The sequence below is a fragment of the Cervus canadensis genome, chromosome 25 (genome assembly GCF_019320065.1).
Source record: "Cervus canadensis isolate Bull #8, Minnesota chromosome 25, ASM1932006v1, whole genome shotgun sequence".
Classification (NCBI taxonomy): domain Eukaryota; kingdom Metazoa; phylum Chordata; class Mammalia; order Artiodactyla; family Cervidae; genus Cervus; species Cervus canadensis.
Window position 1 is genome coordinate 11525029 of NC_057410.1, and position 144179 is coordinate 11669207.

At 39.2% G+C, this 144179-nt stretch overlaps 1 long non-coding RNA gene across 1 annotated transcript; it reads left to right on the forward strand.

The window, feature by feature from the left end:
* Positions 1-2150: 2150 nt before the first annotated feature.
* LOC122427600 lies at positions 2151-69130 on the forward strand. The gene is made up of 4 exons (XR_006265493.1): positions 2151-2277; positions 39374-39509; positions 52725-52782; positions 68909-69130. It is a non-coding gene; the product is annotated as an uncharacterized LOC122427600 (long non-coding RNA).
* Positions 69131-144179: the final 75049 nt, after the last annotated feature.

Genomic DNA, 144179 nt, shown 5'->3' on the forward strand with positions numbered 1-144179 from the left:
ATGCAAATCAAAACCACAATGAAGTACTGTATTACCATGACCAGTTAAAATGATCACTGCTATGGACTAAATGTTGGTATACTCCCCAAATTCATATGTTGAAACCTAATTCTTATTGTGATTGTATTGTTAAAGGCAGGGCAACTGGGATGCAATTAGGTTTGGATGAGGTCATGGGCGTAGAGCCCCTACAATGGGATTGGTGCCACTGCTAGGGGATGAAGAGTCCAGAGTTCATTCTCTCTGCCATGTGAAGACATAGTGAGTGACCAGGGAGCTTTCTATGACTAGGAAATAAGCCCTTCAGTTCAGTTCAGTCTCTCAGTCGTGTCCGACTCTTTGCGACCCCATGAACCACAGCACTCCAGGCCTCCCTGTCCATCACCACCTCCCAGAGTTTACTCAAACTCATGTCCATCAAGTCGGTGATGCCATCCAGCCATCTCATCCTCTCTCGTCCCCTTCTCATCCTGCCCCCAATCCCTCCCAGCATCAGGGTCTTTTCCAACAAGTCAGCTCTTCGCATGAGGTGGCCAAAGTATTGGAGTTTCAGCTTCAGCATCAGTCCTTCCAATGAACACCCAGGACTGATCTCCTTTAGGATGGACTTCTTGGATCTCCTTGCAGTCCAAGGGACTCTCAAGAGTCTTCTCCAACACCACAGTTCAAAAGCGTCAATTTTTCAGCGCTCAGCTTTCTTCACAGTCCAACTGTCACATCCATACATGACCACTGGAAAAACCATCACCTTGACTAGACGGACCTTTGTTGGCAAAGTAATGTCTCTACTTTTTAATACACTATCTAGATTGGTCATAACTTTCCTTCCAAGGAGTAAGTGTCTTTTAATTTCATGGCTGCAATCACCATCCTGGACTTCTAAACCTCCAGAATTGTGAGAAATAAATGTTTGTTAATTAAACCACCCAATCTATGGTATTTCTGTTATAGCACCTCTAACTGATGAAGACACCTAGTATACAAAACACAAAAAATAGCAAGTGTTGACAAGTATATAGAGAAACTGGAAGCCTCATTCACTGTTGGTGGCAACGTAAAATGATACAGCTACTACAGAAAACAACATGGAAATTTTTATAAAGTTAAAAATAGAACTGGGAATTCCCTGGTGGTCCAGTGGTTAGGATTCTGCACTTCCACTGCAGGTGGCAGGGATTAGATCCCTGATCAGGGAACTAAGATTCCACATGCAGTGCACTGTGGCCAAAAAGAAAAAATAGAACTACTGTATGATCCAGCCATCCCACTTCTGAGGACATATCCAAAAACACTGAATTCAGTATCTTGAAAAGATATTTGCACTCCCATGTTCATTGTAGCACTATTCATAATAGCCAAGAGGTGAAAACAACACAAATGTTCATTGACAGATAAGCGGATAAATAAAATGCAGTATATACATACAATGGATTGTTAGCCATAAAAAAGGAGGAAATCCTGTCATATGCTATAACATTGATGAACACTGAAGAAGTTATGTTAAGTGAAAGAAGTCATTTCACAGAAGGACAAACACTGCATGATTCAACTACCTGAAGTAATCAGGCTTGCTGAACTAGAAAGTAGAATGATGGTTGCCAGGAGCTGGGGGAGGAGGAAATAGGGAGTTGTTGTTAAGTGGTATAAAGTTTCAGTCATGCAAGATGAAAAAGTTCTAGAGAACTGCTATACACCATCATGTCTATAGTTAACACCACCACATAGAAAACCTAAAATTTGTAAAGAAGGTAAAGCTCATGTTATGTGTTTCTTTAACCACAGTAACAGTAATTTTTGAAAGCCAACCTTGCAGGCATTCCGTGGATATCCATATCCCTAGCAAACAGAGAAACTTGCACAAGGAAAAACAGAACTACCCAAGTTTATGAATACACTAGACTTTGCAAATAATCATGCCATTCCGAAGCCCATTCATGGTCTTTAGAGTATCTAATAGCTTTGTAAAAGTGTTCATGGGTGAAAAAGAAGGAAGCAAATTCAGTCCAGCTGTCTCAAGAGAGCCTTCTGCTTCCAATAATAAAGTCGCACATTCACAGGTGCTTCCTGTTTTTTCAAACACCTTCCCCACCTTCTGCACATCAAGCATGCATGCTGCAAAATGTGAGCCCAACAGGAAGCTGCCTGCAAATTCAGGTAGCTTTTCTGCATCTAAAAGAGGTCTTGAAGATACCTTCAGAGAAATGCCAGCAAAAGTTGTAGTCATCTGGGGAAGAATGAGTCTGGAAAACAAATACGCAGTGGACTAGCACCAAGAGGGTAAGAACATTCTCCTGTGCAAATGCTCTCTGCAAGTTACATTCTAAACAAATAAATGTGTTTTCCTTTAGGTTTTTTGGCTCCTATGGGTGAAATTAGGAAAACTCACTGCAGGGAGTGGGGAGTATCTGTCATTTCTCTGATGGAAGGGAGGGAGAAGTAGGAGGAACGCTGTGGTGGAGAGAAGGAAGAAGGCCCTCATGGCTAGAAAACCCCAACTGAGTTCAGGGGAAGGATCCCTTGAAGGATTTTTCTGTTTCAGGAAGCTCACACACCTTTCCTGGGATTTCAGATCCACCACCTTGAAATGTGCATGTAGAGCTGATTAGATTGCATAGTGTTCACAGTAAGCTTTGATAGAGCGATTCTGGAGAATGTCATCTTAACATGGTCACAGGTGGACTAGCTGGACTGAGAATGCAGGCTCCGTACTCAGCTTTCAAATAGATTCAGTGAAGTAGTGCAAAGTGATGAGTGCCAGGCCTCATAGACGGGCTGACTAATTTGGGTAACAGATTGATTTTTTTGATATAATTAAAATTTAAAATGCGGGAAATCGGTAACTTCTGGTAGCAGTACTTGTTCAGCTCCTAGTACGTGTTCTTACAGTTTGCTTTTGTTTGGTTCCTTTTCTTTTTTTAAATCCATACTGCCAAATTAGATTAAACTGTAAAAAATGCTTTTATTAAATTAACTTTGATTTTTTTTTTCTGAAATGAAATTAAAATCAATAACCATAAAGGTAAGCTTCTTCCAGTTAACTGGCTAAAGGGTTAGATGGGAGAATTTTCTTCTGTTGGGATTCAAACCACTATCTGTAATCTATACTGGTCAAAACTGGTCCATGTACATCTTAATGAAGACCACCCTTAACAGTGAGATAAAGGAACAAAACTATATAACAAACAAAAATTATCTAATACATTTTATTTGGAAAACTTTATACATCTAAGGGTTTGAAAAAAAGATCAGTAATTTTTTTTTAACTGTAAAATCTGTTCTACACAAGAATTTCTTTCTCTTGCAGCTGACTCATGTAGCTTGGTAGAGCACCATGTCACTGTAAGTGAACATCTACTGAGGATCTCACCATGTAAATGCTATAGATTTTAAAAGTTCTTGTCTTGAGGAACCTGATGTCCTCTCAGGGCATAGATGTAACAGTAGAAAAATCACCAATGACAAAGGCAGGCTGGATTCTAGTCTTGGCTGTCCCATCTAGGTTTCAATTCTCTCATCATCAAAATGAGGGAGTTGAATTAGGTATTCACTGAAACCCCTTCTAGCTTTAAAATGTATTGCTTCTTAGGTTTAAAAAAAAAATACCCGGAATAAAATATGGCATGTGCTAAGTGTCAGATGAGTTGTTATAATGGTTCTGAGAAGGAAGACACTGTATTGGGCTGGAATAACTTGAGAGAACTCCGTGGGGCTGAGAACATGGGTTGCGTCTGGAAAATGGACAGAACTATGAAGGCAGAGAAGAGGAGGAGTTCACAGGCTCACTCAGGAGAGTGGGGGATGCTTGAATGTGGCTAAATTAACACAGACCCCCAGATTCACCTCTGAATGCTAGAGAAAATCCTCTTTTTTGCTGCTCTGACATGCAGGATAATAACGGTCACCTGTAGAAAAGTTTCAGTAGTTGAGATAGATGATGCAATAGGTGTAGCATCCTCAGAGGAGAGCCACCACAATGGGCTGGATTTTTAACCCAGAGCTCTCTTTTAAAGTTTGGTATCCCTTACAGAAGTTGAGAAAAAAAGTTGAGAAAAAAAGTTTTCCTGAAAGAAAACTACACAAAATCATATGATAATAAGACCACAGGCTCTAGGCAATGAAACAAGTCACTAAGGATAAAAATGATACTATCCACCAACTAAGAAAGTTGTAGCCTTTTGCTTCCACGTATGACTGCATGACTCCTGCTCCTTGCCCTTTGATCTCATACTGTTCTCTCACCCAATCAGTTCTTTTATGGTCTCTCTTGCCTCCATGCCAACTCAGGCCCCATAGCCAGCTATTTCTAGCAATAGAATACTAGAATATTCTAGTATTCTAGAGTGGCCCCTTGAAGCTACCATTTCTTTATCTGACATTCAAATCCCATTATTCTCCTCAATTCTCCTCCTGAGCTACTGAGCATTGTGGCAGAAAATTACAGCTGTACTGAGTATGTCCCCCATAAATTTTTACTTTTTAATCTCAACTGAACTATCATTGCTACTCAACCATTAAAAAAAATTCCTCTAAAACCACCTTCTTAAAATTTCTCCACCATTCTCTTTATCCTCAAATTCTTGTTGCTCTTCCTTTTACTGTATGATAGCATCCTACATTCTGCATTTTTTGAGGATTTGATGTTAGCTGATATACACTCCCTCAACTTTCCCTATCACTTCATCTCAAATTATGCTATATCTTCACTGAGGCACCTACATAGCTTGCATTTAAAAGACGTTTATTATGAGCTTGGTCCTTACATGTATGAGATCACCTAATCTTTTCAACAACTTTATGAGGTAAATACTATCAACTCTGTTTATGGATGAATAAGATGTGTGCCCATGATCACTCAGCCAGTAAAGAACAAAACAGTAAAGAACAAAAACAAGGATTTAAATTTAGGTAGTCTCATACAGATGGCCAACAAACACACGAAAAGAAGCTCAGCATCATTAATTATTAGAGAAATGAAAATCAAAGCCACAATGAGGTATCACCTCATGCTGGTTAGAATGACCATCATCAAAAAAAAAAAAAAAATCTACAAACAATAAATACCGGAAAGTGTGTGGAGAAAAGGGAATCCTCTTACACTGTTAGTGGGAATGTAAATTAACACAGCAACTATAGAAAACAGTATGGAGGTTCCTTAAAAAACTAAGAATAGAACTACCATATGACCAAGCAATCCCACTACCAGACATATACCCAGAGAAAACCATAATTCAAAAAGATATACACTCCAATATAATCTGCAGCATACTTAAAAAATAGCCAAGACATGGAAGCAACCTAAATGTCCATCAACAGAGGAATGGATAAAGAAAATCTGGTACATACACACAATGGAATATTACTCAGCCATAAAAAGTAATGAAACTGCATCATTTGCAGAGACATGGATGAGCTTAGAAATTGCCTACAGAGTGAAGTCAGGAAGACAAAAACAAATACCATATATTAAATGCATATATATAGAATCTAGAAAAATGGTATAGATGATCTTATTTGCAAAACAGAATAGACACACAGACATAGAGAACAAATATATGGATACCAGGGGGAAAGGCAGTGGCAGGGGGATAGAGATGGGTAGGATGAATTAAGAGATTAGGACTAACATATATACACTACTGTGTATAAAATAGATAACTAACAAGAACCTACTGCATATCACAGGAAATTCAGTTCTCTGCGGTGACCTAAATGGGAAGGAAATCAAAAAAAGAGAGGATATATGTATACATGTGATGATTCGCTTTCTGTACAGCAGAAACTGACACGGCAATGTAAATAACTATCCTCTGAAAAAAATAAAATTTAGGTAGTGTCTGTTCAGAGTCTGCATTCTTTCCCTGATCCTGAAGAGAAGTGGGAGAAGGAGTGAGAGAGAGTGAGTGTGTGTGTGTGTGTGTGTGTGTGTGTGTGCATGTGCTCACATGCAAGCATGTATATGGAGGCTAGGGGATCTGAACATAGTTCTGTATGTATTTATTTGACATTCAGTACTAATCTATCCCTTCTACCTCTGAGTTCTATCCTATCCTTACTCACCTCTTCAAGAACCTTGTATCAGTTAGCGTTTGCTGTGTAACAAACCGCCTCAAAATTTAGTATCTTAGAACAACTACCATGCATCATCGCTCACAAGTCTAAAGGTAAACTGGATATTTCTTCTAAGAAGAGCCAGGTTGGGCTAATTTCAGCTGTATTTACTCACACCTCAGTGACCAGCTGGAGGCTTGTCTGAAACTGGATAGTCTAAAATGGCTTTATTCACAAGCCTGTAAATTGGACTGATGTCAGCTAGGGTGATAAAATTGGCTAGGCCACGTATTACTCATCATCCAGAAGTCTAGTTTGGGTCTATTTATTTGTTAGTAATTGCAGGATGCCCCTAAAGGCCACAAAATAGAGCAAGCTTCTGTGGACAAGCACTTTACAAGTCTCTTTTTGCATTACAAGGGTTATTGTCCTACTGGTCAAGCAAAGTCACGATAAGGTCCAGAGTCACTCAAGCATATGAAGCAAAGGGAGCCACAACCACAGAAGCCTATAGACTCTGATGCACTAACTATATACACCCCTGCTCTTCCATCCCTCCCTTTCCACTGGCTCCTTCCCTTCACCTACCAATTTGGTGAAATCTATCCTGTTCTAGAAAACCTCCCTTCAATTTCATTATCCCCTGGTATATAATGTATCTGAGTCCATGACTGCTAGGGATTGAAAGTATAACTGAAAATTCCTTAAATTAATTTCCACATAGGAAACATGCTAATCAAAGGATAAGTAGTTTTAAAATGTGTAATAATCACAGCAATTGTAAAGAACTCAAACAACAAACTTTTTCAAGAAGGACTATTGTTTTATGGTGATAATAAGAAAGAAGACTGGCTTTTAGTTGGTTATATTTCTGTTTTTACATTTGCTACTGACAATGCAACCCTTTATTATCTATGCAGAAGATAAATGTTACCATTGTCTTGCCCTTGTATACCTATGCTCCAGAATCTCTCTCTGAAGTCTTAGAGAGGATGCAGGACATTTAACCTTGAAGTAACTCATTAAAATAAAATATAAAACAAACCAAAAAAAATACCTTATTTTATCTCTGGCTTTCCCTGAACTCCACTGGATGACATATATACTTTTAGCTTTATAAGTTGTTATACAACTTATACAACTCGTCTGCGTTTCCTCGGAAGTTTGGGTTTCCATATGTCCACATCCATGTCTATATGAAGTATTCTGAACCTTTTCAATTTAATAGGTTTTACTGTTGTTCAGTCACCAAGTCATGTCTGACTCTTTGCAATGCCATGAACTGCAGCACCCCAGGCTTTCCTGTCCCTCACCATCTCTTAGAGGTTGCCCAAGTTCATGTCCACTGAATTGGTGATGCCATCCAACCATCTCATACTCTGTTGCCCTCTTCTTCTGATTTTAATCTTTCCCCATATCAGGGTCTTTCCCACTGCATAAGCTGTCTGCATCAGGTGGCCAAAGTATTGGAGCTTCAGCTTCAGCACCAGTCCTTCCAAAGAGTATTCAGGAGTGATTTCCTAAAGATTGACTGGTTTGATCTCCTTGCTTTCCAAGGGACTCTCAAGAGTCTTCTCCAACACCACAGTTCAAAAGCATCAATTCTTCAGTGCTCTGCCCTCTTTATTGTCCAGCTTTACCATCTGTACATGATTACTAGAAAGACCATCAAGAGGTATACAATAGTATGTAAGATTTTATTTGCATTTCCATGCTATAAAAGCCTTGTATGCTGCATTTTACAGAATACCAAAGTGAAGCTTTTCTTTTATTTCTCTTGCTACATCCCCCCATCTAACTTCTTTCAGGACTAATCTAATTCCTTTTAGTTCATGATATTTTGGTTGACAAATTAGTCACCATTTTTCTCTGGGTAAATGTATCTCAAAGCAAGTGTTTGCTTCTCACAGTAACAAAGAAAAGGTAAATTGTTCATGTAAGTAGAGGTAATCTCGCTTAATCTCGCTCTGTCAGTTTTAAGGCTTAGAAAACATCTCTTGGCTTCCTAATTTTCTTTTCCTTTAGTCTTCCCACTAGCTGATAATCACCACAAACAGTCAGAATACTGCATGTAAGTTTGTATCTGTGATATTTGCAGCTTGGCTTAAGAAAATGAATTAGCTGAAAACCTCAAAGGTATCCTCTAGTCATGTCCTTGCCCGTGTACCATGGTGAGGGGTTTCGGACACAAATAGGACTCCATTGGACTTGTATCACTTTGATGAAGCTCAGAGAAGCAACTAGGTTCTGGGGTCTTTTACAGAAAAGGATTTATTTTTCCTTATTTTTTAATTCCAGGATTTTATTGGGCAGATGAAGGCTTTTATTTTTTTAGAAAATCTCCCTGTCTTATGCAGTTCATGGTGTACTTTCCTCTCTTATTCAGATAAGATTTGGAAGAGCAATCTGGTGTTCATCTCAGTGAAAGCATCAAAATATCTTTGTCATATCATTAAATGGAACATTATGTAGTTACACAACATCATAAAGCTTTTTTAAAAGGTCACTGAAGAATCTTAAGTGATCTGAAAAATGTTCATGAGTTAAGTCAGTGGAAATAAACTACAGATCTATATATGCATATCAATATTAGTTATGTCTACATTTTGAAGTCTATTTATCCAGGTAGTTACTTAGACAAAGAAAGTATACCAAACTATTAACAATGAGTGAAGATATTGTGAATTATTAAATACTTAAAGTATAGTTATGCTTTTCAATAGTTCTATCATGAACATGTATTATTTCTGTAATCCAAAAATGATTAGAACAAAAAGCACTTATTAGTAAAAAGGATAATATAACAAAATTCTAGGAAGATTTTTTTTTTTTTTTTGGCCTCACAGTGAAGCTTGTGGGACCTTAGTTCTCCAACCAGGGGTTGAACCTGTGCCCTCAGCAGTGAAAGCACAGAGCCCTAACCACTGGAATACCAGGGAATTCTCCTAGGAAGACTTTATCTTATAGTAGAAGCTTTGACAAAGAAATTTAATATACACAATCATTTTCCTTTTAGGTTTCTTGATTTTAACGTGAGGTTGAGAGAATAATAATGGAATTGTGACTTTCCAGATATGACTTGTAAGCATACATTCAGTAAATCCAGATATGTACAGGCAAGTCTGATAGCTTGTTGGCATCTATTTGCATGCAAGACAGAGGGTCTTGGTAATGTTGTTATTTTCTTTTTGTTGATGATTGGCACCACCATGTCCTCCAAAACCCCATCCATTTTGGCATGAAAGAATATTTTAACGTCCCAAGCACAGGGAGACATTTCAGTTGGGGAAGGTACTCATCATTACAGGCGAACTGGAGTACACAGCTGAGTAGAGACTGTCCTTGAGGCTCGGTTACACCTTTGTACAGTGACAACAAACTTCCTAGTCCACCCTCAGAAAAGTCTCATGGCTCTCAAGAGAGGAAGCTAGGACAGAGAATGAGTTAAATAAACGCAGTCTTAACCAGTGTTGATGCAAAGCAAATAGGCTGCAGGACACCCAGCTTCATTAGTATACATCAAAACATCATTATACCCATCTGGTAGGGAAAGAGGGACAGCAGATGAGTGATGTCATCGGGATCTCTTTAATCATAAATTCATTTCTTGGAGCAACAAATTTTGAGACTTAAAGGAAAATATATGCTTTACCCTAACTTGTTAAAACTCCTATGTACAATTTCCTAAGACCAGGGGAAGAATTAAAGCACGTATTTATGAAGTGATAACACTTCTTAAATAGTGTCTAGCACTATGCTAGAAATTGTGGAGCCTAAAGAAATAAGGCACTTCCTCAAAAGAAGAATCTTAGGATCTTATTTAGGAGATAAAACAGACATACATACAGCACACAAACAACACTACATATTCCAGGGGGTGTAGCAGGGTGAAATACAGATAAAGGAAGTGGTCTGTGACAATTTAATAGGTACTCTGTTTCGGCTCCTCTAAAGGTCAATCTAAGTTCCTTTTACCACTACCTGTGTCTAAGGTACAATGGACAAGTTACATAACTTCTGTATGCCGCAGTTTCTTTTTCTATAAAATGGTGAAACTAAATCTGCTTCATAAAAAATCTGTATATATTATGCTTATGTCTAACAGACATAAATAATACCTCAATAAATAATACCTCCTATTACTACCAAATGCCAAGAAAAAATAGTTCAGAGAATACATCTGGTACTTGTAAAACGCTGATTGCCAGAGAGGGACAAGGCTTTTGACAGAAAGTGATGCCTTTTAGATTTTCAAAGAAGATTTTCAGGTTTGCATTTTATAAAAGACTGGGAAATACCCATCCAAATGACAACTTCAAATCATTCCCACACAGAAAAGAAAGTAAATTGTAATAAAAAATGTCAGTTAATTATTTTCTTTAAAAAAAAAACATAGATAACTGATTTGAGGCTTCTCTTTAAAGCTTAAAGAGTTCATGACAGTCCATGATGCTGACAATCCTGAGGATATTAAGCAAATCATTGCTCATTCAGGAAAGAACATATTCTAAAGTACATAGATGAGTATGAAATAATTTTTTTGAAGTTAGAAAATAATATTTATTTCCTCTTTCACTCACTCAACAATACATATTAAGTGCTCACCATTTGAGGGATGGTACAATCTGGAATCTAAATGACATAGTCTGTGCCTTCAAGAGCTTTTAAGACAGTCAGTAAGTAAGTGATTAAAAAGCAATATGACCTGCTATCCAAAAGTCTACAAGCAATAAATGCTGGAGAGGGTGTGGAGAAAAGTGAACCCTCTTACACTGTTGGTGGGAATGCAAACTAATACAGCCACTATGGAGAACAGTGTGGAAATTCCTTAAAAAACTGGAAATAGAACTGCCATATGACCCAGCAATCCCACTCCTGGGCATACACACCAAGGAAACCAGATCTGAAAGAGACACGTGCACTCCAATGTTCATCACAGCACTATTTATAATAGCCAGGACATGGAAGCAACCTAGATGCCCATCAGCAGACGAATGGATAAGGAAGCTGTGGTACATATACACTATGGAATATTACTCAGCCATTAAAAAGAATTCATTTGAATCAGTTCTAATGAGATGGATGAAACTGGAGCCCATTACACAGAGTGAAGTAAGCCAGAAAGATAAAGACCAATATAGTACACTAACACATATATATGGAATTTAGAAAGATGGTAATGATAACCCTATATGCAAAACAGAAAAAGAGACACAGATGTACAGAACAGACTTTTGGACTCTGTGGGAGAAGGCGAGGGTGGGATGTTTCGCGAGAACAGCATCAAAACATGTATATTATCAAGGGTGAAACAGATCATCATCCCAGGTTGGATGCATGAGACAAGTGCTCGGGGCTGGTACACTGGGAAGACCCAGACGGATGGGATGGGGAGGGGGGTGGGAGGGGGTATCGGGATGGGGAATACATGTAAATCCATGGCTGATTCATGTCGATGTATGGCAAAAACCACTACAATATCGTAAAGTAATTAGCCTCCAACTAATAAAAATAAATGGGGGGAAAAAAAAAAGCAATGTGACCAAGGTTAGCAGGAGGCACTAAGAAGGCTGGAAGGAATATATAATGCCGGATCAGGATGGACATCCCAGAGGAGATGCTGTCTGAATGGGATGCAGGAGGACGAGTACTGCAGGTACTTCACTATGGCTACAGTGCCCGTATGGAAAACACGGGGTGATGCTGAGTGTGGAGAGTAAAGCAGAGGTCATGTAAAAGAGCTCAGCCTCTATCCTGAGACCAGCACCCACCCACTGAAAGATTTAAGGAAGGGGGATGGCAGAAACTATTTTCATTTTTGAAAGATCACACTGGTTGCATGCTGGGAACATGTTGGAAGGTAGACCAGGGCTGAGCTTTTATGACTTTTATAGTCACAAAATCTTGTATAGTCTCCTGTGTCCACAGAATTGAGTGAAACTAAATGGAGACATTCGGAGAGTCCACCCTTGAGGAGAAAATATTATGCAGTGGTGAAAAGCACCGAATCTTGATTAAAAAGCTAGTTTTGCCCATTGCTCTCTCTCCGTGACCTTAGGTTCATCCGTCTCTATCTCTGGTGTGAGCTTCTTTATTTTAATATGGGAATAAAATTATATCTGTCTTGTATTAGAATTGGTTAACAAATAAATAAATGAACCAAATCTCAAAGGCTTATTAACATGATAAAAATTTATTTCTGGTTCAAGTCAAGAAAAGGTACTAACTAAAATGATAAAATAAGTTAAAGGTAGCAGAACAAAGGCATTATATGCTGAAATTATTTTACAGGTATATTATTTATAACTAGTGAGAAGACATATAAAAATTTTAATTTACAATAAGAGAAAGATTAAACACTTTGCAATAAACTTTATTTTTATTTTTTTCCATTTCTTTTTATTAGTCGGAGGCTAGTTACTTTACAATATTATAGTGGTTTTTGCCATACATTGACATGAATCAGCCATGGATTTACATGTGTTCCCCATCCTGACCCCCCCTCCCACCTCCCCCTCCATCCCATCCCTCTGGGTGTTCCCAGTGCACCAGCCCCGAGCACTTGTCTCATGCATCCAACCTGGGCTGGTGATCTGTTTCACCCTTGATAGTATACTTGTTTCAACGCTGTTCTCTCAGAACATCCCATCCTCGCCTTCTCCCACAGAATCTAAAAGTCTGTTCTGTACATCTGTGTCTCTTTTTCTGTTTTGCATATAGGGTTATCATTACCATCTTTCTAAATTCCATATATATGTGTTAGTATGCTATAATGTTCTTTATCTTTCTGGCTTACTTCACTCTGTATAATGGGCTCCAGTTTCATCCATCTCATTAGAACTGATTCAAATGAATTCTTTTTAATGGCTGAGTAAAATTCCATGTGTATATGTACCACAGCTTCCTTATCCATTCATCTGCTGATGGGCATCTAGGTTGCTTCCATGTCCTGGCTATTATAAACAGTGCTGCGATGAACATTGGAGTGCACGTGTCTCTTTCAGATCTGGTTTCCTTGGTGTGTATGCCCAGGAGTGGGATTGCTGGGTCATATGGCAGTTCTATTTCCAGTTTTTTAAGAAATCTCCACACTGTTTTCCATAGCGGCTGTACTAGTTTGCATTCCCACCAACAGTGTAAGAGGGTTCCCTTTTCTCCACATCCTCTCCAGCATTTATTGCTTGTAGACTTTTGGATAGCAGCCATCCTGACTGGCGTGTAATGGTACCTCATTGTGGTTTTGATTTGCATTTCTCTGATAATGAGTGATGTTGAGCATCTTTTCATGTGTTTGTTAGCCATCTGTATGTCTTCTTTGGAGAAATGTCTGTTTAGTTCTTTGGCCCATTTTTTGATTGGGTCATTTATTTTTCTGGAATTGAGCTGCAGGAGTTGCTTGTATATTTTTGAGATTAATCCTTTGTCTGTTTCTTCATTTGCTATTATTTTCTCCCATTCTGAAGGCTGTCTTTTCACCTTGCTTATAGTTTCCTTTGTTGTGCAAAAGCTTTTAAGTTTCATTAGGTCCCATTTGTTTATTTTTGCTTTTATTTCCAATATTCTGGGAGGTGGGTCATAGAGGATCTTGCTGTGATTTATGTCAGAGAGTGTTTTGCCTATGTTCTCCTCTAGGAGTTTTATAGTTTCTGGTCTTACATTTAGATCTTTAATCCATTTTGAGTTTATTTTTGTGTATGGTGTTAGAAAGTGTGTAAAAACTCTATGAGAAAAGACATAGAGTTCCTGAAAGCTATGAAAAGAGACTTGAACAAATGAAAGACACTCCCCGTTTTTTAGGATTCAACATCATAAACTGTCAATTACCTGAGTTAATGAAAAATTTAACACAAACCCAACAAAAACATGAATAAACTTTTTTATGGAGGTGCATGCATGGTAACTCACTTCAGTTATGTCCAACTCTTTGCAACCCTATGGACTGTAGCCTGCAAGGCTCCTCTGTCCATGGGATTCTCCACTCAAGAATACTGGAGTGGGTTGCCATCTCCTCCTCCAGGGTATCTTCCCTACCCAGAGAACAAGCTCGTGCCTATTACATCTCCTGCATTGGCAGGCAAGTTCTTTACCACTATTGCAGACAAATTAATATTAAAAAAAAAATCATGTGGAAAAACAAACCCATGTAAGAATAGTCAAAAATACATTAAAAAGGAAAGGCAAGGAGGAAGGTCTAGCTCAGTTATAAAACAATCTATAAAGTCATCTAATTAAAACAGTGTGACACTGACACATGAATAGACAAGCAAAGAGAGTAGATCAGAAAGCCAAGAAATAAACCCAAGTGCATATGGAAATTTAGTATATGATAAGGTGGCATCCCAAATTACTAGGAGAATATGGTAATTTTAATAGATTATTCTGGGACAGCAGAATAATCATTTGGAATAAAACAAATTTAGCTCTATATTTCACACCATGTATAAGTAGAAACTCCAAAGGGAATAAGGATCTAATTTTTTTTTAAATTTTAAGTGCTAGGAGAAAACATTGGTGAATTCCTCTTTTAGCCTTGGTGTAGGAAAAGATTTCTTAACTATGACTCAATATTCAGAGGCAATTAAATTGATAAATGACTATACAAAATAATTTTCTGAATGATAAAAAATAAAGTCAAACACAACTAAAAAACTTGGAAAAATGTTTATAACATAGGTTAAACTACAGATAAAGTACAAATACTGATGATACAGAACTCTTAAAACTGAGAGAAAAAAAATTTTATCCATTAAAATGAGAAAAGACATAAACAGATAATTCATAAAAAGAGTTATAAAAATGACCTTTAAAGACAGAAAAAGATGTTCAGCCTCACTAATAATTACAGAAATACAAATTAAAACTATATTGAGACATTGTTATCAGACTGGTTACAATTAAGAAGTATGACAACACGGTCTGTAGGGATACAGGCATTCTCATACACAAACTGGTACAGTATTCTCTGGGGGAAATTTGGCAATACCTAAGAAAATCACATAACCCTTTACCCTTCAATTCAGCAAATCTACTTTGGGGAATTTACCCTGATATACCTACAATAATCCAAAAATACACTTGCAAAGAGTTACTGATTGCAACACTGATGTTACAAAATATTGGGAACAATGTAATTATCTAAATACAGGAGAGTGGTTAAATAAGTTAGGGACATGTGCACAGTTGTGTAAGAGACAAAAGTAGAAAAGGATTTCTATGAACTAACATGGGTTGTTTTCCAAAATACAATAAGTTAAAAAAGATACTCCCCCCCCCAAAAAAAGTGCAAAAGAGTACCTTTTGTGTGTCACCTTTCATGAGAGAAAAGAGAGAAATAAAACAAACATTTATCTGCTTGTTTGTGCCAAAAGAAACACAGAAAAGATAACCCAGAAACTAATAAGATAAGGGATAAGAGAGAGAGGCATTGAGTACAGACACAATGGGGGCAGAGGAAGGAGCAGTTCTCTGGGGATGGCACTCCGGGCCATTCGGACTTTCAGAAACGATGACAGTGTAAATACATGATTCAAGTCAAGCAGAATGAGGAAGAACCCAAAATATAACACAAACAATAACAAATGAGCCTAACTCTGTTACAGACTACACTGAAAGGAGTGGAGGAGAAAACAGCAAACTGAGATAAATGTCTGAAAATCACTGTCTTGATGATACACTCTGAGCTTAAAGACTAAAGACAAAAGGAAACATCTACAAACATCATACACTGTTAGTAAGTTCCTTCATTTACCAAAATGGCATGAGTTAGTAATTCTGAAATGAATTCATGTACATTTTAGGATTGTTAAGGTAAGTATGTAAACTCTTGAGTGATGAGAGGCAGATTTCTTACTGTCAGAGAAAGGGGTTACAAATGAGGAAAAGAGGAAGGCTAGAATAAATCCTGGGGTGTTGAACTGGATTAAATGTAAAAACTCGTGATGATGGTAGATGATTGATAGACTCATACATAGATACATAGATTTAGATGATGCATATGTGTGCATGTTTACACACACACAGGTTTTTTTAGCTTTGTTTGCTGAGAGGGCCTAGAATCAATGACACCAATAGCAAAGAATGCATACAGCAAAGAGTTCGATTTTCAGACACCATTCTCTAATTTTAAAAACAAATAAGCGAAACAAAATAAGGATTCTTGGAGAAATGACTGATTCCAAGGCTAGGGCAGGAAAAGCATAAAATTAGCTTGGAAAAACTTGAGATACAAGAAAGAAAAAGAAAGTGAAAGTGAAGTCGCTCAGTCACGTCCCACTCTTGGAGACCCCATGGACTGCAGCCTACCAGGCTCCTCCGTCCATGGGATTTTCCAGGCAAGAATGCTGGAGTGGGATGCCATTTCCTTCTCCAGGAGATCTTCTCAACCCAGGGATTGAACCTGGGTCTCCCGCATTGTAGGCAGACACTTTACCGTCTAAGTACTCAAAATAACAACAACAACAACAATAGATACATGTTGAAAGGACACAGAAGTCAACTGGAAGAGGCTCCCAATGATCAAATCTGGGCCAATTTAAAGAATAAAATAAATAATGATAGCAATGGATTATAGCACATAGAGTAAAGTAAATACCCATGCTCCATACTGATATACATAAATAATTAAATAATAAATAGTAAAGAAGGGAATGCACTCTTTATGGAATTCTAATTAATAAATATCCAGAAAATGATGAACATGTAAAAATCACTGATCAGCAAATAGTGGGCCAATACAGAATAAGAAACAGTATATTTACATACAGTCTTAGGAAATGGCAACCCACTCCAGTACTCTTGCCTGGAAAATCCCATGGACATAGGAGCCTTGTAGGCTACAGTCCATGGGGTCACAAAGAGTCGGACACGACTGAGCGACTTCACTTCACTTAAAGTATCTCTTTATAAGATACCAATTAAGTATGAAGGGGAAAAAGATTAGTTTACAGTGGGGAAACCCTGCAAACACTTACCTTAACCAAGTGATTAAAGTTAACATCACCAATAATAGGATCTATCAACATCATGGACTCCCTGTATGATACATTGAGAAACTCACAGTATCATTTCTGTGGTATTCTTATCACATATGTATAATATGAATATAATCATTATGAATTTAATCATAATCTGGAACCAGGATCGTAGAGCATTAGAAATAATTGGCAAAAGTTGAATGATGTCTTATAGATTAATTAATGGCATAGTATCAATGCTAATTTCCTAATTTTGAAAATTGTACATAGTTAAGTAAGTTATTAACATTTGGGGAAACTGGCTAAAGACTATATGGGAATATGTACTATATATTTTTTTTTTCAACTTTTTATCAGCCTGAAATTATTTCAAAGTAAAAGATTTAAAAATTAAAACTACTGAAAAGAATAAAAAGGTATTTAAAAACTCTGTCATCTATGGTTACAAAAGTTTGTTTTAAAAGGGACAATTTACATCCTCCTCAAATAAAACAATATTTTCTTCTCAAAACAAAAACATTAAATATACATTTTACTTTATGAAAAGCTAAAATATGTACATGGAAAGATAAATTCTTTACATAAACGCTCCCCCAGATCAGTATGTTCCCTCTCTCTGACCCAGTATTTTAACTTTCCAACTATTGCTCATATTTTTAGAGGCCATGATCCAGGTAATGATGTAATTTTTCTGTAAATAAAGTTCTAGTGATAATTTGACCCCAGTGGATATTGAGTGTCTTACAGTCTAATTTTGTGTATATTGTTCAAGGCAACAGATTTCAGGGAGCTCCATTTCTGGGCAAGCTATTAGATGTCACTTAGCAGCAAAGAAGACTTGGCTCGTATGCAGTAGGTACTTGTGCAATTATGAAGCTTTCATTTTAAAAAGTGAAGGTGGAAAAATGGAAATAAGATAAAGGCTCTAGAAAGGTTAGGCCAATTTTGCCAACCACATGGTTCTTTATTATTCTACAGTTACTTCACATTCTTAATAGCGAATAAACTATACCGAAGCACTTTATTTCCAATAAGTAGTTAATTATGATGAATGCTTCCTGTATTCTATTTTAATGAAATGTTTTGCTTTGGAGGATTCAAATGAAAATACAGCAAGTCCCTTGAGTTTACCACTAGAGGGCAAAAGACATTAAGAAACAGGGCAAAAAAGAAGAAAAAAAAAAAAAACTCATGCTTTGGAGATTCTCTAATTTTAAAGTTTGAGATCTCTGGGTGCTACTTTCAAAGACGAATTTATTCCAAAAACAAATAAGATATGTACAAATGAGGACAGGAAGAAGTTAAGAGAGGAAAACTCATGTTTTATAAGAATGAAATCCTCAAACATCTTCTCAACAATGCTCACCTACATACGTTTATTAATTAATTATTGATTTAGGTTAAACATTCAATTAAACATTGATATAGGCTGGCAGTGATAAATTGTGATGCTTCCTCTCCTGGTGACTTTGAGAAAAATATTGTCTGATCAATGCAATCGCTATCGGGAAAATGAGGAACGAGCTAGTCCAGAATCAATGAGGTCAAGGTCTCGAATTCAATTTGCGTATAGATCAGTGATCATCTCCCTAAACCAGGACCACCTCCCCAACTCCAATCAGCAAGTGCACATTTGGTTGAGGAGGAATGATGAGAGAGCATGTGTGCACAGGCATGAACCAGCAGAGCACTGGAGAACCGAATCAAAGTGCACGTTCTGTTACTGACCTTAGGCCAGTGAGATCTCACAAACGGTCGGTGTTTTGATCTTAAGAAGAAGGATTGTGTGCAAAGTAAAACAATTCAAACTTCTGCTGTTCCTTCCATCATCCTTCCTCCAACTACCCCTTTCTCATTTCTATTTTCTTTCTCACTTAATTCACAATGTTTTTTTTTTCCCCCTGTGATAGAGTGTGTACATGGAAAAGGTGGTGAATTACTGATTTTCATGGTTTAAAGAAATTATTTTAATTCTTCCACTAGTTTTGCTGCAATGGCTTGAATTAGGCTTGGAACGGAACACAATTGGTCTATCCTTATCCTCTGCATGACAAGGTACCTTACCCATTATAATGAGATCATTTGCTCCCTAATGAATAAAAATACCTAACCTTCATTTCATAAATGAGGAATTTTGAGAGAAACTGTACATATTATTTAGAATCAACTTGATATTTCTACATCCAAAATAGTCTTCGTTGGTTTGAGGGTGATCATAACTAACACTGCATTTGTACAGCGGGAAATACCAGCAGGTTTCCTCAGACTACTTCCAAATCTCTCTAAACTGGTAACGGTAAACTAGAGAGCTGAGAAAATCATCTTCACAATCTGGCCAAAACACTGGATATTAAGAGCTAATTGGGAAGGAGGAACATTGTTTAGAATGTTTACTTACATTATTCTACTATGTCTGTAATAATAGCAGTTTCTCTTTTACTTTTCAGAATAGTTCCAGAAATAATTGTATTATAGAAATGTTCTACATTGTCTTAAAATTATTAAAGTCTATTTTTTGCCTAATATAGCTCATTATTTTATTTCTACTTCCTCACCTTCAACTTTTTTGATGTATTCTACTGTTAAGATTTAGGGTTTTTTTTCTTTAGGTATGGGTGTTGTTGAGCCCCAGTTATGTCTAATTGATAAAAATCATCTTTTAAATCTGCCAATTCTGACTGTTCTTATGCTGTGATACCATTGGGAACCAAATTATTATTTAATAGAGTTGAGGGGGCTTCAGAAGAAAAACCTGCATGCCCTGGGCTCTGAGCCATCTTCCAGGAGCTGCTTGGTGTGATCCCATAGAACACTGAGCACCTAACGACTGTGAATTCATACAGGAAAAAAACATGGAGAAAAAGACCCTGTCATGAGCATAGCAGAGTTCACTTTCCCACCCCCAGTTACTCCTTCTGTATGTGTGTGCCCCTCAGGGATCCCCCAGCACATTCTCCCCTTCTTGAACTTGGGTCAGATGGAATTCTTCCTTTTCCAGGCTTGAATGACTCCCTTGCTCCAATCAGTTCAGTTCAGTCTCTCAGTCGTGTCCAACCCTTTGCAACCCCATGGGATGCATTTCACCAGGCTTCCCTGTCCATCATTTTCAGCAATATCTAAGGTTATGCTAGTTTACATACAGCGTGAATTTGTAGGAAAGTGAAGTCGCTCAGTGGTGTCCGACTCTTTGCGAGTCCATGGACTGTAGCCCACCAGGTTCCTCTGTCCGTGGAATTTTTCAGGCAAGGATACTGGAGTGGGTTACCATTTCCTTTTCCAGGGCCAATTTGTAGGACAGTCAAGCTTTGCTCACACCTGAGGATAGGAGGCTGGGGTGTATTGGAAACCATCCCACTCTATAGAATCAGATTGAGATTGAGGTCATCCCCCTCATACCTGGCGGGGCTTGAATATGCCCCACAGGTAGTAGAGACAGAAACTTCAACTACTTAGGAATATGAAGAAAATTCAGCTTCTTCATTTTCTATCACAGATCCGCTCTTCCTCAGAAACATCCACATTACCCGGTACCCTGTGGTGGAAAACACTCTTTCAAATTTGCCAATGTTAGATATTAAAGTCACTCCTTTTTAAAATGGACTCTTCCATATGCATTTTTCCTTGGATAAATGCTTAATCTTTCCAGCTTCCTCTCTCTTCCCCTGCTCTTTCTAAGGATGGAAAGGCTGGGCGGATGGGATCACATGGCAGAAAGGGCAAGGCCTACCAGAGCCCTCTGACTCCTCCATAAGTGGTCTGGTTCCCTCCAAAAATGATGTATCACTGAGTCCACATGGGTCTTTGGAATGCTAGACATTAGTTTAAATGTGTTAATTTTTTCTAAGTGATTCAAAACATTAAAACAACTTACATAAAGACAAAAACTATAAAAAGATAACACTTATTTGTTTATTCAGTAAACATGTGGTGAACCTCTACTGTGTGATGTGTATTATCTGGGATTTTCAGATACAGCAGAGGTGATCAAAACAGACAAGAAAACCACAACCAAACAAACAGGGCAGGAGAGAGGTTTAGGAGATGATGATAAGTTTACAGCAATAACTGTGGGGATGGTTTCACAGGGGTATACTTACCCTAAACACAGCAAGCCGTATATACTAAATATCTACAAATTCTGATTGTCAATCAAACCTCCGAAAGTGGCTAAAAATGTGGACTATGGCCCCTGCCCTCCTACTTGGCAAGGATGGAAAAGGATGAGGAAAAAAGTGAGGTAGATAATAAACAATATACTAAATAAATAAATAAAATATAAGTAAATAATATTGTACATTAAAAGCAGACAAATAGAATAACAGGAAAAGTAGAACATAAGTTATTTCAATGGTTAAAGTTGTAATGGTTGTACCCTCTTTTGCATATTACAAACTATTGATTCATTTATTCATATTTCTCTAATTAGTTAATACCTTTCCACTGTTAAAGTAACTTTTAACCATCAACAAAAGAAATACTATCTCAGATCAGCTAAATCTGCAAATTCTGGGTTACTGAGCAATTAATTCTTAGTCAGGACCTGGGGTCTGACTGAAACTCCGGAGTGACTCAAACTTAGTCCAATGATCATCTTTCTGCCATCCCTACCTCCCTTTGTCTTTTTAGAGTCACACAGCACTTGTTAAATCAATGGGTCTTTTCAATCAGCCTACAGCTTTTACACTGTTTTCATGACTGGCAATCCGGCAAATTTTCCTGAAATGAAACATTCTTAAAAGTTTACTTGGCCAGCAAGACATACTGTGTGTCCTTTCACTATTATAATAATTTCTGCATGATTCATTAGCATTATTAGAACCAATGATGCCTTGTTAGCTTCTCTTGATAATTGGTCCATCATTCAAGAGGTTTTGTTTCCTGGAAAATGAAAGATTGAGTTTACTCTTGAGTAATGTGGTGAATCTATCTTCTTTCAAAACATTCTTTCTACACATATATTCCTATACTACTGTCACAATCTTTCTTACTCTTGGTATAGTTCTGACTCTATCAGAACTCCTGGGATTACTCACAACTCTCTTTATCTTGCCTACAAATAGAAGTGAAGAAAAATACATATCTATGCTTTATAAAGGGTCATATACTCAGTAGAAGAAAGAAGAAACTCACATCTATCAATTCCACCATTCTCCTAAAATTAATAAAATATTAAGCATATCTACTTCCTTTTGTATTACAATGTCTTTTATAACCTTTACCCTTCACAATTTTGAATATCATTATGAATTCATAGAATCATGAACTCAACTTGTTTATGAATAATTATTTTTTAATGCCAATGGCTCCAAGTTGGATAATGGGAGTATCTCAAAGCTGACTCTATTGTCCTTTCAGCACTACCCCCCTTTAAAGCACCCTTCCATTCAGATAGGAATGAAATCGTCACAGAGCTCGGGTTCCTTTCACAGTGGAGAGTCAGAAAAGCAAGTGAAATCCCAGAAGGCAAAGTTGACATTATTTTACCGCTCAACCTCTTCAATGGTAGAACATGTTAAGAGTCCACATTTATATGTTTAGTTTAGCACAGATTTCCTAAGTCCATTTTATTTTCTTCTGAAGTATTTTTTAGAACATACTTAAATCCAGAATGAAACTGGGCTCTCCAGTGTTCAAATCAGTATTACCCTTCATTTTTACTTTTCAGCTGGACTTAGAACTCAAGTCCTTTTTCTATAGCTTCGACTCATTTTTCTGCTTGGGAACTGGGGAATGTTTTACAAAAGAAGGGACATCTGAGCCAGGTCTTGAAGAAACAGAATTTACCGGCAGACTGGTGTGGGGATGGGACTGAGATATAAAGGGTATTCCAGGTAAAATTAAGCATGGAAATTTTAGTACAAGGGTACAGTTTACCCTTGAACAATGCAAAGGTTAGGAACACCCACCCTCAGCGTAGTTGAAAATCTGGGTATAACTTCACAGTCAGCCCTTCATCTGCGATTCCATATCCACAGATTAACCAGTCCCAGATCATGTAGTGCTGTAGCCTGTATTTACTAAAGACAAAAATTTCACATATAAGAGGACTTATGCAGTCCACACCCATGCTGTTCAAGTGTCAACTGTATATAGGTACATCACATACAGGTCCAGAAGCATAAAAGTGACTTGGAATAAAATGATGGGAGGAGAAGGCAGTGACAAGAGATAAGCATAACACGGAATGTTTGATGAGCACAGGAGGGCATCTTGGTTGGCCACACCACGGAGTCTGATTTTCACCCAGTGACTGATCTTATGACTACATTGATTAGGTGATTTTAAGAAATGTCCTGGAAAACTAATCAGCAGAGTAAATTTATAATAGTAATTTTAAAAGAGTAACTTATTTATACCATCAACCTTCCTTCAATGGGAAGAGCTCTAGACAGAGTTAAAGAAGGAGAATTTTGTGTATAAACATTTTTAAAAGAAATCCTTGATATTTTTATAAGCTGAGGTTGATGAGTCAAGCCCTAAGGGAAATGTCGTCTCATTGTTTAAGTATGATGGTATTTACCTATCTCCTGCACCCACAGAAAAAAGGATCAGACATACTCATTGTGCCATGTCATAGCAGAATTCTAAGATAACCCCCAAGATCTCTGCCCCCGGTGTTACAAATATGATTAGGTTACATCTTTGATTAGGTTACATTATATGGCAAGAGTGAAGGGACTTTGCAGATGTAATTAAAGTCCTAAATTAATGGACAAATTCATCAAAAAGGAGATTATACCCAGTGACCCTGAATTAATCAGTTGGAAGCTGTTTTAAAGAGGATTTCAGACTTCACTAAGAGTCTTTTGTTGACTCTGCAGAAGCTAGTTGCCATAAGTTCTTACAGTTAGAAGGAAACAAATTCTGACAGAAATTAGATGAGCTTGGAAGAGGAATTTGAAACTCAGATGAGACTCCAGACCTGCCTGATACCTTGACTGTAGCTCTGTGACATCCTAAGCAGAGGACCCAACTAACCTGAATCTGTACTCCTGGACCACTGAAACTGGGAGATAATACGTATGTGTTGTTTTAAGCTCTGAAATCTGTAGTAATTTGTTATGAAGGAGTAAAATTAACATACCCATAGAGTGGTAAAGAAAATCATAAAAGTGAAAGTGCTGGTTGTTCAGTCGTGTCCAACTCTTTGTGACCCCATGGGCTGCAGCCTGCCAGACTCCTTTGTCCATGGAATTCTAATGGCAAGAATACCGGCATGGGTAGCCTCTCCCTTCTCCAGGAGATCTTCCCAACCCAGGGATTGAACCCTGGTCTCCTGCATTGCAGGCAGATTCTTTACCATCTGAGCCACCTCGGAAGCCCCCAAGGAAAATCATATGCCTCTTAAAATAGGCAGTGTGGATAGTGGTTAAAGGCACAGAGCCTAAAACCAGCTTACATGGGTCCATATCCCAACATCACCCCTACTTGCTATGAAACTTCTGGCATGTTCTTTCATGCTTCCATGCCTCAGTGGCCTCATATGAAAGGAGGATAAACACAGGACTTAGCTCATAAGATTATTCTAGAGAATTAAAGGGCCTAATTTATGTAAAGTCCCTGCTGTCCTTATGTGATGCTTCCCTACTAATTAGCAATGGATCTGGATGTTAAAGTCTATCTTCATTTACCCTCTAAACAAATAAGGGTGTCATCCTATTATGAACATTCAAGGCATTTGATAAAAAGATCAAACTTATCACTTTGATAAGATTCCATAATAAATTTCATTCAGAAAAAAAATACATTTTAAAGGATGAAATAATGTAAGAAAACAAGATCTCAATTTTAAAGTACAAAATCTCTTAATGTTCCCCCTCCCCCTTAAGAGCTAGAGATCAGTCACAGTTCCAAAGTAATCACTAAAAGGCATGAACAGCTGCTTCACTCTTGTTAACTGCTGCATGTTATTTCCAAGGAATTACACAGTGAATATATATATATATATATATATATGTATAAAATATATATATATATGTATAAAATATATATATATATATATGTATAAAATAAAATTGAGGGAAAAGACTTCGGGGTAGGTTCTGCTCTGATAGGTAGAAAGATAAATGCATATATAGATGTGTAGAAGAGACAGGAGATAGATATAATGGGGGGATGGATGGATGGATTAGTGGGAGAGAGGGAAGGAAGAGATAGGCTGGACTCCTGATCATGAGAAATACATCTTGAATTCCCTGGGTCAAATGAATTTTTAAAAAAATCAAAACATAAAAGAAACTTTTTCTAAATCACTAAACACTGTTGATTCATAGCATTTTTTAAAATTCAGACAAAACTGAGAATGGAAAAACCTCTCCTTAATATACCTAACTAGAAGGATTTAGACAGGAATATGGAATGAAGTATATTGTTGTCAAAGACCAGATATATCAGAATCACATGGGAGAACTTAAAAAAAATTATAGATACCTAGGTTTCCTTCCAGAGAGTTTGACCAAGTCTAGAGTACAGACCAGGAAACTGTATTTTTCTCTGTGTTAGTTAAGGTAAGGTAGGCTGTAGTAACCAACAGACTCCAAATTATCAGTAGATTAACAAAGTAGAAATTAATTTCCTGCTCACAAACTTGCTCAGAGAGGCTGTTGGAGAGGCTCCCCTTCACGCAGTCACTCAGTAACCGAGACCTTTCCATCTTATGGCTGGCTCCTCCATACTGAATAGTTTCACTGGTATTTGATCTTCCACCAGGTGGAAGAAGAAATAGCATGGAGGAGCTCATGTGGAAAGTTCTAATGCATCTCACTAAAAGTGGCATGGATTTTCTCTTTTGCTCTTGTTCTTTTAAGGAGAACTTTGTTATATGGTTGCTCCTAACTGTAAGGAAGGGAGGAAAATACAGTATAGCTACTGGGCCAGTAAGTAGATTTCAGTGAGCAAGAATCAGTCTCTGCTGTGAGCACCTCATGTGATTTTGATGTACAACTGGTACAAGGTTGAACCTTCATGGGAGAACTACAAATCTGAATCAAAATAATCTAGGTTCCAAACAGTCATCTGATCCTAGGCAAAATATTTCCCCTCTCTATGCAATAATCTTTTTGATTCCTCATCTTTTAAGTGAGGATTTTAAAATCCTACATCTCAAGATTCTTGTGAGATCAGCATGAGGTAATACATTTAAAACTATTAGAATAATAACTGACATTTTAGTCAATACTCATAAATAAGCAAGATAATAGTCAACATAACTACACTGTTGCTTTGGATAAAAAAGAAAGCATGACATCAGACGTAGCAGTATCAGAATAGATATATTATCCCAACTAAATTGCTGGATTGAGAAAGGTTGAGAAAGTAGAATCTTAACACAACAGAACTTGACTTCTTGCTCTCCTAAGCAAGTGTCAAGCACTTGGGCAGCTTCCCTCCAGGTGGTCATCCCAAGATCCAGTCTTTTTCTGTCTGGTGGTTCCACCTGGGGCTTTATCGGGGTGTATAGAGACACCCCGGTGACTCACTATGTGATGTGATCTGAGCTAAGAATTAGGTATCTCAGCATCAGAATATCTGACGTTCACAGAGAGAAAAATTACTGTAAGAATTAAAGTGAAAGAAATCTTAAAATATTGAGGGATTGAAAATGTTGGTAGTGTAGCTCTCAAATTGAGCTTTATAACAATCTGATTAACGCAAATTGCAATTCAGGGAGTTTGAGGTATTTTTAGATTTAACTTTTGCCACATACAAATTTGTACCACTACACCTAAAGAACCCTGTAAGCACTCAGGTCCAGAATTGGAGCTGAGCTATGCAGTACTTATCATCTGAATCAACTGATACCATCATGGATGAGTTAAATTCTATATAATTTAAAGGATTAATTTGCAGAGTAGTTCTGAAGTTTGGATTCTTGTGAGGACACTAATCAATGCAATTATATATTAGAAGCAGAGAATGATCTCTGTCTAGGATTCTTTGAACTCAGGCACAGAATTCTCTTACACTAATATCCACCTGCATTTGCAGATTTTGGGGGAGAAGTTACAGTATGTACATGACAGTGAGAAATAGCAATGTTAGTTTCTGAGAGAGACCATAAGAGAAAAATTGCATTTACAGCGGTCATTAAAAACTGTTAACATTTTTAGTAATCAACTGCTGAATAACTGAAACACAACCCCTAAGCCACAAGAGAACATCCATGCTCTCCTGGTGTTCAGATTCCAATTTGAGGAATGCACCCCTAATTAAAATAACTAAGAGGAAAATAAGTCCCTGTGTGCCTCATCTTCTTGGTTTCTCCATCATTTTCCAACTTTCCTGATTTCAAACCCCATTTCCCCTAACACCTTGGCGTATTCTCACACTTTAGATGCTGTCATCCCAAACAAATGAGCATCTCAAAACACAACTCCACTGACTTCCCTGATTCCACCCACTCACCCCTTAGAACTTGCTCTAGTTATGAAGTCTTGCTGACCTGATAAACCTATGAGGATCTGTCTCCTCCCACCATGGGCATCATTCACAATGTGGCAGTCAGTGTTCTCAACCCACTAAGTCCTCTGCTTTTGAACTCTTGCCTTCCCTAGATCAAAAATCAGGGAAGTGGGAGGAAGAGGACACTTGGGGTACCTTCTATGTACCAGTCCTTATAACATCATTTCATTACCCTGGTTCTTGGGAAATTACTTGAGCAATACAGCTTCCTCTCCTACTTCTGCAAAATGAATATGGTTACAATTTCCTAGGCTCAAATAATAGCCACTGTTTATTTAGGTCCTCACTATGTGCCTGGTTGTCTGTTACATGTTAGATGTATTACCTAATTTAATTCTTAAAACAGTCCCAGGGAGTAAGTCTTAGTATCATGCCCACATTCTTAGATGAGGAAACTAAGGCAAAGGAAGGTTAAGTGACTCAATCAATCTGGGTACAGTGCTTGAAGCATCAGAGTTTCCAGGTGATATCAACTCAGCTGATTTATTTACTTCCTAAAGTGCAATAACATGCATTAGAAAACTGTCATGGCTAGAGGCACATTTAGCATAAATGCCAGAGTCCCATTGTGTCCTTTGTTAAACAGTACTTTTGTGTTGGTTCTTTACCACAAAAGCCTACTTTACCAAAAACCAAGTAACACAAACTTAAATTTGACCTAGTTTATTAGAAATGTGGGTTGTGGTTCAATTATTCAGCAAACGCTTACTAAGAATTTAAACAGCTTTTAACAACCAGTATAAATGCAATCCTTCTCTTGTGGTCTCCCTCAGAAACTAACAGTGCTATTTGTCACTGTCATGCATATACTGTAAATCCTCCCAAATAACCTGCATATGCAGAGAGAGCTACATTCCCACAGGCACCATATTTCACATGGTGTGGATTTAAAGAGGTGTCATAGAATGGGTCTCAAGATGACGTTCCAGCTAATTCAAGCACCATTAACTTTTACATTTACTGTCCAATTTACTGGCAGTGGCAATGAAACCTTGATTTTGCTCCATAATAGTCTATATTACTTTCTTCCTGTTTAATGAATAGACCACCTCAAGGGGAGAGAATCCAGGAGTGCTGGTGTCAAGAGTATGGTCAGATCGGCCAACTAGCTGTGGTTCCCTCCACCATTTGGTACTACGTAGCTGAAATGAGAAGGTAAACAGGTGGTACAATCTTACAGCAGCCAATAGTCACCCCTGCCCTGCTGGCCACACTCCTCAGTCTGCCAGGCAGGAAGCATTCTAATAGAGACAGAAACAAGGGTCCTACACAGATGCCAATGTAAGAGCAAGCTGTTGCCTTCCTGTTTCCTACTGGGTTTTGCAGGCCTCCTTCAGCTACTCTGGGATGTTAGAATAAGCAATCTGTTTTGAGTTTGAAAAGGTCTGATGTTCCTTTATGTGGGGGTGTTCAATTCATCAGAAGAAAAAAAGTGCCAGCCTCCTGCTCTCAGTAGTGTATTATGGAAATGTAGCACATCCTACTCTGACATTTCTCTTCTGCCTCCTTAGCCCCCGTTGCAAGATTGTGGTTTCCAGATTGTTTTGCTTTTTCTTTCTCTAATTTAGTTTTACTTTTCATGCCAACAGTCTTTAGTTCAGTTCAGTTCAGTCACTCAGTCGTGTCCGACTCTTTGCGACCCCATGAACCGTAGCACGCCAGGCCTCCCTGTCCGTCACCAACTCCCGGAGTTTACCCAAACTCATGTCCATTGAGTCGGTGATGCCTTCTAACCAGCTCATCCTCTGTCGTCCCCTTCTCCTCCTGCCTTCAATCTTTCCCAACATCAGGGTCTTTTCAAATGATTCAGCCCTTCACATCAGGTGGACAAAATATTGGAGTTTCAGCTTCAACATCAGTCCTTCCAATGAACACCCAGGACTGATCTTTAGGATGGACTGGTTGGATCTCCTTGCAGTCCAAGGGACTCAAGAGTCTTCTCCAACACCACAGTTCAAAATCATCAATTCTTCTGCACTCAGCTTTCTTTGTAGTCCAACTATCAGATCCATACATGACTACTGGAAAAACCATATAGTCTTAGGTCCCATTAACTAAAGTTCTAATACTTTTGAAGCAATGGGGAAAGCTGGTCTTAGCCACCAGCCAGGGCTGGACAAATGGGTTTGCAAACGCTCCACCTTCCTGCTCTGTGCCATGTGACGCCCTGTTTCTGAGGCTCCTGGAGCACTGGATTTCAGTAGGGTTTTCCTCCCATCCCCATGGCTCTAGTTCCCAAATCTCAGATGATTAAATCCACTGCCTCCTACTTACCTCTCAGAGAAAGTCTGTCAGGCCCTTGTAGCAATGACCCTGAGGCATCTCAGGAATGCCTGACATGTGAGGTTCTGAACTCTGGCCATGTCCCCCTGGCAATTAACTCTACCTGGGGCCCTAAGCCATTTGTTGTTGTTGTTCAGTTGCTAAGTCGTGTCTGACTCTTTGAGACCCCATGGACTGCAGCACACCAGGCTTCCCTGTCCTTCACTATCTCTCGGGGTTTGCTGAAACTCACATCCATTGAGTAAGTGATGCCATCCAATAATCTCATTCTCTGTCGCCCCCTTCTCCTACCGTCAATCTTTCCCAGCATCAGGGTCTTTTCCAATGAGTTGGCTCTGCATCAGACAGCCAAAGAATCAGAGTTGCAGCTTCAGCACCAGTCCTTCCAATGGATACTCAGTGTTTATTTCCTTTATAATTGACTGGTTTGATCTTCTTGCTCTCCAAGGAACTCTCAATAGTCTTCGCCAGACCACAGTTCAAAACCATCAGTTCTTCAGCGCTCAGGCTTCTTTATGGTCCAACTCTCACATCCATACATGACTAATGGAAAAACCATAGCTTTGAGTGCTATACTCCCAGCATTTAGGGGCAGGGTTTCCTGCTCTGCCTTGGCCCAGGCATCAACCTGCACCAGCTCTAGATCTAGCCCAAACCAACTTCCCAAAGGGTCTCTTCTCTACCCTCAAAGTCTATGGAGACTTTACCCACTTCTGGTTTTTATAACGGTTCATCTTCTAAACCACATCCACCTCTACTGTTCCCTTCCCAGTCAGGGGAGGGAAAGAGGGCAGAGGTTCTGATGTCTCCATTGCAAGTCTCTGATGGTTATCTCTTCATCTATCCTAGTAGACTATAGACTATGGAATTAAGGAGAATAAGAGATTAGTTATCCTCTGAGAACAACTTTAAGTGTTAAACTACTTGGGAGTATCTAAATCTTTAAAGGGAAAATAAGTGTAAGAAAAACAACCCACAATGAGTGAGGGTGGATTTTAAAGTTCTTAGTTAGAAGAGTTCTAGCTGGTTTTCAGATACAGGGTCTGATCATTCGAGTGGTTGCTGCAATGTAGAAATGGGAGCCAGCAGGAACCAGGGTCAGATGACTTATTTTTAGTATTTAGACAAACATCTCTGTACAATTTAGATCTGAGAAGTGGGGTTCAGGATTTGGGATTTCTAGGGAAACAAGCCCAGCCCCACTTCCTCCCAATGTGGTGGTGGAGGAGGGTGCTGCAAGTGAAACACCACATGGTTATGGACGCCCTAACTTCCTGGTGTAGTAGTTACACAGAGCAGCTTTCGTGACCTCAGGAATTTCCAGTCTTAAACAGATGAATGTGTAACATACAGACATACATCTATAAACACACATAGTGTGTGTGTGTATATATATATCTATATATATATAGACAAATATGTTGAATCAGTGAACCACTGAACTCCTCTGCTTCATTTTTCCTGCTAACCTATTAACAACTAGAATACGGTTCTGCAGAGTCCAACTTGAAAAATGCCAAGTGTGATGGTTAACTTTATGTGTCAACTTGGCTGAGCCACAGTGCCCAAATATTTGGTCAAACATCATTCTTAAAGTTCCTGTGAGGGTGTTTTTTGTATGAGATATACATTCAAATCAGTGGACTTTGAGTAAAGCAGATTGCCCTCCTTAAGGTACGTGGACATCTTCCAATCAGCTGAAAACCTGACTAGAACAAAAGGCTTGACTTCCCCTGAGCAAGAAGGAATTCTACCAGCAAACCGCCATTGGACTTGAACTGTAACTCTATACTGATTCTTCAGCCTGCTGATCTTCCCCATCAGATTTTGGATACACCAAGCCTGCATAATTTCAGAAACCAATTTCTTAAAATAAATTTCTTTCTATATGTGTGTGCATATATACTGGTTCTGTTTCTGTGGAGAACCTTGACTAACACATTAAATTAATGTGAATTTGGAAAACAAAATGGAGTCTATTTCCAGATAGACTGTTATTCATTGTAAAAAGAGCAATAAGAACACACACATTTCTAATACTCCATACAAATAGATTCTGAGATAAAGGGCAGTTAAAAACCAGGCACTGTGATCAACTGTGAAACATATCAAAACAAAGTAAATCTTAAAGGAAAAAGCACCACCATAAGAAGTAAGGGATTAAGACATCAAATAAATTTTAAAAAATCCTTGATTCTTACTGAGGGACTATCTAAGGCAAGCCAGACAGACATGAAGCTTTAAGCTGACATGCTGGCAGAGGCTTCAACTCAGGGCTGGCTGATGTGTTCAAGCTCTCAAAATAGAACCGCGGAAAGAGGGATGTGGAGTCATGTGCTCTGCATGATAAAAGCAAAACCAGAGAAAAACTGGAGAAACCAACACCCTGAAAACACAGAGTCAGTGTAAGGATTGGAAGGGAAAGTCCTGAGATAATTCCCAGGACCCTTGCTGACCTTTTCACTGAGCACAAGATAAGGTACCAGAAGCAAGTCATCCCACCCTGTACCTTGAGATGGGATGACGTCACTTTTCCTTTATCCATGCTACTTTGACACCTCTACATTTCTTAAAGCTTCTGTTAGCAATTTTTTTTTTAAAGCAATTTTTCAGATACTTTTTCTAAGTATCTGAACACCTCAACTTTGCTTAACTGGACTTATAGTCCACTCATTACCCGGCATATTAACTATATTAATTTGATTTCAATACTATGTGGTCTCCTAGAAAAATGTGATGTTTACAATAAAAACACAAAGGCATATATTCTTAAAAAGTCAAAGGAAAAAAAGTCAACAAAGTGGAAAGTGAGAGTATATTCTATTTTAAGAAAAAAGCAATGGAAAAACAGCTAAGTTTCAAATCTAATTCAACAAGCATTAACTAGAGACTTCTTTACAAATCTGCTTCATCAACATAGCATGGATGTTAAGAGGGGTGCCACTTCTAGTTGTGGCCTAAGATCCAGTTACTTAACTCCTCTGTGTCTCTCTTCCTCTATTTTCAGAATGGAGATAATAGGGGGAAAAAATTAAACTTCCCCTCTAACTTACCACAACTTCAAATTATTAGTTTTTTCTCCACTCCTAACCCAGTGAAAATTCCTGAAAGAAAAGTTTAGGAGAGAAAGGAGAGGCAACATTTATTGTGTACAGACTATTAGTTAGCACACTATAAATGATCTCATTTAATCACCATAAGCCTGTGAGAAAACATTTTTATCAATATACACATGAAATAGAGTCTTAGAGGCTCCAAGGCTTAGATCAGAAGCTGCAAATGACCTAAAATCTATTCTCTTGTGAAGCATAGCATGGAATAATGCTCCACAGACCAGGGTACCTAGGTCAACCAGCCTTAGAATCATTCAAAATGCCTGTTAAAACTGAAGATTTCTATTTAATTTCACACAGACCTGTTTTTAATTTCAATCTTTTGATGGCAGGAGAATTTCAATCTCTTGACAGTATTGGTTTTCAATAAACCACTCATTGCCATGATTCCTCTGAGCCATTGGCTCACTGGTTAGGAGAATGAACTCTGAAGTTTTGCTATATTCTAATATGTGACCCAGGTCACATTACTTCCTCTCTGAGATTCTCTACCTTATCCAAAGCATGAAGATAACAGAACCCTGTAAGGTTACAATAATGATTAAATAATGGATGCACAGTGCCAAGTTCATGGTCTGGTCTGGAACATAGTAATTATTATTACCTCCACATGACATTAATTTTATTTCCTACTTGCTTTCTCATTCAACTTCAGGATTTATTAGGTTTGGTTTCCTCCCCACCATTCAACGGAAAGCAGGCAAGTGCATATCCTAAGCAGCCTCCTTGCCAAATCCAATGACCTTTTTTTTTTTTTTTAAAATCTTCTTCATCTCTATATCCAGTTTGCCTATCAATTAGTCATTCAAAGTGTATTGCACAACTGCTCCGGACCATGCAGTGGGCCACATGTAAGGTACACAATGGTGAATATGTCAGGTGCAATCCCTACACTCATGGAGCGCCCAGGCTTGTGCGGGGACTTTGACTTCAACAAGTAACTGCATATAATCATATTAAGAAATTATACAATCAAAGAAAAGAACAGTGTGCCCTAAAAGAGAGTGACAGAAGGGATATTTCATCAAGGGGTGTCAGGGAATGTCTAGGACCAGAGAAGGCAGGTTCCTTCCCACAGAAAGAACAGCAGCAAGTGGGAAGACTATAAGGTACAAGAGAGCTTCTCACAGTGAAGGAAATAAAACAGCATCCATGTAGTTGGACAAGAGGAAGGGTGGTGTGAAATGAACCCGGAGAATAGGCATGGGCTTAGTGATACAGGGCCTTGTAAATCATGCTGAAGGTCTAGACTGAATTCCAAGGGCAACTTGGGACCACTGGAGGACTCTGAGCCAAAGGTGATACAATCACTGTGGCTGTGATCTGGAGAATGGATTAGAAGTGGGCTGGGAGAGACTGAAGTCAGTTGGTTAGGGGGTTTTGGTTATGGATGCTGAAAATGGAAGTATACACACAAGTAGTAGAAGAATCTGAGATAAGTTTTTGGTGGAAAATTGAAAGAATCTGGAGATGAACTGGATGTGGAAAATAAAGAAGAGAGAAAGAAAGTGTAGTCGCTCAGACGTGTCCAACTCTTTGCGACCCCATGGACTGTAGCCCATCAGGCTCCTCTGTCCATGGGGATTCTCTGGGCAAGAATACTGGAGTGGGTTGCCATTTCCTTCTCCAGGGGATTTTCCTGACCCAGGGATTGAACCTGGGTCTCCCTCATTGCAGGCAGATTCTTTATCATTACTCCCAAGCTCAACTTTGAGCATCAGGATGAATAGTCGAGCCATTTACCAAGAAGAGACACAAAATCACTGTCTGGGGAAAGGAACAGGATCAGTATATTTCTAGAAATCTCCAAGATGATTCCAATGGCTAGGCCCAGTTGAGAAAAATCAAACAAGAGGTGTGGTATAGAGGATAGTAGTTAAGTTTAATGACTAATGATTGTATCTTTCTTTGGAGGTAGCTTGCCTTCTTCAAAATTTGTCACTGGGGAAGCTGGCTTCCTCATTTGTAAAATGGAAATAACAACAGAACATCTGTTATGGAACTGTTGTAAACCATTAACCTTATAAAATATGTGGAACATTTTCAAGCTACCCTTCTTAATATCAGTCAGTTGAATCAGCCAGGTGCTTTCACATCTCCAAGCTCTCGCTTCTCCTCTTGCTTCTTCCATGTTGTGATATCCTATATTCTCTTCAGAGAGAGTCTTCCTTGACTACTCCCCTTACTACCACCACCCCAGCCAATCAATCAGAGTCATTTCACCTGGTGCACGATCATAGAATTTAACACATTCCGTTCCATTCAGTCGCTCAGTCGTGTCTGACTCTTTGCGATCCCATGGACTGCAGCATGCCAGGCCTCCCCATCCATCACCAACTCCCGGAGTTTACCCAAACTCCTCTCCATTGAGTTGGTGATGCCATCCAACCATTTCATCCTCTGTCATCCCCTTCTCCTTCTGCCTTCAATCTTTCCCAGCATCGGAGTCTTTACAATTATTTCTTTCTTTCTTTGTCTCCTGAACAAGACTTTAAATTTCTGGAAGTAATCGGCCTTATCTTACACAAACGTATGTCCACAGAACTTACTCTGATGTCATAGACTGAAATCCAGAATGAATTTGTTGGATTTAATTGAATTTAGTTAAGTTAAAAAACATACTACCCTCAGGGAACAGATCTTATAAACTCTGGTTTAATTATATTGTCATATGGATGCAAACACAGCAAGTTAACACTCAAGGGATATAAAAAGTTCACCCTAAATGGCTATTTAGGCACAAACTTAAGCCTAAACCAGTCATGCCAAGCATAACACCTTTCTTATCTGCCTCTCACCTCTGCTTTGTTCTTCCTGGGCAATGTGGGGCCCATGCCTTTCTGAGGAACAGAAGGGGGAAGGCAGCTGGGGAGGAAGAGACATACTCTTACAACTTTACAAAACCTTCCTTCACTCCTTAATGGGGGAAGGGAGGTAGAGAGAGCTGCTGCATGTGCTAGAAGCATGTCAGATTGGTCTGAGTCCTCTGTACCCCTGTGGCTTGGTATAGGCAGTCCAAACACCAGTAGGCAAATACCAGTGACATTACAAGCAGAGCAAACTGGCCCAGGACAATTTTGGTAAGAGACCCACGGTTTTCATCATGACCTTGTATGGAAACAAAACTTGATCTCCTTCATGCTAAAGCTTCCGGAGCTTTCAACCTCCAAAAAGCATGCATGATGGATTGGTCGTACACTAAACCAAAGTAACTTCAGAATCTGACCCCACTCATGTTAATGCTTCTGCAGACCTCAACCTCCAGAAAGTATGCAGGAGATAGTGGTCAGGCATCTGAGACTGAAATAACCTGATAAAAGGTTTGGATCCCTGAGAGAAAAGATGAAAAGAATTTGTCATTCTATTCTTTAATCTCAAGGCAAATGGGCATAGCAGGAGGCAGTTTGAAATGTATAAACTGACAGTTTTTGGAGCCAAAAAAATCTGTATCCAGTCCTGACTCATTCACTTTTTAGTTCCTATGCTCATTAAAGTTAATACTAAATAATAATGATAATAACAACAGCTAACACCAACCAGTCCATCCTAAAGGAGATCAGTCCTGGGTGTTCATTGGAAGGACTGATGTTGAAGCTGAAACTCCAGTACTTTGGCCACCTGATGTGAAGAGCTGACTCATTTGAAAAGACCCTGATGCTTGGAAAGATTGAGCGTAGGAGGAGAAGGGGATGACAGAGGATGAGATGGTTGGACTTACCAACCATCACCAACTCAATGGATATGAGTTTGGGTAGGCTCCAGGAGTTGGTGATGGACAGGGAGGCCTGGCATACTGCAGTTCATGGGGTCGCAAAGAGTCAGACACGACTGAGCGACTGAACTGAACTGAACTGAGCACTTACATATGTTTATTACATGCCAGACTGTTCTAAGTGCCTTACATATGTTAACTCATCTTGGTCCTGAGAAAAAGAAAATCCACCAAGAAGACACTTCTATCATATTTTACAGTGAAAGAAACATCACTTCACTGTTGGAATGATTGAGTAAATGGTACATGCTAGTCAACGGCAGAGCCAGGATTAAAACCCAGGCAGTGTAGGTTCTGAACCCATGTAGTCTGGCTTCAAACATGACGCTTACATCCACTGCATTTCCCTGCCTCCACGTGCCTCAGTACATCATCTGACTTTGAGAATCTATGTTTCATTGTCAAGTGGATATAATTCAAGTGGGTATAATGAGGCCAACCACAGTGACATGTTGAAGGATATGGTGTAGGGAGAACCCTGGATACCAAAGGAGCACCTAGACTAGGTCAAGTGCCTTTAATTTTCAACCTGTATGCTCATAATGTGTTCTGTGAATTCTAGGAAAATGCTAATAAAGTCAGTTATCTAGAGTATCCAAGAACAGCAAATGTATGGGTGGGTGGGTTGGACAAACTGGATGCTCCAGAATGTACTTTTCTGAAACTTTAATTGGTCCAGAAGGCAGTGTTAGTCTATAAAGTCAATTATCTCAATACTTCTAAATAAACAATGGCTTTTGCTGTCAACAGAAGCCCACCAAAGAGCAACAACCAGCTGGAGGTATGAGTCAAAAGGTGGGTGAGCCTGAGGGAAAACAATTATTTAGATCTGGAGCAGCCAGTTCCAGAAAAGTTCCTGATGTATGACCAGAACATTTCTAGAAGAGAAGAGGGAAGGCCAGTGTAATGAGAGGAACCTGCATGATCAAAGGCACTGAGGTGTGAATGAAAACTCCCTTTTCTCAGGGCTAGAGCAGAGTGAACAGTGAACAACAGTGAGGATGATGCAGGCCTGGGAAGCTGGACAGAATGATAGACGTCACACAGTGGAGTGTGGATTTCATTCTATGTGTGACAGGGAGCCACCAAGAGTTTTGGAAAGGACATCGGACTTGTGCTTTAGCAAGACAATTTGTGCAGTGTTGTGTGTGGATTAAAGGGGAAAGTATAGCCATCAGGGAGACCAATTTTGAGGTAGAAAGTATAAGGGAATTTTTTTTTCACACCAATATATTAAAATATACACCAAAATACACCACTGTATTAAAATCTTGAGAGAGAAGGACCAAATATTATTTGCACTAAGAGTGAAAATAAATCATTGCTGCCTCTAATGAGATTAAAGTAAAAAACTGTAGTTCTTAGCAAAACTGCCACATAAAATTTTAGACACACAAAGAAAATAATTGTGTAACATGCACATATTTCCACCAGAGAATGGAATCTGGACGAAGTGGGCGAAGTAAGCAAAGAAATAAACAGCGTTCAGAGCTTAAGAAATGCCTTGCTTTTCACCAAGAAGGGCCAACACTGTTTTCTTTGAATTGGCTCTTGTATTTCCTTGAAAAGAAATTGATAGTGTTGTGGAAAATTCAACTATTGAAATAACAACGAAAACTGCAACCCAATATGAGGAAACTGGTATTATGTCAAAGCAACAAGTCACTGAACTTTTGACCCGCACACCCAAAAAAGTGGAGAGAATGTTTCAAAAGAATCAAGCCTGAATAATAGAAAACAGCACACCACTTCCCCTCATCCACATCTGACCTTGGGGGGACAGACAGGAACTTGGCTAACTTAGGTCGCCCACACTGGTCATTAATTCTCCACAGAATCCAAAGCCAAATACTGTTTCTTCAAGGTCCCTCCCATGACCCTCTTTCTAAGTAACATGTCCCCTCACTGAATATTCTTCCCCATACTGATCATTCTCACTACCTGTATGGGTAATTAGTCTAAACATTTGTTCTTCTCAAACAGGGCCTTTTAACTATTCTCTAAATATTTTATGTATACATAGTTTGTTTCTCCAATTTAACAGTAAGCATTTAAAATGGGAATATTTGGGTATATTTTTATAATACTTTCACTGGGGCATACAAAAAGAAAAAACAATAAAGCAACAGTAACAATAACAGCTAAGCCAGTCTGAATGCTAGTCATGTTTTCGGCACTGTTTTAAAAGCTATACATGTATTAATCACTACAACAGCTACATGAGGTTGATGCCAGTATTGCTCTCAGTTTACACTTGCGGGAACTGAAGTATAGGAGAGGTAATCATTTTTACCACAGTTACACAGCTTGTAGGCATATGATCTCAGGAAGTCTGATACCAGAATTGTGCTTCAAAGTACCATTTAATGTATTATTTTCTTTGAATTTGAATTCAAAAAGAAATTTGAAAATCAGAGGTGCTAGGTAGGAACTGGAGACGTGAGCTGGGATCAAGTAAGGTTTGGTTTTTTAAGAATTTGAGAAACAATTTTTTCGTAGCCTCCAAAAGATTTTGTGGCCCATCACACACAGAGTCATCTTTAACTTGGACACCAAGGGAAACATGGTGTCTTGGACCTCAGCCTCCACCGTGTTGCCTCTATTGTAGTCTGCTGTCACTTACTGTGATCTGAAAATAATGTGAATAAAGCAAATACAGTGGTACTAAGCAGAAGAAGCATACCAAACAGAAAACATATTCACTTCTCTCACTTTCTATTTAGTTAATGGCTGTGACTGGCCTGTGAGAAGAGTGAGGAGAAATGACTTCAGTGGCCCCACAGGAGTTCAGAGCAGAGAAAAGGGCTTCATCAGGTCTGGCACTGTTCTTGGGCACCAAGTCCCTCGTCTACCACCAGAGTGAGTACCTGCCTCCCTTTAAGCCAGAACAGCACACCCCACTGGAAAGCAGGGCTGAGCTGGGAAAGCTACAGGTACTATCTCCAAGCTCTCCTGGTCTTTGAGGCTTTGCGTTCTAGAATGGTCTATTCATTGTGTTTCAAATTCAATTTTTCTAGTGTACAGCTTGGCGCCTTAACTTTCTAACTCTCAGGTTTCAGTATAATCTCTTCTCTAGTTCTATCCCTATGCCCACTTGAGTACCTGGCCAGCTCACCACATTCTCATGAAGGAAGGGTTTGACCACAGGTAATACCTTATCAGAGTACAGACTCAACCAACCTGCACCTTAATTCACTCCTACCCTTATCATACCCATCATGTATCACGCACAAGGCCTATTCTGGGCATAACTGGCAGCAGGGAGATTGTAATAGGACACCTGAGGCCCTACTAGGTAAGCCTCTGATAAGAACATGACAAGTGAGCCCTCAAACTACTGTGCTGCCCTGAGACCACCACGCAAGAGAGCCTGGCCAGCCTCCCTGAGGAGAGGGACCACTGCAGTCAACACACAGAACCAACCTCGAGAAATGTGAGTGAGGTCCTCTTGTCTCTGCTGTGCTGACAGATGACTGCAGCCATATCAGAAGTGACCCGAGGCAGGGCAACAAAAGAATCACCCAGCTGAGCCCTGGCTCCTCAGATCGCAGACCTTCCCTGCCCAAACTGCTAAGATGTAGTCATTTATGAGCAGATAATATTAAGTAGATTTTGGCAAGGTTTGTTACGAAGAAATAGATAACTTCTAAAATCTCCAAGTGAAAATTGAGAAAAGAATCTTAATGTCTCTTAAAGTATCACCATGATACAACATACTATCTTCTTCAACAGTCGCCATTAAACCATTAAACCGAGGTATAGTGTCTAACTTCCCTTTCACTGCTGCCAGAACTACAACATCATGCATGCACACATTCTTCAATCTCTTGCTTGCTCTATCAGATGTTCTTCTGGACTTTCCATTTCATATTGCTATATTTCTAGCTCAGTCCTCTTAATTAATCCCATTCCCATATTTCCAGCTTCTTCAGTCAATGAAAAGTAGCCATCACTTACTATGTAGCAGAAACTGTCAGTTTCTCACCATCAATTTATCAAGCAGACACCATTGTTCTGTTCACTTTACATAAGAGAAAGCTGAAGTACAGTAGATTAAGTCTACTCAAAATCACAAAGCTAGTAATGGTTGATGGAGCTAGGATTTGAATCCAGGCAGAAAGGCTCAAATTCAAACCCTTAAAATTTACACTGGGCTGTACAAAACTCTCCAGGTGACCCCTCAACCCCCCAAGGCACTCCAGGCTTTACATTTCAAAACCAAACTCATCCTTTTCTCTTACAAACCTCACATTCCCTTCTTTGATAAATACCTTTTACTTATATGCCCAAAGAATAAACTTCCCACACATCACCAGGAGGTGAGGAACCTCACCCCCTGGAATCCATGCACTCTCATTCATCTCACTATCACTGCCTTACATCAGGATATCATTATTTTCATCTTAAATAACTGCAAATAAGCTTGCTGCTAGTGTCCTTACCTGTGACTGGATGGGTGAGCCACTTTTCCTCTTCACTATCTTTTTGTTTTCCCTCAGTCCGTATCTACATCATTAAGGATATACTTTGCCAGCAGAATATACCATGACAGGTACAAGATAGTTGGCCATAGTGGTATGAGTATGACTATGTATGATTATTGGAGCTTGTGGGTGTGTGTTTGTGTGCGTGTATGTGTAAGAGGCAAGTGTTGCTTCTGGATAGGGCAACCAATTCCTTCCAGTTTGCCCCACCAAATTTCCCCTATTTTAGCACTAAGAGTCTTACATCCCAGAAAACTGCTGCCTTCCAGGCAAAACCCAACAACTGGTCAGCCTTCCAGGGGGAGTGACTGAGTAGTGGACTTAATTACGTCACTCAATGCGGAAGGCTGTGCTGATGTTCTGCCTCTACTGAAGCCAGTTGACATTATGGCTTCTCTCTCTCCCTTTCACAAAACTAACCAGAAAGAGGAGTGATAATAAATACCACCAGTCTCTTATATCCTCATTTAAATCAACCTACCAGCATCTTCTGATATAGATGACTGTGGTGTGCTTCTTAAAATGCTGTCTTCACTTGGTTTCCAGCCCTCACACTCTCCTGATTTTTCTCTAGTCTTAATTTCTCAACCTTCTTTGATGACTCCTCTTTCATTGTCTATCTTCATGTTGGAAAGCCCCAACCTTCTGTTTGGCCCTAGAGATTTTCTCTTTTAGTATCTACTGGATACATGACCTTATCTAATACACTCTCAAGTTCAGAATCAACTACAGAATAGATATAAAGTCAAGAAGAGGAGATTAAAATGTCACTTTGGTACTGATTTTTAATATATTTATACTGGAGAATATGGTTGAGTCACAGATAACTGGGCTTGCTAATATTTTAGTGACTATCCCATTCAGAGATAGTTACATTTAGACAACCACAGGTTTCTCCCAAAGCAAATGGACTTTAGAAAAACCCACAGTATGAAAGACTAGAAAATGTATATTCTCTGAAGGTAGACATCCCCAAAAGATACAAGAAATTAATTAACTATGAATAGTGCATTCTGTCTTCCAAAATGACCAATTAGTTGTGTCAACCCTCTTCCCCTGGGGAACAGTGACTAAGAAGTCAGGACTGGGACACTGATGGCAGTTGGGCTTCCCTTGTAGCTCAGTCAATAAAGAATTTTTCTGCAATGCAGGAGACCCGGGTTTGATCCCTGGGTCAGGAAGATCCCCTGGAGAAGTAAATGGCAACCCACTCCAGTCTTCTTGCCTGGAGAATCCCATGGACAGAGGATCCTGGAAGGCTACAGTCCACAGGCTTGCAAGAGTTGGACACAACATACCAATTTACTTTAATGACTTTCCACTATATCTCCTTCCTTGAGATTCAGATTTACTTGTCCACCCACCTACCCAGCCTCTCTGCCTGAAAGTCTAATAAGCATTTCAAACTCAACATGTCTAATAGAGAACTTGAGTTTTTCATTATCCTCTTCACTTCTGGGTTAGTTTGCTAGGTTTGCTTGGGTATTGCTATGCCATAATAAAATGCCATAGGCTGGGAGGCTTAAACAATAGAAATTTATTTTCTCACAGTTCTGGAAGCTGGAAATCTAAGATCAAGGTGCCAGCAGGGTTGGTTTCTCCTGCGGTCCCTCTCCATGGCTTGCAGACAGCCTCCTTCTCGTCTACTTCACATGCCTTTTCTCTGCACACATGCATCCCTGATGTCTTTCTCTTCTTATAAGAACACAAGCCATATTAGATTAGAGCCTGTCTTATGAACTTCTTTAACCTTAATTTCCTCTTTATAGGCCCTATCTCTAACTACAGTCACATTGGGAATTAGGGTTTCCAAACAGAAACTGGGAGAAAGATAGAACCCAGTCCATTAACAACATTTTCCCACAATCTGGCCCCCATTTCAGGAAATGGCACTACCATTGACCAGTTGCCAAAATTTTAGGAATCATGTAGGACATATCCAGCACATTAGCAAGTTATTAACACCATTTCCATATCCCACCACCTCCGTTTACAGACTCCAGGTTCAACCATTATCTTCAGTTCAGTTCAATTGCTCAGTTGTGTCTGACTCTTTGAGACCCCGTGAATCGCAGCACACCAGGCCTCCCTGTCCATTACCAACTCCCAGAGTTCACTCAAACTCATGTCCATCAAGTCAGTGATGCCATCCAGCCATCTCATCCTCTGTTGTCCCCTTCTCCTCTTGCCTCCAATCCCTCCCAGCATCAGGGTCTTTTCCAGTGAGCCAAGTCTTCGCATGAGGTGGCCAAAGTATTGGAGTTTAAGCTTCACCATCAGTCCTTCCAATGAACACCCAGGACTGATCTCCTTTAGGATGGACTTCTTGGATCTCCTTGCAGTACAAGGGACTCTCAAGAGTCTTCTCCAACACCACAGTTCAAAAGCATCAATTTTTCGGTGCTCAGCTTTCTTCACAGTCCAACTCTCACATCCATACCTGACCACTGGAAAAACCATAGCCTTGACTAGACGGACTTTTGTTGGCAATGTAATGTCTCTGCTTTTTAATATGCTATCTAGGTTGGTCATAACTTTCCTTCCTTCCTTTTAATTTCATGGCTGCAATCACCATCTGCAGTGATTATGGAGCCCAAAAAAATTAAGTCTGACACTGTTCCCACTGTTTCCCCATCTACTTCCCATGAAGTGATGGGACCAGATGCCATGATCTTAACCGTTATCTTATACCTGCTCTATTGAGGCAGTCTCCTAACTGGTCTTCCTGCTTCCTTTCTTGCCTTTCCTGCTTCCTTTCTTGCCCTGCCATAGTCTATTTTCCATATATCCATCAGAGGTATCTTTAAAAGTCAATCAGATATTACTGCTTCTCTGATTTGAACACTCCCATGGCTTCTCATTACTCTAGAATAAAACCCAGTATAGTCTCTGACTCACCATGATCTATCCCTTACCTCGCTGTCCTTACTGCACATCACACTTCCCTACCATTCCCTCAACTTCAGTCACTTTGACCTTGATTTTCTTAAAGCAGGAAAAGCTCATTTCTATGTCACAACCATTGCAATGTAGTGGTCCTTGTCCTTCTGCCTGGAATTCTGTAGGATTGTTTTCCCCTTTTAATTTTATTTATATCTCTACAACTGTATCTTCTCTAATAGAATCTTCCTTATTTACAGTACACCTCCCCCCCACCATGACTCTCCACTCCCTTACCGTCCTCTATTTTCCCTCAAAGCATTTATGACTACCTGAACCTACAGTGGATTTGTATTTGCTAGTTGTTTACTGTTAGTCTTTTCTAGTAGACTGCAAGCTTCAAGAAGCTTCTTGCCCTCCACTGTACTGAGAACAGTCCTTTAGCACAAAACAGAAAATTTGATCATGCTACTTGCTTTCTTAAGTGCTCCAGCATCTGACTTCTCACCCAGTTAAAATCTTAGCATTTTACGTGGTATATAATAAAGTCTTCCTACTCTTCAGTTTCACCTCTAGCTACTCTCACCATGCAGCCTGAGCTCCAGCCCCTAATAACCTTTTCAAGACCAGAGTCATGCTCACTCATCTTGGAATGTTTGACCTCTAGCATAGTACCTGGCACAAAATGGCTACAAAGCAACTGACATGAAGTGGCAGGAATTATTATATAAAGCAGAGAGCATAAAGTGTCTGCATTTTACATTTAACTAGTTTGCTACTATGTTGATAAAATGGTGATAATAAAATTATTGCTACCAATCCCACAGGTTTATTGCTTTTTCAAAAAAATCAAATTCATTAATATTTATAAAACACCTGCTATGTGCCTGGCACCATCCCAGATGGTGGGAATACATTAGTGAGTAGATCAGATGAAGATTTCAGCCTTCATGAAATTTACGCTCTAGTAAAGGGAATATATTTGAACACAGACACACACACACACACACACACACCCACCCCCCAAGTGCAACAGAGAACTAAATCAAGAAAGAAGGGTGAAGAGTATCTGGTGCAATGCATATTACATTTCACATCTGGTGGTCAGGGAAGTCCTTACAAGGATGATGACATTTGAACAGAGACTTGAAGGTGTTGAGGGAACAAGCCAGGTAGGAGTTTCTGGGGAAAGAACATTCCCTTCAGAGGACACAACAAAGGCAAAGGCCCTGAAACAAGAGCACGGTCTACAGAGCTCAAGGCTCTGTGGTGTCTAAGTGTCGGTAAATATAAAAGGATCAAATCATACGGATGCTCCCAGACCACAACTGAATTGAAGGTGGGAGGAGAAGGGAACCACAGAGGATGAGATGATTGGATGGTATCACTGACTCAATGGATATGAGTTTCAGTAAACTCCGGGAGTTGGTGATGGACAGGGAGGCCTGGCGTGCTGCAGTCCATGGGGTCACAAAGAGTGGGACACAACTGAGCTACTGAACTGAACTGATGATAAATTTAATAAATAACAAAGCATCTCTGGATAATCCCCCAATATTTGGAAACTAAATAACACTTCTAACCACCCCATGGATCAAAGAAGAAGTTAAAGGGAAAATTAGAAAGTACTTTAAACTGAATGAAATTGAAGACACAAAATATCCAAACTTTGTGAAATTTATGGAACTAAAACACCTATATTAAAAAAGAACAAAAGTTTGAAATTAATGACTTCAGCTTCTGCCTAAGAAGCCAAAAAAATAAAAGCATATAAAACTCCCCAGAGTAAGGAGAATAAAATATACTGATAAAAATCATAGTAGAAAATAATGAAATAGAAAATACAACAAAAGAGAGAGAGAGAGAAACAATTAAAAAGAAAACTTACTCTTCAGGAAGTCAATAAAACTGATAAACCTCTCACAAGCAAGATCAGAAAAAGAAGACACAAACTACCAATATCAGGAAGGAGAGGTTACATGACAAATTCTACTGGTATTAAAAGAAAAATAAAGAAATATTATGAACAACTTTATGCCAAGGAATGCAACTAAACCTGCTGAAACATACAAATTTCTGGAATAGTGTGAGCTACCATAGCTTATTCAAAAAAGAACAGATAATGAGTAGCCCTGTATCTATGGTTCAAGATGGCGGAGTAGAAAGACATGTGCTCATCTCCTCCTGCAAGAGCACCGAAATCAAATCTATTTTTAAATGTCATCTATTAAAGTTGAATGAAAACCCTTTCCACAAAGAAACATCTAGGACCAGAGGATTTCATTAGTGAATTCCACCAAACATTTAAGCAAAGTATCATACCTATTCTAAACAAACTCTTCTACAAAATTTAACAGGAGGGAAATTAAAAGATGCTTGCTCCTTGTAAGAAAAGTTATGACTAACCTAGACAGCATAGTAAAAAGCAGAGACATCACTTTGCCAACAAAGGTCCATATAGTCAAAGCTACGGTTTTTCCAATAGTCATGTATGGATATGAGAGGTGGACCATAAAGAGGGCTGAGGACTGAAGAATTGATGCTTTCTAACTGTGGTGCTGGAGAAGACTCTTGAGAGTTCCTTGCACAGCAAGAAGATCAAACCAGTTAATCCTAAAGGAAATCAAACTTGAATTGAATATTCATTGGAAGAACTGATGCTGAAGCTGAAGCTCCAATACTTTGGCCATCTGATGCGAAGAGCCAGCTCACTGGAAAAGACCCTGATGCTGGGAAAGATTGAGGGCAGGAGGAAAAGGGGGCAACAGAGGATGAGATGGTTGGATGGCATCATTGACTCAATGAACATGAGTTTGAGCAAGCTCTGGGAGATTTTGAGGGATGGGGAAGCCTGGCATGCTACAGTTCATGAGGTCACAGAGAGTAGGACACGACTTAGTGACTAAACAACAGTACTTTGCAACTCATTCTCTGAGACCGGCATTATCTCATACCAAAACCATGCAAAGATAGTAATGAAAACTAAAGCTCTTGTGAGAATAGATGTAAAAATTCTTAACAAAACTTTAGCAAGTTGACTGAGACCATATATAAAAAAGGTAATAGCTCAGGGTCAAGAAGGGGTTTATCCTAGATGTACAGTGTTATTAATAGAAAAAGAGCAAGGAGGCCCAGGTGCCTAGACTAAATGAGTCGTGAAAATGAGCTAAGATCTGAGAAGAGGAACTAGATCATGAAAGCCACAGCATAGGTTCTAGATCACTTGACTTAATTGGTTTTAGTGGCCCTAAGCTGAATGCACAATACTAATGGTGAGAATTTGAGACCCTTTTAATAGGCAAAAAAGGAAGATTCGGGGGGGAGAGTGAATACCAGAGAGAACTATCAACCTCAATATAAAGCCTTAGACTTTAAATCTGAGAAGCTATTACAGAAGAGTGATATAATATCATGGCTTGACTCTGTTTTAATAATCTATTTTGTTGAGAACATATTTTAGTAGAGTAAGTTTAGACACAAGTAAACCAAATAATAACATGTAAATGAACGTATTCTATAAATTATAAGTCAAATATTGTGATAACTTAGTCATTTCTTAGCACATCATGTCTGACATATTCTGCTCTACATATATTTCTTACAAAGAATAGACTTTTAATCAAACACATTTTGATAGGGAGGGCTCGCAGAGAAATGTGGGAACCTTGCTTGGTTGTGGGGTGATCACTGAAGTACAATGGTGTTCACCAAACCCTTTTACTACACATCCCTCAGTTTTATTGTCATAAACAAAATGTAATGTTTAATGGTAGGACCTTAGAATAATATGACATTCCTAATGTCATGGTCCTGACTTAACTGTGATGCCAGGAATACATAATATTTAACATTTTCCCAAAGCATTGATCTCCCCTGGATCAGCCATCTGCAGTCCTTGTCTTCCTTACTGATGGTATCTTACAGGATTTAACTCCTGCGTGTGTCAGAGTAAGCCTGAAGAAGCTTCCTCTACTACGAGGCACAATGGTGTCAAGTTTCCAAGGCATAAAGATAGATATTAGATATGGTATTTACTTGCAGTGACTGGAGACAACTTAAAACTCCCAGAAAGCGAAAAACTAGAAAGACCGAGGAAGAAGAGCCAAAAGTATAACCAGATTAATGAAACAAAGGATCAAGTCCAAGATGTAAAGCACCAGTGGGTGACAAGTTCATGTCCAGAACAGCTGGAATCAGAATTTTTGTTCAATGTGGTGGATATGGAATAAAAAATAGAGTTTCCTTTTACAAAAGATCTGGGATATGCTCAGGGGTAGAATGGCCATTTAAAAACATATATAATAAAAAAAAAACATATATAATACAACACATGCCTAATTTTTTGTTCAAGATCATAATGATTTAGTTTGTTTCAGCATTCCTAACAGAATAATACAATGGTGAGAGTGCTAAGTTCCCTCACAGCTGGACAGGGAAGATTTTTTTGGAAGAAGTAAATACCAGGTAGAGAATTATCAACATCATCCACGTATAAGTCAGTTCTGCTGACATGAAAATGTTTTTCACAGGTAGTCTTTGCAGTTTCTATTTAGCACACAGGCCTTCTACCTGGGAAAGTCCAGCTTGGTGATGACATTTCGGTCCAGCTCACAAAGTTACCTGTGCTTCAGGGTAATGTTTTTTAAAGCTGAACATTATTTGGAAAACAAAAGTGATGAGCCAACTAACCCACACATGTCATATTGAAATCTTAGGAGGAAATTACTGCCTACAAAACACATATACATACGCACACAACCACTTTTTAACATTTTTGAGTTTCACCGAGTTCTATTTAGTTGACTTCGGAATGTTTGAAACATATTGAAAATTTCTGAGAAATTTTGTTTCAATAATTTTCTTATAGAAATGCTCGGGAAATAAAAATGTTTTATTTTATTCATTTACGTATTCACTCAGTAAGCAAATGCTGAAATGTATCCTCAATACTTAGCATTCAGCTTATAACAATGAAAAATTGCAGTTCATGTACTCAAGGACTTTAGTGAAGAATAGGAGCATATGCAAGTAGCTATAATTCAAAGAGACAAGGTGATCAGAGAAGTATAAACAACGTACTTGGGGTTAAAGAGAAGGAAGTGTCTAACTGCCAGGGTCTTTGAAGAGCAACAGAAAGAGTTATATAAAACTTCAATCTTCATGGATTAGAAAGAATTTATGAAGGTGAGAAGCAGAAAGCATGACATTTCAAGCAGAGAGAATAAAATCTGAAGGTACAAAAGAGCATGTTAAGCCTTATGCTATATTGAAGAAGCCTTCTACCTTTCGTACCCCCAATACCTAGCACCTAACCAGTAATGAATTTTAGCCTACTGATCTTGTGATTGAGAATGAAAATGTTGTGATCATTTTGTGCTTATTATGAAATTTTGATAATGACTATAATGACAAAACAGGATCATGCTATAGAACTTGATCAAAGTGTCCATGTGGCTATGCTAACCAGTTATTTACTACCTCAATCAGCCTGCTTGCATTTTCCATTTTCAAACCCTTCAGTGTCCTCTGAGAAAGTACAGTATCAAATTTCACACACACAACCAAATTGTTCCAAAGTAAATCAGGAAAGTAAGAGAGATGATAGAATAAAGAAAATTAGTGCAAACTAAGATTGGACTAATTCTATTATGTATACCCTACTATATGTTCTATAGTCTTTAAAATAAAAGCAATTTATCACTAGACTAAAAATAAACAGAATGTACAGCCCAGAAGTAGGAGCTATTAGATATAGCATCATGATAGTCAATAAAGGAGACACCATTAATCAACGAGAAAGTGAAGGTTTGGCCAATAACTGCTGTCTGAGTGATTAGTTAGCAATTTGGAAAAAATCTATTTAGAACCTTATTTCATTTCACTCACCAAAACAAACTGTAAAAAAGTTAAGGAAGTAAATATAAAAAATCAATATGCATATCTATGGCTGATTCATGTTGATATTTGGCAGAAACCAACAAAATTCTGTAAAGCAATTATCCTTCAATTAAAAAATAAATAAAATTTTTTAAAAAGAAATAAAGCATAAAAAATCAGAAATTAGTTGGAAGAAAGAAGCAACATGAATATTTATCAAGTGTCTAGAGGCAAAACAATTTACTAAGCTTAAAAATAATAAAAGACATAAGGGAGAGAATGAAAGATTACACTATATGAAAATACAAAACTTCATATACAAACTCTGAAAATCATGAGCTTAGTATCAAGTTGTAGAAATGCCTACAGAACATACTAAAAGCATTAACATCTTTATAGTATTAGGAGCTTACATAACTTGACCAAAAACTCCACATAAAAAGGGAGGGATAAAATACTTTAAAAATTTTAAATTGTTGCTGTTGTTTAGTAGCTGTCTGACTCTTTGGGACCCCATGGACTACAGCACACCAGGCTTCCCTGTCTTTCACTGTCTCCCAGAGTTTCCTCAAACTTATGTCCATTGAGTCGCTGATGCCATCCAACCATTTCATCCTCTATTGCCCCCTTCAGCTTCAGCATCAGTCCTCCCAATGAATATTCAGGGTTGATTTCCTTTAGGCTTGATCTTCTTACTGTCCAAAGGACTCTCAAGAGTCTTCAACACCACAGTTTGAAAGCATCAATTCTTCATCCCTCAGCCTTCTTTATGGTCCAACTTTCACGTCCATACATGACTATTGGAAAAATCAGAGCTTTGACTATATGAACCTCTTTTGGCAAAATGATGTCTCTGCTTTTTACTATGCTGCCTAGATCTGTCATAGCTTTTCTTTTAAGAAGTGCCTTTTGATTTCATGGCTGAAGTCACTGTCCACAGTGATTCTGGAGCCCAAGAAAATACCTGTCACTGTTTTCATTTTTCCCCCATCTATTTGCCATGAAATGATGAAACCAGACGCCATGATCTTAGTTGTTTGAATGTTGAGTTTCAAGCCAACTTTTTCACTCTCCTTTTATTCTCATTAAGAGGCTCTTTGGACTTCCCCTGGTGGCTCAGATGGTAAAGAATCCGCCTGCAATGTGGGAGACCTGGTTTGATCCCTGGGTTGGGAAGATCCCCTGGAGAAGGGAATGGCTAAGCACTCCAGTATTCTGGCCTGGAGAATCCCATGGACAGAAGAGTCTGGCTGGTTACATTTGTGACCACGGGGTCACAAACAGTCGGACACAACTAAGCGACTTTTACTATTTTCAAGAGACTCTTTAGATCCTCTTTGCTTTCTGCCATTAGCGTGGTATCATCTACATATTTGAGGTTGATATTTCTCCCAGCAATCTTGATTCTGGCTTGTGATTCATCCAGCAGGGAAATTTAAAATTATTGTATTTATAACTAATCAATACACATATAAAACTTATATTCATTGCTGGTAGTAGAAATAAAACAACACTAAGATATCATTGTTTGGCAGATAGCAATGGTATTTTTCTAACTAATAATAATACTCAGTGCAGATGCAAAAATGGTACAGTGTAGAATCTTTGTGTTTAGATAATGGGGCTGATATTATTTTTAGTTTATTGATTTTTTAATGACAAGGAAGCCTGGTGTGCTGCAGTCCATGGGGTCACAAAGAGTCGGACACAACTTAGCAACTGAACTGAACTGAACCGAATGCAATTTCAATCAGATAAAATGCTTTCGTTTTTTTAAACTACAGCAGAAAGTTGTAAGTTACAGAGAAAACTTGCACATTAATACAAAAGTAAATGTAGCAGATTGCCTATACATTTTTTTAAAGAAGAAAATTAAGCAAGGAGGATGCAGTACTTGTTATATGGCTATTAAAGCTGCCTACAAAATTACTGTCATCAGATTAAATGTGATGCTGGTAAAGAAAGAGACAAATCAGCAGTGGCCAGTAAAAGATCCAATTACCAATGATTACTTTATATGTAACAAAATTAACATTTTCAATATAGTAGGGAAAAATCAGGCTATTTATAAATGGTGTTATGATTATTGATTCACTAGAAAAAAGTCTGTTTAATCTTTATCTCACAGTTAAATACAAAAATTTATATACACATATATATGAAGTATGTACATATATGAGTGTGTATAAAAGTATATATACGCAATTTGTTCTTTCACTTACACTTTGGATTTTTTTCATCAGTATATGTATCTTATTCTTGTTTAATGACCTTTGAATGTAACAATTTATTTAACTTTTTTTTATGGACATAGGTCTTGGTTCCAAGTTTTTAAGGATACATTCATAGAAACAATTAGTAGGCAAAAATATATGAGCATTTAAAATAGTTTTGGTAAAATTATTGGCAGAAAATTCTAGAAAAAATTCCTCATGTTGTCTCTTTTTTAAGGGATTATTTTCACTTGGTTCATTGATGTTTTAATTTGCCCACTATTATACTTAATCAAGATAAGTTTTAATTGAGCACTTTTCTTGCTTCTGACAGTGAGCAAATGACAGGGGCAGATGGTATGGGGACAGTCAAAGGATACAACAGAAAGTCCTTATCTGTAGGACCATTCAAAAAAAAGAAAGAAAAATACAGATATTTAAGTACCAAATTGGGTGATAATGTCTAGTGTATATGCTTTAAAAGAATCAGAAATAAAATATTTTTTCAAAGGTAAAACTAAACTATTTTCTGTAAATACATCTTAATATTTATGGTGATTAATGCTAATAATAATATCCATGATAATTGACTGACTGCAGTTATTTCTTCTATACCATAGGAAAGTTCAAAACGCATGAATGATCCTGAGATAAAGCCAATGAGCACTTCTTAACCAGGTACTAAATGCTAAGTGCTTTGCTTGGTCTCTTCTTGTCATGGCTTGACAGGAGGATGCTTCGCCAGCGATTCTTTAAAATGAGAGACAGGTTTAGAGACCAAAGATTAAAAAACAGAAGTTAGCATCTGTAAAGCCCCTAATATCTGCCAAGCACTGCACTAGAATCCTGAAGAACACTGCTTCTGTTTCACAAAAACTTGATATTCTAAGTGGAGCTCGAAGATACCTTCCAACTGGAGATCAAAGGAGTAAGTACTGAAGACAGAATGGAGTCCCCAGGGACATCACCCTAAGGGATACAAGTTTTCATTTGAGGAAGAGAAGTTAGAGGTACATGAGAATGGCCTTTGGCTAACAGAAGTCAGCTCACCTAGATATGCCCAGGAGATCACCCTACCATCAACACAACCCCCACCTTCCACTACAGGTCTCCAAATGCCAACGGCTGACTCATCTGGAATACAAAAGGCCAATCTGCTCCAATCATAACTCTGTGTACCATTTATTCTCCAGAGTCCTCCAGTGGTTAGGCCAAGACTAGATTTTACCTGTGACTATATCCATGGTGAACAATCGACCCTTTCCTGTTTTGCCTCTCTGTCTTTGTTATAAGTTTTTCAAGAAGAACATTTTCTCAATGAGTCATTTGGCTTAAATCTATCCCAGGTTCTGCTTCTAAAGAACCCAACCTGTGACAAAGGGGCTTTGGGGGTCCTGGCTGTATTTCTATGTGTATCATACCTAACATTTTCTAATCATCACAATGACTCTTCAAAGTAGGTACTGTTACTCCAGTTTTATGCATGGAATATTAAGATTGGTCCACTGAGCCAGATTCAGCAAAAAGACAAATCCCAGAGAAAATAGGAGTTAACTGTTTAAATAATTCCAAAAGGAAAGGCCAAAAGCTGCCTTTAATAAAGTGGTGTTTCACTATCCCACTCTAGAGCCATCCATTCTAACTTTCTACAAATTTGCCCTTCAGAGAAAAGTCATACCTAAGATGACATAAGTGACATTTTATCAATCCTTGTTACAAAGTCACTGTTCTCTATCTTTAATCTTACTCATTTCTGATCCTGGGCCATGTGGAACTTACTAAATATTGCATTGGCCAAAAAGTTTGTTTAGGTTTCTCCATAATATCTTACAGAAAAACCCAAGTGAAGTTTTTGGCCAACCCAATAAATATTTTTCAAATTAATATACGCACAAGGACTCTAAGATCTAAACAGAGCTGTCTTGTCTCTAGGCTTGTAGTCTCCATCATTTGTACCTTCCCTAGAGCTAGACTCATTTCCCCATTGTGAGCCTTTTGACTTGAACGCAATAACATTTCTCTACCTCACCTTCCAGTTGAGTGGGTCAGGATCAATAATAGATTCATAAATATACAAATCTGGAAGTCTCAAACTACACTCTGAATCAACTGGAACTTCCTGGACCAATTTTCCAGTCTTGAAGTATGCCTTCATATGACCAACAAGAATGGCAAGTATGCACTGAATGGGACATTACATCACACTTGACCAAGTGAAAGAAAACTTAACTGAGTACAGAGTGGTATTATCAGTGTTTAGGCTATAGTGTGTTACAGTCCATTGGTCAGCTGATATTAATGAAAGGGCCTACCTATTAATGTTCATAGCTAAATCAGAGCTTTTCACTATATAGCTACCCAATTAGGTCCTATGCTAAGGTGTACTTCATACACATTAGTAATCTCTTGAAAGACTGCCTAAATCAGACTAGGTATCTTGGAACCCAATAGTCCAGAAAAATAAAGAGAAGTATAGTTGCTTGGAGGAACAGGACATTATGAGTGAAACAGAAGTGTCTTTAAAGATAACCCATCACTACAACCCAGTCCACTGTCATGGCTGGCTCATAGAGCATCGTATTTTCCACTGAGAAGCTGCAGATTCCAAAATGTAGTAGAACACTGACAACAAATACTTCACAAGATTCTCAAGAATTCCTCAAGGCACTACATTCATAAACTAGGGACTCAGCTAGGTTATGAGCTGCCTCAACTGCTTCAACATCTCTTCAGCTGCTTCAACATTTCAAATTTTCTGAATCTTCCAGTTCATACCTGTTATGCCCTTAATCCAAGAACATGTGTATTCAGTTCAGTTCAGTTCAGTTGCTCAGTCGTGTCTGACTCCTTGCAACCCCATGAACCACAGCACACCAGGCCCCCCTGTCCATCACCAACTCCTGGAGTCCACCCAAACCCATGTCCATTGAGTCAATGATGCCATCCAACCATCTCATCCTCTGTCGTCCCCTTCTCCTCCTGCCCTCAGTCTTTCCCAGCATCAGGGTCTTTTCCAATGAGTCAACTCTTCGCATCAGGTGGCCAAAGTATTGGAGTTTCAGCTTCAGCATCAGTCATTCCAATGAACACCCAGGACTGATCTCCTTTAGGATGGACTGGTTGGATCTCCCTGCAGTCCAAGGGACTCTCAAGAGTCTTCTCCAACACCACAGTTCAACAGCATCAATTCTTTAGCATTCAGTTTTCTTTATAGTCCAACTCTCACATCCATACATGACCACTGTATTACTCCCTATCCAAATTATTTCCTTACAGATATCACCATGAAGCAGGGATGTCAGAGGTGGGAGTAATTACACTGTCAGAAAGATACCAATTTTTTCTTCCAATGCTGGAAGGCAGAGATGAAAATAAGCAACAGCATCAGTCTTAGACCTACAAATTTATAACTACAGATTTTTAAAGCTCATAGTAGAAAATAAAGAGAAAGAAATGGCATGGCAGGCAAACACATTTGGGGTGACTTAAAGAACAGAGCAAGAATAATCACTTATGTCTGTCAGAACAGATGGATCTGGAAATAGTTTGATCTAGAGGGCCAAATGTGATTATAGTAAATTGTTTTTCCAACAAGTCTAAAGCCCATTTATGTTTAAAACAAAATAAAAACAAAACACTTTGAAGGAATCCAAATGACCAATACTGAAAAAATACAGGAAATAATGTTAATTCTATTTAATAAATTTCAATTTCTCTGACAAACCTATATCCAGCATTGCTTGCAATAGACCTGCTCGCATGGGAGTCACCCTGGAGGCTTCTTAACACAACAAAACAAGCAGACAAAATCTACTTAACCGTAAAGAAATCTTTATCTCAAATCATCTCCCCTGTAGTGATCTAGATTCAGGCTGAAGTTGTCACAGTGATTTTGCTCAGTAAAAAAGGACTGGGAAGGAGAATCCTGAGGGAGTGTCTTGCTGCCTCTTTTGAGTCTTTTTCGCTCTCTGTTTACATATTAACTGGCAAGTCAGCAGGTGCACAACTCTGATTCTAGAAAAGAACCCCTGGAATAGACACCAGATAAGCCACCTCCTCTTTCCACTCCCACTTCCCAGACAAGGAAGGTTAAACCTCAGAGGTCTGTTACTACTACACATGGGCGGAAAAGCAAAGCAGCAAAGCTGATGGCTGTGGCAGGGAGGCACTGCAGTTCTGCCACTCTTCCAGGTGAAATCCTGAGTTCACTTTGTGTGAATTACAACATTTTTATTTTTATCTTTCTTTCATGTGTAGAGAAGCCTCGACTACCCAGAGATAAGGAAAGTAACTCAAGGATGTTGGAAAAAGTACAATATTGACTATGGCTTTGGGCCTGGCAACTTCTAGACTCCCCATCTCCACTGCTGGGAATGGCTCTTGACACCACATATGCTTTCCGGGAATGTTTTTGAAGCTGAGCCCAAGAGGTTTCTCAGCTATGCTTGCAAAGTCTTTGCAGACAGCCAAGCAGATGCCCACTACATCTACTGCCCTCTACACAGCTTGAGCAGCTTTATCTGCTTAAATATTAACCTTCTGGTTCAGACTATATTTAAAGGGTTCCACTTAACGCACTTCATTCGGTTTCTGAAAACCAGTTAGATTTCTGGAGTCAGAAATGACTCCAGAGTCTGCATGACACTGACCACCCTCAGCTACATTCTTTTCTATGTCAGAGCACTATTTGTATGGTAGAATTTCTCCTCTTATAAAAGAGAGAAGATGTGCTTTCATCCTTGCAGGATACGTGTGATGGTGAATAAGATAAAACCTAAATTTACTCAGAGATAAATACTGCATATTAAGTGTTATAACCACACATCAATAGACTCCATTTTCAATTGTGGTTTCAAGAGTATTAGGCTATCTGCTGGACAGGGAGGCCTGGCGTGCTGCGATTTATGGGGTCGCAAAGAGTCGGACACGACTGAGCAACTGCACTGAACTGAACTGGCTTAGCTCACTCATCTTACCCCTTTGGTAAGACTAGCTCTTATATTTTTCATATAGTTAGATAAGGTGAAAAGATAAGATCTCACTTAGCTCATGCCTTCATTTTTTTAAGAGACCCCTCTGATTACTGTATGGAAAATAGACTGAAATGAGAAAGACTAGCAATGGGGAGATTAGTTAGGCAGCTAGTGTCATCACCCAGTCAAGAGATAAAAACCCATACTTCAAAGTACATTTACTTTCACAAGTTACGAAAGTACACAAGTCTCACATGGATGCCTACTGGATCGGCTTTTCCATACCAAAGAAGAGGGGGATAGTGCAACACTAGACTCTTGGTTCAAATTCCGGGGTGGCCATTGTAGAACCTTGATTCTTGCATCTTGGTAACTTGTTTCTTGTATCTATGTATCCATGTTTTCTCATCTTTAAAAGGAGGTTAGAAGTACCACATAGGATTGTCAAGAACACAGGAGTAAGTATACGTGAACTGTTCAAAATAGTGCTCATTGTTTTTTGCCTGGCATACAAGTGGGGCAATGTGGTTTGTAGCCCCAAGAGGGCAGCAGAGGAATAAGAACAGATGTGGAATTACACAAAGCCAGATTCACGTTAGTTATCAAAGATGTATTGTCTGATGCGGAAAAAAAAAAAACAGGAAGAAGACTTCTATGAATCATGCAAAATGGAAGCTGAGCTCGGGGTCACTTAGACCTTGCTATTTTGTTCTGGCTAACCATTCAAGACACAAGTATAGTCAAAGTCAATCCCTTGAGTAATAGATGCTACCTCCTGATGGGGAGTGGCAAGTTCTGGAAAAGCATATGGGGAAATATTCTTATATCCACTATTTAAAAAATATAATCAACCATAAAGTGGATCCTAGAAATATACACTGGATTCTTTCTCTCTCTCATTTTCACATGCAAAGCATGAGAAAGTCTTGGCAAAATACATTCTAAAATTAATTTGATCTCACTTCCACCGCTCCCCCGGGAGTCCAAGCTGACATGCTTTTCTCTCTGGGTTACAGCAAAGCCTCCTGAGAGGCTTCCTCGCTTTCAATTTAGCCCCACATATTTCTCTTTTAAACTAGAGCCAGTGAAACTTTTAAAAATGTTAACCTGATCATGTCACACTGCTCAGCTTAAAACCATCCAATGGCTTCCTATCATCCTTAAAATAAAAGCCTAAACTCTAACGGTGGCCTACAAAGACCCCCTGTATTCAGATCTCTCTCTCCTTTTCATTTCAGCTTTGGCTTTCCCTCCAGCACACACACACTGATCTTCTTCCTCTAATGCTAATGCCTGGAGGTGTTTTTGTCTCAGGGCCTTCTGTTCCCAAATCGCTTTATACCTGCCCTATCCCATTACTCACATCTCTGCTCAAATACCACCTCTCTGATCACCCAATATAATGAGCACTTCTTTTCCTTAACTCTGCTTTATTTTCTTGTCACTGAGATTGTTATTTATATATTTGATTCCTTGTTCACAGTCTGTTCCTCCCTCTAGAATATGAGCACTTCACAGACAGGACTTTGGGTTTTGTTCACTGCTTTTACTAACAGTATCTTGATCCATTCAATAAACATCTATGTTGAACACTGACTAAAGAATGTTTTTAGAAAGAAATACATTTTTTGTGTCCTTGCTGATTGAATGTGGCATAAAGTAAGCTGTATTTTCACTCTAATGAAAACATGTTTGTGCTCCCTATTAGTCATGGGCAATTCTTTCCTAGGACCCTGTGGTCTTATGGACTAGTTTGGGAATAGATGGCTGTTTCAGTGCGTACACTTTAGAGGTTTCAACTTGACACTGGCTGTTTATACTGCTGAAGTTTAGTCATGTCTGGGCTTGTTTAGTGAGTTGACGGTGATGCCCCAGAGAGTTCAATTCTAATGAAGTCTTTGGTTTTGAATGGTTGAAGATAAAGGAAGCTGCGGTTGGGGTAAATGCAAGAGGTAGGGAATGGGGGCAGGAAGGGACTCTGAGGGTAATGATGGCTAAGTGAACATGCTGTCACTTTTCTGGGCTTCTCAGCACCATCAAACATGCTACACTTGGAGAATTCTCCACCTCCTTGGCAGCTATGACACTGGGCTGCAACATAGGCCCCAGCAAACACATATACCAGAAAGGCATTGAATCACTGCAGAGAAACAAGTGTCACCTGGGATCCACTCTAGAGTGACAGACAGCAGGCAATTCCAGTTGCCAGAGGGAGGGGTGGCTAAGGTCACACACAAGCCAAGGCTGAACACCAGCAGTGGGTCTGTGGCCAGCAGAGGCAAGTGAGCAGTTTCTAGCAGACCAATTCCTCAGTGCAATTCTGGGCGTCGATCCTGACTGGGGAGCCTCCCAGTCTGGCTTCTGGCCTCCTGGGATATTCTGTATTCACTAATAAATTCCTTTTCTGCTCACACTATATTCCAATTAGCTGCAACTGAGAACTCTGACAGAGATGGGGAGTGGATGGACTGGCTATTTATTTCCAGTCTAACCCAGGGACCATGCCCAACACCTCTGAAGAAAGAAGCTGGAAGCCAAAATGGCAGAAATTATTTTAATAAGCAAGTCTGTGAGACTCAGAGTCTGAACAGAAGTGCTTTGTTCTCCAGGTGACAGAATTCTACTTTGAGCAGGAAACTGAGTCTCTGCCCACTTTTCCTTGGAACATAGCAGAATCCTTCACCAGAGAGACACCAAAGAAACTGTCTTCAAACAACTTTCAAAAGTTCTAATTGGCTGCAGTCCATGGAGTAGACAAAAGAGTTTAATAGACCTTAGCAACTAAACAACAACAACAAAAAAAAACAGAGACAAACCCCTTATGAACTGGATAAAAGTGGATTTCTTTGGTTAAGGTGGGATGTGGAGCCCCTACCACGGGGGTGGGGGTGCTTACAGATCCCTCTGCCCACTTTGCAATAAATCTCCAGAACTCAGCGATGGTGACAGAAAGGAGGCTCACAAACTCTGTGGCAGCCAGACGACCATGGAGAATCTCCTGAAGTAACACCAGCAGGTGCATGCCAGAAAGGCAGTGGTCCCAGGTGAGCAGATTTTATTTCTGGGCACATCACCTGAGGGTTCCCTTTATAAAGCTGGTGGGGAACCCACTGGGCCTTGTTTCAAAGAATCCAAGCCCTGCTTCAGGGGACAACTAACCAGAGGGATTTGAACATTATATCACTAATGTCTTTTCTAACAAAATTTAGTAAAACCTGGAGAGATTCTGGCTGCATACTGGTTTACTCTACACGATCTTATTGGTGGTATACTACACATATTCAAGTTATTTAACTTTCCTTAAACCTTAAACTTTCCTTAAATTTAAATTTCCTTTAGTAAAATTACTAATGTCTGTTGTAAATTCAACTCTGGGGAAGAGGAACACAAGTTGCTCACAAGTGATTCTCTGCCTGCATCTCCAAGCATTTTCCATGCTCACTCACCTACCCTACTGATGGACTTCTGAATTCTAAACACATCTCAGAGAGCCCTGGGCATCTCCTTGCACAAGGTTCTCCTGATTCAATCTTTACCCACTGGATTTGACCCCCTTACATCACCTTAGCTGACTTTGTTAATGAAATCCCTGTGGGTATTAGAGTGGAAAGTGTGTGAATGTGGGATAAATTCAGGGCTCAAATAGCAATGGGATTTTCAGAGAGTTGTTTAAGCTCTCTGAGCATCCAAATAGATAAAATAACACTAACCTTGTTATAAGGAATTTAAAGTAACAAGCAGAAAGCCTTGAACCTAAATGTTAGATGAAAACATTACCCACTTTTGTGAGGGCATTTACTTTCTCAGGACCACTCTTCTTATTAGAGGTTTGGTCTCTCTCCCTGCCTGTGGTCTCCTAGTCTGAGAGCCAGCACGAGGAGATGGTAGATCCTACAGACTTAAAACATTTGCTCACTTCATGTCTCTATCACACTTTGGTAATCCCTCTGATATTTCAAACTTTTTCATTATTATTATACTTGCTGTGGCGATCTATAATCAGCAGTCTCTGGTGTTAACTACTGTCACTGTTTTGGGGTGCCACAAACCATGCCCATATAAGATGGTGAACTCAATAAGTGTTGTATGTGTTCTGACTGCTCCACCAACCAGCTATTGCCTGTCTCTCTCCCTTTCCTCAAGTCTCCCTATTCCCTGAGACACAATAATATTGAAATTAGGCCAATTAACAGCCCTACAACATCCTCTAAATGTTCAAGTGAAAGGAAGAGTTGCACATCTCTCACTTTAAACCAAAAGCTACACGTAATTCAGCTTAATGAAGAAGGCATGTCATAAGCCAAGATAGGCTGAAAGCTCAGCCTTTTATGGCAGCTAGCCAAGTTTTGAGTGCAAACGAAAAGTTCTTGAGGGAAATTAAAAGTGCTACTCCAGTGAACATATGAAAGACAAGAAAGCAAAACAGCTTTATTGAAGATGTGAAAAAAGTTTTAGTGGTCTGGATAGAAGATCAAACCAAAAATTCCCTTAAACCAAAGCCTAACACAGAGGAAGGTTGTAACTCTCTTCAATTCTATGAAGGCTGAATGAGGTGAGGAAGCTGTAGAAGAAAAGTTTGAAGTTAAGAGAGGTCGGTTCATGAGGTTTAAGGAAACAAAATGTTTCCATAACTTACAAAGGTGGCTACACTGAACAGATTTTCAATGTAGACAAAACAGCCTTATATTAGAAGAAAATGCCATCTAGGACTTTCACAGCTAAAGAGGAGGAGTCAGCACCTGATTACAAAGCACCAAAGGGACAGGCGGACGCTCTTATTAGGGGCTAAGGCAGCTGGTGATTCTAAGTTGAAGCCAATGCTAATTTACTATTCCGAAAATCTTGGGTCCTTAAGGGCTAAATCTACTCTGCCTGGCTCAGCTGGTAAAGAACCCTCCTGTAACACAGGAGACCTGGGTTGGATTCCTGGGTTGGGAAGATCCCCTGGAGAAGGAAAAAGCTACCCCCTCCAGTATTCTGGCCTGGAGAATTCCATGGACTGTATGGTCCATGCGGTTGTAAAGAGTCGGACAAGACTGAGCAACTTTCACTTTAACTTTCTGTGCTCTATTATTAGAACAGTGAAACCTGTATTACAGCACATCTGTTTACATTATTTACTAAACATTTTCAGCCCACTGTTGAGGCCCACTGATCCAAATAAAATATTTCTTTCAAAATGCTACTGCTCACTGACAATGTGCCTGGTCATCCAAGGGCTCTGACAGAGATGCTGTACCAGATTAATTTTGTTTTCATGTCTGCTAACATAGCATCCACCCTGTAGTCCATGGATCAAGCAGTAATTTCACTTTTCACATCTTAATATTTATGAAATTAATTTTGTACAACTATAGCTGCAAGAGACGGTGATTCCTCTAATGGATCTGGGCAAAGAAAATTGAAAATTTTTTTTAAAGGATTCAGCCCTAGATGCCATTAAGATTACTCATGATTTATGGGCAGAGGTCAAAATACCAGAATTAACAGAAACTTAGAAGAAGTTGAATCCAATCATCGTGGATGACTTTGAAGGATTCAAAATTTCAGTGGAGGAAGTAGCTATTTATATGTTGGAAATATCAAGAGAATTAAAAGTGGAACCTAAAGATGTACCTGTGTTGCTGTAATCTCATGATAAAACTTGAACAGCTGAGGAGTTTCTTCTTATGAATGAGCAAAGAAAGTGGTTTCTTGATAGAGAATCTACTCCTGGTAAAGATGCTGTGAAGACTGTTGAAATGGACAAAGTATTTAGAACATTACATAAACTTGGTTGACAAAGCAGTGGTGGGGTTTGAGAGGACTGATTCCAAATTTGAAAGAAGTTCTACTGTGGGTAAAATGTTATCAAACATCATTGCATGCTACAGAGAAATTGTTCATGAAAGAAAGAGTCGACTGATTCAGCAAACTTCACTGCTGCCTTCTTTTAAGAAACTGCCACAGCCACCCCAACTTTCAGCAAACACCACTCTGATAAGTCAGCAACCATCAACATAAAAGCAAGACCTTCTATCAGCAAAAAGATTACAACACACTAAAGGCTCGGTTTAGGATTAGCACTTTTTTAACAATAACATATTTTAATTAAAATATGTACATTATTTTTTAGACATAATGATATTGTACACTTAATAGACTAAAATATAATAGTATGAATGTAACTTTCATATGCACTGGGAAACCAAAAACTCCTGTGACTTGCCTTATTGCTATATTTGGTTTATTGAGGTGGTCTGAAACCCAATCTGTCATGTCTCTATGGCATGCCTGTAGATGGGAGAAATGAGTTGCAAAAGCCTACAAACAGTATGACACCATTTTAATAAAGTTCAAAACAACCAAAACTACATGATTATATACATACATGTGTGCTAAAATTACCAATTAAAACAGGCAAAGGAATGATACCTACAATTTACAGGATAATAGTTGCCTCTTGGAGGAAGGCAGGAGAAGGAAAGAACATGATACAAGCAATGCATTGGTTGTGTTATTTTGTTTTTGGGAGGAGAAGTCATGGGTGTACATTTCATTATTATGTTACTGTATTCTTTTATATGTGCCAAAGACTTCATAATAAAAGCAGTGAGTGACCAATAGAGCTAGAGTGGTTAATTAAAATCAGTAGAAAACAGGCAGTCTTTTGGAAATGGCACAGATTCTGTGTCCTCTAAGGGAAGGGTGTCTGGATCCAGCCTTTCCCTTTCAGGTATTTGACACTTGCTCTCGACAAGCTATGATAAATTTACCCATGCTACCAAAACATACAAGAGCCAGAGAAAGACATCAAGATGCCAATGAACATGGTTATAATGAGAAGCACGACTCTCACATACTGAACATACTCATCTAGTGTGATTAGCAGATCCTCTACCTATAGGCAAACTACACAGGAAGTCAAATTATAATCAGAAGTGTCATTACTGAGTTTTTATAAGAATTCTTCGTCAGAAAGATGGGCTTACTAGTTTCAGCAACTCGTCAGACAAGAATGAAAATAAACTGAAACGTCACAGAACAATATATCTTAAGAAGACAAGTAATACAGAAAGCTAGTTTCACCTTCATATCTGTGTAGACAAGTCTGCATGGGAATCAAAACATGAACGTGGATCAGAATTCAAGAAGTAGACTACGTGAGAATAAAACAAAGCTAAGCCTCAGTTTCTCATTGTCTTCAGTAGAGTTTAACATAGCCAAGCACATGTGATGTCACTCTCACTCATCATGCCCAGGACAGACACCATTCATTCATCAGGGGTTTTTTCCCACAGGGACTACTCAGGAATCTTCTTAAAGCACTCCAGATAGCCACTATTAACTGGTTTGGTACATGAACTAAAAGCTATTATTTATAAACATGGACCAACAGTTAACATGGTACAAATTAACTTACTTACAAAACAGAAAGAGACTCAAAGACTTAGAAAATGAACTTACGGTTGTCGGCGGGAAGGGAGAGTTGGGGACACTGGGAAAGTCATGTACATGCTGCTATGTTTAAAATAGATACCCAACAAAGACCCATTGCATAGCACATGGAACTCTGCTCATGTTATGTGCTAGCCTGGATGGGAAGGGAGTTTGGGGGAGAATGGATACACATATGTGTATGCCCAAGTCCCTTGAAACTACTACAACATTGTTTGCTTGTAATTTATTTTTTTTATTGAAGGATAATAGCTTTACAGAATTTTGTTGTTTTCTGTCAAACCTCAACATGAAGCAGCCATAGGTATACATATATCCCCTTCCTTTTGAACCTCTCTCCCATCTCCCTCCCCATCCCACCCCTCTAGATTGATACAGAACCCCTGTTTGAGTTTCCTGAGCCAGACAGCAAATTCCCGTTGGCTATCTATTTTACATATGGTAATGCAAGTTTCCATGTTACCTGTCTCCATACATCTCACCCTCTCCTCCCCTCTTCCATGTCCATAAGTCTATTCTCTATGTCTGTTTCTCCATTACTGCCCTGTAAATAAATTCTTCAGTACCATTTTTCTAGATTCTGTATATGTGCATTAGAATATGATATTTATCTTTCTCTTTCTGACTCACTTCACTCTGTATAATAGGCTCTGGGTTCATCCACCTCATCAGAGCTGACTCAAATGGATTCCTTTTTATGCTGAGTAATATTCCATTGTGTATATGTACCACAACTTTATCCATTCATCTGCCAACGGACATCTAGGTTGCTTCCATGTTCTAGCTATCGTAAATAGTGCTGCAACGACCAATGGGATACTTGTGTCTTTTTCAATTTTAGTTTCCTCAGGGTATATGCATAGGAGTGGGATTGCTGGGTCATATGGTGGCTTTATTCCTAGTTCTTTAGGGAATCTCCATACTGTCTTCCATAGTGGTTGTATTAATTTACATTCCCACCAACAGGGCAAGAGCATTCCCTTTTCTCTACACCCTCTCCAGCATTTACTGTTTGTAGACTTTTCGATGATGGCCATTCTGACTGGTGTGATGTGATATCCATTGCGGTTTTGATTTGCATTTCGCAAATACTGAGCTATGTTGAGCATCTTTTCATGTGTTTGTTAGCAATATGTATGCCTTCTTTGGAGAAACGTCTGTTTAGGTCTTTCCCCCACTATTTAATTGGGTTGTTTGTTTTTCTGGTGAGTTGTAAGAGCTGCTTGTATATTTTGGAAATTAATCCTTTGTCAATTGTTTCATTTGCAATTATTTTCTCCCATTCTGAGGGCTGTCTTTTCACCTTGCTTATAGTTTCCTTTGCTGTGCAAAAGCTTTTAAGTTTAATCAGGTCCCACTTGTTTACTTTTGTTTTTATTTCCATTACTCTAGGAGGTGGGCCACAGGGGATCTTGCTTTGATTTATGTCATCAAGTGTTCTGCCTATGTTTTCCTCTAAGAGTTTTACAGTTTCTGGTCTTACATTTAGGTCTTTAATCCATTTTGAGTTTATCTTTGTGTATGGTGTTACGAAGTGTTCTAATTTCATTCTTTTATATGTAGCTGTCCAGTTTTCCCAGCACCATTTATTGAAGAAGCTGTCTTTGCCCTATTGTATATTCTTGCCTCCTTTGTCAAATATAAGGTACCCATTGGTGCATGGTTTATTTCTGGGCTTTCTATCTTGTTCCATTGGTAATATTTCTGTTTTTGTGCCAGTACCACACTGTCTTGAGGACTGTAGGTTTGTAGTATAAGCTGAAGTCAGGAAGGTTGATTCCTCCAGCTTCATTCTTCTTTCTAAAGACTGCTTTGGCTATTCTGGGTCTTTTGTGTTTCTCTACAAATTTTGAAATTTTTTTGTTCTAGTTCTGTGAAAAATGCCATTGGTAATTTGGTAAGGATCACACTGTATCTGTAGATTGCGTTTGCCAGTATAGTCACTTTCACAACATTGATTCTTCCTACCCAGGAAAGTGGAATATCTCTCCATCTGTTTATGTCATCTTTGATTTCTTTCATCAGTGTCTTATAATTTTCTGTGTACAGTTCTTTTGTCTCCTTAGGTAAGTTTATTCCTATATTTTTAATTCTTTATGTTGCAATGGTGAATGGGATTGATTCCTTAATTTCTCTGATTTTTCATTGTTAGTACACAGAAATGCAAGTGATTTCTTTGTATTGATTTTGTATCCTGCAACTTTGCTAAATTCACTGATTACCTCTAGTAATTTTTTGATACTATCTTTAGGGTTTTCTATGTACAGTATCATATCATCTGCAAACAGTGAGAGCTTTACTTCTTTCCTGATCTGGATTCCTTTTATTTCTTTTTCTTCCCTGATTACTGTAGCTAGGACTTCCAAAACTATGTTGAATAATAATGGTGAAAGTGGACACCCTTGTCTTGTTCCTGATCTTAGGGGGAATGCTTTCAGTTTTTCACCATTGAGAATAATATTTGCTGTAGGCTTATCATATATGGCCTTTACTATGTTGAGGTAGGTTCCGTCTATGCCCATTTTTTGAAGAGTTTTAATCATAAATAGGTGCTGAATTTTGTCAAAGGCTTTTTCTGCATCTATTGAGATTATCATATGATTTCTATCTTTCAATTTGTTAATATGGAAATCAAGTTGATTGATTTGCATATATTGAAGAATCCTTGCATTCCTGGAATAAACCCAACTTGACCATGGTGTATGATCTTTATGATGTGTTGTTGAATTCTGTTCGCTAAAATTTTGTTGAGGATTTTTGCGTCTATGTTCATCAATGATATTGTAGTTTTCTTTTTTGTGTGTTGTCTTTGTCTGGTTTTGGCATCAGGATGTTGGTGGCCTCATAGAATGAGTTTGGAAGTGTTCCTTCCTCTGCAATTTTTTGAAAGAGTTTTATAAGAATAGGCATTAGCTCTTCTCTAAAGGTTTGACAGAATTCTCCTGTGAAGCCATCTGGTCCTGGGCTTTTGTTTTCTTTGGGAGATTTTTGATCACAGATTCAATTTCGGTGCTTCTAATTGGGTTGTTCATAATTTCTATGGTTCAGTCTTGGAAGATTGAACTTTTCTAAGAATCTGTTCATTTCCTCCAGGTTATCCATTTTATTGCCATATAGTTGTTGATAATATTCTCTTATAATACTTTGTATTTCTGCGTTGTCTGTTGTAACCTCCCTTTTTTCATTTCTAATTTTGATGATTCGATTCTTCTCTTTTTTTTTTCCTGATGAGTCTGGCTAAAGGTTTGTCAATTTTGTTTATCTTCTCAAAGAACCAGCTTTTAGCTTTACTAATCTTTACTACTGTTTCTTTCATTTATTTTTCATTCATTTCTGCTCAGATCTTTATGATTTCTTTCCTTCTGCTAATTTTTGGGGGGTTTTGTTCTTCTTTTTCCAGTTGTTTTAGGTGTAACGTTAGGTTGTCTATCCGATGCTTTTCTTGCTTTTTGAGATAGGATTGTATCGCTATAAACTTCCCTCTTAGACCTGCTGTTGCTGCATCCCATAGGTTTTGAGTTGTTGTGTTTTCATTGTCATTTGTTTCTAGAACTTTTTTGACTTCCCTTTTTATTTCTTCAGTAACCTGTTGGTTATATAGAAATGTGTTGTTAAATCTCCATGTGCTTGTTTCTTACAGTTTTCTTCTTGTAACTGATATCTAGTCTCACAGCATTGTGGTCAGAGAAGATGCTTGATACTATTTCAATTTTCTTAAATTTACTGTGGTTTGATATGTGACCCAAGATGTCTATCCTGGAGAATGTTCCATGTGCACTTGAGAAGAAGGGATATTCTTCTGCATTTGGATGGAATGTCCCAAAGATATCAATGAGATCCATCTCATCTAATGTATCATTTAAGACTTGTGTTTCCTTTGTAATTTTCTGTTTTGATGATCTGTCCATTTGTGAGTGGAGTGTTAAAGTCTCCTACTATTATTGTGTTACTGTCAATTTCTCCTTTTATGTCTGTTAGTGTTTGTCTTATGTATTGAGGTGCTCCTGTGTTGGGTGTATAGACTAACTGCAAGGGTAAAAGAACAATAGGAAAAGCAAAGGAATAAATGTGGAAAAAATAATAATAGGTTTAAAAAAAACTAAAAGTTAAAATTAAAGAAAGTAAAGGAAAACTCCCCAGAACTGCAAAAGCCCAATGTAGAGGCAGAGGTTTATAACAATAATTAAAAATGTGACTGAGGGAAAAAAAAAGGGAAAAAAAAAGCTCAAAGGCTTAATTAGATTTCATAGTGCCAACAAAATTGATGACTACAACAGAGGAGGGAAAAAAGGAAAAAAAGAAAAAAATTCAAAAGGATCTACAGAACAAGTCAAAACATAAGAATAATAAACGTTTTCCTTGAATCACTGCTAAAAGCATCTTTTCCCTTGCAGGGAGGGAGTCACAGTCCACCTCACTTCCCTAGGATGCCCTCCAACGCTGTGCTGATCTCTGGACCTGTTGTGAGGGCAGCTCAGAGTCTAATCTCCTACTCCTCTATGTTCTTGCCTCCGATGTCCACAGCTATCAGAACTAGTGCATTTTCTTTTGTGGGAGCTCTCAATGACCTTTTATATATTCCATAGACACAGAGTCTGCCTAGTTGATCGTGTGGATTTAATCTGCAGCTTGTACAGCTGGTGGGAAGGTTTTGGGTCTTCTTTCTTAGCCACACTGCCCCTGGGTTTCAATTGTGGTTTTATTTCCACCTCTACATGTGGATGGTCCACTGGGGTTTGCTCCTGAGGCTGCCCTGGAGGACTTGGGTCTGCCCCTGTGAGGGCGAGGTGTGGAGGTGGCACAGCTGCTTGGGTCTCAGGGGTTCTGGCAGCACCAGGTACTTAGGGGAGTTGGCGGCTAGGGCAGCAGGAAATATAGTCTCTAGAAGGGTATGCCAACCAGTAGTGGCCAACACACTCCAGAACTCCCCTCCCTGACAGAGAAGCCTGGCATGCCACAGTCTACAGGGTCACAGAGTTGGACACTACCAAAGCAACCCTGTATGCATAGATGCAAGACTTCTTTTGCCTGTGGCAGCTCTGCCCCAGTGAGAGCTGAGCATGAAGGTGGTGCAGCTGCTTGGCTTGTGGGGACCCTGGTGGCGCCAAGTGTGCAGGGACATGGACTGCCTCCACGGCAAGAGTTATGGCCCTTTCAGAGTCTTTTTTCAAGCCTCTTGTAGCTGGCGATCAGAAGGCCTCTTTGGCCAGTCTTTCTTCCTAGCTCCGCCCGTTCAGGCACTTAAGAAGGCTCCCTTGCTTGGGCTCCTTCTCTGTTGTTCATCGAATCAGGCACATAGTGGGATCCCCCTGACTGGTGTCCTACTCTGTAATTGGCACCTCAGGCACTTAATGGGGCACCCTGGGTGGCGGTCCTACTCTGTAGTTCAGTGCATCAGGCATTCGATGGGCCAGCCTCTCTATTGTTCAGCTGCCAATGCTGGCGTGTGGGGAGAGAGGCTATGGTGATGGCTCCACCCCCTACGTGTGACTTAGCAGTATCGCCTTGCTTCCATGGCTGCCCTGCTTTCCTCCACAAGCATTTCCCACCACAATCTCCTCCCTCACATCCCCTCGATCTGTCTCTCCTCAGTCAACAGCAGCCCTTGCCCTGGGATTGCTCCACAATTCCTAAACTCCAGCTCCCAGCCGCTGCACCTTCCAAGGCATCTACATCCCTGCACGGGGTACGTATGGCTGCGGCAAGGACTGTCTGATTCTCATTCCATTTAGACTGCCACAGATCAGCTGTTTCACTCTCAGCCTTAAAAGTTTCTCCTCTGACTCAGACAACTGCCCCGATGAGGGGATCGGACCCCTGCTTCAGTTCCCCCACCAGCTGAGGGCAGGTTCAGTCCTACTGATGAAGGAGGAAACAGACATAGCTGGACTCTGTCTTAGGCCAGGCTGCGAACATTAGGCTACATGCATGGTCACCCTCCCAATGGACTCTGAACTTTGAGCCCAGTGTCTATAGAAATAGCATACCAATGGAAAACCAGACCCCCTGGGTAAAAGAGCCTCAGGACTCTCCATCGCCTAAAAGAATATGCTAATTATCTCTGTAACAGAAAAAGTCATAAATTCCATTATGTTTATCAGGATGTGACCACAGGCTTATTGATAAATGTCCACTGTTTAACTATCTAGGCTTATTACACATGAATCATGGGTTAACTTTGATCGTATCTCTCTTTTACCTTGTCCAGACTAGTTTCAAGGAATTTGGGGAGGTGGGTTTGAGCACGTACACTTATGGTATATGAGGTTTTCACAAAAACTGGTCGGAGTCCTTGGCTAAGAGGAGACTCTGCCTTGGGCCCGCCGGTGTAATAAACTGCACTCCACTATCTGCATTGTCCTTCTGAGTGAGTTTGCTTCCCGAAATATGAAATACGTGGCTACAACACTAACACTCATGACTTTCCCCCTAGTTCCTTCATCCTACCAAGTCTTGCGTGGGTCTATATATTCATTTCCGCTGGTCAGGTACTCCTGTCTGCTGTCAGCTGGAGTTCTGCATGCACTTCTGTGTCTGAACGTGTACTCCTGATGTATCCGTGGAGATGCACTCCACGTCCACCTACTCCTATGCCATCTTGTCCTCTTGAAACTACTACAACACTGTTAATCAGCTATACCCCAATACAAAATAAAAAACTTTAAAAAAAAATTATACTGTCATAAAGGACTTACAATCTGGCCACGAACTACCTCTCTTTAGGCTCCATTTGGAGTAGTATTCTCACTGGCCCTCAAAATGTTCTGTACTATTCTCATACGCTCATCTGTGCTCGTTTAGAGCCTCCTACACACGCACACACCAACATGAAGAGTCCATTCTTTCTCCTCTGTCCTGCTTGAATCCAAGCTCTCCCATGAAGTTTCCCTGACCATCCCTGCCAGAAACCCTGTGTCCCTCTTTTAAATGCCTGATATTTACATGTTTGGGGCATAAAAAAATTAATATCTTTAATTGTAAGAAAATCCCATGTAATCTTTTGCTCTAAAAAGAGCACTAAAAGAACATTTCAGAAGATATATGTTCTAATTGCATTTTAGTTGCATCTTTCACTAGGAAATTGGGGGAAGAGACTGGAGGCAGTATGGTGAATATCAAATTACTAAAGTAACCAAGAGGGTAAATGGATCAAATCCCAGAAAAATTATGCATAATTTCCCCATTTTCTCTCCTATATATGATGCATTTTTAGTGATAATATCAGGATAATAAACTAGGTAAAGAGAAGTTATGCCTAGTCTTTTGTATTTACAAATATTTATTATCTTTATAATGTTCACTATAGAAAATTCAAAAAAAGACAGAAAAGTTAAAGGAAAAAAAAAACCAGGAGTCCTCAAAAATCTCACTACCCAAAGATAACCATAGTTTGGCATATATTTATTGTTATTCACTTCTAAATGCACATATGCAGCTAAAATATATACTCTCTTATATTATAGGGTCATGTTTACTTAAAACTTGCTTTTCCACCCAGGAATCTATTATGGAAACTTTCTCAAATCCATGAACATTGATATACATCATCTTTTCTGCCACCACACAGTACAGTGTTGTATGTGCATCTGTCTTCAAGTAACAGAACACAAATATGAACTGACTTTAACAAAATGGGAGGTGAATTAGATCGTGGAATCCAAGGAAAGGCTAACTGAGAAAAGGGCAAGGATGCAGTGGAACCTCAGGGAAAAAATTAAGAGGAGGGACTGAAACAACATTAAGAGTTCTGTTCTCCTCATCTGTTTTCTTCCTTGGGTCCATTTCATGTTCTTTCAAAGCAGTATGGATTTCTCCACACAGTAGGAAACATTGCTCTGACCGTACTGACTACACTTTTTAGGCTACAATGTTCAAAATCTCAAGGAAGGGACTCATTACTTAATTTCTACCCCTGTGCCGATCAGCTATTAGAATGTAGCAACTCCATAGTAGCCATGGGAACAGACAAACTCAGGACCTGGAAGAGTAAAGGTACTCAGCAGACAAAAGTGTAGACATTCATCATAATTCACATAACCAATATCCTATTAATGACCATAGAGGAGGCTTACAATTTTTAGTGCTGTAGATGCTCAATAAATACTTTAAATTACTGATATTCTGAACATCCTTATACATTTAACTTTTAGCACTTATCTGATAATATCCTTGGGCTTCCCTGGTAGCTGAGACAGTAAAGAATCTGCCTGCAATACAAGAGACCCAGGTATATCCTTATGGTATACTCCTGAGCTGTATTTATCCAATTTATCTATTCACTCGATAAATATTTTGAGTATCTATATCCCAGGCTATATTCTAAACACTAGAAAAATAGCAGTGAACAAAACAGAAAACCCCCAACTTTGAGGAGCTGATATTCTCCTGTGGAAAGACAGGAAATAAATAAAGTTAAATGTATGGGGGGAGGGGTGAAAATGGCAATTTTTGTCTTGTATTGTGTGCTGAAATCCAGGAATGAAAATATAGCTTCTTTTAAATAACTGGTGAAAGAGGATGGTATTTAAAACAGACGTTAATTGGCAACCTGAAGGAGATGAGAAAGATCTATATGAATTTCTGAGGAGAGCTCATTCTAAACAGAGAAAACTTCAAGTACAAAGATCAGGGGTGAGAAGATGCATGGCCTGTTCTGAAAAGAGCAGGAGCCTAATATGGCTGGCCAAGGGGCAAGGTGCCAGAAAAAAGGCAGAAAAATATGACAGGAGGCCAGATCACAGAGGCCTCTGAGGCCACCACTAAGTCTTTGACTATTGCTGTGGGCAAGGAGAAAGTCACTAGTAGGCTTGAGCAGGGAACTAACATGATCAAAGCTGGTGCTACCCAAAGTGGGTCCACGGGTCTGTGCCATCTGTAAGCAGTGTGTTATTGGTTGGTGACAAAGCAACCTGTAATTGAAATTTAATTTTATACTTCTTGAATCAAATAATAAAAGTGATGTGTTCTGCTTGTCTTTTTAAATTTAAATTTTTCCAGTAGTTCATTCTGTACTGTATTTTACAGAGGCATCAATCCATGATGGAATGAAAATTTCAAAATATATCTTTATCACGGGATAGTTGAGGAGTACTGCCTTAACTTGCATTTTAAAGGACTGCTCTGGCTTGCCTTGCTGAGAACAAACATGGACGAGAATAAACAGAATAGTTAAGAATCTTCTGTAAGGCAGTTTTGGTGGATGAGACCAGGATGGTAAGAGAAGATGTTGCTGTTTATTATTATTAAAAAAAAAAAAAGTGGTGGGTAAATTCTGTGTGTATTTTGAAATTAGAGCTTTCAAGATTTGTTAAGGCAGTGAACATGGTATAAGAGAGTCAAATCTTTCCCTGAGTAAATGGTGAAGAACAGGAGAGGAGTAAGATAGAGGAATTCTGTTTTGAACATTTTGAATTTCCAAGGGGCTTCCTGGTGGCTCAGTGCTAAAGAATCCACCTGTTAATGCAGGAGACACAGGTTCGATCCCTGATCTGGGAAGATCCCACATACCATGGAGCAACTGAGCCTTGCTGTGCTCTAGAACCCAGGAGCCACAACTACTGAGCCCATGGGCCGGAGCTACTGAAGTCTGGGCACCCTGGAACCTGTGTTCCACAACAAGAGAAGCCACTGGAATGAGAAGCTCGTGCACAACTAGGGAGCAGCCCCACTTCGCTGCAACTAGAGAAAAGTCCAGGCAGCAACAAAGACCCAGCACAGCCAAAAACAAGAAAATCAAATAATAAATATTTTTTAAAAAGAATTTGAATTCATGGGAGGTTCAAATATATGGAGATTTAGAGATTGGGGAAATATAGAGGCTCCAGCAAAGGAGTCTGAGGTAGCCACTGAAGTAGGAGGAAAACAGGAGAATGATATCTTCTAGGAAAGTGAAGAATATCCAGAAAGCAAGGAGTGATCAATTATGTTAAATGCAGTTAACAGGTAAATAGGATGAGGGTAGAGAGATGACCACTGAATTTGAAGAAACTGACAGCTACTGGAGACTTCGGCAAAAGCAGTATCTATGGAGTAGTGGGAGGCAAAGGCCTGTTTAGACATGGTTCAAGAAGTAATGGGAAGAAAAGAATTGTGACAGCAAGTATAGATAACTTCACTACGTTTTGCTTTCAAGGTGAGGAAAGGAGTAGAGATATGGCTATCACCAAAAAAGACAATAAATAGCAAATATTGGTGAGGATGGGGAGAAAGGGAACTCTCATGTACTGTTGGTGGGTGTGCAAAATGGTGTACAAAATGGAAAATAGTATGGAGGTTCCCCCAAAAATTAAAATGGAATTGTCATTCTACCCAGCAATTCCACTTCTGGGTGTTTTTCCAAAGGAAAAAACCACTAATTTGAAAAGATATATGGACCCCAACATTCATAGCGGCATTATTTATAATAGTCAAGATATGGAAGGATCTAATTATCCATCAATAAATGAATGGATAAAGAGGACATGGAATATATATGCAATGGAATATCTATCTCAAAGACTGAATACTTTCTAAAATCTAAACATACCAGTTTTCTATCACTGCTATAGCAAATTACTATCAATTTAGTTGCTTAAAATAACATAAATTTATTACCTTACGGTTCTGTAGGCTAGCAGTCTGACACTGGTCTCACTGGGATGACATTACTCTGTCAAGCAACATCATGTCCCTTTGAAAGGCTCTTGGGAAGAATCTGTTTCCTTGTCTTTGCCAGCTTCTGGCTTTTCTTCCTCCTTTCTCCATCTTCAAAACCAGCAGCAAGAAATCAGAGCCTCCTACACCATTCTACTCTGACCTCTTCTTCTTATTCCCTCTTCTGCTTCTAAGGACCCTTGCGATCACACTGGGCCCACCCAGGCAATCCAGAATAATCCCTTTAAGGTCATCTGATTTAGCAACCTTAATTCCACCTGTAACTGTAATTCCCTTTTGCCCTATAACATATATTCAGAGGTTCTGGGCACTAGGATGTGGACATTTTTGGGGTTTGGGGATCTGCCTCCCACAACACTTAGTGTTGTGTAGAACGCAAAGTGTCCTGTAGAAACATCACATTCTCTCCAATATAGTATGAAAAGGACTATTCACCACTACTTCACTAACTGTAGGCATTGTTTTTCAGTTTGTCAGTGGACAATATCACAAATAGTCTTTTTTTTTTTTCACACCTATTTGATTACTAAAGAGCCTAAGCACCTTTCCTATAGAGTTTTATTCTTCTTTTGCAAAGAAAATTGGTGCCCTCTGCAAAAATTTCAAAGGTCTTTTCTGTTTGCTTTTCTAAGAGTTAAGAGAGATTAATTTTGTGCCAAGCATATATACTATAAATCTGAGGGGGTTTCCAGCTTACCATTAGTCTTTCAACTTTCTTTTCATTATTTTCTCATCAAATCTGTCAGTTATTTTAGGTGTGTTTTGGCCTTTATGTTTTTAGAAAAATATTCTGCACTATGCTGCTGGTAAGCTGCTAAGTCGCTTCAGTCGTGTCCGACTCTGTGCGGCCCCATAGACGGCAGCCCACCAGGCTCCCCCATCCCTGGGACTCTCCAGGCAAGAACACTTGGAGTGGGTTGCCATTTCCTTGTCCAATGCATGAAAGTGAAAAGTGAAAGTGAAGTCGTTCAGTCGTGTCCGACTCTTTGCGACCCCATGGACTGCAGCCCACCAGGCTCCTCCGTCCATGGGGTTTTCCAGGCGAGAGCACTGGGGTGGGGTGCCATTGCCTTCTCCATTCTCCACTATGGGTAAGTAAAATTTCCCTGATTTCTCAGTGCCCTTGTAAAAATGTCCTAAGCCTCCTGAGACATGGAAATGTATGTAAGATAGGGTATGTTTATTTTTACTTTCCCTAGAACTTTGCTCTCCACATACCAAGAGAATTAGATTCTGTAACCAACTGTCTAGTTAATTGCTCTAATTTAAATGGTTACAGTCTGGTCTAGGCCTCCAGGGTAGTCCTCAAGCAGTCAGGAAGATGGGAGCTCTAAGTATTTACGTTTTAAAAAGCAACCCAGACTGTGGGATAGCTATCCCGTGAAAAGCCCTAACCTAAGACACCGCCAGGCATGCTCACAGAACAAAGGATTGTGCAGAGCTAGCTGGCTGCCGACCAGCCCATCCCATCTGCCCTGGCCAGAGACAGGCAGGTGAAGGCAGCCAGAGCCAGAAGGGGGCAATTACGGCCCCAGAGAGGCGTCCTCTACCAAACTGCAAGCAGACTTCATTGCTAACCAAGACTTCTTGGGATTCTGGACAGTTGATATCCGCCGGGAGGGTCACAGCCAGAGATCAGCTCCCCAGAAGAGACACACGGCCCACCTGAGAAGGTGCACCATTGTACACCCAGCACACATCCCAGCGGCTGGGACGGGGGAGGGGATAAGCCACAGCCTCCAACTGGGGGTGACAATGCGCACCAAGCTCCTGGTCACCTGAGCTGCTCGGACCTGGGACTGGTGCGAAACGCAGGCCCAACCAAGTCTGCACCTCTGTGGAGTACCCGAGAACCTGAACCTGAGCGGCTTAGACCTGGGAAGGGCATGCAAACCAGGGCCAGCCTCAGACAGATCCCGGCAGAGCCACCTAAAGCCTGAGCAGTGTAGACTGGGAAAGCACACATGCCGTGAACGGGGGCAGTGGCTGAATCACTGTGAGCACACGCCAGTGATATTTGTTCGCAGTGTTCGTCCCTCCCCAAAGCACGACGGAACAAGCGAGCCTAAAAAAATGACCACCACTGCACCCCTTGTGTCAGGACAAAAATTAGACACAGAAGAGACCAGCAAACAAAAGCAGCTAAAATAAACAGAGGGAACCGCTTTGGAAGTGACAGGTGCAATAGATTAAAACCCTGGAGTTAGCACCAACTACATAGGAAGGGGCCTACAGACCTTGAGAAGTACAAGCCGGACCAAGGAAATCTCTGAAAATGAACTGACCTCACATTGTCCGCAACAGCTCCAGAGAAAAGTCTTAGATATATTTTTACTACTATCATTTTTAACTTTAAAAAAAAAAGAAAAAAATTATTTATTTTTTAATTTTTAAGTCCCCATTACTCCTTTAATTTTCATTTTTATAACCTACTATTACCTTGCAATTAAAAAAAAAAGACACTATTTTTAAAGCAAACTTCATATATATATATATTTATAATTTTTGTGACTTTTTTTTTAATATTGTATTTTTGAGAATCTAATCTCTATTCTAGATTTTTAATCTTTGTTTTTTGGTATTTGTTATCAACTTTGTACCTTTAAGAACTGAGTCTTCAGTACCCATTTTTACTTGGGAGCGAGATCACTGGCCTGATTGCTCTCTCCCCATTTTGACTCTCCTTTTTCTCCACCAGGCCGCCACTATCTCCCCCCACCCCCTTTTCTTCTCTACCCAACTTGGTGAATCTCTTTGTGTGTTCTGGGCTGTGGAGGACACTTAGGGAACTGATTACTGGCTGGACCTGTCTCTTTCCTTTTGATTCCCCCTTTTATCCTCCTGGCCACCTCTGTCTCCTTCCTCCTTCTTTTCTTCTCTGTGTAACTCTGTGAACATCTCTGAGGGGTCCAGACTGTGGAGAACACATAGGGAAGTGATTACTAGCTAGCTTGCTCTCTCCCCTTTTGATTCTCCCTCTCTTCCTCCTGGTCACCTCTATTTCCCTCCTCCCTCCTCTCATCTCCATGCAACTATGTGTACCTCTCCAGGAGTCCCTCACTGTGGAGAAACTTTTCATCATTAACCTAGATGTTTTATCATCAGTGCTGTGTAGATGGAGAAGTCTTGAGGCTACTGTAAGAATAAGACTGAAAACCAGAGGCAGGAGGCTTAGGTCCAAATCCTGAGAACACCAGAGAACTTCTGAATCCAGGGAAAATTAATCAATAGGAGCTCATCAAATGCCTCCATACCTACACTGAAATCAAGCACCATCCAAGGGCCAACAAGCTCCAGAGCAAGACATACCACACAAATTCCCCAGCAACACAGGAACATGACTCTGGGCCTCAATATACAGGCTGCCCAAAGTCACACCAAACCCACTGACATCTCAAAACTCATTACTGGACACTTCACTGCACTCCAGAGAGAAGAAACCCAGCTCCACCCACCAGAACACTGACACAAGCTTCCCTAACCAGGAAACCTTGACAAGCCACCCGTCCAACCCCACCCACAGCGAGGAACCTCCACAATAAAGAGGAACCACCAACTGCCAGAATACTGAAAGGCCACCCCAAACACAGCAATATAAACAAGATGAAAAGGCAGAGAAATACTCAGAAGGTAAAGGAACATGATAAATGCCCACCAAACCAAACAGAAGAGGAAGAGATAGGGAATCTACCTGAGAAAGAATTCCAAATAATGATAGTGAAAATGATCCAAAATCTTGAAAACAAATTGTAGTTGCAGATAAATAGCCTGGAGACCAGGATTGAGAAGATGCAAGAAAGGTGTAACAAGGACCTAGAAGAAATAAAAAAGAGTCAATATATAATGAATAATGCAATAAATGAGATCAAAAACACTCTGGAGGGAACCAACAGTATAATAACGGAGGCAGAAGATAGGATAAGTGAGGTAGAAGATAGAATGGTAGAAATAAATGAAACAGAGAGGAAAAAAGAAAAAAGAATTAAAAGAAATGAGGACAACCTCAGAGATGTCTGGGACAATGTTAAACGCCCCAACATTCAAATCATAGGAGTCCCAGAAGAAGAAGACAAAAAGAAAGACCATGAGAAAATACTTGAAGAGATAATAGTTGAAAACTTCCCTAAAATGGGAAAGGAAATAGCCACAAAAGTCCAAGAAACCCAGAGAGTCCCAAACAGGATAAACCCAAGGCGAAACACCCCAAGACACATATTAATCAAATTAACAAAGATCAAACACAAAGAACAAATATTAAAAGCAGCAAGGGAAAAACAACAGATAACACACAAGGGAATTCCCATAAGGATAACAGCTGATCTTTCAATAGAAACTCTTCAGGACAGAAGGGAATGGCAGGACATACTTAAAGTGATGAAAGAAAATAACCTACAGCCCAGATTACTGTTGGAGAAGGAAATGGCAACCCACTCCAGTGTTCTTGCCTGGAGAATCCAATGGAGAGAGGGGCCTGGCAGGCTACAGTCCATGGGGTCACAAAGAGTCAGACATGACTTAGCACAATGCACAACAACGACATTCCAGACAAGCAAAAGCTGAGAGAATTCAGCACCACCAAACCAGCTCTCCAACACATGCTAAAGGATCTTCTTTAGACAGGAAAAACAGAAAGGGTATATAAACTCGAACCCAAAACAATAAAGTAAATGGCAAAGGGATCATACTTATCAATAATTACCTTAAATGTAAATGGGTTGATTGTCCCAACCAAAAGACAAAGACTGGCTGAATGGATACAAAAACAAGACCCCTATATATGTTGTCTACAAGAAATCCACCTCGAAACAAGGGACACATACAGACTGAAAGTGAAGGGCTGGAAAAAGATATTCCATGCAAACAGAGACCAAAAGAAAGCAGGAGTAGCAATACTCATATCAGATAAAATAGACTTTAAAACAAAGGCTGTGAAAAGAGACAAAGAAAGAGGAAGATATAACAATCATAAATATATATGCACCCAACATAGGAGCACCACAATATGTAAGACAAATGCTAACAAGTATGAAAGGGGAAATTAACAATAACACAAAAATAGTGGGAGACTTTAACACCCTACTCACACCTATGGATAGATCAACTAAACAGAAAATTAACAAGGAAACACAAACTTTAAATGATACAATAGACCAGTTAGACATAATTGATATCTACAGGACATTTCACCCCAAAACAATGAATTTCACCTTTTTCTCAAGAGCACACAGAACCTTCTCCAGGATAGATCACAACCTGGGCCATAAATCTAGCCTTAATAAATTCAAAAAAAATTGAAATCATTCCAAGCATCTTTTCTGATCACAATGCAGTAAGATTAGATGTCAGTTACAGGAGAAAAACTATTAAAAATTCCAACATATGGAGGCTGAACAACATGCTGCTGAATAACCAACAAATCACAGGAGAAATCAAAATATGCATAGAAACAAATGAAAATGAAAACACAACAACCCAAAACCTATGGGACACTGTAAAAGCAGTGCTAAGGGGAAGGTTCATAGCAATACAGGCTTACCTCAAGAAACAAGAAAAAAGTCAAATAAATAACCTAACTCTACACCAAAGCAACTTGAAAAGGAAGAAATTATGAACCCCAGGGTTAGTTGAAGGAAAGAAATCTTAAAAATTAGGGCAGAAATAAATGCAAAAGAAACAAAAGAGATCATAGCAAAAATCAACAAAACCAAAAGCTGGTTCTTTGAGAAGATAAATAAAATTGACAAACCATTAGCCAGACTCATCAAGAAACAAAGGGAGAAAAGTCAAATCAATAAAATTAGAAATGAAAATGGAGAGATCACAACAGAAAACACAGAAATACAAAGGATCATAAGAGGCTATTATCAGCAACTATATGCAAATAAAATGGACAACTTGGAAGAAATGGAAAAATTCTTAGAAAAATACAACTTTCCAAAGTTGAACCAGGAAGAAAAAGAAAATCTTAACAGACACATGACAAGCACAGAAATTGAAACTGTAATCAGAAATCTTCCAACAAACAAAAGCCCAGGTAGAATACAGCTGAATTCTACCAAAAATTTAGAGAAGAACTAACACCTATCCTACTCAAACTCTTCTAGAAAATTGCAGAGGAAGGTAAACTTCCAAACTTATTCTATGAGGCCACCATCACCCTAAAACCAAAACCTGACAAAGATGCCACAAAAAAAGAAAACTATAGGCCAATATCACTGATGAACATAGATGCAAAAATCCTTAACAAAATTCTAGCAAACAGAATCCAACAACATATTAAAAAGATCAGACACCATGACCAAGTGGGCTTTATCCCAGGGATGCAAGGATTCTTCAATATCAACAAATCAATCAATGTAATACACCACATTAACAAATTGAAAAATAAAAACCATATGATTATCTCAATAGATGCAGAGAAAGTCTTTGACAAAATTCAACATCCATTTATGATAAAAAACCCTCCAGAAAGCAGGAATAGAAGAAACATACCTCAACATAATAAAAGCTATATATGACAAAGCCTCAGGAAACATTACCCTCAATGGTGAAAAATTGAAAGCATTTCCCCTAAAGTTGGGAGCAAGACACCCACTCTCACCACTACTATTCAACATAGTTTTGGAAGTGTTGGCCACAGCAATCAGAGCAGAAAAAGAAATAAAAGGAATCCAGATTGGAAAAGAAGAAGTGAAACTCTCACTGTTTGCAGATGACATGATCCTCTACATAGAAAACCCTAAAGACTCCACCAGAAAATTACTAGAGCTAATCAATGAATATAGTAAAGTTGCAGGATATAAAATTAACACACAGAAATCCCTTGCATTCCTATACACTAACAATGAGAAAACAGAAAGAGAAATTAAGGAAACAATTCCATTCACCATTCCAATGAAAAGAATAAAATACTTAGGAATATATCTACCTAAAGAAACAAAAGACCTATATATAGAAAACTATAAAACACTGGTGAAAGAAATCAAAGAGGACTCAAATAGATGGAGAAATATACCACATTCATGGATCAGAAGAATCAATATAGTGAAAATGAGTATACTAACCAAAGCAATCTATAGATTCAATGCAATCCCTATCAAGCTACCAACGGTATTTTTCACAGAACTAGAACAAATAATTTCACAATTTGTATGGAAATACAAAAAACCTCAAAAGCCAAAGTAATCTTGAGAAAGAAGAATGGAACTGGAGGAATCAACCTGCCTGACTTCAGTCTCTACTACAAAGCCACAGTCATCAAGACAGTATGGTTCTGGCACAAAGACAGAAATATAGATCAATGGAACAAAATAGAAAGCCCAGAGATAAATCCATGCACCTACGGACACCTTATCATTGACAAAGGAGGCAACAATATACAATGGAGAAAAGACAATCTCTTTAACAAGTGGTGCTGGGAAAACTGGTCAACCACTTGTAAAAGAATAAAACTAGAACACTTTCTAACACTATACACAAAAATAAATTCAAAATGGATTAAAGATTTAAACCTAAGACCAGAAACTTTTAAACTTCTAGAGGAAAACATAGGCAAAACACTCTCTGACATAAACCACAGCAGGATCCTCTATGACCCACCTCCCAGAATATTGGAAATAAAAGCAAAAATAAACAAATGTGGCCTAATTAAAATTAAAAGCTTCTGTACAACAAAGGAAACTATAAGCAAGGTGAAAAGACAGCCTTCAGAATGAGAGAAAATAATAGCAAACGAAGCAATGGACAAGAATTAATCTAAAAAATATACAAACAACAACTGCAGCTCAATTCCAGAAAAATAAATGACCCAGTCAAAAAATGGGCCAAAGAAATAAATAGACATTTATCCAAAGAAGACATACAGATGGCTAACAAACACATGAAAAGATGCTCAACATCACTCATTATCAGAGAAATGCAAATCAAAACCACAATGAGGTACCATTACACGCCAGTCAGAATGGCTACTAACCAAAAGTCTATAAGCAATAAATGCTGGAGAGGGTGTGGAGAAAAGGGAACCCTTTTACACTGTTGGTGGGAATGCAAACTAGTACAACCACTATGGAAAACAGTGTGGAGATTCCTTAAAAAACTGGAAATAGAACCACCATATGACCCAGCAATCCCACTGCTGGGCATACACACTGAGGAAACCAGATCTGAAAGAGACACATGCACCCCAATGTTCATCACAGCACTGTTTATAATAGCCAGGACCTGGAAGCAACCTAGATGTCCATCAGCAGATGAATGGATAAGAAAGTGTGGTACATGTACACAATAGAATATTGCTCAGCCATTAAAAAGAATATATTTGAATCAGTTCTAATGAGGTGGATGAAACTGGAGCCTATTATACAGAGCGAAAGCAAGCCAGAAAGATAAACACCAATAGAGCATACTAACGCATATATATGGAATTTAGAAAGAATGGTAACGATAACCCTGTATACGAGACAGCAAAAGAGACACAGATGTATTGAACAGTCTTTTGGACTCTGTGGGAGAGGGCAAGGGTGGGATGGTTTGGGAGAATGGCATTGAAATATGTAAATTATCATATGTGAAACGAATCATCAGTCCAGGTTCAATGCATGATACAGGGTGCTCGGGACTGGGGCACTGGGATGACCCAGAGGGATGGGATGGGGAGGGAGATGGGAGGGGGATTCAGGATGGGGAACACAGGTACACCCATGGCGGATTCAAGTCAACGTATGGCAAAACCAATACAATATTGTAAAGTAAAATAAAAAGAAAAAGAAAAGCTTTATTGTTCTGCCAGGCAAAGGGGGCCACAGCAGGGTCCTGTCCATGGAACTGGGTGTCCCAACCCGGGAAGACTTGATGAATTTTATAGCAACGGTTCAAAGGTAGGGGTGCTGATAAGATTAGGAGGTGAACAAAGCTAGTGAAGGTGATGGAACTGCAGCTAAGCTATTTCAAATCCTAAAAGATGATGCTATTAAATTGCTGCACCCAATATGACAGCAAATTTGGAAAACTCAGCAGTGGCCAAAGTATTGGAAACAGTCAGTTTTCATTCCAATCCCAAAGAAGGTCAAAGCCAAATCAAAGTCAATCCCAAAGAATGTTCAAACCACCACACAATTGCACTCATTTCATATGCTGGCAAAGTAATGTTCAAAATCCTTCAAGCTTGGCTTCAAGAATATGTGAACTGAGAACTTCCAGATGTACAAGCTGGATTTAGAAAAGGCAGAGGAACCAGAGATCAAATTGCTAACATCCACTAGATCACAGAAAAAGTAAGAGAATTCCAGAAAAACATCTACTTCTGCTTCACTGACTACACTAAAGCCTTTGACTGTGTAGAAAACAACAAACTGTAGAAAATTCTTAAAGAGATAGGAATACCAGACCACCTTACCCATCTCCTGAGAAATCTGTATGCCGGTCAAGAAGTAACAGTAGGCACCAGATATGGAACAACAAACTCGTTCCAAATTGCGAAAGGAGTACGTCAAGGCTGTATATTGTCACCCTGCTTATTTAACTTATATGCAGAGTACATCATGAGAAATGCCATGCTGGATGAAGCACAAGTTGGAATCAAGATTGTGGGGAGAAATATCAATAACCTCAGATATGCATATGACACCACCCTTATGGTAAAAAGTGAAGAGGAACTAAGGATCCCCTTGATGAAAGTGAAAGAGGAGAGTGAAAAAGCTGGCTTAAAACTCAACATTCAAAAAACAAAGATCACGGCACCCAATCCCATCACTTCATGGCAAATAGATGGGAAAACGATAGAAACAGTGGCTGACTTTATTTTCTTGGGCTCCAACGTCACTGTGGACAATGACTGCAGCCATGAAATTAAAAGACTCTTGCTCCTTGGAAGAAAAACAATGACAAACCTAGACAGTGTATGAGACATTTCTTTGCCTACAAAGGTCCGTATAAAGTTATGGTTTTTCCAGTAGTCATGTATGGATGTGAGAGTTGGACTATAAAGAAAGCTGAGCACTGAAGAACTGATGCTTTTGAACTGTGGTGTTGGAGAAGACTCTTGAGAGTCCCTTGGACTGCAAGGAGATCCAACCAGTCCATCCTAAAGGAGATCAGTCCTGAGTGTTCATTGGAAGGACTGATGCTGGAGCTGAAACTCCAATACTTCGGCCACCTGATGAGAAGAGCTGACTCTTTTGGAAAGACCCTGATGCTGGGAAAGATTGAGGGTGGGAGAAGGGGATGACAGAGGATGAGATGGTTGGATGGCATCACTGACTCAATGGACATGAATTTGGGTAAACTCCAGGAGTTGGTGATGGACAGGAGGTCTGGCATGCTGCGGTTCGTGGGGTCATAAAGAATCAGACATTACTAAGTGACTGAACTGAACTGAGACTTTCTTTGTTACCTTCAAAAACAGAAATGTATCCCATGAGCAGAAGCTGCAGAGAAGTTCTTTGAGGTTTACTATAAAGAATACATGTTTTACCAAAAGGAAAGAAGCTCAAAAGCAGAGTAGTCTCTTCAAAGGGGCAGTGAATCCTACAACTTCCCTAACCCCTTCACCTCTGCTAGTATGCAGAGATTAGATGACAGCTTGTTGAGGACACTGCAGAAAGAGAGTTATGTATGATCAATGACAACGAGTGGTCTGCCTAAATTCTCTTCTACAAACTTTACAGTATCAAATCTTTCATTTAGGTGGGAATGTAAACTGGTATAGCCACTGTTGAAAACAGTATGGAGGTTCCTCAAAAATCTAAAAATAGAACTACTATATTATCCAGAAACTGCACTTCTGGGTATATATATGCAGAAAAAGTGAAAACATTAATTCAAAAAGAAAGATGCATCCCCAAATGTTCATAGCAGCACTATTTACAATAGCCTAGATATGGGAGCAACCCAAGTGTCCATCAAAAGACAAATGGATGAAGACGTGTGTGTCTGTGTGTCTGTATATATATATATATATATAGAGAGAGAGAGAGAGAGAGAGAGAGAGAGGAGAGAGAGAGAGAGAGAGAGAGAGAGAGAGAGAGATATGGAATACTTGGGTGCAAAAGAATGAAATTCTGCCATTTGCAGCAACATGAATGGACCTCGAGAAGATGATGCTTAATTAAATAAGTCATACAGAGAACGACAAACACTGTATGATATCACCTACATGCACAATCTACAAAATAAATAATGCAAAGTAGTGGTTACAATGAGGAGAGAGAAGAAAGGAGGGGCAAGTCAGGGGAATGGAATTAAGAGATACAAACAAACTATTACATATGAAATAGATAAGCAACAAGGACATTGTATAAAATGGGAAATTATAGCCATTATCTTAACATAACTTTTAATGGAGTATAATCTGTAAAAATACTGAATCACTATGCAGTATACCTGAAACTAATATAATACTGTAAACCAAGTATACTTTAAAGAAAGAAAAAGAGATTCATGTAACTGCTTCTAGGATATCCCTATCTCTTCCTGTCCTCAGCAGGATCTTGAGGACAAAGCTTTCACTATAGCAATATAGCCTCTTTCCCCTATTTCAAGGGCAAGTGGACTTCTTGACCTGCCTCTAGGACCAAGGATGAGTTTTCCTGGGATGTCCAGGAAGCGATAAATATTTCTCCTTTGCTCACTTTAGATCATTTTTACACAGCACCATCAGATGACCAAGTTACAGTATCTTAATGTTCAAGGATCCTCTAGGTCATTTATGGAAGTCTTTATGGTCTAGTCTCATCAGCACAACTTCGGGATCTTTCTTAGCATCTCCTAGGGCTCTGACTTACTGCTGGGAAATCTAGGGGAAGCAAGCCCTTAATCTCAAGATCAGTCTACTCAGGATCAGTCTACTATTTGTTCTCTTTCCAGCTCCTCCCAAGGATCTCAAGACCAACTCTGCTGAGGTGCAGAAAATGCAGCCAGGTCAGGCAGATGTGACCTCAGGGAATGAGTATGGTAAGCCTTAGGGAAGATGCCCTATAGTCTGGGGCAAAATGGGGGCAGGAATAAAATGACCCACTTCACTGTTCCGTGTTAATCTTTGTCATCAAGATTGTGCCCCAAAGCAGTATTTTTGGAGCCCAAATTCTTACAGTCATTACATTAATGTGGCATTTTACACTTAACAAAGTTTTTCCCAATTTTCCCTTGCTTATTCCTCTTCACCCACAAAAGTATTTTTGGAGATAAAGTATTTATCAATTATGATTAAGGACATATAGGAGAAAACTCAACCAACAATAGCTTAGTCAACATAGAACTGTATTTTTATCTAATGTAAACAGGAAGCCTCGGAGTGTAAGGCTGATCTGGTGGCTCCACTGACATCAGGGACCCAGACCCAGACTCTTTCTGCTTCCTCATTTTCAGTGGGTTTCCACCCACAAGGTGATCTCCTGTATGGTTACAGGAGTTCAGCAATCCCAGTCTTGCTCTGGGAAGGAGGAGGAGAAAGGAGAAAGGGTGTATCTTGCAACTGACTTATTTTCATTTAGAGATTTCCCATTGGCCACTCCTTTCTGCAAGGAAGGCTAAGAAATGGCCTTTTTTTTTTTTTTAATGTAGACACAAATCTATCCCTATCAATAGGGATCTATTACTAAGGAAATAGAGGAGAATGAGTATTGACTAGGAAAACAGTGGTCTCTAACCAAAGAAACTGAGGCTCATGAGGATTTAATTATTAACATTTAGTCAGGGTAACATAACTACTTAGTTTCTTATATAGATCCTAAGAAATCTGTAAAACTCTCTCCTGTTACTGCCCAGTCCACAGGGACATACTGACCGTGAGGTTCTATATAAAGGAAATCCTTGTGCACCTTATATGCAGTGCACAACTTGCACCATCAGAGATGGCAACATGCCCCTCTCTTCTTCATATCTTTCACCTCCACCCTGGAATCCTTCTTTCCTTGCTCTAATCATTTGGCGCTGAATACTCAGTGCTGCATATTTTATTAGAGAAGTTAGGTCCCTGTCCATTTACTAGAAATTAATAAGTCCTCTTCAGGTTTCTGTACCTCTGGTCAGAGACTTCCCTGATTAGGAATAGAAATGGCAAGAGGCCACCATCTTTCTGCCTCTAGATGGATGAAGTTGTCAGTAAGTTTGCATTACCGGTGTACTTTCTTCAATTTGTATGAAAAAGGAATATGTTACGGTGAGTGAAATGAGTCAGACAAAGAAAGACAAATATCATACAATTTCACTCATACATGGAATATAAAAAATAAAACAAACAAGAAAAAACAAAATAAATGAACAAACAAAAACAAACACATAGATACAGAGAACAAAGTAGTGATTACCAGAGGGGAAAGGGTGGGGGTGGGGTGAAATGGGTAAAGGGGACCAACTGTATGGTGACAGATAGAAAATTAAACTTTTGGTGGCAAGGACACTGTAGGGTATACAGAAATAGAAATATAATGTTGTACATGTGAAATATAATTTTATAAACTAATGTTACTTAAAACACAAACCTTAAGAAAAGAGTGTGGGGAGGGCTGGAGAGTTGAGAAAAGAGTAAATACAATCTTGTCCCATTCCCAATTTCACCTTGGTCACTAACCCCATGTCTGCCCAAAAAAAAAAAAAGTATATATTGAACACTGGCTTTTAAGGGCCTCATTTGTTTACTAGAAGCTTCATTTTAGGCATTATAGGGCTTTTACTAATATTAATAGAATAATATTTTAACTTTGATCTGATTATACTCCTCATATATATTTTTTTTATTTAGAACCCTGAAGGATGGGGGGAAACCACTAATAATATCATTTTATTGTAAATAGGAACAGAGTGTGGAGTCTTACTTTTAAAAATTAATCATTATATTTTATGCCTATATATCATAATACTTTAAAAGTAAATAAATATATTCCTGAAACAGTTCCTACTCTCTATTTTCCCTAGAAACTGAATTTAGGAGGGGGGACTATTGATCAAAGATTCAGGAATAGATTGGGTTATTGGAGATTTCATTATATGAAGTTGTAAATGCAATAAACAGGGATCTCACTTTCCTGATAGGATAGGACATGGGTATACTTTCCTTAGGGGTTTCCCTGGTGTCTCAGTGATGAAGAACCCACCTGCCAATGCAAGAGACGAGGGTTCTACCCCTGGGTCGGAAAGATCCCCTAGAGAAGGAAATGGCAACCCATTCCAGTATTGCTGCCTGGGAAATCCTATGGATAGAGGAACCTGGAGAGCTACAGTTCATGGGGTCACAAAGAGTCAGACACGACTTAGTGACTAAGCAACAACAACATACTTCCCTAAGTATAGAATTTTGTTTTTGAAGGTGTGATCACTGCAGCCCAAAGTCAGGAAATGAGGAGTCTTCCTGGGGCCATCCTGGGGTCTTTCAGTAAACTGAAAGTAACTGAATGAAAAGGAATCTCCAAGAGAGGCCAGGGGAGTGCCACCAGCCCACCACTACAGAGAAGTTCAAAGATAAGTCAACTCAGAAAAAATGCTCAACCACAGGGCGGATGTGCTGCTTTTCACACCCAAGTCATTTATTTGAAAAGCAAAGGCAGTAAATTTTTGAAGACTTCACAATGTTAGGATTACTCCGGAACAAAAGAGAAGATAAAGAAACACTAAGCTTCTCCTTCCAGTGTCTTTCTTGCTCACTCATTTCTTCCAGGCAGATTCTTTAAACCTTGTTTATTTCCTTAACAGAAAACTATAAGATTAAGACAATAACTGTTCATCTTTAGGAGTATTTATTTGTTGACTGTTGTATCTATTGTAAAAACAGTAAGAACTCCGTAGGAAGTGAGTACAAGTTCCACATGAATAAATGACAAGACTATTAATTGGCTTAAAATACCAATAAGGCTTTAATTCCAACAGGTGTTAAATACACGAGTAATAGGAAATTCTAAAGAGAACTGTGTTTCAAAAAGCCAAAGTAGTATAATCAATTAAGACTGAAAAAAATTAGCCAATTAAGTGGAAAAAAAGAGATATATCCAAATGTTCATTATATACTGATATCATCAAGTCTTTACTATGTCTCCTTAATTTATTGCCTAAGAATTAATGTAAAAAATCTTTAAGGTCATCCCCAAATAGCATGTTGTTTAAAAAGGGCAGACATTTGCTAAAGCATATACCCAGTTTGAATAAGGTTTAAAACTTACTCAAAATATTTCTGTTGAAACCATACTTGAATGTCACTGGAAAAATGTTGTCCGGACAGGTTGTTGGGGCATAAACTACCACAGGACAGTTTTAGCATCATTCAGCTCCTGCTTGCAACCACACTGATGAGAATGGAAATTCTATACATTCAGTTAAATGATTTGCATACTGGAGCAGTACACAAATACTGGAACAGAGGCCCCAAACTTAGGTCTCTTGCATTTCCCACACTCTTCTCATAAGTGATACTCCTGTATCACTTATGGTCAGTACCACATAGCTCACTGCTTAGTCATGCAATCCTCTATTGTTTGGGTGTCCAAACAGACTGGAAGCTCCATTTATGACAGGGACCACCCTGTTAATATTAATCATGTATCTTCCACAACGCCTTTTACAAAGTAGCCGTGTTTACATGCATTCATCTATCCACTCATTCACCATATGTGCCAGAATTCATTCTACATATATGCTGAGGAGATGGGCTGCACAAAATCTTTACTTTTCTAGGGTTTAAATTTAAATGAGATGGGACAGTAAAAAAAAAAATAGAAAGAAAAATATAAGAAGTAAAAAATACGATAGAGAAAACTAAACTGGGGTAATGTCATAGAGAGAAATTGAGCAGCTACATTGAATTGGGAGGGCAGCGACCTCTCTGAGAAGGTGCTGTCTAACAGAGACCTGAATGACCAAGGACTTAATGATGAACTGGGTTGGCAGGTACTACGGAACCAGCAGGGGCCCTGTATGGCTAAAGCACAGTGAGAGAGGAGGAGTATGACATGAAATGAAGGGAAAAGAGCAGGGAAAAGGTCTTGGGATTTTGGAACCACAGTTTTGTACGTAGATTTTATGGTAAGTGCAGCACAAGCTTTTATCCAGAAAACGTAAATGGTCCAATTTACATTTTTAAAATACTGTTCTAGTTACTGTATACAATAGAAAGCAAAAAATGAAAGAGAGTAATTAGGTTATTATAATAATTCATGAGAAAAGATTATGCTACTTGGATGAGGGGTAATCAGAGCTAAAAACACAGATTGAGATGTTTTAGGAGTATCTTCAAGAGGATTTTCTGATGAACTGAGTCTGGGTGAAATGATGGAAACAGAAATCAAGGATTACTCAGATTTTTGGCTTAGGCAATGAATAAATGATGATGACTTCTACTGAGATGGATGAGAAATAGGTATGCAGGAGGTGAAGGTAGAAGAGGAATCAAGAGTTCTCTTTAGATAGAAATGCTAACTGAAGATGTACAAGTTGAAAGGTCAACCAGGCAGCTGAATACAGACTTCTTGAAAAACGCTGGGGAGAAACTAACATCTGGGACCCATAAACTCACACATGGTATCTACAACCATGGGCTGAGGTTAGATAGAGAAGTTAAGAGGGACCTGCTTAGAGGTTGGGGGCCCTTCCTGTTTACATTAGTAATTAGCAGATGAGCAAGCTAAACAAGTAAGAGGGCAGAGAAGTGGGTTTTCACAGCATTTACATCAAAAGGTAAAGAATTAGTATCACCAAAAAAAGACCCATTTATTTGCTTCCTATAAGAGACTCACTTTAGATCTAGAGACACATACAGACTGAAAATGAGGGGACAGGAAAAGGTATTCCATGCAAATGGATATCAAAAGAAAGCTGGAGTTGCCATATCAGACAAAATAGACTTTAAAATAAAGACTGTTGGATGGTACTGGCACAAAATAACAGAAATATAGACCAATGGAACAAGACAAAAAGCCTGGAGATAAGTCCATGCACTTATGCACACCCTATCTTTGACAAAGGAGGCAAAAATATAAAATAGAAAAAAACAAAATCTCTTCAACAAGTGGTGCTGGGGAAACTGGTCAACTACAAGTAAAAGAATGAAATTAGAACACTTTCTAACACCTTATACAAAAATAAACTCAAAATGGATTAAAGACCTAAACACAAGACCAGAAACAATAAAACTCTTAAGAGTAAAACACAGACAAAACACTCTGACATAAATCACAGCAAGATCCTCCTACAGTAATGGAAATAAAAGCAAAAATAAACAAATGGGACCCAACTAAACTCAAAAGCTTTTGCACAATGAAGGAAACTACAAGCAAGGTGAAAAGACAGCCCTCAGAATGGGAGAAAATAATAGCAAACGAAACAACTGACAATTAATCTCCAAAATATACAAGCAGCTCATGCAGCTCAATACCAGAAAAACAAACAACCAAATCAAAAAGTGGGCAGAGGACCTAAAAAGACATTTCTCCAAAGAAGACATACATATGGCTAATAAACACATGAAAAGATGCTCAACATTGCTCATTACTAGAGAAACTCAAAACAAAACTACAATGAGGGGTCATCTCACACTGGTCAGAATGGCCAATATCAAAAAGTCTACAAACAATAGATGCTGGAGAGAGTGTGAAGAAAAGGGAACCGCCTTACACTGTTGGTGGGATGCAAATTGATACAGCCAATATGGAAAACAGTATGGATATTCCTACAAAAAAACAAAAAAACTAGGATTAAAACTACCATTTGTTGTTATAGTTCAGTCGTTCAGTCATGTCCGACTCTTTGTGACCCCATGAACTGCAGCATGCCAGGCTTCCCTGTTATTCACTATCTCCCAGGTATGCTCAAACTCATGTCCATTGACTGACTGATGCCATCCAACCAGCTCATCGTTTGTCACTCCCTTTTCCTCCTGCCTTTAATCTTTCCCAGCATCAGGGTCTTTTCCAATGAGTTGGCTCTTCTCATCAAATGACCAAAGTATTGGAGCTTCAGTGTCAGAATCAGTCCTTCCAATGAATATTTAGGGCTGATTTCCTTTAGAATTGACTGGGTTAATCTCCCTGCTGTCCAAGGACAACTTGGACAACTCTCAAGAATCTTTTCCAACACCACAGTTTGAAAGCATTAATTCTCTGGCACTCAGCTCTCACATGAGTGCCAACTCTCATATCTATACATGACTACTGGAAAAACTATAACTTTGACTATATGGACTTATGTTGGCAAAGTGACGACTCTGCTTTTTAATATCCTGTCTAGGTTGGTCATAGCTTTTCTTCCAAGGTGCAAGTGTCTTTTAATTTCATGGCTACAGTCACCATCTGCAGTGATTTTGGAGTCCAAGAAAATAAAGTCTGTTATTGTTTCCATTTTTTTCCCCATCTATTTGCCATGAAGTGATGGGACCAGATGCCATGATCCTAGTTTATTGAATGTTGAGTTTTAAGCCAGCTTTTTCACTCTGCTCTTTCACTTTCATCAAGAGGCTCTTCAGTTCCTCTTCACTTTCGGCCATTAGAGTGCTGTCATCTGCATATCTGAGGTTGATATTTCTCCCAGCAATCTTGATTCCAGCTTGTGCTTCAACCAGCCTGGCATTTCACATGATGTACTCTGCATAGAAATTACATAAGCAGAGTGACAATATACAGCCTTGATGTACTCCTTTCCCAATTTGGAACCAGTCTGTTGTTCCATGTCCAGTTCTAACTGTTGCTTCTTGACCTGCATACAGGTTTCTCACAAGGCAGGCAAGGTGGTCTGGTATTCCCATCTATTTAAGGATTTTCCAGTGGTGCTAGTGGTAAGAAACCTACTTGCCAATGCAAGAGATGCAGGTTCAATCCCTGTATAGGGAAGAGTCCCTGGAGGAAGGCATGGCAACCCACTCCAGTATTCTTGCCTGAAGAATTCCATGGACAGAGGACCTGGTGGGCTACAGTCTATGGGATTGCAAAGTGTTAGACAGGACTGAAGCAGCTGAGCACCCCACATGGCACAGTCTCTTGTGAGCCACACAAAGCCACAGTCAATGAAGCAGAAACAGACGTTTTTCTGGAATTCTCTTGCATTTTCTATGATCTAACGGATACTGGCATTTTGATTTCTAGTTCCTCCGCCTTTTCTAAATCCAACTTGTATATCTAGTTCTTGGTTCACATACTGTTGAAGCCTAGCTTGAAGGATTTTGAGCATTACCTTGCAAGCATGTGAAATGAGTGTAATTGGGCAGTAGCTTTGAACATTCTTTGGCATTGCTCCTCTTTGGGGTTGGAATGAAAACTGACCTTTTCTAGTCCTGTGGCCACTGCTGAGTTTTCCAAATTTGCTGGCATATTGAGTGCAGCACTTTAACAGTGTCATCATTTAGGATTTTAAATAACTCAGCCAGAATTTCATCACCTCCACTAGCATGTTTGCAATAATGCTTCTTTAAGGCCCATGTGCATTCACACTCCAGGATGGCTGGCATTAGGTGAGTGACCACATAATCATGGTTACCCAGGTCATTAAGACCTTTTTTTTCTTTACAGTTCTTCTGTGTATTCCTGCCACCTCTTCTTAATCTCCTCTGCTTCTGTTAGGTCTTTATCATGTCTGTCCTTTACTGTGACGACCCTACTTGCAGGACAGCAAAGGAAACACAGACATAAAGAACAGACTTTTGGACACAGTGGGTGAAGGAGAAGGTGGGATGATTTGAGAGAATAGCAATGAAAAATATATTACCATATGTAAAACAGGTATCCGGTTTCATGTATGATGCAGGGAACTCAAAGCTGGTGCCTTGTGACAACCTAGTGGGGTGAGGGGAGGGGGGCTCAAGAGGGAGGCGACATATGTATACCTATGGTGGATTCATGTAGATGTATGGTAAAAACCATCACAATATTGTAAAGTAAGTATTCTCTAATTAAAAGTTATAAAATAAATACTCTTGGGGATTCCCTGGCAGCCTAATGGCTAGTAGTCAGCATTTCCATTGTAGGGGTCATGGATTTGATCTCTGATTGGGGAGCTAAAATCCACAAGTCATATGGCACAAAAATAAATATATAAATTAAAAAATTCTTAATTAAGTTTTTAAATAAAAATTTTCAATTAAGTTTAATTTTATAAAAATTTAACATTTTTTAATTTAAAAATTTTTTATTTTTAAATTAAAAAATAAGACTGTTATAAGAGACAAAGAAGGACAATACATAATGATCAAAGGATAAATCTGAAAAGATGATATAGCAACTGTAAATACATATGTACCCAACATAGCAGCACCTCCATATATAAGGCAAACATTAACAAACACAAAAGGAGAAATCAACAGTAACACAATAATAGTGGCAGACTTTAGCATCCCACTTACATCAATGAACAGACCACCCAGAAAATCAATAAGGAAATATAGGGCTTAAATTACATATTAGATGTGATGGACTTAATTGATATTTATAGAGCATTCTATCTGAAAGCAGCAAAATACCCATAGTTGCCAAATATACACGGAACATTCTCCAGGATAGATCACATGCTGGGCCACATAACAAGCCACAGTAAATTTATAAAACTGCAATCATATCAAGCATCTTTTCCATCTGTGATGTCACAAAATATCAATATCACTAGATATCAACTACAAGAAAAAAGCTGCAAAAAACCACCGCACACAGGCTAAACCACACACTGTGTGCTGTGCTGTGCTTAGTTGCTCAGTCGTGTCCAACTCTGAGACCCCATGGACTGTAGCCCACCAGGCTCCTCTGTCCATGGGGATTCTCCAGGCAAGAATACCAGAGTGGGTTGCCATGCCCTCCTTCAAGGGACCTTCCCAACCCAGCAATTGAACACAGCTCTCCCGCATTGTGGGCAGAGTCTCTTACTGTCTGAGCCACCTGAGAAGCCCAAACAACATGCTGCTGCTGCTAAGTCACTTCAGTCGTGTCCGACTCTGTGCGACCCCATAGACAGCAGCCCACCAGGCTCCCCCGTCCCTGGGATTCTCCAGGCAAGAACACTGGAGTGGGCTGCCATTTCCTTCTCCAGTGCATGAAAGTGAAAAGTGAAAGTGAAGTCGCTCAGTCGTGTCAGACTCTTTGCGACCCCATGGACTGCAGCCTACCAGGCTCCTCCATCCATGGGATTTTCCAGGCAAGAGTACTGAAGTGAGGTGCCATTGCCTTCTCCAAAACAACATGCTACTCAACAACAAATGGATCACTGAAGAAATCAAAGAGCAAATCAAAAAATACAGAGTGATAAATGAAAATGAAAACACAGTGATTCAAAACCAATGGGATGCAGCAAAAGTAGTTTTGAACGAAGTTTACAGTGATAAAAGCTTCCCTAAGGAAACAAAGCAAACCTCAAATAAATAACCTAACCTTACACCTCAAACAACTAGAGAAAAGAACAAACAAAACCCAAGGATAGCAGAAGGAAAGAAATCGTAAAGGTTAAACATAAATAAAGGAAATAGAGACTAAAAAAATTACAGAAAAGACTAATGAAACTAAAAGCTGCTTCTTTGAAAAAATAAACAAAATTGATAAACCTTTAGCCAGACTCATTAAGGGAAAAAAGGGAGAGAGCCCAAATCAGTAAAATCAGAAATGAAAAAGAAGTTACAACCAGCACTGCAGGGTCATAAGACAACAGTACATGCAACTATATGCCAGTAAGATGGACAACCTAGAAGAAAAGTTTTGTCCAAATTATTCAAAAGGTAAAATCTCCCAGTGTTGAACCAAAAACAGAAAATACAAACAGAACAATTATCAGTACTGAAATTAAATCACTAACTTAAAAACTCCCAACAAGAAAAATTTCAAGACCAGATGGCTTCACAGGTGAATTTTACAAAATATTCAGAGAATAGTTAACACATATCCTTCTGAAACTATTCTCAAAATATTCAGAGGAAGGAACACTCCCAAACTCATTCTATGAGGCCACCATCACTCTGATATGAAAACTAGACAAAGTTATCAAAAAAAGAAAAAGAAAATTTCAGGCCAATATCACTGATGAACACAGATACAAAAATCCTCAACAAAATACTAGCAAACCAATTTCAACAATGCATTAAAGCGATCATATAACATGATCAAGTGGAATTCAACCCAGGGACACAAGGATTTTTCAATATCCACAAATCAATCAATGTGATATACCACATTAACAAATTGAAGAATAAGAACCACACGATCATCTCAATATATACATAAAAAGCTTTTGATAAAATTCAACATCAATTTGTATGTGTGTGGGGGGAAACTCTCCAGAAAGTAGGCATGGAAGAAACCTACCTCAACATAATAAACGCCATATATATATTCTATATATGACAAACCCACAGCTAACAGCATTCTCAATGGTGAAAAATTGAAAGCATTTCTTCTAAGACCAGGAACACAAGAATGCTCACTCTTGCCACCATTATTCAACACAGTTTTAGAAGTCCTAGCCACAGTAATCAGAGAAGAAAAAAAAATAAATGGAACTTAAATTGGAAAAAAAGAAGTAAACTGTCACTAAAGATGCCACCAGAAAACCACTAGACCTCATCAATGAATTCATTAAAGTTGGAAGATACAAAGTTAATATACAGAAATTTTGCATTTCTATATGCTAACAACAAAATAGCAGAAAGCAAAATTAAGTAAACAATCCCATTTACTGAATCATCAAAAAGAATAAAATACCTAGGAATAAATCTATCTAAGGAGGCAAAGACCTGTACTCCAAAAACTATAAGATACTGATGAAAGAAACTGAAGACAACACAAACAGAAAGATATACCATGGTATTGACTAGAAGAATCTATATTGTTAAAATGACCACACTACCCAAGGCAAGCTACAGAGTCGGTGCAATCCTATCAAACTACCAATGGCATTTTTCACAGAACTAGAACAAAATGGTTTTTAATTTGTATGGAAACACAAAAGTCCCAAAGCAGCCAAAATAATCTTGAGAAAGAATAACAGAGCTGGAGGAATCACACGCTATGACTTCAGACAACACCGCAAAGCTAAAGTTATCTAAATGGTATGGTACTGGCACAAAAACAGACATACAGACACATAGATATATGAAACAGGATAGAAAGCCTAGAAATAAACCCATATACCAATGGTCATTTAATCTATGACACAGCCAGCCAGAATATATAATGGAGAAAAGACAGTTTCTTCAATCAGTGATGCTGGAAAAACTGGACAGCTACATGTAAAAGAATTAAATTAGGACATTCTCTAACACCATATACAAAAATAAACTAAAAATAGATTAAAGATCTAAATGTTAGGACTAGATAACATAAAACCCCTGCTGCTGCTGCGGCTAAGTTGCTTCAGTCGTGTCCGACTCTGTGCGACCCCATAGACGGCAGCCCACCAGGCTCCCCCGTCCCTGGGATTCTCCAGGCAAGAACACTGGGGTGGGCTGCCATTTCCTTCTCCAATGCATGAAAGTGAAAAGTGAAAGTGAAGTCGCTCAGTCGTGTCAGACTCTTTGCGACCCCATGGACTGCAGCCTACCAGGCTCCTCCATCCATGGGATTTTCCAGGCAAGAGTACTGGAGTGGGTTGCCATTGCCTTCTCCGATAAAACCCCTAGAAGAAAACATATTCAGGACACTCTTTGGCATAAAAGGCAGCAATATTTTTTTAGATCCATCTCCTAGAGCAGTGGAAATTAAAACACATATAAACAAATGGGACCTAATCAAACTTAAAAGTTTTCACAAAGCAAAGGAGACCATAAACAAAATGAAAAGGCAACCAAAAGACTGGGAGAAAGTATTTGTAAATGATGTGACAGTTGTTATTGTTCAGTTACTAAGTCCTCTCTTTGTGACCCCATGACCTACAGCATGCCAGGCTTCCCAATCGGTCACTATCTCCCAAAGTTTGCTCAAATTCATGTCCACTGAGTTGGTGATGCTATCTAACTATCTCACCCTCTGCGGCCCTCTTCTCCTTTTGCCTTTAAACTTACCCAGCATCAGGGTCTTTTCCAATGAGTCACCCCTTCACATCAGCTGGCCAGAGTCCTGCAGCTTCAGCTTCAGCATCAGTCCTTCCAATAAATATTCAGGGTTGGTTTCTTTTAGGATTGACCAGTTTGATATCCTTGCTGTCCAAGAGACTCTCAAGAGTTTTCTCCAGCGCTACACATCAATTTTTTGGTGCTCAAACTTCTTCATGATCCAACTCACACACTCATACGTGATATAGGAAAATATAGTGTTTTCTACCAAAAGGGAAAATATGAGGAATAGAGAAATAATCCCTATTCATTTTTTTAGCTGAATAGGAAGATATATATTTGTGTGTGTGTACCCAGATTGTGAATAAGATTTCTAAAAATAGTTCATTGCCAGTCCCTTGTCCTCCCCCTTTCCTGGTTCCCCTTCCTCATAAAAACTATTTGGCGGGATAATATCATGGGCTTTTTACCCTGGGCATGTGCAGAGAGAGAACTATAGGGATACAGAATACAGTCCTTCACTCAGGGCTTGCCCCTCATCAACCAATAAGAATCCTAGACAATATCTGGGAAGATTGGGACTCTGTGCTTCTTGGCTTATGAGGAGCCAGGGGAGGGAACCTGCGTCTTAGGAATAAAACCCGAGTGGGCTGCCCACTCAGTGTAGATCTTTTACCTGCAGCACACCCTTCTGCAGAAGTAAAAAGTGCCTTGCCCGAGCCATTTTTGATCGTCTGTTCTATTCTGCCAACTCCATTTTGAGAACATTTCCAACATGTGACTCCTGGAAAAACCATAGCTTTGACTATATGGACCTTTGTCAGCAAAGAACACATACAAAGGCCTCATACAGCTTAATATAAAAAAAAATCAATCAAAAAATGGGCAGAACACCTCAATTGTCATTTCTCTAAAGAAGACACACAGATGGCAAACAGGCACATGGAAAGGTGCTCAATATCTCTAATTATTCTTGCTTTTATTGTTCTGCCACTAAGTCGTGTCTGATTCTTTTGCAACCTCAAGAACTGTAGCCTTCCAGGTTCCTCTGTCTATGGGATTTCCCAGGCAAGAATCCTGAAGTGGATTGCCATTGGGAAGTGGATCTTCCCAACCCAAGGATTGAACCCATGTCTCCTGAGAAATGCACATCCAAACTACAATGATGTATCACCTCACATGAGTCAGAATGCCCATCATCAAAAAGTCTACAAGTAATATGTGCTGGAGAGGGTGTGGAGAAAAGGGAACCCTCCTTTGCTTTGTGTTGGTGGGAATGTAAATTGATGCACTTACTAGGGAGAAGAATACGGAGGTTCTTTAAAAAATAAAAACAGTTACCATAAGATTGTGAAATCATACTCCTGGATATATAACTGGAGAAAACTCTAATTCAAAAATATATATACACCCCAATATTCATAGCAGCACTATTTACAATAGCCAAGACATGGAAGCAACCTAAATGTCCATCAACAGATGAATGTATAAAGAAGATGTGGTACATATACACAATGGAATATTTGTCACAGAAAACAATGAAATAATGCCATTTGAAGCAACATGGATGACCCTAGAGATTAATATTTTAAGTGAAATAAGTCAGAAAAATGATAAATATCATATATCATTTGTTTGTGGAATCTAAAAAATGATAAACAAAATACATTTCCAAACAGAAGAGACTCACAGACACAGAAAATAAACTTATGATTATCAAAAGGGAAAGTGCCAGGGAGGCAGGGGGGAAAGATAAATTAGGAGTTTGGGATTACTACATACACACTACTATATATAGAACAGGTAAACAACAGGGGCCTGCTGTATATCACAAGGAACTATATTCAATATCATGTAATAACCTACAATGGAAAAGAATCTGTAAAAGAATACACACATACACACACACACACACACACACACACGGTGGCTCAGATGGTAAGAATCTGCCTGCAATGCAGGAGGCCCAGATTTGATCCCTGGGCTGGGAAGATTCCCTGGAGGAGGGCATGGCAACCCAAGCTAGTATTCTTGCCTGGAGAATCCTCATGGACAGAGGAGCCTGGTGGGCTACAAACCCTGGGGTCACAAAGAGTCGGAGACGACCAAGTGACTAAGCACAGCACAGACACACGCATAATTGCATCACTTTGCTGTACACTCAAACACAACATTTTAAATTAACTATGCATGCCCAGTCACTCAGTGGTGTCCGACTCTTTGCAACCATGTCGACTGTAGCCCTCCAGGCTCCTCTGTCCACGGGATTTTTCAGGTAAGAAAACCGAAGTGGATTGCCAGTTCCTCCTCCAGCGGATCTTCTCCACCCCAGGGACCAAACTCCTCTCCTGCACTGCAGATGGATTCTTGAGGGCTGAGAAGCCCGGGGAAGCCCCGATACCTCAACAAAAAGATAAAAATCAGTATTATCACAGTAGGCAGGAAGCTACATATAAGCAGAGAAATGTGGGCCGGGGGGCAGGGGGCAGGAAATTATGCATCTTGTAAACATCAGGGGTCCATGAGCAGACAAAGAAAAGCAGGAACCTCCAGGCTGACAGGAAACCACACATTTGGGTGATGTGTTGGGGAGAGGGGGGGAGACAAAAAAGGTGAGGAAAGGCAGGAATCTCCTGTGTCCAAATGTAACCTGTTGCTCATGATGCTCTCATTAAAATAAGATAAGCCTTGCAGATAATATCATCATGCACCAACACCACTACTCTTCTTATCTAAAGTAAATACGGACAAAAATCCCTTCTTCCCTTTGGAAGACGAAACTAGAATGAAACTCAAACTCCTCCTTTGGCAATGACTATTTGGCCCCTTCATTGTATTCCCCTCATAACTGCCTTTCCAAAGAAACCCAGGACATCAGATCCCCTCACCTGTCTCCCTCTGAGAATGTATTCTTGTTAAATAAATCCTCAGTTTACTTTCCTAACCTCTCTGCCTCACTTTTGAATTCTTTCCATGACGAGGCAAGAACCTTAAATTCACTGGGAACAGTATCAGATTTCCTCCCCTTTTTAGCAGAAATGGACACTGATTAATAAATGGTGATTTGCTATTAATATTTGCACCAAGACATTCAGCATAAGAAGCTCTAATCAAAGTCACTGAGTACTGGAAGAAAAAACACTATATATTCCACGGATTTCTGTTTAATACATGTTTCTCATATTTCACAAATTGGACTATGAATGATCACATTATTATTAAATAGAAAATTGAAATAATATCTGCTTCAAAGAACTATTCTGTAATTGTCTTGACCTAAGAAATCCAAGAATGAAAAAAACTCATTGGAATCTTAATGTGGTTCCTTTAATACATTTTATTTGAGATAAGTATAAGAAAGCCAAGAAAGACTGGATGAGTTGGGACAAGGGAGTCATTACCTATGTGAGAAAGTAAAACACATCTTTTGTAAAAGCTTATTTTCTAATTACATAAGAAATAAAACATACTGTGATTATTAAAAGAGCAAATATAAAACCAAAGCTCACCTACTTTTGTCTGTGTGTCTGCCCCTGTGTGTGCACGCATGTCATAGATGCCCTGCCCGGATTTCCTTTTCTGCTGCTGTCAGAGCTGGCTGACACTAACTTTGACCTTTTTTCTCTGGAGAATTGTTCTTGGCCAAAAGAGAGTTGTGACTACTCCCCAGATCCCTGGAGTATGAAAGTAGGCCACATTTAATCAACAGTGAACTGACACAGAGGGTTATAAAATCACCTCAAGGTGGAAACCATCTTGGAGCAATTCGTGCTCCAGAGCACGGCTGCCGGCTGAGCAGGTCTCCACCCAAGACTACATTCCTGCTTTGCTTTCCTTCCCCTGTCCTAGTCTGCTTTTCTCACATCCCCTATCCTGGGAACACTTTCTTGATAAACTGCTTGAAGAACAATCACTATCTCAGGCTCTGCTTGCATAGGATCCAACTAAGTGTATCTCTATATATCCATATATGCATATGAAAGCAAGTTTTACAGAAATGTTAACATAATATGCATATGCATAATGTAGCATAATGAAGCTTTTTAAAATAACAATTTTCCTGGAAAGCGTTTGTATCGATATGCACAGACTTATTCCATTGTGTTTAACTGAAATCACATTGTAGGGAAAAAGATAATTTCTCAAAAAAAGTTTCAATGCCATAAATGTCACCATTGTTGGTTACATTTCCTTGATTACCAGAAGCAGAGTCATCTTGTATGTTTCTGATCCACTTGTAACTCTGTGACTCATACTCACACCCTTTGCCTATTTTTCAGTTGGATTGTTTTTCCCGTATGTATCATCACTGGTTCTTTATAAATTCTGAATATTGTTCATTAGTCTTTGATAGATTGCCAATACTTTTTCCTACTTATCACTGTCTGTTTTTTTTCTGTGCATGCAGTCTTTTGTGTTTTTCAGGAGTTTGGTAATATGTTGAAAAATGATATTTTATTCATCATTGGACTTACTGTATTTACTTTAAGATCACTTCACTACAAAGTTATAAACATATCCTCCTATATTCTAATATTTTAAAGATTTTAGAGGTATTCATTTAATCCACCTGGATTTATTTTCATGATTACATTAGGGGTTGATAAAATTTTATTGTATTTTCTATAATGGATAACTGTCTCATACATATGCATACCTTATCCCATTCCTATTCATTTTCTTTCCCTTAGTTGAATACCACATTATTTTTACTACCATATATTTGCTAAATATTTTGTTTCCTGGTACATATGATCTTTTTTGTTCATTTTGTTTTTTTAATTTCCTTGGCTATTCTTGTGCATTTATTCTCCCATATTAACTTTAGAATTAGCTTGTGAAATTTCTTTTAGGATTTTGATTTGGATTGTATTGAATTCATAATGTAATTTGGGTATAAGTGACATTTTTAAAGTACAGCTGATCCTTGAACAACTCAGCAGTTAGGGGCATAGACCCCTGTATAGTGGGAAAATAGGTACTGTTGTCCCATGGTATCTACTGGGGACTGGATCCAGAACCTGCTGCAGATAACAAAATCTGCACATGATCAAGTTCCATAGTTGGTCCTCTAAATTCATGGTTCTTTATCCTCAGATTCAACCAGAAACCACAGACCATGTAGTACTGTATGTACCAAAAAATATCTGTATATAACTTTATGATCAGACCTGCATGTCCATGATTCTGCATTCACAAATTCAACCAACCATGGACAGTGTAGTCCCATAGTATGCATTTATTGAAAAAAATCCACATATAAGTGGACCCACACAATTAAAACCCATACTGTTCAAGGATCAACTGTACTGAATTTTTCCATGCTCAAATACTGTGTACGGTTGTTTATTTTCAATATATATGGTACTCTTTTATAAGCTTCAGTAAATTTTCATTAGCTTTCCCATAAATACCTTGAATATTCCTTATTGGGCTTGTTCCTAAATATTTCACATTTTCCTGCAATGACAAATATTTTTTCCAATACATTTTTAATTGGTCATTGCTGACACTTTTTTTTTTCTTTTTAGAGCCCAAAGGGCTGTGAATGTCTGTGTCCTCCATCAAACCCCAGGTGCCAGGGACGGCCCAGGACTCAGGTGCAGACATGAAATGGCAGTGAACGCACACTACCACCCCTCTGACCCTGAGCCTCCTCCCTGGGAAAGGGGGCCAGGGCCACAGGGCCACACTGCAACGTCCCCGGCCTCTTGTCCATAACCCACCTCTCACTGCTGCCATTTTTAAGAGCTGGTGATTTATACACGTTAATCCATATCCCCTTTTAAATCTCTCCAATTTGTTCTAATAATTTTTGTATTGGTTTCTTGGAGTTTTTACATACTCTATCAGACATGTTACGTAAATAACAATCTCTTACGTCTTTCTTGATGACAGCTACATCTCTTCTATATTTTTGTTTTGGTATTACACTGAACAGGCCTCCAGTACAGTATTAAGCAGTAACTGTGATACAAGGCATCTTGACATTGTTTCTAACTGTAGTAGATATGCTTCAAATGTGGCATCATGGAGCATAATGCTAACTGTAAGGTTCTGGTATACTCTTCAAGACTTTTCTTCTGTTTGCTATGAAGTTTTTACTTAGCAACTGTAAAATGAATGTTAAAAATTAATAAATGTAAAGAATTTTGCTAGTAATATTTTTCTTTCGAAAGAAGAGTTAATACAATTTATTAATTCATCAGTGATTTTTTTCAAAATCTTAACATGCCATTTTTATGTACTGATCATTACCTACATTTTCATCTTTAATGCCTTGCAGGACTTTTCCAAATTCCCCCTTAGACATAGGTACACAGTTTATTAAATGGAATACTTTCCCAGCAGGTAACTGATTAGAAGAGAGAGCTGAAGTGAATTAACACTTTAACTTAAATATACTATTTTTAAACTTCCAGTCAACTTGTTTGGAATTCCCAGTGGCTTACAGATAAAGAATCGGAGACTTGCAGAAGATACAGTTTCCATCCCTGGGTCGGGAAGATCCCTTGGTGTCTAAGTCTAAGTTCAGTCGCTCAGTCGTGTCTGACTCTTTGTGACCCCATGGACTGCAGCACACCAGTCTTCCCTGTCCATCACCAATTCCCGGAGCTTGCTCAAACTCATGTCCATCAAATTGGTGATGCCATCCAACCATCTCATCCTCTGTTGACCCCTTCTCCTCCTGACTTCAATCTTTCCCAGCATCAGGGTCTTTTCCAATGAGTCAGTTCTTCACATCATGTGGCCAAAGGATTGGAATTTCAGCTTCAGCATCAGTCCTTCCAATGAATATTCAGGACTGATTTCCTTTAGGATGGACTGGTTTGACCTCTTTGCAGTCCAAGGGACTCTCAAGAGTCTTCTCCAACACCACAGTTCAAAAGCATCAATTCTTCTGCGCTCAGCTTTCTTTATAGTCCAACTCTCACATCCATACATGACTACTGGAAAAACCATAGCTTTCACTAGACGGACCTTTGTTGGCAAAGTAATGTCTCTGCTTTTTAATATGCTGTCTAAGCTAGTCATAGCTTTTCTTCCAAGATGCAGGAGTCTTTTAATTTCATGACTGCAGTCACCACCTGCAGTGACTTTGGAGCCCAAGAAAATAAAGTCTGCCACTGTTTCCACTGTCTCCCCATCTATTTTCTATGAAGTGATGGGACCAGATGCCATGATCTTAGTTTTCTGAATGTTGAGTTTTAAGCCCGCTTTTTCCATTCTCCTCTTTCACTTTCATCAAGAAGCTCTTTAGTTCCGCTTCACTTTCTGCCATAAGGGTGGTATCATCTCCATATCTGAGGTTATTGATATTTCTCCCAGAAATCTTGATTCCAGTTTGTGCTTCATCCAGCCGGGCATTTTGAATGATGTACTCTTCATATAAGTTAAATAAGCAGGATGACAATATACAGCCTTGATGTACTCCTTTCCCAATTTGGAACCAGTCTGTTGTTCCATGTCTGGTTCTAATTGTTGCTTCTTGACGTGCATACAGATTTCTCAGGAGGTGGGTAAGGTAGTCTGGTATTCCCATCTCTTGAAGAATTTTCCACAGTTTGTTGTGGTCTACACAACCAAAGGTTTTGGCATAATCAATAAAGCAGAAGTAAATATTCTTTTGGAATTCTCTTGCTTTTGCTATGATCCAACGGATGCTGGCAATTTGACCTCTGGTTCCTCTGCGTTTTCTAAATCCACCTTGAACATCTGGAAGTTCACAACCCACTTCAGTATTCACTTCAGTATTCTTGCTTGGAGAATCCCATGGACAGAAGAGCCTGGTGGGCTACAGTCCATGGGGTTGCAAAGAGTCAGACATGACTGAGCGACTCAACAACAATAAAACAGCAACAATTTGTTTTAAAAAACTGTGCACACTATTATTTACTTATGCAATAAAGGTTATGAATAATAACATTTAGAAGCAGCATAAACATTTTGCTTATCATGCTGAAGACAAACAGTAAATTCAAAATCAATTAGAAATCTACATTCTCAATAGCTTAGTCTCTGGAAATGAACAATTCCGATATTTGGTAAAACATTTCCAATTTCATCCAAATGGGTTGATGTCTGAAGTATCACTGTTAAGGTATCTGCCCGGCAACCTGAGGACCTTCCTTTATTCCCCAGTCTATTCTTTCATTTCAGATGTTCTTCCTCACTTCCTGAAATGCATCCTTTAGACATTGATACAGAGTGGCCTACTGATGGTAAACTCTCTTTTTCTTGAAAATGTCTCTATTTTACTTTTATTCTAGAAATATAATTTTGCTTTCTTACAGTATTTTAAAAATATTACTCCATTTCTTCTGGCTTCCCCTGTTGCTCTTGAAAAAAGTCATCTGTAAATATATTGGTCATTTGTAGGCAATTTGTCTTTTCTCTTTATTTGCCTTTAAGGTATTTGCTCTAAGCATTGGAATGTTCAGACCTTAGAAGTCTTCTCTTGTCTCTCCTTCTCTTAGGTATCTCAGCCAGTCTTGTTATTGTTGTTCAGTGGCCCAGTTGGGTGCAACTCTTAGCAACCCCACGCACTGCAGCATGCCAGGCCACTCTGTCCCTCACCATCTCCTGGAGTTTGCCCTCAAAAAACACAGCCAGTCTTACAACTATATATACCACTTACATGATAATGACTTCCAAAATTATACCTTCAACCCAGACCTCTCTCTCAGTCCGGACTGGCATAATCAATTATCTGAACCCGGGTCTCCTGCACTGCAGGCAGATTCTTTACCAACTGAGCTATCAGGGAAGCCCCATATAACAAACACCTCCTCTTAAAACATCTTAAACACAACATGCCTAAATCTGACCACGAGATTTTCATTCTTTTCCCCAAATGTGTCCCTTCAGCAGTCCTATCTCAGTAAAAGGCAACACTATTTTCCACTGTCTTAGGACAAAAGGAAACCATTTTCTTTAGACCTCACATTCAGTTCTTCAAAAATTCCACCAGCTCTACATTTAAAATAGTACCAAAAAATCCATGTCTTGACACTCTGACAGCTTTTAGTTACCATCATGTTTCTCTTGGCTTATTACAGTAGCTTCCTACTTGTTCTCCTTGATTTTATACTTGGCCTTCGTTCAATTAGGTATTTTCAACACAGTAACCAGAATAATGCTGCTTTCTGTGAACCACATAATATCACTCATCTACTTACTAGCCTCCAGTGGCTTTTCATTTGGCTCTGAATAAAAACCAAAATCATTTCAATGGTCTACAAGGCTCTTACATGATTGAGGCCCTTCTACCCCTCTGATTTTATCTCTTATTTCTCTTCCTCTTAATCATTCAGATCTAGCCACACTAATTTCCTTGCCATTCGTCTATCACACAAAGCATAAATTCTCCTTAGGGTCTTTGCACATGAACTTGCCCCTCAGATAATCAGATGGCTCATTCCCTCACCTCTTCCAGGTTCTCAGTCAATTTTAAGTTTCTCAAGGAGATTTGCCCTAATAACTATTAGTATATTTAAAATTACAGCTATTACAACTGCAGAATTCCCTATCTCCCTTCTCTGTCAAATATTTTGCAAGGCATTTAGACATACTATCAGACAAACTATATATATTTATTTATTTAGTGCCTAATACCCCTTCTCTCACAACATGTACACTAGAATATAAGCTCCATGCAGCCAAGGGGCTTGTTTAGTCTTTCCTTCTTTCTTTTCATTGTTGTATTCTTAATGCTATAAAATTAGTTGGCATACAGTAAGTGCTCTGCTCAATAAATATTTGTTCAGTAGATGAGTAAATTATGTTTTTCAGTTCCTCTACAGTGTTTCTAATTATGGATTTTAAAAATTTAATCTTTTTTTGGCTAACTGCAAATCTGTATTTTATCAAGACTACTATGAGCATTAAAATCTGAGAAAAACTTTTCTAAGGTGTATGCCTATAATTTCTGGGTCACAGAATATGAATGTGTGTGTGTGTGTGTGTGTGTGTGTGTGTGTGTGCTAAGTCACTTCAGTTGTGTCCAATTCTTTGCAACCCCACAGACCATAGCCTGCCAGGCTCCTCTGTCCATGGGATTCTCTAGGCATGAATACTGGAGTGGGTTGTCATGTCCTCCTCTAGGAGATCTTCCCAACCCAGGGATCAAACCTGCATCTCGTTCATCTCCTGCATTGGCAGGCAGGTTCTTTACCACTAGCATCACATGGGAAGCCCCTGGAATATAAATAGATTTACAAAATTAAGCTGAATTGTTTTTCAATGCTTTTTATAGCACTGAAAGCATGTTTTTCAATGTTTTTATGCTACTTGCTCCAATAAAGTGTTAATACACATTTTTTCTAACACCTAGTACCATCAGACTTCTTAATTTTTTCCAATAACAGATATAAAATGACATCTCACTGTGGTTCTAACTTGCCTTTTCAGATTTTTCAGATTATTGATGATTAAGCACCCCTCCGCATAGATATATTTATCACAAATATTTCTCCTTCTATAAAATACCTACTTTTTTCTTGTGCTCATTTACTAAGTGAGCAGTTATTTCTTTATCACTTTAGGTGCTTTATATAATTGAGATACTAAGGCCTTCTTGGTAATACTGTAGCTAGCAGCTTTCCCCCAGTTACAGTGTATCGGACTCTTTGATGAAAAGAAATTCTTAAATTTAATGTAGTCAAATACATAATTCTGTTTTTAATATTTAATCCCTTAATGCCACCTCTGTAACATACCAAGTTTCCATATATACTTTGGTTTGATATTAGAGTCTCCATAGTCTGCTATTGTGCACAAATACCACACTGTCTTAATTATTATACAGCTGATCCTTGAATAACATGAGACTGAACTGCACGGGTACACTTATATGTGAACTGTTTTCAACAAACATGAACTACAATACTACACCATCCATGGTTGGTTGAATCCAAGGATGTAGAACTGTGGATATGCAGGACTGACTGTAAAGTTACACACGGATTTTCAACCTCAGGGAGGGTTGGCAGCCCTAATTCCTATGTTGTTCAAAGCTCAGATGTATACTCATAAGTCATAATGTCTTATAACCAAGTAGTTCGTGTTCTGCAGCAGTGTTTTGGGGGTTTTTTGCTTTAATTTGACATACTCATTTTAGAACATGTAAAGAACTATTTTACAAAAATCTGTGAGGTACTGACTGAATTTCATTGATTCTATAGCTCGATCAGAGAAGGAAGAACTGAGTTTATAGTGACGAGTCTTCTTGTTTATAAATGTTTAAAAACACACTATATCTCTCCACTTAGAGATATTTTTCAGTATGAGGTTTTATAACTTTCTCAGATAAGATCTACATGTTTTATTGTAATACATTTTCAGAGTCTTTGTATCTCTGACTTTCATCTAGTTGTCTCTCCTGTCCATTAATATCGAATCAGTATTCCTAAAGTGAATTTACCACATTATCCACAGACTCAAAAATTTGTGGCTAACCATCTACTGCCTGTGGAACCAAACACAAACTTCTCAGGCTAAGATTTAAACGGCTCTGTTTAGCCAGCCAACATCATATTTGCTAGGACTCTTTCCCATTTGTTTACTTAGGTGTAGAATGAAGAGCTCATTTAGGTCATAGAATCTAACAAAATTAGAGCCAAGTCCTGATTCCATCACTTACTGACTTGTGGCTTAGATGAAGCAACTCAGTTCCCCAAGTTCCTCTGAACAAGAAAAACACAGACAATCATAGCACAGGATGTTGTGAAGAATCAATGAGACAGCGCATATGTAGCCCCTGTGATTACCAGCATTAATTGCTATTATTGTATTAATGTTACTATCAACACATTAAAAACAAATAGATAATGGCATATCTTCTCTGAGTAAATAACCGTCATCATTACTACATTTAACTCATTTTGCTTATTAAAGTGTTTTTTCTGCTTTTTTTCTTCATATTTTTTAATGCTGAGCTGAACCTGGAAGAGGAAATGGTCATACTTTAGATGGGACTGTCGCCCGCCACCCCCTACTCCACAGGACAGATGGTGAAGACGGGAAACTGGGAAGGGGTAAGCATAGGTTGTAGAGACTAGCTTATGAATGACCCCTGATATGCAGGCAGCCAGTATCCCCAAATCATAACTTACAAAGGGACACGCATGACAAGAGCTTCACTGGTCACTCAGTGGTAGAAAATCCACCTACCAGTGCAGAAGACACAGGTTCAATCCCTGGGTCAAGAAGATCCCCTGGAGAAGAAAATGGCAACCTACTCCAGTATTCTGCTTGGAAAATCCCATGGGCAGAGGAGCTTATTGGGCTACAGTCCATGGGGGGTCACAAAAGAGTCAGACACAACTTAAAAATTAAACAACAAAAGCATGACAAATGCAGAAGCAGTCCAAACTGACTTCAGCATGAAAGAGAAGCCAACAGTCACCAGAAAGCAGGCGTCACCACAATGCTAGGAGCCAAGGGAGTGGCGACATTGTTGTTTCAGGGTCTACACGATTTAAAAGAATGTTCTCTCCAGTGTTGAGGGCTGGTAATGGCCAAGTTCCCTTCCAAGCCAGACTGGGTTCAGAGTAGGAAAAAAGGAAACCAGAGCACCATTTTTTTTTCTTTAAAACGGCAACAGCTCAGCCATTCATATCTAGCAATCCTGGCAGGCACAAAACAAAGACAGTAGTTTCTGAGAATACCAAAACTCATCATTTCCTTACTTAGCATTTGGCTCAGAAAAAAAAAAATTCATGAAGCCCAAATACTATCTTCATTGTAGTAATAACCTTAGACACACAGTAGCTACTATTTTGATGATACGCTATATGATGGGATATGTATGACACGTATGACAGTCAGTGGACAATGATGTACTGCCGAAAATCTGTCCATATGTAATAGAAATCCCCACTAGAGACAAAAGTCAAATCCAGACCTAAAGAAAGAGAGCTTTCAAGAAGTAATCAAGGCACTGTAGTTCTAGTCCTTAGGGGATTTGGGATATATGAAGGACTACCAGTCACAGAAGGGATTCTGAGCCACTAGACAAAGAAAAACAATGCAGACCAGGATCAAGGAAAAAGCCTAAGTCCGCACTCTGGGCTTACTTAACATGAGGCTAAGTCAACTTGTGACTCAAAGACTATGACAGCCTTCAGGGCTCACCTCTGATACAGGGATACACTAACACAGTGGACACAGGGTCTGACTGGCAAAATATAAACATTCTCCTTAGATAATAATGTTACTGGGTTTGTAATTTAAGATACTATTAGTAGAGGTTAGTGAGCATATGTAGAAGGGTCATTTATTTATTTGCTTTTTCTCTATTTGTTGGAGGAGAATAGAGTACTTTTGGAGGTTCAGAAGAATGAACTGTGGATCACCCCAAGGAAGCCAGAGGTGGGGCAATACACAGACAAGAGGATAAGCTCTAAATAGAAAGGTAGAAACCTTGTTGTCATAAGGACTAATTAAGCATCACTTCATAAATCAATCTTGCTACTAGGACTCAGCTCAGTTCAGTTCAGTTCAGTCGCTCAGTCGTGTCCGACTCTTTGCGACCCCATGAATCGCAGCACACCAGGCCTCCCTGTCCATCACCAACTCCCAGAGTTCACTCAAACTCATGTCCATCAAGTCAGTGATGCCATCCAGCCATCTCATCCTCTGTCCCCTTCTCCTCCTGCCCCCAATCCCTCCCAGCATCAGGGTCTTTTCCAATGAGTCAACTCTTCACTACTAGGACCAGGGACATGCAAAAGCCGGTCAAAGATCACAGCCAACATAATGGTGATATTCTATCTGGGGTATAGACAATGATTTTCCCCTATTTGTCTGAGAGTCAGGAGACTAAAACTCAAACTTATATGGATTCTTGGTCATTAGATGGGAGCTTAAGACCACATTTAAAAAAAGAGGAATTTCATATCACTTCTGCTAAAATGTCAGTAAATAAGAGTCCAAATCAATGGCCTACCCCAGGGACTGAGGTTGGGGATTTCCCTCAACACCTTACTGTGACCATTTGTCAGTAACATGACAAACCTCAAGCAAAAAAAAAAAAAGTAATGGATTTTTAAAAAATCCCACCAGGACTTCTGTTTCCTTCGTGTTTTACCTGGCCCTCATAGACTATTTCTATGATAGTAAATGAGTGGTGACTTGCTGGGGCAGCGGTTGTAATTCTTTTCTCTTGCACCTTCAAGCCAGAGCCCTGTGCGGGGACCTATTGAGAGGTCTGCTTCCTGTCACTGCAGTTTGCTACAAGCAACCCTTTCTCTGGGCTGGCAGGGCCTGTGGTCTGAACTGTGTGACACTAACGTTCAATTACGGTAAGATGTCTATTTAATAACTGATGTTTCCAGTAAACTTGTGGGTTCCATATGCCTTAAGGCAACTAGAAAAATTTCAGAAGATACTAGGAAACACTTTACTAACAAAATTTATACTCCTCTTCTGATTTATTCTGACTGAAAATATTAAGGATTTTCCTTGGAGCTACTTCAGACATAGCTAGGATACATGCAGTAAGACTTTAGTGAGAGTTAAACTTTTTGCAGGACAGGAAATATTCTCAGCTGATAATTTCAGGTCTGGAGAAGTACCTGAGAAGTCCTTTCAGGTTTTTCTATGGTGTAGTGACAAATACACATCGTTTCCCGCTTACCTTCACTTTAACAAAATCATGGTAGTTCTGAGCAACACTCTGCCCTCCAGTCATCAGCACAGCTCAGAAGCAAACAATTCTGCGAGTTCTCCAGTTAATGTAATCAATGGAATTTGCTTCCTTGAGAACTAATGTTAAGTTTTTCCACATTATCAGGTTCCATATATATATATATATAGGTACTTACCTAGTTAACAATTAGAAATACATATCATGCAAGCTGAGTTTTCTCAGAAAGGAAGTTTAAACTATTTTCCTCTTATTTTAAACATCTTGGAGAGGGAAAAAGTTGTCTCTTCTTCCAGCTTTGATGGGATCAATCAAGGAATAAAAATTTTTTTATTATTTATTTTTGACTGCACTAGATCTTCATTGCTGTGTGCAGGGGATTCTCTCTTGGCTGTGCAGGCTTCTCATTGCAACGGTGTCTCTTGCTACAGAGCACAGGCTCTAGAGTATATGGGCATCAGTAGTTGTGATTCATGGGTTTAGTTGCTCCACAGCATGTGTGATCTTCCTGAACCAGGGATCAAACCCATGTCCTCTGCACTGGCAGGCAGATTCTTAACCACCTGGACCACCAGGGAAGTCCAGAATAAAATTTAAATCAGAACTATTCACAGATGTCCATGGATCAAAAACTCAAATGTCAAGCTGGAAGCCAGGTTGGGAGAATTCAACAAACGCTCATGTATTTTTCTATTCTTCTCCAGAGATAGAGAGCTGATAACATTAAACGAAAAGTCCACTAGATGCATAAAATTCTTGTTTAAGTACTGCTTTTGTCTGGTCAATTAGGAATAGCATATTATATTGCCTATCACTTTTCAGTTCACTATTAAATATTTCATTTGATACTCAAGACTCTGCATTAGGTAAGCAAGGCACATATTTCCAATCCCTTTGCACAGACTAGAAAAAATATTTTGGAGAGTTTAGTGACTAGACCAAGGTCAGACATCTAGTAGTCAAGGAACAAGGATTGAATCAGAGGACTCAGTCTCTCTGACTATACTAAAGATGAAAGATGCAACCTTAGGCCATTTAATATATAATTTATAAAAATCTGAAATGTCTTTTCAGTGAGTCATCTTTTGTGTAAAGAAAGAATCACCTACATGTAATCTCTTAAAAGAACAAGTTAAAATGGCCTATGCTCCTAATGGCTGTATTGCTATTCTCTGTTCACTCTGATAGGGCTTTCAGTCCCTACACTGTATTGAAAATGTTCTCAACAAAGTCTGTGACAACGTTTTAATTCGATGAACACTTTTTTGATCTGACTTTACTTGAATCCTTGGTGCCATTTATCATGCACACACTCATGAAAGTCTCTTTCCTCTTGGCTTCATTTTCTCTGTGTTTTCTTAAGATGGGTGTAATCAGTGTGCATGTGCTCATTCAGTTGTGTCTGACTCTTTGGGACCCCGCAGACCACAGCCCACCAGGCTCCTCCGTCCCTGGGATTTTCCAGGCAAGAACACTGGAGTGGGTTGTCCTTTCCTTCTCCGGGGGGACCTTATCAACCCAGGGATTGAACCCACGTGTCTTACGTCTCAGGCATTGGCAGGAGGATTCTTTATCTCAAGCGCAACCTGGGAGGCCCCTTAAGATGGGCAGCCTGTGGCAACTGAAAAATCATTGGACTTGAAATATTATGTACACCTAGGTTATAATTTCAACACAGTCACTTACTAGTTTGAGGTCTTAGGAAAATTAACCATAACAAGCCTCAATAAAAAAATAATGAATATTACCAAAGTTACAAAAGAGCTTGAGAATCAGCGATAACATATGAAAGCCCCTAGCCTTAGCCCATTAAAAGGCACTTAATGGATGAAGGTGCCTTCTCATTCTATTTTTGTTGGGCTCTTTTAGTGACCACATAGATATAAATAATATTAGGGTTCTGATATATTTCAAACCTCTGCTCTTTTCACTCTGTATACTACTGCTGTCCAATATGACTTTCTGTGAAGATGGAAATGTTCTATAATCTGTGTTTATCCAATGTGGTAACCATAAGTCACATGCAACTTTTGAGTGTTGACATGTAACTAATACAACTAAGAAACTGAATTTTTTATTTTATTTAATTTTAATTGTGTGTTAGTCACCTAGCCATGTCCAATTCTTTGAGACCCCAAGGACTGTAACCCACCAGGCTCCTCTGTCCATGGAATTCTCCAGGCAAGAATACTGGAGTGGGTTGCCATTTCCTTCTTCAGGGGATCTTCCTCACTCAGGGATTGAACCCAGGTCTCCTCATTGCAGGCAGATGCTTTACCATCTGAGTCATCAGGGAAGCCCATTAGCTCAAGGTTAAATTTAAATAATTACATGTGACTAGTGGCTATTTAAGGAGAAGGCAATGGCACCCCACTCTGGTACTCTTGCCTGGAAAATCCCATGGACGGAGGAGCCTGGTAGGCTGCAGTCCATGGGGTTGCGAATAGTCGGACATGACTGAGCGACTTCACTTTCACTTTTCACTTTTATGCATTGGAGAAGGAAATGGCAACCCACTCCAGTGTTCTTGCCTGGAGAATCCTAGGGATGGGGTCGCACAGAGTCGGACATGACTAAAGTGACTTAGCAGCAGTAGCAGTGGCTATTTAACAGACACTGCAGCTGTGTATTTTTCCTTGGTAGCTTCATACTAACCCAGGATTTCAGCCATCACTTATATACAAAGAATTCCCATATTTATATTCAAGTCATGAAATTAAAAGACACTTGCTCCTTGGGGGGTGGGGGGAACTATGACAAACCTAGACAGTGTAATAAAAACAGAGACATTATTTTGCCTACAAAGGTCTGTACATTCGAAGCTATGGCTTTTCCAGTAGTCATGTATGGATGTGAAAGCTGGACAATAAAAAAGGCTGAGTGCCAAAGAATTTATGCTTTCGAACTGTGATGCTGGAGAAGACTCTTGAGAGTCCCTTGGACAGCAAGGAGATCAGCCAATCAACCCTAAAGGAAATCAAGCCTGAATATTCATTGGAAGAACTGATGCTGAAACTCCGATACTTTGACCACCTGATGCGAAGAGCCAATTCACTGGAAAAGACCCAGACACTGGGAAAGAGTGAAGGCAGGAAGAGAAAGGGACAACAGAGGATGAGGTGTTTGGATAGTATCACCGACTCAATGGACGTGAGTTTGAGCAAATTCCAGGAGATGCTGAAGGACAAGGAAGCCTGTTGTGCTGCAGTCCATGCGGTTGCAAAGAGTCGGACATGACTGAACACTTAAACAATAACAGCATTCATTTTGAGGGCTGTCACAACAAAGTACTACAAACTAGGTGGCTTTAAAAAAACACAAATTTATTCTTTCACAAATCTGGAGTCTAAAAGTCCAAAATCAAAATATCATCAGGACTACACTTGATCCAGAGTAGGATCCTTTCTTGCCTCTCTCTAGCTCATGGTGGTTGCCAGCAATCTGCAGGGTTCGTTGGCTTGTGAGTGCAACACAAATTCTGCCTCTACTATTACATGGTGTTTTTCCTGTGTGTCTCTCTGTCCAAATACTCTTCTTTTTAAAAGGACCAATCATTGGATTAGACCCACGTTAATCTAGCATGACCTCATTTCAACTTGATTATATCAAAGACCATATTCCCAAATAAGGTCATATTCTCAGATACTAAGGGTTAGAATGTCAATGTATCTTTTCAAAGGATATAATTCAACCCACAACAGGCTAGATAGAAAGCCTCAGTACCAAGAGTAAAAACAGTTTAGAAAATATTCTTTGATCACAATTCAGTAAAATTAGAAACAAATGACAATTTTTTAAAAAATCTTTGTCACTTGAAAATTTTAGACTATCTCTCAATTCATGAGGAATTCAAATGGAAGTTTAATGAAAATTAAATCCAACATTACAGAATACCTAAAAACAATGAAATAAATGAAAGTTTAATGTATCTATAAGTCAGAAGAAAATTCATAGCCTAATATACGAAAAGCCACAAAACAAGAACCAAAAAAAAAGATCTAAAAGGAAACTCAAAATAATTATCAGGTAAACAGAGGAAAACAAATACCAAAAAAAAAAAAAAATCCAAAAATTAATCAATCAGAAAACAGGAAAATGTTTGAAAAAATAAATGCATTTAAAAACTTGTTCTTTGAAAAATGAACAAACACTAAAATATGCAAACAATGCATTGCCTAAGCAATTAGAGAGGGAGAAAATAAAACTGAGAAGTTTTATAGCCACTGTCACAGGTTAGAATTGTAAGATAATAACTTGGTCAACTTTATGCACATAAATTCAGTAACAAAGAACTGGATGGTTTCTAAAAAACTAAAAAGTTCCCAAATTGACCCCAGTAGATATATAAAATCAATAAATCAATTACTGTAGCTAAGTACTAAGAACTGCCAAAGTGTATCCTTTAAAAGTCACTGTAAACATTCAGTTTTATGGGTAAATTCTATAATAATTTTAAATGACAAGTGATTAGAATATTAAACTGTTTAGGGCACAGAGAAGAAAAAAAAGCTTCCAAATTTTTTCTGTAAAATCAGCAAACAAGTGAAACCAAATCTAACAAAAATGCTACTAAAAAAATTAAACTAGAGACAATGTCACTTATGACTGTTCTGCAAAAAAAAAAGAAAAAGAATCTAATAATCATGAATACTGGAAAGTATTCAACAGCATTTTAAAAGAGTATATATCACAAAAAGTGGTTATCATTATTATGATAACTCTAAAGTTCTAAACATATTTGGCTCTAGGGAAGAATAGTTCAACTCCGTAACTCTACATATGCACTGGGAGTGCATACTGATGGTGAGATCAAACTCTGGTCACTCCACTATGACCAACTTCAGTGAGAAAAGTCACTCTATCATTTTCATATCTATTTTTGACCTAGTATCACTAATACAACATCCGAATGGGAGGTCCTATAGTGGAATAACTCAGAGCATTGCTCAGGATTCAGAGACTGACTGGGGTCAAATCCTGGCTCCAACACCATTATCTTTGCAACTTTAGGCATATTATGTCCATAAAATACTTTCTACCTAGTCTCCTGATACATGTCCTTTCTCCCTTCCATGAGAGTTATATTTTTGGTAACGCTCAGCAACTTTTGCTCACCAAGTATTCAAACTCAGTTGATGATTAAAACATAAGAGCTCCCATATTAGCTTGGGACTTTCTGGACTGAAAAAAAGAAGAATATAGATACTTTAAACATAATGCTAGAAAACAATTCACTAATGTCTCTTATTCCCTATCTGAGCATCTTCCCCATTTCTTCTTGCTTCCTTTCTTGTTCTCTTCCTTTGTCTTCTTCTTTCTGCCTTTCTTACACACATACGCACGAAGGTAGGCTATAAATATGTGCCATTTTTCAAAGTGCCTTGCTGGGATAAAATTATTTCTAGATAAATTAAGCCATATTCGATGCCTAGACTCAACTCAATGTAGGATTGGTGGAAACCTACCTAGTATGCATCTGAGGCTAGCCAAGCAGTTAGGATGATTTATAGAGGTATTTCAGTTCAGACCCTGCGCTCCCTCCCATAAAGTCACAGATAGCCTTAGGCCTATCCAAAATTAGAAGTAATAAGATGAAAATCTCATACAAATTAATCTGTAAAACTTCCTTGCTCCAGGCATAAAGATTATATCAAATGTTCTCCCAGATATGGATTTAAGACAGGATTTTGTTAATCTTAAAATGTCATGGCCTGCCCATGAGTCTAATGTTCTTGTGTGTTGAGCTAAAATGATTTTATGGATTAAATTCTTTTTTGAGCATTATGTTTTATTTGGGGCATTTATTTCAGGACTTAAGCCCAGGATACAATCTCTCAGATATCTCTGAGGGATTGTTCTGCTGGATGAAATTATTTAAATAAATTATGTTGTAGCTGAAGGTCAGATGTATTCAAAGGGTACACTGTTAAATGTTAAAATTTTTAAAAAGCTTTTAGTTGGAAGAAATCTTAAAATGTTAAATAAATGAATCAAATAAGCATTTTCAAAATATTATAGAAGGTAAAAGAAAAGACAGAAGAGAGTCAATTCGAGTTTGTACCAATAATTATAATGTCGAACACTTGTTTAAGCATGTTACATTGACTATCTATTTCAACCTTATAATAAGTCTAGTTGGGGTAAATTTTAGCATCCACAATTTGCAGATATGGAAACTCAGACTGAGATAAATTAAGAAACTCATCAGAAGTCATTCAGCTGGGAATACATGGGACTGGGATCCAAACCTTTGCATACTTATCTCAGACAGAGCCTGTGAGCTCAAGTTTGGATTCCTTGGTTAGAGAGGTGCTCCTGCCATCCCCCTCAGAGAAGAAAAGAAGTTTGTCAAGTTTAAGCTTTTGCATCTTTGCCATACTGCCCTTTAATGTATCCATACATGTACTTATTTATCATGGATGTACCTCATCCTCCACTTCTGTCCATGAGGTAACACTTAAATATGTGTTCTTGACCCATTTCATCCTCTACTTGATATCTTTCTATAACTTCTTGAACCTTTATTTTCACTGTCTTCCTCTCCAACAATTTTCCCTTCAATTACAAAATGGGAGAGCCACTGCCATCGCTGGAGAAAACAGGCTTCTCTATACACAGACTATACAGTCTCTTGACTTCTATTTATAGCCAAACATCATGAAATAATTCCTGCAGTGATCTTCCCTACTTCTCTACTTCTCTACCCAGTGACCCTCTACCCTTCATCTTGCCCCAGCATTCACAGGCCCTCTAAAATTGCTCCAAATAAAATACAACAAAAACCTTCTACCTGCCTGCATAGTCCAACAGACTTCAGGCCGTATTTCACTTTACTCTCTAAGATATTTGATTATCGTTGCCAGCTCCTTCCTTGATATCCTCTCACCTCTTCCATTCAGGGACACCTCTCTTTCTTCCTATCTTTGCCTCCTTAGCTGGCAATTCTCAAATACTGGAGGTGCTGGTTTTTATTCTGGAATTTCTGTTCCTACTCTGTGTGTTCTCCATGAATGATCTTCTTTCTTAGGGCTTCTCTAGGTCTGAATTTCCAATGGCCTCTGCCCTCACAACCATCATGTTCCAGAAGCTACTCAAACAGTTCAGCTCAGTTCAGTTCAGTTGCTCAGTCGTGTCTGACTCTTTGCAACCCCATGAACCGCAGCACGCCAGGCCTCCCTGTCCATCACCAACTGCCAGTGTCTACCCAAACCCATGTCCATCAAGCCGGTGATGCCATCCAACCAACTCATCCTCTGTCGTCCCCTTCTCCTCCTGCCCTCTATCTTTCCCAGCATCAGGGTCTTCTCAAATGAGTCAGCTCTTCGCATCAGGTGGCCAAGTAACAACATGGCCCAAATGGAAGTAACTGTCCTCCTACCCTGAAATGTCATGCATCCTCTATACTTTAACCATGTCACAATCACCTAAGTGAAGACAAAAATTGGAGTCAACCTTGATTCTTTCCACTGCTTTACTCCTTAGTTCTTCCTGGTCATGAAAACTATGTTAATCACAGTTCTCAGATAACTTTGAAATTCATATGCCCCTTTCTCTCCTTATTGTCACATCTTACTTCAAGGCTAAACCTGGACTATTACAACAGCCTATGATTATTTTCCTAGCCTTCTGTGTCATGCCTCTCAAATCAATTCTGCATTTAACTGCCAAAGTGATATTCCTCAAATACAAATTTGATCATGTTGTGTGGTAGGCTGAAAAATGGCTCCCCCAAAGATGTCCACAATCTAGTTCCTGAAACCTGTTGACTATGTCACTTTACAAGGAAAAAGGGACTTTGAAGATGTGATTGGGTTAAGAATCTTGAGATGGGGAAATTATTCTGTAGTACCTGCAAGAGTCCAACATAGTCACAAAGATCCCTTAAAGAGGGAGGTAAGAGGGTCAAAGTGTATAGTAGGAGATGTGATAACAGAAGCAAGAGCGTAGAGTGATGTAGAGAAATGGTCATGAACCAAGAAATGCAGGAACCCTCCAAAAGCTGAACAGGGCAAAGAAATGCTCTTTCCTCGAGCCTCCAGAAGAAACCCAGCCCTAGTGACACCTTGGTTTATCCCAATGAAGCTGATTTTGGACGTCTGACTTCGATAACTGTAAGATAACAAGGTATTTTTGTCTTAAGCCATTAAGCATATGATAATCTTTTATAGCAAAATGTATTAAGTCGCTCTGTCGTGTCCAACTCTGTGTGACTGCATGGACTATAGCCCACCAGGCTCCTCTATCCATGGAATTCTCCAGGCAAGAATGCTGGAGTAGGCTGCCACTTCCTTCTCCTAGGGATCTTCTTGACCCAGGGATCAAACTCGGGTCTCCTGCAGATTCTTTACCATCTGAGCTATCAAAGCCCTATAGCAACTACAGGAAATATAAATTCATGCCACTTCTTTTTTTGAAATTATCTGATGGAGTCTCATTACCTATAGGATAAATTCTAGACTTCTTAAACTGCATTCGAGAATTTTCATAATCTTATCACTGGAGACATTTTTAGCCTCCTATTCTATATCTGCCTTCTAGGAACTTTTTAGTTATAAGGACCAGACACTTTTTCAAAAGTTGAGCCACATGGTCTGATTTATGTGAACAATGGACAGAAATCTCAACTAGCCAAGATTAATCCACTACAATCAGTTGAGAAAGGAAACATTTTACACTCTTCAAGTGATCTTACTGTAACAATTCCTGAACTTGTACATACTGTCCCCCTTAACTGGATATCTTCTTCCCATTTTCTCCCTGTTGAACTCTTAGAGACTCAGCTTAATCACTGTCTCTACTGTGAATCTTTTATAGATATCCCTTGGCAGAATCAGTTATTTTCTCTATACTCCTATAGCTCTCTGATCATCCCCATTTAATATATTTTACCACATCTTGCTGAATACTAATAGCACAATGAGATATTTATGAAACTGTCTTTTACATTCAACTGTTTGCTTCTGTGATGGTCTCCAAAGATGGCCTTTAGTGAACCACATCTTCTGGTGGTCTAGACTGGTAGTCCTCTCCCATGATGATTCTTGGTTGGCCAGGGGCATGCTGAGCCAGCTCATATCAGCCCTTGAGAGAGAACTGTACACATCTCTTCCCATTTTGCGTTCAGTGATGTCACATTCGTAGCACTACAAATTAGTGGGAATTTTCTATTTGTTTAGAGAGCTAATTTCCCAACATACCTTGGTTTATGATTCACAGTAACAAAGAGAATTCAGTGGAAATGATGCTGTGTCAGTTCAGAACTTTGTTTCTAAGAGAACTGGCAGATTTCATGTTCTTTCTCTTGAATGCTGATTTTTGGCATCATGTAGAGTGATCAGTTACCTGGAGGAAGGCATGGCAACCCACTTCACTATTCCTGCTTTGAGAATCCCCATGGACAGAGGAACCTGGTAGGTTGCAAAGAGTTGGAAATGACCGAGCAACCAAGCACAGCACACAGATATCAGTTACCTGATCAGTTCAGTTCAGTTCAGTTCAGTTCAGTTGCTCAGTCGTGTCCGACTCTTTGCGACCCCATGAATCGCAGCATGCCAGGCCTCCCTGTCCATCACCAACTCCCGGAGTTTACCCAAACTCATGTCCATCGAGTCAGTGATGCCATCCAGCCATCTCATCCTCTGTCGTCCCCTTCTCCTCCTGCCCCCAATCCCTCCCAGCATCAGGGTCTTTCCCAATGAGTCAACTCTTCGCATGAGGTGGCCAAAGTATTGGAGTTGCAGCTTCAGCATCAGTCCTTCCAATGAACACCCAGGACTGATCTCCTTTAGGATGGACTGGTTGGATCTCCTTGCAGTCCAAGGGATTCTCAAGAGTCTTCTCCAACTTTTCGGCGCTCAGCTTTCTTCACAGTCCAACTCTCACATCCATACATGACCACTGGAAAAACCATAGCCATGACTAGATGGACCTTTGTTGGCCAAGTAATGTCTCTGCTTTTTAATATGTTGTCTAGGTTGGTCATAACTTTCCTTCCAAGGAGTAAGTGTCTTTTAATTTCATGGCTGCAGTCACCATCTGCAGTGATTTTGGAGCCCAAAAAAATAAAGTCTGACACTGCTTCCACTGTTCCCCCATCTATTTCCCACGAAGTGATGGGACCAGATGCCATGATCTTCGTTTTCTGAATGTTGAGCTTAAAGCCAACTTTTTCACTCTCCTCTTTCACTTTCATCAAGAGGCTTTTTAGTTCCTCTTCACTTTCTGCCATAAGGGTGGTGTCATCTGCATATCCGAGGTTACTGATATTTCTCCCAGCAATCTTGATTCCAGCTTGTGCTTCTTCCAGCCCAGCATTTCTCATGATGTACTCTGCATATAAGTTAAATAAGCAGGGTGACAATATACCTGATAGCAGGACACCAAATAGGCCATGTAGAAAGGAAGAAGCCTTGTGAATGTATGAAAAAGAAGAGCCCAGTCATACCAATATCCCAAATAAGGCTCCACATGACTCCAGCCACAGACATCATTTCACTGCAATCACATGAGAGAGATAAACCAATACCAGCAGAAGAATAAACAGGTCACTGGTAGAATTACAAGAAATGATAAATGGCTGTTATAGTTTAAAACGGCCAAACTCGGGAATGGTTGGTTAAAATAATTATTAACTTAAACATCTTCCTATGTCAAGATTCATATTTCATTCACCTGTTATCATAGATGAATAGGATAGGATAGGTATCCAGCGTGAGTACACGCTGGATAGACAATGGATATTGTCCCCTTTGCTTGTAATACTTCCTTAAAGCAATACCTACCTATCTATTCCCCTCTGATGGGAAGTTCTGCTCCTTCAAAATAATGCAGTAACACTGTACATTTAGTTCCAAACAAAAATGTGCTGCATGCTAAAGTTACCTCAGTCATGTATGACTTTTGCAACCCTACGGACGGTACCCGCCAGACTCCTCTGTCCATAGGATTTTCTAGGCAAGAATACTGGAGTGGGTTGCCACCCTCCTCTAAGGGATCTTCCCCACCCAGGGAACAAATCCACATCTCTACTGTCTCCTGCACTGGCCAGTGGTTTCTTTACCACTAGCACCACTGGGAAGCCCCAACAAAAATAGATATTTAATAAATAAATACTGCAACCCCTTCCAAAAGCTTACTATCAATACTCAATTCAAACAGTCCTTCAAAACTGGCTATCATGTCTACCTTCTCATCCTGATAAGTAGTAAAGGTCTTTACTCTCCTACCTGACTTTCTTAAAGGTCCTCCTCCCACAATGACATCAAGGCAGAATTCCTGGAGGTAACAGATATCTGAGATGTCTGAGATACAAATAAAAGAAAGCCTGTGATTTTGATCTGTTAAGGAACCTAGGTATGGCCAATAGTCCAGTTTCTCTTCTGATCATGTAGTTTTTGGGAAATGACAAAAATCTTATTTTGAATTCTAAACCTGTTGCTTTATTCAACAACAAAATCTGTTTCTCTTTTATCCATGTGTCATTTGATTATTTCTTATACTTTTTTTTCCTTACCTTTGTTCTAGGCTCTTATTTTTCATGCCTACCCATGTTTGTATATGCTATGCTCTCTACCCCTACAACTTACCTAGTCATCTTGCAAGATGCATTACACACATCATCCCACATAATCATCTTACCTATCCCAAGAGCTACAGACTATTATTTTCAATTTACAAATAAGAAAATCTAAGATCATAAGGATAAGTAACTGGTTCAAAATCTCACAGCCAACAGTAGAGGGTCCAGATGTACCCAGATCTGCACAACTCTAAAACAGAAGAAGTGGGAGATCAGAGAAAGAGTTAAGAATAAAATCAGCTCATATCTCTTCAAAAAAGAAGGGGAACTGAAAAGAACAGTAGATGTATATTTTTGCATGAGTAAATACAGAAACTTGCTAAATACTGTATAGATAAGAGTTACCCAAGAAAAAAGTGTTTCCATTTCTACTTCTACTCCAGAGTTATAAGAGAAATCTATTTTTCTCTTTTTCTTAGAACTCTTACTCTGCAGGATCAAAATGTATACACAGTGACCACATAAATGAGAAAGTAGATCAAGATTTGCTTCTAACTGCATTCTTGTGGTTGCCATAAAGTTCTCTATCACAGCCACTCCTTAGACACCAGGTCATGGGATCAAAGATACAGACAGGCCGACTTGGAAATTCCACACCCAGAGACCCACAGTGTTCTGTACCGGAGCATGATGGTGAGTTCCTTTGTCCTCAATCTAAGCTGCTGCTTCACCACAGCAAAAGGGACTTGCCAACAGTCTTTGTCAAACTCACTCTGTAAACCCCACAACTGGCAGAGCCGTGGTCTAGAGTCATTCAAGTGTCCAAATGATACAGATGTCTGGACAACTTGTTGAAGAAGCAGTGATCAGAACTTTCTGGTGAGCTGTACAACCATCAAATGCTATAACATAAAAGATGTCTCAAAAATGTTTCAGGAGGGCACAGTTTTGTCTTTGCTATTCATTTTTAAATAGAAGTTACATATTATGGCAAAGCCAATGTACAAACTTACAAGGAATTTTAATATACTCATGAATAATAATAATGCCATAAAGTGAAAGTCGCTCAGTTGTGTCCGACTCTTTGCGACCCATGAACTATAGAATTCCATGGAATTCTTCAGGCCAGAATTCTGGTGAGGGTAGCCATTCCCTTCTCCAGGGGATCTTCCCAACCCAGGGATCAAACACAGGTCTCCTGCATTGCAGGTGGATTCTTTACCAGCTAAGTCACCAGGAAAGCCCAACAATGCCATAAGTATTTGGCATAACTTCACCTCACCTCACTGTATCATCATGACACTTTGGTGCAGTTGGTATCATTATATATTCATTTCACAGTAAAAAAACTCAGGGTCTGAGATGTATGGTCTTTCCTAATCACTAGTTGGTAAGTAAGAGAGTCAGGACATGCACTCCAGTCATTTGATTAAAGAGGCAGGATCATAGAGTGATCTTAAAAGCAGAATTCTGAATGCAGATTGCTTGCACAAAAATCCCAGCACTGCCCCACACTAGTTGTATGACCTTGGTTAAATCACTTCACATCAGTTCCCTCATCTGTAAGATGAGGATCATCACAGTATCTACCTCATGATATTGTTATTTTATTGTTATTGTAAGGATTCGATTAGTTAATATACATAAAAACTATATAAGCATACACACTATATAAGCATTACCAATTATTATTACTGATTCCAAATCTACTGATGTTTTACTTCTTGTCTGCCTCTCCCACTCCTGTTTGTATGTGTGTTCTGAAATCTAGAATGGAGGTGGAAGGTAGGACTGATAGAGAAGAGAGGACTGGAGATGGCAGCAGAGAGCTTCTAGCAGGGACCTGTAGGCTCTGACCTAATCCACGACGAGAGGAATCTTGGTGCAGCTCTGAAGGCAGGGAAGTAAGAAAGCTCTAAACTCTGCAGTTCTGTTTTGGGGCTAAACCAGCCAGGAAACAGAAGGAGATTCCATCTCCAACGACGATGTAGCTCTTTGCTGAGGTTACTCAATCCATCCACAGTTGATCAAAATAAGATCTCCAGAAGCATCAAAAAACTAATTACATTTCAGATCACAAAGTTAATTTTTCAGCCTCCTAAGCTTAATATCTATCCCCCATCTTGAACCTTTGCCCATTTATGTGTATAGAAATCTTTACCTGTATTACTGATTATTATTTGGTTATGTGTCTAAAACAGAATTAAGAAAAAGATTTAACATTTTAAGCCCATCATGCATATTTTCAAAACTGCTTTCCAGAAACAGTTGTGCCAGTTCACACTAGGGCAGCCACTCCCAGCCAACACTTAATATGATTCCAAAAGGTAAAGTCTTTGCTAAGGTTAGAGGAACAAATGCATATGGTTGATTTAACTTTTGTTTCTTTCATTATTGCTGAGGTCAACCTTTTAAAATTTATATTATTATAACTATTTGGAAACTATTTATATTATTTGTTTTAGCAATATTTTATGGCTTTAGCATACCCCTTTTGTTGGGAGATTCTGTTTATTTAATGATTTCTACATAATCTCGATATAGGAACAGCATTATTTCATGGTTAATTAAAGGAAAATGCTCTCCCAGTGAGTTATTTGCTTATTTACTTTTTAAAATGTTTTAAACAGAAGTTTGGAAGCCTTTTCACAAAAATTCAGAAATTATTTTACACTTTCCTACATCAAACTGACGTACTTCAGAAAAATATCACTCATTTATTTTCTTTCGGTTAAAATACATAGTTCTTAAAAGAATACACAGGAATGTGAGTTTTAGCAGAAACCAGCCCTTGGGACCCAGCTTTTACAACTGTTCCTAGCATACAGTAAGCATTCTATTTGTTGTCCAAATAAGTACATCATTACCTCACAATTTGTATAAATCAGACTTCCAAAGATTTTCCAAGAATCAAAGATAATTATTAACATACAAGATCCACACTGCCAATACATGGTGTTCTGGCTGAAGTACATTTTACTGTCAGAATATCAGAATGTATACACTTGGAGCTTGTGTTTTCTTTGCATTTCTAATTTTTTCACAGCCTAGACAATGCCCTCAGTCAGTCTCTCCTATCAGGAAGCTTCCATAAGCCTCTTATCCTTCTCCATCAGTGGGCAGACAAACTGAAAACCACAATCACAGAAAACTAACCAATCAAATCCCATGGACCACAGCCTTGTCTAACTCAATAAAACTATGAGCCATGCCATGTAGGGCCACCCAGGACAAATGGATCATGGTGGAGAGTTCTGACAAAATGTGGTCTACTGGAGAAGGGAATGGCAAACCACTCCTGTGTTCTTGCCTTGAGAAGCCTATGAACAGTATGAAAAGGCAAAAAGATAGGACACTGAAAGATGAACTCCCTAGGTCAGTAGCTGCCCAATATGCTACTGGAGATCAGTGGAGAAATAACTCCAGAAAGAATGAAGAGATGGAGCCAAAGCAAAAACAACACCCACTTGTGGATGTGACTGGTGATGGAAGAAAGGTCTGATGCTGTAAAGAGCAACACTGCATAGGAACCTGGAATGTTAGGTCCAAGAATCAAGATAAATAGGAAGTGGTCAAACAGGAGATGGCAAGAGTGAATGTCAACATTTTAGGAATCAGCAAACTAAAATGGACTGGAATGGGTGAATTTAACTCAGATGACCAATATATCTACTACTGTGGACAAGAATCTCTTAGAAGAAAAGCAGTAGCCATCACAGTCAACAAAAAGAGTCTGAAATGCAGTACTTGGATGCAATCTCAAAAACAACAGAATGATCTCTGTTTGTTTCCAAGGCAAACAATTAAATATCATGGTAATCCAAGTCTATGCCCTGACCAGTAATGCTGAAGAAGCTAAACAGTTCTATGAAGACCTATAGGACCTTCTAGAACTAACGCCCAAAAAGATGTCCTCTTCATTATAGGGGACTGGAATGCAAAAGTAGGAAGTCAAGAAATACCTGGAGTAACAGGAAAATTTGGCCTTGGAGTACAGGATGAAGCAGGGCAAAAGCTACCAGAGTTTTACCAAGAGAACACACTGGTCATAGCAAACACCCTCTTCCAACAACACAAGAGAAGACTCTACATATGGACATCACCAGATGGTCAATATTGAAATCAGATTGATTATATTCTCTGCAGCTAAAGGTGGCGAAGCTCTATACAGTCAGCAAAAAAGAAAAAAAGACTGGGAGCTGACTATGGCTCAGATTATGAAATCCTTATTGCCAAATTGAGACTTAAACTGAAGAAAGTAGAAAAAACCACTAGACCATTCAGGTATGACCTAAATCAAATCCTTAAGGATTATACAGTGGAAGTGACAAATAGATTTAAGGGACTAGATCTGATAGAGTGCCTAATGAACTATGGATGGAGGTTCATGACAGGGATGAACCATCCATGACAGGGATCAAGATCATCCCCAAGAAAAAGACATGCAAAAAAGCAAAATGGCTGTCTGAGGAGGCCTTACAAATAGCAGTGAAAAGAAGAGAAGTGAAAAGCAAAGGAGAAAAGGAAAGATACACCTATTTGAATGCAGAGTTCCAAAGAATATCAAGGAGAGATAAGAAAGCCTTCCTCAGTGATCAGTGCAAAGAAACAGAGGAAAACAACAGAATGGGAAAGACTAGAGATCTCTTCAAGAAAATCAGAGATATCAAGGGAACATTTCATGCAAAGATGTGCACAGTAAAGGACAGAAATGTTATGGACCTAACAGAAGCAGAAGATATTAAGAAGAGGTGGCAAGAATACACAGAAGAACTGTACAAAAAAGATCTTCATGACCCAGATAATCACGAAGGTGTGAACACTCACCTAGAGCCAGACATCCTGGAATGTGAAGTCAAGTGGGCCTTAGGCAACATCACTATGAACAAAGCTAGTGGAGATGATGGAATTCCAGTTGAGCTATTTCAAATCCTAAAAGATGATGCTGTGAAAGTGCTATACTCAATGTGCCAGCAAATTTGGAAAACACAGCAGTGGGCACAGGACTGGAAAAGGTCAGTTTTCATTTCAGTCCCAAAGAAAGGCAATGCCAAATAATGCTCAAACTACCACACAATTGCACTACCACATGCTACCACACGCTAGTAAAGTAATGCTCAAAATTCTCCAAGTAGGCTACAACAATACATGAACTATGACCTTCCAGATGTTCAGGCTGGTTTTAGAAAAGGCAGAGGAACCAGAGATCAAATTGCCAACATCCACTGGATCATTGAAAAAGCAAGAGAGTTCCAGAAAAACATCTACTTCTGCTTTATTGACTATGCCAAAGCCTTTGACTGTGTATATCACCACAAACTGTGGAAAATTCTTCAAGAGATGTGAATACCAGACCACCTGACCTGTCTCCTGAGAAATCTGTATGCAGGTCAGGAAGCAACAGTCAGAAATGGACATGGAACAACAGTTCAACAGTTCAAACAACAATTTGGAACTGGTTCCAAATTGGGAAAGGAGAACATCAAGGCTGTATATTGTCACCCTGCTTATTTAACTTATATGCAGAGTACATCATGAGAAACGCTGGGCTGGATGAAGCATAAGGTGGAATCAAGATTCCAAGGAGAAATAGCAATAACCTCAGATATGCAGATGACACCACCCTTATGGCAGTAAGCGAAGAAGAACTAAAAAGCCTCTTGATGAAAGGGAAAGAGGAGAGTGAAAAAGTTGGCTTAAAGCTCAACATTCAGAAAACTAAGATCATGGCATCCAGTCCCATCACTTCATAGCAAATAGATGGGGAAACAGTGGAAACAGTGGAAGACTTTATCTTTGGGAGCTAAAAATCACTGCAGATGGTGACTGCAGTCATGAAATTAAAAGATGCTTACTCCTTGGCAGGAAAGTTATGACCAATCTAGATAGCATATTAAAAAGCAGAAACATTACTTTGCTGACAAAGGTCCGTCTAGTCAAGGCTATGGACTGAGGTCCAGTAGTCATGTATGGATATGAGAGTTGGACTATAAAGAAAGCTGAGTGTCGAAGAATTGATGCTTTTGAACTGTGGTATTGGAGAAGACTCTTGAGAGTCCCTTGGACTGCAAGGAGATCCAACCAGTCCATCCTAAAGGAGATCAGTCCTGGGAGTTCATTGGAAGGACTGATGTTGACCCTGAAACTCCAAAACTTTGGCCACCTAATGCAAAGAGCTGACTCATTTGAAAAGACCTTGATGCTGGGAAAGATTGAAGGCAGGAGAAGAAGGGGACGACAGATGAGACAGTTGGATGGCATCGCCGACTCAATGGACATGAGTTTGAGTAAACCCCGGGAGTTGGTGATAGGAAGGCTTGGTGTGCTGCAGTCCATGGGGTTGCAAGGAGTTGGACAAGACTGAGTGACTGAACTGAATACATGAAAATTCTGCATGTCACCTGAGATCTGCCTGATGAAAATACTTCAAAAATATATCTCCCCTTCCAATTGGTCTTCAGTGTCACCACTCTAGTCTAAGCCAGGATCATCCTACCTAGACTCCTACGATGCCCTCTCAACTATCCCTTGCTTCCTCTTTTGATCTCTTCCTGTATCTCCTCAATCCATGCTCACTCTGCTCAATCCATGCCATGCAGGCTTCATTTCAGGTGCCTGAATAGACCTGGTCTATTTCATGGCCTACTCCTCTATCCAGACGGTTCACGCACACTCTTACCTGGCCAATGCCCAGTTATCTCATCACTTTCTGAGTGTCATGCCTTCTCTGATGAACCACCCACTCCCTCCACCACACACACACACAGACTATGTTAGTATGTGATTTAGACTCTTAGACTCTTTAAATCTAAGACCGCTATGTTGTGCTTACAGAGTGTTCTTCAGTTTGTAATTAAATATTCACTTGTGTGATTCTGTGCTTTACCTCTCTCTCCCCAACTAGGTAGTACTTTCCTGGACACAGGACTTGGTCTGTTTTGATACTCACTACGTTTCTACCACCTAACACAGAGTCCAGCACCGATTTGTCACTCAACAAATACAAGTTGAGTAAATGAATGAATGAAAGCAGCTCAAGGACATCTTCTCCCATGAAGACTTCGTCACATGCCTAGGTCACAGAGATATTTCCCTTTTTGAATATCCAGTAGCATTCTTGTTTATGACACCTAATTTTTTCCTGGATGATACACTGTGCTATAGTTCATAAATGTTTCTTATTTTTATTTTTCTAATTGGATTATTTTCTTTGAGAATGGGATCTGGCCTCCAGCTACTTCTAGAATCCAATTTCGGTCCATGTTCTCCTCACTGCCTGTAGGTGGCCTTCTAGTTGGTTCTCATCCTTGACTCACCCTTACTCAGAGACTTAGCATTTGCTGTTGTCATTTGGAACACTCCTCTCTCAAATACTCACATGATTCCCTCCTAGTTCATTTGGCTTCACTCAAAGGTCATCTCCTCAGACAGACTCTGCCTCCTCTCTAATAACTGATCTTGTTTGGTTGTTCTTGCCAGCTCTTATCACTACCTGCCATTATATAGTACACATTCACACACTTGTCTATTATCTGGCTCCCTCACCGGAACACAGGCTGTGAGGATATGAGAATTTTTCTGATCCATACCAGATACCCAGCACAGGACCTGGCATATAATATTTATGTACCTAGCATATAAACATCTATTAAATGACTGAATACCAACTCCAATAAGAGTCCGAACTCCACAACAGATCAAAAAAATAAGCAGTAGATTTTAGCTGTACTTGATCGCCTGATATGAGATCAGAATTATGTTGGCAGTTAAATATTCAGTTCTTGGGGAGATAATAATCATGTCCATAAAAGTATCAAAGATAGTCTCAGAAACAGCCTGGCTTCTATCACTAGCCATTTAACTAACTCACACATCCAAAATGAACTCTTGTCTTAAAATTTCATCTTCTTCCTTGATAGATAAAAAATCCAGGCTACAGACATCTCAAAATAAAACTGAGAAAAAGTAGTCTTTGTTAATATGAGGTTGACATTTACACCACAAATCAAGACTTACAAAAAGAAGTATATATAAACTCAAATCATAACTAGAGAAAATGCAGAGTATGGAGAAGGAAAGTAGATAAAACACTAAATATGAGTGGTATCTATATACCTGTCATTTCATTCATCATTCTCTCTGAATAACCTAACTGCCAATTAGTAAAAGAAAAAAAAAAATGATAGCATACATTATTTTAATAGCCTTCCCCCAAAAAATATTCAGTGTGCAACCAGAAAACTTTGTTTTATACAACAACAAACTCAAAACACATAGTTTTACCTCTGGCTTAATTTAAGAAGCTCATGCAGTTGGATGCACAACTTTTTCACTGGTCCCTGGAGCTCCAAAAGTTTTCTCAGTCTTCATCGTTGCTTTTCTCGCTTCTCTTTTGCTTCTCCCTTACTAAAATGAAACCTGCTGGGCCAAAGAAAAAGAAAAGAACACAAGAGATCAAAGAGTACACTTTCTCTTCTCTGATATTTTTAAATTAGCTATGAAATTTTGTTTACAAATGGTCTTTATAATCTCCATCATGATATGGAAAAGTGGAAAGCAGAATAATGAAAAAAAAAAGGATCAGTGTCAAAGCCTAAAAAAAACACTATCCCCAAATATTATCACATGAAGGTAAGGGATTCAATATATGAGTCTGGGACAGGCAAACATTCAATCCATAATATGCACCATGAGGCACATACGCCATCTTGTTCTTCCAGTCATTATATAACATATATTCTAAGAATGTAAAAATATAAGGTCCAAATAACTTTGATTAGCAAAAATATGTGTGTGTGTATATAAATGTCTAGCCCAGTTCCTTCATAAAATGTAATAAACATTGATTAAACAATGAATACCATGTACTCATTTTGTAGGTGTCATGCCAGAGAACCACAGAAGTGAAGTTTTGCTCCAGGTAAAAAAGCTACTTGATGACAAGATCAAATCTGCTGATAACCAGTCCAGTGCTCTTCCCAATAAACCACACTATCCTTCATGGGCGTGAATGCATTACTACATGTCAGTCAATAGAACATATCATAACCCTGGGTCATATTAGAGTTTGAGGGGTGAGCCCTTGGCTCTCTACTACTGAGTTCAGAAAACAAACAGCTCACTCTGAAAGAGGTCAAGCGACGGATCCCTATCAAGACACTACAGAGGCTTATGCTGGCAGGCATGCCCAGTGCAACTGAAGAGGGCTTTGAGCCAGTTCCTTAAAATCAATTAAGAACTCAGAGCTGCTGTTGGAAAGTCCAGGATCAAGCTTATTTAGGGTAGAATGGGAAACACATAATTGCCCAAGTCCCAAAGAATCCAGAAGGCATTTTAAATGGAGACAGACACCAGACTCAACAGGGCTGGCCAGCACTGCGGGAAGTTCCTGAGAGCATCTGACACAAAAAGATTGAGGGTATCTTCCAAGGGCTTGCAAAAGGCATGAGCAAGACCCAAAATGAGAGTGACAGCCGCAGATGCCTAGTTAGCCTCACAACCTGGGAACACTGGTCTCAGGCTTTTCTTTCAGAGCATTTGCCTTGATTGTATTTCTTTAATTATATAATTATATGGTAACATCCACCTTCCCAGCCAGACTATAACTCTATGAGGTCAGGAGTGGTTTCTATTATCCTCAAATTTTTCCCAGCACACCTAAGATTCGTATCTGATCCATAGTCACTGCTCAACAAATGGCAGCTATTTGAGGAAAATGGTATCAACAACCTTTTGCTAATATCCTTGGGATGAATACTACCCAAGGCTAGAAAAAGAATCGAAACTTAGTCTTTCATTACATTCTTCCTGGAGCAATCTGTCTCAAAATATAATGCAGCTGGAAGCCCTGAAATGGGTAAAACCTTGGATAATAATAATAACAACAGTAATAATGCAAAACCCTAGTTTGCATCTTTATAGCTCTTTATTCTTCCCAAATAACATTACATACTTATTATCATTTGCTTCTCATGATATAACTGTTCCCATTTTAAGATGACGAGCTGAACCTCAGGGAGATAATAACTTGGCCTACAACACAAGTCTAACAAAACACAAACCAGGATTCAAATGCAGGTTTCACAATTTCACATCTAGTATTCTTCCTACTTCAACTACTCTAAAATAATTAAAATGTTGGTAAATGCTGATGTCTGAAATCAGTGGAAGAAGAATCATTCTAAAATTAGCAAGCTACTCTGTTTCCTAGACTGGTAATCTGAACTTATCTTTGTGGCAGAGAGTCCTCTTGTTCTGAGAAAAGGAAAAAAAAAAAAAAAAAACTAGAGAGGGGCTCTATGGTTATGCAAACTCGGAGTGAAACCACCTTCCCTAAACAGGCAGATCCCATGGAGAAGGGCATGGCAACCCACTTCAGCCTCCATAACTGGAGAATCTGAGGGACAGAGGAGCCTGATGGGCTACAGTCCACTGGGTCACAAATAGTTGGACACTTCTAAAATGACAGCATACATCATCTTTCCTGGGAAGACTAGAGTGCAGTGAAATACCTCTAAGATCCATGTGAGCTTTGTTCACTCTGTATTTACTACCTCTGTGCACTGGCCACTGTTTAGAATGAGACACTGTGGACCACATAGTAATGTCAACTGGGAGTGTCCTTTGACAAATTTTTATCCTTGTGAATTATATTTCAGAATGAAATGTTTCCTTCCCCAGAAAGCATTCTGTCTGCTCTATCACTGCAGATGGTGACTGGAGCCATGAAATTAAAAGACCCTTGCTCCTTGGAAAAACAGCGATGACCAACCTAGACAGCATATTAAAAAGCAGAGACTTCAATTTGCTGACATAGGTCCGTACAGTCAAAGCTATGATTTTTCCAGTACTCATGTATGGATGTGAGAGCTGGATCATAAAGAAGGCTAAGTGCTGAAGAACTGATGCTCTCGAACTGTGGTGCTGGAGAAGACTCTTGAGAATCCCTTGGACAGCAAGGAGATCCAACCACTCAATCCTAAAGGCAATCAGTCCTGGGTGTTCATTGGAAGGACTGATGCTGAAGCTCCAACACTTTGGCCACCTGATGTGAAGAGCTGACTCATTGGAAAAGACCCTGAGTCTGGGAAAGATTGAGGGCAGGAGGAGAAAGGGGGCGACAGAGAATGAGATGGTTGGAGGGTATCACCAATTCAATGAACATGAGTCTGAGCAAACTCTGGGAGATAGCGAAGGACAGGGAAGCCTGGCGTGCTGCAGTCCATGGGGTCACAAACAGTTACCCACAACTGACTGAACAATTCCTCAGGCCTCCTTGCAAGGTAGGTCATGTTGATGTTTGAGTTCTTTATAGGAGCTGGGGTGTTGAGAGAAAGAGACCTATATGAGGAAGTGTAGACTTGAAGCTTCCTTCTTGTTGTTCTGAAGGAAAGGACACCGACGGTGTATGCTGCCATCTGACCCTCTGGCAGGGTCCCACTGACAACTTTATTTAGCTAGAGTCCAGAGGCTAGGAAGCATTAATGTCTGATTCAGGTGTTCTGATGATATGGGGGATCTGGGAAGGTCCTGATGCCCTGACAAATCAAGACAGGACTTCCTAAAGCTAATGGATATTCCCAGTCAGTATTGGGGACAGATATTAATTCCATTTCAGAGAGTGAGACTGGGCTGGTGGCTTTAGACAGAATGTGGGGAAGTCTGTTTCCTGTCCCCAGGGACCAAGGGGAACCTGCGGTGTTTCCGATACTTGGGGCCTCCCTGTGGGTAGAGTGAAGGAGAGAAGCTGGCCTCTGGGAGGTGGAGGCCAACTGGAAACTAAGCAATTTTGAGAGCTCTAAGAAAAGCCACAGCTAAAAGAGGTGATTTAATTGTGCTACTTATGTGTCTAACATCAGCTGTATTTATAAGGACTTATGGAAGAGCGTACCTCACAGTTCAGACAGGCTAGCAAACAGGAAAGCAGGCGTCAAGAGGAGAGTGAGAGGATGGTCCCCAATAGGCGACAGGTGTGACCAGAGCAGCCCAGCACCAGAGAGTTTGTGACTGCACAGGGGAAGTCAGAGGACTTGACTGGGGGCGGGGGTCTTAAGACCCCTCTCAATGTAGTAGAGAACGTTTAGGCAGTGGGCACTGGTTATCTAGCACTTGGGCCACAGAAGGGGAGGTAGTTCAAACTTTCATTATTTAGGCAGTTCAACTGTGATTCAAAATTTAAAGGATCTCTCGATTTTGGGGTCATACTGAGGAGGCCTCAGACCTGTGGACTGAAGCCCTTTGCTCCTAACGGCCCCACCCTTCAGACTGCATGAGACAGGCCCACTGAAAGCAGATTCCAGTGACTCTGAGACAGGGTCAACAAATACTTTACAGAAGATTAAAGGTCATGTCTGAAATACTAAATTATGCCACTGGAGTAACTGACTTACCCTGAACTGTCTCTCATTCCTAACTATTCTCTCCATGGCCCCAGGGCTCTCTGACAGACTGCTTTAAAGTCCCTGGGTCTCACCAGGATCAAAGCTCAGACTAGCCCACAGCAGCTCACACAGACCTGCTTCTCCCTCCCAGAGAAAAAGCTGGCCTTGAGAATGTCCTTGAGCAGGGATCAACCACCTAAAAGACTGAAAGGGACTCATTTATCCATCATATGTAAAAAGACTGTAGTCTCTTTCTCATACTCTCCATTTAATCACAATTTAGTGCACATTTCAGAGTAAATGGACAAACTTTCATCTTCTATTTTGTACGTACAAAAAAATCAGGAAGAGGTATAGAAACAGCATTTGCTGAACTTTAAGCACTAACCATTTACTTCTATTTTAATGGCGCTGACTCCTTGGTAGTAATAGCATTTCATGGTTAATGGCGTAGACATGATTCTGACCTGGGTTTGAATGTCATGCTCTACCAAGGATGCCCTAGTATCCTCAGGATAGTTACTTCTGCCCTGATTAGAAAATGGACATGATAATAGCACCTGCCTCAGAGGGTGGTTGTAAGGAATGACTTATTTAATGCATGTAAACACTTAGAAAAACACCTAAGTAAGTGCTCAACAAATATTACTATCCCTATTTCAACATCTCTAAAATATTGCTGAATTCAGATTCTAATGACTGGGGTATCTTGAAAGACAGACTTAAGAAATAACTAGTTATATTCTGAACAGTACCTTAATTGTGTTTTGACTTCATCACTTGCCACTTCCATTTATTGCTTTTTTGGCAGCATGCTGGAAAATCAACCACCAGTGTACTCTAACACCCACGCCCCTGCAGCTCTCTAAATCAGATGTTCTTAAATGAGTCAGCACACACCCAAGCATCTTGGTCACTCATCTGATGTACACAGGTTGCAAGTTCCCAAGCAGACTCCGGCTGCTGCTCCAGTAAACATTTGCTGGCAGCATGACAAGGATGCACTGGGGGTTTGGGGAAATTTACATAAGTACATCCCTCCCCAGGATTCAGGATTTGTCATGTACAGAAATTGAGCTGATGGCTGCACGGTCCCTGTGTCTGCTAAAAAATAAGCTGAAGAGGCAAGGGTGGTGCACGAATCTTTGCCCGAGCTGTCTAGAGGAAGCATCTTCTGCCCACATTCTGCCTCGCTGTAACCAGCGCTCCAAGCCCCACAGCTTCATGACCACCAACTTCACACAATTAGCTGAGGTATATGCAAAACTGTTTCTGTCTGCTCCTCCCTACATTTTTCACCTTGAACATGACACTATAAAACTGTGAACAAAGATACGTGACGAGAGTGCTGGGAAAGCCATGGGGAAATTTTTGATGAAAAATCAGAAGATCTGACTTATATTCCTTGGGCATGTTACTTACCTCCCGGCACAGCAGTCTTCTCACAAGTAAAATGAAAATAGAAAGTAGTCCATCCACTGCACACGGATCACAATTTCTGGTCCTTTGAAAAGTTCAAAACAAAATGAAAGAAAACGCCAATGCTAGAGTAAAATGTAAAAATCTCAATTAATGGAAAATTCAGCTAAGAATCGGCCTTTATTTTCAAATTTGTCTGTTTATCACCTTTATCAAACTTTCTCTAAAATACATTCGTCCATCGAATAAGTACATCATAATGACAATTTTGAGCATCTGCAATCTTGAAGTCAATCAAGGGCATTTGACTTGTAGTCATTTGCTATTTCAAAATAAAATTCTTGAAAAATCTCTTATCAGTGGATTTCCAGTTAGAGTGTACATGTTGGATAATAAAGTTGTTTTCTTTTCCTGGAATGATACTGAACTCAATTCTTGCTTTCCACATGCAAACATTATCATAAAGGAGCACCTCCATATCTGGTTACTAAGCAAGAGGTCTGGGAAGCTCAAAGAGTACGGTCCTAGGCAGGGCTATAAAGTGAATAGTGATGAAATCAGGTTGCAGAATGAGTTCAGAAAGTTTGACTGAAGCTTTCAAAAAGGTGCTTTTTGAAAGGAATGAATGTTAAAGACCTGCATTAGATTTCTAAAAAATAACTATGCACATCTTGCCGAAGTTGAAAAGAGAGAGAAAGAGAGTTGACCATGCTTAATATCAGCCACCAATATACATAATGTGCTTGCCAAAAATTAGCTCTTCCCTAGCAGGGCCACCCAACTGCACTGGATTACCCCAGCTTGAAGAGCACAGACAACCAGGTCTGTCTCTTCTTTCTCACTTCTTTATCCAGCCACTGCCAGCTAAGTTCTGTACCATCACACCACCTCCCATTACCTCTGAAACTGTGAGTGCCAAAGGTCACCAGTGATCACAAATTGGCAAATCAGTGGACTCATTTCCAGCCTTAGGACCTGCCCTCTTTCTGCATTTGACATCATCAACCACACCCTCACCCTCTTCCTTTGACTTCTGTGATGATGCTCTCCTGTTTCTCCTGACACCTTGGCCACCCCTTTTACAGCCTCCTCTTCTTTCTGTTCTTCAGTGGTACCTGTAACTGCAGGGTCGGTCCTTATCCCAATTCTGTTACCACACACACACTAGCTAGTGACCTCAACTACTCCCATGATTTCAACTACCATCTGAAAAATAAGGAACTCTTGATCTATCAGTCTCATCCAGAGCCTGAGCACCAAACGTAAGATACCTAACACACTCTAGCCTGTGTCTTCCCACTTCCCCAGCTCTTGCATCACTCTTCCTGCTCCTATACTCACATCTTGCTACCAGAGTATCACCATCTATCCAGGGGCTCAAATTAGAGAACTCAAGGCCTCTTCAGATTCTCCCTATCCTTTAGCTACTACACTGAATGAGTGACACAAATTTTTGCTCCTTATTTTATTTTCTATCCACTTCTTTGTCTGTCTGCCTTGTTCTGTTCTATGATTTACATGACAGCAGGAGGCATCTCTGGTTCTTATTCACTGAGGTCTAGAAAGATCATCTCTTAGGCTGCTTGCCTCAAAATACATCATTCAAAGTCTCTTTAAGGAAAAAGTTCAACTTTCTGTATACTACTCTAGAAAAAATCAAAGTTTTAGAAAAAAACTTTGATCAAAACAATTGTTAAAGAAAGTAAGACTAATGCAGACAGGGAAAGAATAAGGAATAACTTCCTATTCCTTGAATTTTAAGGCACCCTGTAGGAACCAAACAATATTAAGAATGTCTCAACAACAAAAGAAAAATGGTCATTATTCATTCTTTCTTTCCACAAAAATTCATTGACTATTTTGTGCTACATGTTCTTCTAAGTGTAAGCGGGCCAAGCTGGGGTAGGTTGGGTAACAGATGATAAACAACTAAATAAGTAAAAGAATATCAGATAGCAGTAAATGGTATACAGAGTATAACAAAGAGTGACTTAGAAGCTACTTTAGACTGAGTAGTCAGGAAAAGTATTATTAAGGAAACGCCATGTAAGCTGAGAACAGGATTATAAAAAGGAGGCAGCCATGGGAAGATGAGAAGGAAGAGCATTCCATGTCACTAAAGCCGCACAGAGGTCCTGAGGCACAAATAAGCTGGGCCAGTTGGAGAAATGGAAAAAGGCACGTGTGGTTGGAGTGCCATGAACCAGGGATAGAGTTGGGTCACAAGTGACAGATATCCATAAACTTCAAAACACTCATAACAAGGGAGTTTTTACTATTCCCACTTCAAAGGTAAGGAAATAGAAATTAAGAGACTTCATGCAGTGAGAAAGGAAGACCAGATTTTTCTTTGTGGTGTATCTGATTCTAAAACATGTTACTTTCTCATGGGAAATGATTCAAACATACTCAAGATTTGTGACATTCTGGAAATTTTCCACATCGATTTAGCCCCAAATTCTGCCCCAATTTCAGACCTGCATTGTAATGGTGATTGGTTTCCCCTAATCTTCTTGTAAACAAAGGAGGCTTTAAAAAGACCTCTCACCTTCAACAAAGACATAAAATGTGTTTGGGAAGCCCAAGGCTACAAGGTAAGTCTGATGTCTGTACTTCTTTAAAAACATATTTGCTTTTCCGAGTACAAAAATAACATATGAATATTTAAATTAAAATAACACAGACATACATAGAGGAGGAAAATATATACCATGTATCTAGTTTTTAAATTAGTTTCTTCTTAAAGTATATAGTTTTATTTTGTTGTATTATTTATTATTTAATTTTCTGTTATTCTAAACATGCCCAAGGGTATTAAGGATAATACAATAACCCAGATCAAGAAATAAAATATTACCAGTTCCTTAAAAAGCTAACAACAGAACTACTATATGATCCAGAAATTCCACTGGAGGATATGTATCCAGAAAAAAATGAAACACTAATTTGAAAAGATACATGTATCCCAATGTTCAAAGCAATAACTAAGACATGGAGGCAACCCAAGTGTCAATCAAAAGACAATTGGATTAAGAAGATATGATTTATACATACTATGGAATATTCCTCAACATAAAAAAGAAATTAAATGCTGTCATTTGCAGCATCCTGGATGGACCTAGAGAATATTATGCTTTGTGAAATAAGTCAGAGAAGGAAAATACTGTATGATATCACTTATATGTAGAATCTTAAAAATAATACAAATAAATATGAACAGAAACAGACTCAAAGATATAGAAAACAAACTTGTTATCAAAGGGGTAATGTGGGGAAGAAGAGAAAAATTACAGGAATGGGATTAACAGACACTAACAACTATATATAAAATATACAAGCAACAAGCATACACTGTAATGCACAGGGAATTATACCTATTATTTTGTAATAACCTATAATGGAATATCATCTGCAAAAATACTGAACTGCTATTCCGTACACCTGAAACTAAAACAATATTATAAGTAAATTATACTTCAATATAAAAAAGAATTTGAGAAAAAAAAAAAGAAATAGAACATTATCAACACAATAAAGACTTTTTAAAATTCCCATCTCCATTTGAACTTCTTCCTTCCTAGCAGAGATAATCACTAGTTTCAATTTGGTGTTTGTTACTCCATGCACATTTTCATACTTGTATTCATTTACATATACTTTTTCTCAAATGGAAGAAGAACTGAAGTAGGATAATTGATAAACTGGTGAAGGGCAAGTGAGAGCGAGTAGAATGGATTTTGGGGGTCCCAGAAGTTGGGGAAATAAGCACCATCTAGGAGGTCATTCTCCACATTCTCCATAAAGACCACTCGGTGTTCACAGGAAACACTAAAACTGTGATTTTGGAACTCTTGTACATTGCTGCTGAGAAGGCAAAGTAAAGCCACTCCAGTAAATAGTTTGGCCAATTTCTTATAAAATTAAACTCACTCACTCAAACTCTTATCACCCAACAAGCCACTCTAAGGGATTTCCCAGGAAAAATGAATGCTTATCTTCCTACAAAATCTGTATGCAAGTATACCTGCTTTATTCATAATCACCCAAAGGTGGAATCAACCCAAAGACCCTTTACTGATGAATGGGTAAACAGCTATGGTACATGTATTCAATGGAATTGCATTTAGCAATAAAAAGCAATAAACCATTGATTCCACATAACAACAACAACATGGATAAATCTGAAATGCATTTTGCTAAGTGAAAGAAGTCAGGCTGAAAAGGCTATATGAGTGAGTGAGTGAGTGAAAGTCACTTAGTTGTGTCAGACTCTTTATGACCCCACGGATTATACAGTCCATGGAATTCTCTAGGCCAGAATACTGGCCTTCCCTTATTTACTCTTCCCTGAAGAATAATTCCCTTCTCCAGGAGATCTTCCCAACCCAGGGATCAAACCCAGGTCTCCCGCATTGCAGGCAGATTCTTTACCAGCTAAGCCACAAGGGAAACCTGAAAAGGCTATATACTTACTTACAATTTCATTTTTATAATGCTCTGGAACTACAGGGATGGGAAACAGGTAAGTGGTTGCCAGGCATTAAAGAATGAGTGGGGGATCTGACTACAAAAGGGCAACACAGGAAATCCAGGGGCTAACTGAAAGAGAATGGAAACGTAGAGGACACACAATGCTACACATTTGGCAAAACCCATAGAACTGTACATCACTGAGAATATATTAAGTTTGCCCTCCATAAGCTAAACAGAATCAGTCAGGATGTGGGGAAATAACGGAATGCAGACCATATGTATTACAAATTAAAAACATAACCACATTGAAGGAGGGTGGAGTAAAAAGAAGCTGATCTATTAACTTTGGAAAACAGCATTCTGACCAGATATTATAAGATTCAAAGGAAAAAAAATTTAAACACTGTTGAAAAGTTTGTTCCTCACAGGGTATGGGGTTTCAATTCTAAAACTACTTAATCTGTATGTTAGCTTTGAACATAAACATAAACACATTACAGATAATGAAAGCAAGATTTCTTACCATTGTAAAAAAAAAAGTTAGAAATAAGGAAAGTGTTAAGGCTAAAATATGACTCATGGTATTATTTTTAATATACATTCAGATAGATACAAAAAGATACATGTATGCATATGCATG